At 34.6% G+C, this 144,179-nt stretch overlaps 2 protein-coding genes across 2 annotated transcripts; one reads left to right on the top strand and one right to left on the bottom strand.

The window, feature by feature from the left end:
- Positions 1–42,340: 42,340 nt before the first annotated feature.
- On the bottom strand, positions 42,341–46,699 carry LOC107849644 (probable mitochondrial adenine nucleotide transporter BTL3). The gene is made up of 3 exons (XM_047401812.1): positions 46,046–46,699; positions 43,894–44,156; positions 42,341–42,841 (listed from the first exon to the last, which is right to left on the bottom strand). The coding sequence occupies exons 1-2, from the start codon at positions 46,276–46,278 to the stop codon at positions 44,057–44,059; spliced, it is 333 nt and encodes a 110-aa protein (XP_047257768.1). The 5' UTR covers positions 46,279–46,699; the 3' UTR covers positions 42,341–42,841; positions 43,894–44,056.
- LOC124889623 (60S ribosomal protein L19-1-like) lies at positions 46,644–86,635 on the top strand. The gene is made up of 4 exons (XM_047401593.1): positions 46,644–46,684; positions 47,656–48,079; positions 86,173–86,239; positions 86,415–86,635. The coding sequence occupies exons 1-4, from the start codon at positions 46,644–46,646 to the stop codon at positions 86,633–86,635; spliced, it is 753 nt and encodes a 250-aa protein (XP_047257549.1).
- Positions 86,636–144,179: the final 57,544 nt, after the last annotated feature.

Below are 144,179 nucleotides of genomic sequence, written 5' to 3'. Positions count from 1 at the left end.
CCTAGCTGGGGTGACCCTTTTGAGCCAAGGGCTCAGGCCTAATGATTTTTGAAGAAAATATATGATTCCTCGAAGTCAATCCATTAACCTCCAACTTATATAGACACGAAAAGGGCATAAATGCTTACAAACGATAACAAAATAGGGATACAATCTTTAGGGAAAGGGAAATAACATGAAAGAAGACATGTTCCCAAACAGGGGATAGAAAATACTAATTCCCGAGTGCTTCTTCTATCAACCTTCGCCTTCTTAGCTTCATCCACTTCTTTTATTGGTGACATCCGTTGACATTCAAACTGTGCCTTAGATGCAACCTCCCAAATCGATCAATTTCTTGCTTATCTTGCTTCAATTCTTCTTACAAAAGTAAGCAAATCAAGTTTTTTCCCGACCCCCAAAGGATAACGGATTGAATTAGACAGGCATACATTTTCTTCAATACATAAATATGGTTCTTCTATAATTGACTCGGGGTCAATAGATGCAGGGCGCGTTTTCTAATGGGCCCAATACCCCGCTCAGGTATTGGGTCATCCTAGGCTCATGCCTAAATAGGGTTTTGGTTTCGTTCTATCCTCGGTGTCTAGAGTGGGTTCGAACAGTGGTTATCAAGCGGATAACTTGAGTTTGAAAATACAAACAGCCATCATACGACTCACGTGCTAATAAACTATTTGTATTTCCAACACATTTTTGGAATTAATCAATAGGGGCCGGGATACCCACGAAACCCCAAAACAGTTTAAATAATGTAGGAATATGCCATGAGATACGATAATTAAACTTTATAGAATCGAAACATATAAACACACAATTAATCAAAAGACAGAATCAAACATTCTGTTAGAACCTAGTTCAAAAATCCCCAACAGAGTCGCCATTTTTGTTTTGCGAAAATTTTTTGACTTTTGAAAGAGAGTTGCCACTTAATTTTGAAAAGGAATTAAGAAACCTTTATAAAATACTTCAAACGATTCAAAACATAAAAATCATTTAAGTTAAGAGATTTTGAGTAAGCGATTCCTATTAACATTTTAGGAAGGTGTTAGGCACCTAAAACGTCCGCTAACTTACGATTATCCGGACTGATTGAAAACGTCTTTTGACTAACTTCAGAAAAAGGTTAATTTGTCGGAAAGTGATTGATTTTTGAAAAGAAAGCGATTTTTGAAATATTTTGGTGTTTATGCATTTTAACTAGTTTTTTTGCGACTTAACTCAGGATTTAACTAGGTTCGCCAAACACATAAGGAAAAGAAGCGTAAAGAAAAATGGAAAGGGGAGAAAGTAAGGGATTTAGGCCACTAGGACCAAATCAATAAGACCTGTCCTAGTCTAATTGGGCTTTCAACCCATTTCACCTATCCTAGTCTAGTTTTCAAGCCTTTGTGGCTTAAATCTGCTCCACCTGTATTAAATACAACTTTGGCTTCGAGGCCGAGATGAATAAATAACAAACTAAATAAATAATACAACCACAGAATGAATAAATAAGCCAATGAGATGTTCAAATCTCTTAGACGCTTCGAGGGGAATTTAACCCACTCTTCTCCTTTCAACTCCTTATATCCGTACGCCATGCAATTCATTTAATAATTCTTTGGGGTTCGACTCAGAGGAGAGGCCTTCTTGTCCCGCTCAATGAAATGCAAAAGGAGAAAGAGTTCATTTAAACTCCCAGACTCCGGAGCGGGTGCATGCCAAGAAAAAAGAAAAAGAACAAGGAAAGAGGTAATAAGTGATCCGAATTATGGATAATCATGTTAATGAAATCAATGGCACAATAAAAATTCAAGCAATATGACAACCAGTGATATGTCTAATAATATTCAAGAAATATGACCACTAGTGATATGTCTAACAATACCATGAACAAGATACTCCAAATAACATACTAAAGACATAACCTTGTGAATTCAGATTAATCTTATAACATAAATCCGCTTCTTTAAGTACCCCCTAAATACCGAAGACTAAAAACAAAGAAACCATGGCACCCATTACTTTGTATTAGGTAGTGATTATAACCCCAAATGCATATCTCATCTGTCGCGGAAACATAATGAAAACAACAGGCCAGAACTTTTACTAGTAGCCTAAAAATAAATATAGCATGCTCTCCTAGAAAAATATACCCAAGATATAGATTCAAATAATATTATTAAGAAGTAATTTATGAAGGTCATTTCCCTTGCGGAAGCATTAAAAAAAAATATTTGTGCCGATATATGTCACGACTTATTATTCAAAAATGAATAACATCACTTATATAATGACAGGCTGCACATTACAAACTTAGCAGGATACATATGTTATCTATTAGGTATCTTAAAAGAAATTGAGGAAAGATCCGTAAGAACTAGTCAGACAGGTGGATTTACTCACAATTCTAACCCCTTTAAATCTTTTTAAGACCGAAAAGGTAAATTGGTGAGAGCTTCCAAAAATTATAATACCGATATTTTAATTGACTCATTAAAGGATTCAAATCGTGCGAAGATGGACCAAAAAAAATGATTTTAATCTTGATTCTAATCCCCTTCGGGTCTCTTTCGAAGCCGAAAGGGTGAACCAGTGAAAACTTTCGGGAACAAGAGCATTAATATTTGAACCAATCAAAAGGAAAAAGGTTAAACCAAAAGATAAATCAAAAAATGATTTTTGGTCTTAACTCTAACCCCTTTCGAGTCTCGTTCGAAGACAAAAAAGGATGAACCAGTAAAAACTACTGCGAGTGATAATGACGCCACTTGGACCGTTTCATAAAGAGGAATAAAGATTCAAATCGACCATCCTCAGACAAAGATGGATCAAAACAAACAACATTTTTCGTACTGATAGAGAAAATTTTAAATACAACAACATCCTTACCTTTACATTCTTACAGAAATATGAAACCCTATCCTCAAATGAGTAAAAGGGTTCAAACAGCCAATAAACATTGGAGGTGAATAAAACCAAGCATATTTTCAGTATCCTTAATATTGACCAACAAATTCCTAATGTAATGACAAACATCTTGCCTTCATTGTTGCAGAATCGTAAAGCTAAACTCCATCAAACACGGAAAAAACATACAACAACACGACAATTTATTCTATCACGATTAGTCTTATGGCCTATAAGGCTACTACAGCAGACAACCCAAACTCATTCATCGACAAATAGATAACTATTACTACGAAGAAAGAGGGATAAATAAGAAATCGATAAGTTAAGAAAAGGTAAGAGTATGCTTAGCTCCCTCAGGGAAGCAAGACGGGACGCCGAGCTATCAGCAAACTTGTCGCTACTGGAATTTCGCAACGTCAACCACCAATAGAGCGTCCCTTTTGCTTTTTCCTCTTAGAGATTTTGGAATCCCCCAGATTTTCAACTAAGATTTTCAACCTAAATTTAGAAACTTCAAAAATTTTCCTTTCTCTGTTTCCTAATCAGAAACTCACTCAAAAGATTTCCCTCTTCAACCCTCGAATCTCTCCCTAGCAATTTGAAAACCTAAAATTTCTAAGAAACAAAATTCGAGTTCCCAAAGCTTTTTCTAAACACAATTTCTAAACCCTCAAATTTCTGACCCTTTTTCTTGATCCCCCATTTTTCTTTCTCTCCAAAGGGGTTCTTATAGAAGGGGATTGGGGGTTGAGTTTTTGAATCCCCCCAAAAGATCCTCTCTCTCACAAACCGTACCCTTAGTTGGATTTTTCTTCAACAAATTCGAATGGGTGGACCAATAACCCATCGGGAAAAACAAGACGTACCCCAAACCAATGTGAATCGACCAGATAGGTACAAATTTGTACCATGGTACCCGAGATTTGTGAAATCGATCCGTTGGAGGAGCCATCTCACCAATTTTTGAAAGCTTCCAGGCTTTCACGAACAGGTTTGCGCGAGATGCGTGGTGAAGTCTAAGGATGAGCAGGTCACGGGTCAGTTTGAGGCTAGTCGAGAAGGGTTTGTTGGTTTTGTCGCGATCTTGGGACCAACCCCTCTCAATCATTCAAGCAGCTATTTTTGATATGGAAGAGGAAAAGGGGAAAAGGGGCCGGATTAGGTATTTGGTTGGGCCAACTGAAAAGGAGTACTGGATTAGGGTGGTTTAGGTATTGGGATGAGGAATATTGATGGGAGATTTGGGCCGCTAGGGGATGTTTTAATTGGGTTAAATGGGATGAAGGGTTTTGAGAATTTAGGTTAGAATTTTGGGATTACAATTTAGGCAATTACTTTAAATTCTAGCCAATTTGAATATCAATTGATCAAATGCATTTACAATTAGGGCCAGTTTGATCTCAATTAGAGTCAAATTTAATAAATTGGCTAAATCAAATCAAAATTCGATACGAATTAACCCCTTGTTTAATCCCGAGCTTATTGATTAAATAAAACAAAAGACATATTTATCCAAATAAATCATTTGAAATCATTTTCAAGACGAACCTTGATTAAAATCCGATATTATGTAAAATAAATATTTAAGTAAAAACATTATATATCCTCGTATAATTGAACACAATAATATATAATCGCTACTTAAACTGACCAATTTACCCAAATAAATACTTTTGAGAATCCTTTATTCAGATAAAATAAATGTTGTAATTTAATTTGAAAATCTAAGAAACTCCGAACTAAACTTAGTTATGGAGGGAAAAAATTAGGTATCAACACTATATGTTATTGTATTTTTACTCCACTTTTATCTATTTTTACTCCTAAAAACCCTATCTGATTTTTCATAGTTTCGGCTTTCTTTTCACTTAAACTTATTCTTGAATTTTCTATTATACCTGCAAATTGTTCTAGTAATTTTAAATGTTCCTCTTTAGTTTTTGTATATAATAGTATATCATTTATGTATACTATACAATTAGGTAGTTGTTTAAAATAACTATCCATAAAGTGTTGATATCTACCTGGTGTATTTTTATATCCAAATGGTAACATATTCCATTCATAAAATTCTTGTGGTACTATAAATGCAGTTATTTTTTTAGATTCTTCTTCTAGCTTTGAATTGTAAAATCCTGATTTACAATCGAACTTACTAAAATAATTATATCCTTGTATCTATCTTATTTTTAATATCTTATTTGGTATTGGATAATTATATGTCATAGTTTTTGCATTTAGTTTTCTATAATCAATAACCATTCTACTTTTTCCTCTTTTTTGTTCACTATGTTTATTTACTATAAATGCTGGACTATTATGTTTGCTATTGCTTTTTTGTATGTATTGTTTTTCTAATAATTCATCTATATGCATTTTAAATTTTTTTAAATCATCAAAGTTATATGTTAATGATTTTTGGGTTATTATACTATTTTATCTATTAGCTCAATTTTTACAGTAGTTTTATGGTTTTTCCATCCTTTTAATGGATCTTCACTGTTTAGTTGTCTTAATTTTTTCTTTATCATTTCTATCTTATCTATTGAAAATATAGTTATTTCTTCTTTATTTATTGAAATATAACTAGTTCTATTGTGTCTTCAGTATTTTTTATATTTTCTAATTTTTGAGTAATTTTTTCACTTTCTTTTATCCAATCAGTTTTCTTTCTTATTTTATTAATAACTCTTTTTTCTCTTGTTTACATGGGGTTGTAAACCACCAGTGTATTCTAGTTATTATATATGGGTATAGTTTATCTAAAAATGGCATTCCTAAAAGCATATCTTTTGATATTAGTTCATAATTATAGATCTCTTCCATTGTTAATATCGTATCCCATACTTGTATTTTTACATTTCTAGCTTTATAGGTAATTAAGCTTCCTTCATTATTAAATTCTTTTAATACTATTGGTGTTTTTAGCTTATCCCATTTGTCTTCTGGTAAACAATTATATCTACATAAGTTGGCTTCTACTCCCGTATCTATCATAGGTGTATAATATCTATTATAATATCCTTCTACTATTATTTTCATAAGTACATATATTTTCATATCATGTCAAAGCTTTTTTTATCAATATTTTTTCTCTATTATAGGTTATGGTTATTTGTGTGTGTTTTATATTGTAGGGTTTTACTTGTTCTAATCATTTATTCCTAATATTGTGTCTGTTTTTTTGCATATCTTCCTTTATTTCAAATTCTATTTTTATTTTTCTAACTTCTATTATTATTTCCTTTTTCTGTTGTATCTTTAGTAGGTATTAAACTTCTTGGTAGATCTAGGCATATATTACTATTAGATTTTATTTCTTCGTTTTTCACTAAGTATTTTGCTATATGGTTTTCTTCTTGTCCTGTATTTAGAAGTATTAAATATTCTTTTTCATTTATTGTTTCTGTTATATAATATTGAGTTAAATTAATTGTTGAAGTTATTTTATGATTTGTTCTTTTCGATGATCCTGATGATTCTAATTTTTCGAAAGCTATTCTTTTTGCTGTACTTATTCTATCATTTATTATTTCTAAATCTTCTTCTATATCGATGTCTTTGTAACTATAATCATTGTTATCAATTATTTTTACAAATTTTTCAAAAGGACTTTCTATTTGTATTTTATTAATTTTATTTTTTTTCGTTATTTTATGTTTTGTTGTTAATACATATAGATTTTTACATCTTTCTGTAAATACTTTACTTCCTGGGGTTAGTTCTATTCCTGATATTTTCTAATATAATACTGATGATTTATCTATGTTTTTATCTAGTTATTGCCACTGAATAATTCGCACTTATTATGAATTTAAATTTTTGGTATATTAAACTTCCTCTTATGGCAGTTATTATACTTTTTTCTAGAGGTTTTGTAATTCTATCATCTGCTAAATATAATTCTATTGGTGTATCTATTCCTTCTTTAAAACATGCTTTTATTAATATCTCTGTTCCTCTAAGGTGTATATATTTGATTGGGTCTTTACTTTTTACATCGTTTATTTCTTTATTAATTATTCTTTTTGTTACTAGTTGTATACTAGCTCTATCTTTTGCATATCTACAGTCTATTACATATTCTTTTTGGCTTACTACGTAGTATTCTTCTTTTCGTCAACTAAATATGTTTTTTATTGTTGGTATTTTAAATATTTTTTCTACACTTAAATCTAATTCTTTTCCTTTTATCTCGTCAAATATATTATTATCAAATATTATTTTCTTATCTGTTCCTTCTTCATTTAAATATTCTTCCTTTGTTATTATTTTTATATCTTCTTCAGTCATTTGATTCATCTAATTCACTATCTATTTCATTATCTGTTTCATTTTCTGAAATTTCATATATACTATCTTCACTTTCTAATTCATAATCTATATAATCTATTTGCATATATTTTGCATTTTCTATCTTTATTTCTGATATTTGTTTCTTTTTGGGATCTTTAGGCATTTTACAATCTCTAGTTAAATATCTTAGTTTTCCACAATTATAACAAGTACATTCTTTTATAGATTTCTTTCTCCTATATGGTCTTTTATATTTATTATTTTTTACATGATATCTTATTCTTAGTTTCTTATACTTATATTTTGATTTTTTGAATTTCTTATATTTCTTATGTCTTTTTCTTTTCTTATAATAGCTTTCTTCACATCCAAATTGAGGTGTAATTTTATTTTTGCAATATGCTAAATTTTTTTTATTAATGTTTTTTCCATTTTCATTTCTTCTCTGTATTTTTCACATAAATTTCTATACTATTGTTGTAGAAATTTTATTCTTACTCCTAGAGTATCTACTATGTTTGCTTCATCCCAACTCTTTATTATTTTTAAACTAAATGGTTCAGGTAATTTACTAAAATATAATCTTCTAACTTCTTTACTTTCTTCTGTATTATATGCTCCCTTATAGTAGTATTTTTTAAATGCACACATATATTCATCTATATAGCACATATTACATATTGCTAGTTTTAACATTAAATTCCTATTTGTATCTTTTTCTTTGTGTTGTTCTGTTGTCATACTGCTAAATTCATCTCTTATAGCCATTTCATACTTTTTCAATATGTCTATAGGTGTTAGTTTAGTCCTTCTGTTTTTTTTTATCATTCCTTAATACCTTTTTACTATCTTCAGTTAAATTTAAAAACCATAATTTTGTTGTTCCTATTAGTGTTCTTTCTAAATATTCTGGTGTATTTATTACATTTATACCATTGTCTAATAATTATTTTGTTATACATCCTATCCATAATTGTATCGTTTTATCTACATCTATTACACGGTCTTAAGTCTAAGAAGTTATAATTTTTATTAATTATTTATTTTGGTGTCCATTTGTTATATTCATCTCTTAGGTTATATTTTTTAAACTTATTTTTATAGTAATATGTAGGTTTTCTTATTTCTGATGTACTAGGTATTATTTTTTTATCATCTTTTTTATCAAGAGTGTTTATTTTTGTGTTTGTATTTTCTAAGTTTTCTTTATTAATTACTTCTAGTTTTTCATTAATTTCTAATTTTTCTATATTTGCTAAGATTTTTGTATATGTTTCACTATCTTTCGAATCATAATTATTTGTTTCTTCAGCATCTATTGTATTTATTTCTATTTCATTATTTTCTAATTTTTCTTTAAATTGATTTATCTCAATTAATAATTTTTGTCCTTTATCCTTTTCTTCTTTTTCGTTCTGTCTTTTTCATACAACTCTTTGTGTATTTGTAGTTCTTTTTCTAATTCAGCAATCCTATTATTTTTAGTTTCTTCTATTTTTCGTATTTCTTCTCTAGTCTATTGTTTTATTTTATCGATTTCTTTTTTCCTATCTATTTCTTCATTTTCTCTTGCTATTCTTACCATAGTTGTTAATTTATCTTCTAATTTTAATTCTTCTTTCTCTAACATTAAATATAAATGTTCACCTATTTTCTTATATCTTCTTCCTAAATTAGAAAATACTATTCTTATTTTTAATCCTTCATGGTTTTCATATGTTTTTTCGTCTATTATAAATTCTTCTTTGTTCATTTTATCTACTTGATAGTGTATAGATCATGCTGATATATGTATTCTAGATTATCTATTTGTGATTCTAAATATGATATTTCTTCCTTTTGTGCTTTTATTGATTTTTGGTATACTCCAACAATCGTGTTATATTGTAGTCTTTCTTTTCTTATTTTTAATTCTTTTCATTTTTCAGATATTATTTGTTTTCGTTCTTTATATTTTTGGAATTTTGTTATGTTACTCATCTGTATAATATTTATAATATTTTGGTGGATACCGAAATCTGATTTTATCATAATTAGGTGGTAGGTATCTCATTCTTCTAGATTTCAAATGAATTATTAATTTTGCCTTATTGCTAGATATTAAGGTAATTAAGTAAGCTAATTTGTGGGGGTTTCTTTTGTTTTGTTTAACTTCTTATATTCTGGGTAGTAACTAGTTAAAAAAAAAAATTATTTTTCTAAATGCTTGTATATTTTTAAATGATCTTCTCATATTCTATAAATAAATAACAACAAGATAACGTAATTAATAATAGCTTATAATTAAATTAATATCTCTAACATTTCTCATAATTAAATCTTTGGAATTTTCTTTAAGTTTTATTCCCTCTTGAAATTTTTTTGAGAAAGTAAAGGCATGGTTGGGTTTAGTTTTTCTGTAAAGCATTGGCCTAAATTGGTAATCGACATCTTTTTCCTTTTCCCCAATTGCTTTCGTATTGGTTATAGGTGTACCAAGTAGATTTTGTTTTCTTAAATCTACCTTATCATTGGTATCGTTATTTGAAATTCAGCAATGTCTTTCTGAAGTTTGCATATGGAAGTTGCTTTTCGTGTATATTTTAGTTAAGCGTCTACCTTGAATAGTCTAGGCTGTTTTCTTCATTAATGTTTGAATATGTGGTTGGCCTTCCTGATTGCGATTTTAGTAGAATCATGTTATTTCTGTATGCTATGATTTAATTGTTATGTCATGAGCAATAATTTATTTGATTTTTGATATATTTGTACAAATTTTTACCACTGTGTGTTTGTATTTTTCAATGATCACCTAGTAATTAGTCAGTGATGTTGTTATGTGTAATCTGCTTAATGTGCTTCTTTACGATGATTGTTTTCTCTAAAGTCTTCCGTCAAGTAACATAATAATATTAATACTATGTCCTCCCATTCTTTCAACATAACATTAGCATGGCTAGTGATTACTGATCAATTCGTGTCCCTTCAAATCTTCTCATTTTTGTATATTATTTCCACGCGCGTGTTCTAAATCTATGTTGAAAGATTTAAGCTAGCAGGATGTATTGAACGACATTTTTATCTTATATTACTTTTCTTGTTTTAATATTTGCCAAATTATTCACTTTAGAATAGATACTTATTCTTATCTTCTTTTTGTGGCATGTGACATTGACCTGAGTCCATTCGACTCTATCTCTCCTTTGGATTTCTGTTGGGCCATCGAGCCCCAACATCACGAGTCCGAAATCCCATGCCAAAGCCCCAAAATGGGACTGATTTGCGTTTGTATACACTGAATATACAGCTTTATACCAGTGATAAATAGAGAAGGATGGGACAAGAAAGCAAGTATGCATATTTTGGAAGCTAATATACAGGTTTTATACGAAGTATTCACAAAAATGCAGAGATTAAGCTATTGATACACAGTTGGTATACAAAGAGGATTCAAAGTCCATTAAAATGGGCCTAAAGCTAAACAGAATTGAAAATGGGCTAAAAAGGAGCTCAAATCTTAACTTCTCTTCATTTATTTCCTTGTAATTGATACTTGTAGTTTAACTTAATCTAGATGAATCCTCGGGCAGCAAATTATATTGAAACTATTTGTTTATACTGGTTGTTTAATATTTTTAAGTTTTGATTCCTTTATTTTGGGCAAATTTAAGCTTGAAGAATAACTTGAGGATCTACTTGTATCATTTCATTGTTATCATCGACACTAATCCACGTTTAAGAAGTGGGGTTAATTCTTTAGCCTAAAGTCTTAATCCGGATAAAATTGTTAAAATTAAAATTATATTGGAACTTCGGCATTTAGTTTATTTCATTAATTTGATATAAAATGAATGGACAAGTTTTAATAAATTTTATTCATTTTTTAAATGAGATTTTTGAATAAATTCAAGACTTTATAAAATAATTTCAAGACTTTTACAACTTAAATTTTATCAAAATTAGCCAAATAAATTTCATCCATCGGGAATCACACTTTGTGAATTTTTGAAAGTGCCTAACACCTTCTTTCGAATTTACTTGAACCTTTACCTAGACTCTAGTTATTTTTAAAAAGGTTTTCTTTCAATAATCACCTTTTTTAAATGGTTTATTAATTTTTCTTAATTTAAGTGGAGACTTTAAGTTATTTTTTTAAAATAAAATCAAATAGACTTCTTTTGTTAATTTTCGCTACGAAGTTATGGAGTTTTTTTTATTTTTTAAAAATACGGATCATAACAGCAGGGACTAAGTGCATACTATAATTCAAAATACATGTAGTTGCATGATTACCGACAAACAAAGCAAATCATTATAAGGACACAATCTTAACATTTTAATCTCATAAGGTTTAAGAAGCATATTTATTTTTTGCAGTTTAGTTTCGCTACAATAATTCTCTATAATATTGTGAAACTGAACTTTTTATAAGTACAGTGGTTATATTAATAGTAAAACCTTCTTAATGTTCTCTCATATTTCTTATGAATTCAACCCCAACTTAATTGGGTTATTACATGTGATAGCATTACATTATCTGACATATATCTTGAGCGTATTAAAAATTAACGGTGCAACTGAGGAATACAATAAAAGATATTTTTTAGTATCAACGTGTACTATATTTAATCGTTATTTCAATCACTTGTTTATTTGTTTTTTTGGGTCTGGCCAAGTAATATGAATGAATCAGAGGAGCGATGATCAAAGAGGACAAGCCGCTTGCTATACAAACTACACCAGTAAATTTATGGGAAAAGGACACAAATGGTCACTCGGCCGAAATTAATTCCATGAAAATGGCCATGAAATTTAAATTTTATTTTCTAGCCATTTTAATTTTTTGGCTTGTTCTATACAGTTTCGATACATATTCTATATAGTTTTTATACGTATCTTATACATATAAATATATTATACAAAAAATATATAGTTTCGATACACAATTTATACAATAATTGTATAGTTTTTTTTTTTCACATTTTATACAATAATTATATAATTTTATACACTTTCTATATATTTTTTATATATATTTTATACATATAAATAGTTGATAGAACTATACAATTTCTATATATATATATATATCTTATATAGATACATATTCTACATAATAATTATGTCATTTTTATACAATTATTATATTTTTAAACAACTAAAAAAAAATTTGTAGCAAAAAAAAACTGAAATATTTTAGAAAAGGGCCGAATGTCCCCAGTTAAAAAATGTATCAGTATTATATATGGACTATATCATTATAATATATAAAATGTATCTTACATTGGTCAAAATGACCCGAATTAAGAAATGGCTATAAAGTAGAAATAAAATAGCCAACTAGCTAATTTTTGACAAAATGTCAAAACTTAGGCTATTTATTTTTAAAATGATCATGTGGTGTTTTTTCCCCTAAATTTAACTGATAACATTCTATATGCTGATGCATTTGTGCAATCTAAACTGAAAAATGAAGGAATAAAATTCAATTATACAATCAATACAATACTCAAAGTGATGGAAACTTCTCAGGGTGTGTTCCGCAACTCGATCGATGATATTCCTCATCAGAACCTGTGAAAAATCTCGGGAATTGTACATTGCAAAATTCACGAGGTGTAGACATTGGAAAAATTAGACAAAACTGCTAAAAAGACTATAAAGCTTTGTATTTTCAAATATTCTTGTATATAAGGCTAGAGCATGGTACCATATGCTGCCACCAAACTCTATCCACGCGTGGAATAAGCTCGCGAACACCATTTTGCATAAAGAGTTTCCTTTGAGCAAGAAAGAAAAAATAAGGGACAACATATTCCACTTCCAGCAAATTCCAAGAGAACAACTAGTAGGAGCTTGGGAAAGATTTAAACAATTGCTACTCAAATCAGTTGATGAATTTTCTGGTGAAATATTGCTTGAGAAGTTATACTTAGGTTAGATCCAATAAACTAATCAGAAGCAAACAATGTGGCTAAAGAGATTTTTATGGACAAAACACTTACTCAAGCCACTGACATGTTAGATAAAAGTCACGAACCCCAGCCTAGCATGACATTCAGGAAATAAAAGTATAACTTTTTTGACATATCTCTTTCACTAACAAATTTATGGCAGAATATAAAAGCGGCACCCTAAACTTATTCATTTTTTTCATGTTGGCACCTTACTTAGACTATATTCCTGTTGAGCCCTTGAACCTCTCAAAAAGGGTGTCTATTAAGCACACTCATTTGATCTGGCACATATTGCGTTCTCACATTTCTTAAGCACATGAAAACATACAAAAATCACTGATATTGAATGTCACAACTCGATTTCTCGGGTCATAATGACACCTACTATAACCCACTAGTAGGTAAGTCAACCCGTAGTCCGAAACTGCTAGTAATGGTCTACCTCGATAAATGCATGAAGATAGTAGAATAATTATGATAAAAGATTAATATATACAAGACAGTCTCAAAACCTGCTGGAATCGTGCAAGAGCTTCTAATAAAATAAGAATACAAAGTGAAATATTAAATGAATATATAGGTACAACCTATCTCTGAGTACAATATAGAGATTAGTCTAATCCATAAGAGGGAGAATAGTAATACTCTGAATGCCAGGAGCTCACCCTAAATCTTTGATCCATAGCTGCTCCATATGATGCACACAACAACGGTGAGAACCTATACTATGATTTGCTGGTTGCAGAAGTATAGTATGAGTACCAAACACGTGGTACTCAGTAGGCAAATGTCGACTGACATCCAAGGATAACGTAAATATAAACAATATGAAAGCAGGAATATAAACTAAAACCATATATCCAAAAAACTAACATAATAAAACTAGGGAGGCAATAAGGATGAACTATCCTATTCTAGTTCTACTCAGGCACTAAAGCACTATATCGCATTTCACTAACCAATATACTAGTAAAGGGTAGCAGAATGATGTATAGTAGTATACAATGCTAAAGAATGGATATAAAATATAAATAAATAAAGGAAAAGTGGGATATACGATACTACTATAGCTAGATACATAAATGTATATACAGGTATACAAGACTAACTCAATAGTAATAACCTAAGATAGCCAACCTATCCCCTCAAGGAATCTAAATCAAGTAGGAACACTAATACTAGCATGATTTGGGCCTATAGTCATAGTGTCTACCTATGAGATAATTATCCACAACATAATAACCATAAAAGAAAGAAATCAGAATCATACCTCAAGTCTTAGTACCAGTCCAACAATCAACCTGTCATGAACTAACAATAATACAGTAACCAGCTAGTCCGAACAAACAATACTTAAATCAGACCATATAACCCAAAAGGCTCAATAAACACACAACAAGTAACACTCATAACCTATACCTATGTAACCCTCCCCCCATAAGGTTGATAGATATATGAACATAACAACATATTAGTGATAGGCAATGCACATGAATGAATGAATGCAATTAAATCCATAATACAATAACCAATTCAAGTGTCATAACATAACAAGTGTATACACCTCCTCCAGCTCGACGGATCGCAAGGTAGGACCTATGATTACCTCTCTTCTCTGGTACGACGGCTCATAGATAAAGGGATACCTAGGGGGCTCAGGAGTACCCATATACACCGACCTAGCTCCAATTTAGGATTTTAAATCTTCATCATCATCATTATCATCAATCACTCTGTCTAGTACCAGAGATATATATATAATAAATAAAAAAAATCAAATCATGGCTAAAAGAGTGTAAGTCCATAAATCTGTTGCCCAATTTACTATTGCCCAGGGTAAACTCCAGGAAAATCATCATAAAAGTGTAGAAACGGTTAGATATCTCTCGATTAATGTAAATAGTAGTGGTAAAACCATGGATCAAGTCAAATCTCTAAAGCATCATTTTTCGTTTCAAAAGATCATAAATCATCCATTAAAGTGGTACGGTTCCCATTATGAAGAATCTATTTAAAAGTAAAAAGTGAGAATAAATTTATTTTTAGGAAAACAGTAGTAAAATCATGTTTTTAGTTGGAATCGTACCATTAAGTGAGCATGAATGTATTAAATATATGCATGTCATCACCAGTATCAAACAATAAAATCATAAGCATCTACACGTACATAAACAACATCTATATCCTTTTCAAAGATAAAACACAATCTAAGAGTTTAACTGATATCATAATCATAGCCTTGAACCCAATAATATATATATATATATCTAGCATAAACATAATTCAAAAACCTATGATAATCCACCTAGTCAAGTAGTAGACCTTATAGTAAAGGAGCCTTGGCCTCAACTATTTCTAACATGCTCATAACCTAGGGTAGTAGAATCCTATAGGCATAACAATTATTTCATCTTAATGGTCAATTTACCCATCTATCCCCCAAACTCATAATTTAGGATAATTTATGGTGTTCTAAACAAAATCACATCCTAATATTCTTACCTAACACTCAATATATATAAAATGCTATCACGAGAAGATGAGTAGAAAGAAGCCTACCTTGATGCCGAACTGTAAGTCTTTGAATCACCCACAACTCATTTGTCTTTGCTCCATAATCTCAAAAGTCTGCCACCACTATAAAAATAGCAATATATATGTCATAAGGAATAAAACAAAACTCATATTGCTATATAAAGGTTCGAGTCAAAATTTTGGTAAAAAACGAGCCCGCAGAGCCCACCCAATGGAATTTAAAATTGAATCCATCATGAGGTCCCCCAAAGGATAAGGAATTTGTGCTCAAAAGTTGAGAACAAATGGTTCATGAATCGGGGTCCAGATCATCCCCTAAGGTTTAAGGATTAAAGACTTCATTTCTAAGAATTTACCATAGAATAGGATGGAAATTGATGAGAAATTAATGGGAAATGACCGAGGAGTGTTAGGCTAACTTAACTTAGCTTCAACGTATGATTTCCCCCTTTTTCCTCTCTTAAAGCTCCCAAAATAGTGTAAAATGGTGAAGAAAATAATGGAAAATCAGGTGAAGAAGAAGGATTTAACACCCTCAAGTGTCGTTAAAGCAGCTATTTATCCACCTAAGCGACTACCGCTTATATGGTACAAGTCTTCTATAATGACCCTTCAAGTTATTTTCCATATTTTCACTTATTTTAACCGTTAGAGCTTTCCCATAACTATCCAAATTCATTTATGACTTGCTGAAATAAACAAATCATTTACCAGGCAGATCATTTGGTTTATAGAGCCAATTTCCTATTTTGAAGTCTTTCCTGATTCAAATTGGCTACTGTGCAAAAACTTTAGTGAAATGAACTCTTATGACAATTCTAACTGTTCAAACAGCTCTGAAATATTGATTTTAGGTCCAAAGGACTCTTGATTTGGGTCCCAAGGTACTCAAGCTCATTTTGACCTATTGGTCGAATGTTAAGAAAATAATAAGTTGGGTGTGGGACCCACTTTATTTTAAATGACCTTGGATGGAAATTTCAAATGCACCACTGAGTCTGGAATATTGAATTTGATAGGTTAGAATAGCCTATTTGAGTATACAAGATTCTGAATAAATTTCGAGGGGTTGCTGGAGACTTGGGTGAATTCAAAGTATCAATTGTGTTGGTGCACTTGCTAATAGAGACCCATGGGTCACGATCACGATATCCATGGTAGGGCACATAATTTGTGATTGTAGTGCGACATATCGCGATATCAAATCCCATGGAAGCCACCTGATGTTGCGATCGTGAGGGTCGGTCTAACACCCCAATTTGCTGAACCGGAATGGTACATGGTGCTCATGACCCCGAGGGACCACAAGCTAACCCATGACTGATATTTGTACCTGTATACTGTAAATCATGATATAATAATACAGAATACATAGAACTGTAAGGCCATAAGGTTCAACTGAATACAATCATATAGGTGAAATACCCAAAACAACTCAATCTGAACATAAATCTGAACATAAATCTGAAAGCCTCTAACTATCTGAATAAGGAGTTGAAGGAACATGTCTCCAACTAACTCCATAAAACTGAACTGAAGAAATAAATAAATGAGTCAAATCATACTGTCCTCGAATCAATGAGGACTTATTGTGTCTCTGCGATTGGAATGCTACCGCTACTGCTGGGCTGGAGCTCATTTCTTGGAACCTATGGTGTAACATGAAAAAAAAGCACCATAGCGCAAATGCGTCAGTATAACTGGAGTACTGAGTATACGAGGAAGGTAGGCTGAACATAAAGGGTTTCATGCATGAACAACACTGACTGACTACTATGAACGTGGGAGTGAAAAAACACATATATAGAAACTGGGACCATGAATACGTAATAGCATGACCTGCAAGCTAATACATGGTTTGCTGATAACTGTCATGACTGATACTGAAACTGATAACATGGATGACTGTATCTGACAGTCCTATATATACTAAAATCTGAAGAACACACTGAGTTCTTTTATTGAGACTGATATTGAAACTGTGGGAAGTAGTGTTTAACCGATATACCCCATGTATGCCGTTATGGCTAAGATGGGGTCCAATCTCTGCCTCGAATGGATGGGTGTCAATATTGTTCCACGGGTAAGGACAGCCTGTGAGTGATCCTTACCTGGCGGTTACTTAATGAGAATGGTGGGAACCCTAAACTGATGGGTTAATCCACCTCATCAATCCTAATTTGACGGGTTAAGATGTCTCAACCTACGCTGGCTACGTAGTTCTGGAACACAAGGATGACTACTAAGAATCACACCCTGAACTGGCGGGTGAGTTCCCATCCTTGGGTTCACTCGGTGCTAACCTCTACTCCCATCTGGAGGGACTGGACATGAATAACTGAATGTACATAACTTAATCTTACTGAATTCCATTGACTGGCAGAATGTTAGTGATATCTGACAACTGACTAAGATCATGAGGTTTTCCTGAGTCACATGACGGACTGAAGTCTATGGAATCATAGCTTGAGTTTGGATATCATGAAACATGACATGGCTCTAGGCACATAACTATAGTTTGCTGGTACAAGTTCCCCCAGGACTCGATGGAAGGAAACTAACACACATGACTGACTTGATCATAAGAGTAGAGTCCATAATTTATAATATCATAAGTAGGGATCTCATACTAAGCATGGTTATCAATAATGTATTACATGGAAATGATTTCATATCACATGGAAGTACTTGCACAATCTTAATATCATGTTCATTGCATAAGCAACACATACCAATCGCATGGAAGTTCATGTGGATTGCATGGTTATCATACATCTTGTTCATAAGTAGGATTTGTAAGTAAACATAGCATAATCTCATAAGAATAGTTCATGAGTATTCCAACAATATTTATAAGGCACATTATCCACATAGAAGTCATTCGAACGTAAGGGCATATCATGAATCCTTCACTTAGTCACAATTTAGCTATATTGCATGATTTCTAGTTTCTTAGGCATTTTATCAAACACCTTACATGCATATCTTAAGCATAGGTGAAATCATCAAATTATACATCATGAACAACCAAATTTACATGTTTCCAACTCATATGATATTATGAAATTCAAAAAAAAACATATAAAGATTCCATCTTGGGAATCACCCAATATCAACAATATGATCATCAACACCCAACAATATATAAATCATACTTTATAATGAAAAATAGGGCTTTTGAGCTTTATGGATGAAAGGTATCTATAAATCAACTCACACATACCTTAGAAGAAAGATTCTTGATGACTGACGGAGGAATTTCCTTGAAATTGGATCTTCAACCTTAGTTACACAACCCTAGTTGTTTTTCTCTTTTAGTGCTCTTGGATGATGAGGTCTGAGATGATAATAGGGTTGTAATATATTTAGAAGCTATATATTTCATAGGGTTAAGTTTAAGGACGTGTAAGGAGTGTTAAAAGACTTAAATACCCTTAAAATAACTCAAAACGGAGTGTTTTTGGCACCTGGATCTGACTTAGGCGGAGCCTAAGTGATTGCCTAAGCTAGGTTGGGCGGCACCTAACCAATCGCCTATGCTAGGGTTGGGCGGCGCCTAACCAATCGCCTATCCTTACTGTCTCTCACGAAAATGGGCATAAGTTTTCGTTCGGGTATTGGATTAAGGCAAAATTGGTATCGTTGGAAATCTAATTCGATTATCTACAATTTGGTGGGTCTAAATCAGCCAAAATACCACATTAACATTGAGTTATACTCGTTCAAAGATGACCCTTGCAAAATCAAACATTAAAACTTGATGGATTCAAAAACTCTTAGCTTGTATTACCTTAAGTGACTTATATGAACATGCTTAATGCATCATAAGCCATCTTATCACTAGGATATTCATTTTAAGTCATGTACTAAAGTATGAATCACAGGATAGGAGATTTTATACGTAGGAATACTTATTTACTTCCTAGCTTAGAAACATGCGGGGTATTACAATATCTCCCCCTTGGGAACATTCATCCTCGAATGAGAATTTACTGAGAAGGGATACAAGACAATAGAACCTGAACTAAACATGAAAAATTGAAACTTGATATCATGACTGACATGCTAAACATACTGAACTCGTGCATATCTGATGCACGGACAACTGATACATGAATGCATGACTGAGTATGAAATGGTTAATAGGTACCAATTTTATACTGGAAATATGAACGTGAAACTAAATAAGATTAAGGAGAACTATTACCTTAAGCTTGATCTGAATTGGCGGGGAAGAGATGAGGATACTTGGTACACATATCTGCTTCTGCTTCCCAATAGCTCCCTCATGAGACTGATTTCTCCAAAGAACCTTGACTAGAGGGACTTCTTTGTTCCTCAATCTACAAGTCTGATAATCTAAGATTTCAATTGGAATATCTTCATAAGAGAGGTTGTTCTGAATGTCGATGCTCTGAATAGGAACAACAACTGCTGGGTCACCTATGCACTTCTTTAGCAAAGATACATGGAAGACTGGATGAACTAAGGCTAGATCTGAAGGCAACTCAAGCTCATAAGCTACCTTGCCGAAGTGACAAAGAATTCTGAAGGGACCGACATACCGGGGACTGAGTTTCCCTTTCTTGCCAAACCTCTTCACTCCCTTCATGGGAGAGATCTTAAGATAGACATAGTCATTGACCTCGAACTCAAGATCCTTTCTACGAATATCTGCATAGGACTTCTGTCAGCTCTGAGCAGCCCGGAGTCTCTCTCTAATCAACTGAACTTTCTTTAAGGCGTCGAATACTAATTCAGGACCTATGATTGAGGCATCACTATCTTTGAACCAACCAATCGAAGATCTACATCTCCTACCATAGAAAGCTTTGAATGGAACCACCTGAATACTAGAATGATAGCTATTGTTGTATGTAAACTCAATCAAAGGCAAGTCAATTACACACGCCCTTATCATATCTTCAAGAGTCTAAATGGTCCTCTCTACTTGACCATCTGTCTGAGGATGAAATGCTGTGCTGAGATAGACTTGGATACTGAGACCTCTTTGGAACGCTTTCCAAAAGTGAGAAGTGAACTGGGTACCTCTATCTGAGATGATAGGTAGTGGAACACCGTGTAACTTGACTAACTCCCTGATATAGAGTTTGGCATAATCCTCGGCGGAATAAGAAGTACGAACAGGAAGGAAATGAGCTGACTTGGTCATTTTATCTATAATGACCCAGACTGAATCATGCTGATGACGAGTTCTAGGCAAAACCTTCATGAAGTCTATGTTAACTTCTTCCCACTTCCAAGTAGGAATGGTGAACTCTTGCATGGAACCACTAGGTTTCTGATGCTCTATCTTAACCTGCTGACATGTAGAGCTCTTAGCCACAAAATCTGCAATATCTCTTTTCATCCCACTCCACCAATAGATCTCTTACATGTCGCGGTACATCTTAGTGGCCCCTGGATAAATAGAGTATCTTGCACCATGCGCTTCTGCAAGTATTCGCTGCCTCAATTCATCTACACCTGGAACACATAGACGACCCTGAAAACGAAGAACACCATCTCCCCCTTGGGAGAAAACCTTGACTTTCTGATTCTGAGCTGACTCTTTGAACTTGACAAGGATAGGATCCCTATCTTGTTTCTCTTTCACCTCAGAAACTAGAGATAACTCTGAACTACTATGAACACATACACCACCCTCTGAAGAATCGACTAAGAGAACGCCTAGTCGGCAAGCTGATGGATCTCCTGAGCTATTTTTTTCTTACTATCCTCAACATGAGAAATACTACCCATGGAGAGTCGACTGAGAGCGTCGGCCACAATATTGGCCTTGCCCGGATGATAAAGAACACTCTGTCATAATCATTCAAGAGCTCTAACCACCTTCTCTGGTGAAGATTGAGATCTTTCTGGGAAAATACAAACTGGAGGCTTTTATGGTCTATGAAGACATCTACATGAACTCCATAGAGATAATGCCTCCAAATCTTCAAGGAAAAAACTACCACTGCTAACTCAAGATCATGAGTAGGATAATTCTTCTCATGTGGCTTTAACTATATGGAGGTGTAGGCTATGACCTTACCATGCTGCATGAGGACACAACCTAAACCCACTCTGGATGCATCACAATAGACTACAAAATCGTCTAAACCATCTGGAATAGCTAGAACTGGAGAGTAGGTGAGTCGAGTCTTCAACTCTTGAAAGCTCTTCTCGCATGAATTTGACCACTGAAACTTAATCTTCTTCTGAGTCAATCTGGACATGGGAGATGCAATAGAATAAAATCCCTCAACAAACCGTCTGTAATAGCCAGCCAAACCCAAGAAACTCCTAATATCTGATGGAGATACGGGTCTGGGCCAGTTTTTTACTACCTCAGTTTTCTAAGGATCTACTCTAATGCCATCATCGGAAATAATATGGACAAGGAATGCTACTGATCTTAGCCAAAATTCACACTTGCTGAAATTAGAGAATAACTAGTGATCCCTGAGAGTCTGAAGAACAATCCTAAAATGGTCTGCATGATCATGCTCTGTGCGAGAATAGACCAGAATATCATCTATGAAGACTATGACAAACATGTTCAAGTACTGCTTGAACACACGGTTCATCAAATCCATAAAAGCTGCAGGGGTATTGGTAAGACCAAATGACATGACTAAAAATTCGAAGTGACCATACCGAGTATGGAAAGCTGTCTTTGAAATGTCACATTCTCTAACTCTGAGCTGATGATAGCCTGATCTGAGGTGTATCTTGGAGAAGTAACTGGCACCGTAAAGTTGGTCAAATAGATCATCAATCCTAGAAAGAGAATATCTATTCTTGACTGTGACCTTGTTGAGTTGATGGTAATCAATACATATCCTGAGAGAATCGTCTTTTTTGTGCATGAATAAAACTGGCGCACCCCATGGGGAAACGCTGGGTCTGATGAATCCCTTATCTAAGAGATCCTTTAACTGATCTTTTAGTTCCTTGAGTTCTGATGGTGTCATTTTGTATGATGGAATAGAAATAGGTTAAGTATCCGAAAGAAGGTCTATACCGAAGTCTATTTCCCTTTCAGGAGGAATGCCTGGAAGATCTTCGGGAAAGACATCTGAGTATTTATTAACAATAGGGACTGTTTCGAGGCTAGGATATTCAGAACTGGAATCTTTAACATGCACGAGATGATACACACACCCCTTAAAAATTATTTTCCTTGCCCGAAGGTAGGAAATAAGTTGACCCCTGAACGCTGAAATGCTACCCTTCCACTTTAGGATGGGCTTATTTGGGAACTGAAACTGAACTATCCTGTTTCTACAGTCGATTGTGGCATAGCAGGAATGAAGCCAATCCATGCCGACAATGACATCAAAATCAGTCATCTCTAACTCTACTAAATCTAATGATGTGGATTTCTGAGATATCATAATCGGGCAGTTCCTATATACCCGTCGGGCTATGATGGTTTTACCCACTGAGGTAGAGACTGAGAAGGGCTCTGCTAGGACTTCAGGACTGATTCCAAAATTGCCTGCTATGTATGGAGTAACAAAAGACAAAGATGCACCTGGGTCTAGAAAAGCATAGACATGAACATGGAAAATTTGTAACGTAGCAGTAACGACATCAGGAGAATTTTCCTGATCCTACCAGGACTGAAGAGCATTGAGTTTGTTTAGGTGTTGCCCACTGGTAGTACTGGAAATTGTATTTGGCTGGTTTGGGCGACTGGACTAAGCTGTAGAATAATTTTGCTGACCCTGAATACTTGATTGCAGACACTCCCTAATCCTGTGGCCTGGCTTGCCAAAACTAAAATAGACATCACTACCGGCTCTTTAAATGCCCTTGTGGTTCTTACCATAAGTTTGACAAAGGGGATTCATTTGGGCACTGCTAACACTGCCCTGAGATTTAGAGCCTGGTGCTTTGTCTCTATTGCCGTCTCTAAACTTCGGCACTGAAGCACTGGAAGAGGAAGGAGCTGGAATGGTTAACTTAGAGCAAAACTGTGAACGGTTTCCTCCATCTGACTTGGGGTGAGCAAAGTTGAAATTAACTGACCTTGCTCTCTTGTTCTGCCTCTCCATAGTCTTAAACTTATGCTCTTTTACTTTGGGTCATGAGTTTGGCTAAGTTCATATCACCGATCAGCATCGCAGACCTACACTCATTTACCATGCTATCGTTGACCCCTGACATGAACTTTCTTATCTTAGCTCTATTTTCTGCAACCACATGAGGAGCATACCTGGCTAGCTGAGTGAATCTGAGAGAATACTCCCTAACCGTCATGTTCCCCTGCCTGAGGTTGATGAACTCAAGAACTTTGGCTTCCCTCATCTCTTGGGGAAAGAATCTATCTAAGAAGGCCGTGACAAATTCCTTCCACTCGATAGGGCCTGTATCATCTAACCTCTCTGACTTCCACTGTTTGTACCAATCATGAGAAATATCCTATAACTGGTAGACGGCTAACTCAGCACTCTCAATAGAAGTAACACCCATGATGTCAATGACCTTCTGGACTTGGTCAATGAAATCCTGAGGGTCTTCATCAGACTTAGACCCATGGAAAGATAGAGGGTTCATCCGAGTGAAGTCCCGAACCCTAGCTTCTTTGGGATTGGCCAATGGATTGGCCGAAATAACTGGTGGCCTTTCAGTATGTGCAGCCATGGACTGAGCAAGTGTGGTAAATATGACTCTAAACTCCGCATGGGAAACATTTTTGCCCAAAGGATCTTCGGGCTGAGGAGCTGGCTGGTTCCTTCTCTTTGGGGCTATGGTCTGGAATAAGAAAAGAATGGATTAGACTGAGATTATAACTTGTGATTATTCTCACTAGCATGACATGAATAATGAAGAAAGGGGACTGCTCCTAAAACATCTTATAGCCTCCCGCACATAAATGTGGCGTGCAACACACCCATGTACAAGACTCTACTAGATGAGGCTTTCAGACTTCCTAGGACTCTATTCAACCTTCGGCTTTGATACCAAGTTTTTAACACCCCAATTCGCTGAACCGGAATGCTACACGGTGCTTATGACCCCAGGGACCACAAGCTAACCCATGACTGATATCTGTACCTGTATACTACAAATCATGATATAATAATGCAGAATACATAGAACTGTAAGGCCATAAGGTTCAACTGAATACAATTATGTGGGTGAAAATACCCAAAACAACTCAATCTGAACATAAATCTGAACGTAAATCTGAAAGCCTCTAACTATCTGAATAAGGAGTTGAAAAAACATGTCTCCCACTAACTCCGTAAAACTGAACTGAATAAATAAATAAATAAGTCAAATCATATTGTCCTCGAATCAATGAGGACTCACCATGTCTCTGCGACTAAAATGCTACCGCTACTGCTGGGCTGGAGCTCATTCCTCGGAACCTATGGTGTAACATGAAAAGAAAGCACCATAGCACAAATGCGTCAGTATAATTGGAGTACTGAGTATACAGGGAAGGTAGGTTGAACATAAAGGGTTTCATGCATGAACAACACTGACTGACTAATATGAACGTGGGAGTGCAAACACACATATATAGAAACTGGGACCATGAATACGTGATAGCATGACCTGTAAGCTAATACATGGTTTGCTGATAACTGTCATGACTGATACTGAAACTGATAACATAGACGACTATATCTGACAGTCTTATATATATTGAAATCTGAAGAACGCCCTGAGTTTTTTTACTGAGACTGATATTGAAACTGTGGGAAGTAGTGTTTAACCGACATGCCTCATGTATGCTGTTATGGCTAAGATGGGGTCCAATCTCTGCCCCGACTGGATGGGTGTCAATACCATGCCATGGGTAAGGACAGCCTGTGAGTGACCCTTATTTGGCGGGTACTTAATGAGAATGGTGGGAACCCTAAACTGATGGGTTAATCCACCTCATCAACCCTAATTTGACGGGTTAAGATATCTCAACCTATGCTGGCTACGTAGTTCTAGAACAAAAGGATGACTACTAAGAATCACACCCTGAACTAGCGGGTGAGTTTCCATCTTTGGGTTCACTCGGTGCTAACCTCTACTCCCATTTGGAGGGACTGGACATGAATAACTGACTGTATATGACTTAAATCTTACTGAATTCCATTGACTGGCAGAATGTTACTGATATCTGACAACTGACTAAGATCATGAGGTTTTCTTGAGTCACATGACGGACTGAAGTCTATGGAATCATATCTTGAGTTTGGATATCGTGAAACATGACATGGCTCTAGGCACACAGCTATAGTTTTTGGGTACAAGTATCCCCAGGACTCAATGGAAGAAAACTGACACACATGACTGACTTAATCATAAGAGTAGAGTCCATAATTTATAATATCATAAGTAGGGATCTCATACTAAGCATGGTTATCAACAATGTATTGTATGGAAATGATTTCATATCACATGAAAGTACTTGCACAATCTTAATATCATGTTCATTGCATAAGCAACACATACCAATAGCATGGAAGTTCATGTGGATTGCATGGTTATCATACATCTTGTTCATAAGTTGGATTTGCAAGTAAACATAGCATAATCTTATAAGAATAGTTCATGCGTATTCCAACAACATTTATAAGGCACATTATCAACATAGAAGTCATTGGAACGTAAGGGCATATCATGAATCCTTCACTTAGTCACAATTTAGCTATATTGCATGATTTCTAGTTTCTTAGGCATTTTATCAAACACCTTACATGCATATCTTAAGCATAGGTGAAATCATCAAATTATACATCATGAACAACCAAATTTACATGTTATCAACTCATATGATATCATGAAATTCAAAAAAACATATAAAGATTCCATCTTGGGAATCACCCAATATCAACAACATGATCATCAACACCCAACAATATAAAAATCATACTTTATAATGAAAAAGAGGGTTTTTGAGCTTTATGGATGAAAAGGATCCATAAATCAACTCACGCATACCTTTGAAGGAAGATTCTTGATGATTGATAGAGGAATTTCCTTGAAATCGGATCTTTAAGCTTAGTTACGCAACCCTAGTTGTTTTTATTTTTTAGTGCTCTTGGATGATGATCTTTGAGATGATAACAGGGTTTTAATATGTTTAGAATTTCATAGGGTTAAGTTTAGGGACGTGTAAGGAGTGTTAAAAGACTTAATTACCCTTAAAATAACTCAAAACAGAGTGTTTTGGCACCTGGATCTGACTTAGGCGGTGCCCAAGTGATTTCCTAAGCTAGGTTGGGCGGCACCTAACCAATCGCCTATGTTTGGGTTAGGCGGCGCCTAACCAATCGCCTATCCTTACTGTCTCTCACAAAAATGGGCATAACTTTTCGCTCGGGTATTAGATTAAGGCGAAATTGGTATCGTTAGAAAGCTAATTTAATTATATTCATTTTGGTGGGTCTAAATCATCCAAAATACCACATTAACATCTAGTTATACTCATTCAAATATGACCCTTGCAAAATCAAACATTAAAACTTGATGGATTCAAAAACTCTTAGCTTGTATTACCTTAAGTGACTCATATGAACATGCTTAATGCATCATAAGCTATCCTATCACTAGGATATTCATTGTAAGTCATGTACTTAAGTATGAATCACAGGATAGGAGATTTCATACGTAGGAATACTTATTCACTTCCTAGCTTAGAAACATGCAGGGTATTACAGCCAGGTCGTGATAACGACTTTCGAACATCTGGGAAGGGTATAAATACCCCATTTTCAGATCGTTTTTATCCATTCTTCATCCATTATCATGAGACTAAAACCCTAAAGAGTGTATTATCTTGGAAATAACTATTATGGGTGATTTGGGAGCTTGGTTAATGATTATTACGTGATTTTCCTTTAAATTTGAGGTAAGATTCCTCCATTTCCATGATTGATTTCTCCTTTTCTGTTCTAAAATTCCTAAAACTTGGTAGTTTAATTTTATCACCAATATACCTCAAAATTCACCCATTTTTTTAGGGTAATTACTCCTTGGTCATATGGGGACGTTAGGTTGGTTTCAAAAATGTGATTTCCTTAAACAAGACCCACATGTGATTTTGAGTAATTTTGGACCCAAAGCACAATAGTAAAATATGGATATCATTGTTCTCGTCTTGATGAATAGATTGTAATTTTAATAGCTTGGCACCTTGTGAAAGCTTTTTAAAAAGGAAAATCAGTGATTTAGCAAAATTTTCAAGCTTTCTTCAGCATCCAGGTAGTCTAGGTTTTACTTCCTTCATAGATTGAACTAATTCATAGTATGTTTATGATATTTTGTTAGATTTGGGATGTATTTTAGGTATTGGTGTGATGAATTGCAATACTTGGGTTACTTGGACCGTTTAAGCTTTTTAGAAACCTTAACTTAGGCATAATTGATCTAGTTGCTCATGTTTTAGGTAAATTCCCATGTTAGGGTTAGTCGTGACTTGGTTGTCATCAAAAAGTGAATTTATATACCTTAGTCTAGTCCGAGGTAGAATTTTCCTTGTAATGGACTTTTGGGAATTTAGGAGTGAGCCCTTCAACCCACCTTAAGCCAGGATTTGTATAACCATTGAAAACCATATGTATGCTTGTTGTACGCCTTGAAAATGCTTATTGAGGTAATATTTAGAACTTGGGAATTTGATGATTATGATTGGTTGGCATTGGGAGTTCATGCTTACTGATTGTGCTAATGGTTAAGCTATTAATTATGCTAGCAATTACGCTATTGTTTATGATAGTGATTATGTTATTTACTATGATGTGATGATATATGATTACCGGTTTGAGACTGAATATTGATGATGGCATTGATGATATGATTACCGATATGAGTCCAGCTATTGAATATATAATTATCGATTCGAGTTTGGATATTGATGATGTTATTGGTGACATATATACCCAATTTGAGTCCAAAGGATGATTATGTTATAGATTACTTACTTATCGGCTCGAGATCGGGAAATTTACTATGATATTGATCATGATGTTGATGAAATGACATTGAGGACTTTGGGGTGTAATATTGAGAATAGGGATACTAGCTAAGTCTAAAAGCAAGAAAAAAGTTATAATAAGGCATGGTCTGGATAAGATTCTAGTTATGCTTTGAGTGTTGGTAAATAGTGGTAGTTCTAGTTATACTATCTTTGAGTGTACCCTCCAGATTTTTAGAACTTGCGTTGGGTTATTTACTTTTCTGCACTTATTGAATTATGGAGCTAATTTTGTAGTTATAGTTACACGTGTGTCATGTTATCATTCCAATTTATTTAATTATTTATGTATAGCGATGTTGGAGTTATTTCAAGTTTGTTTCCTTACCTTGACTTAGTTATGCTATCATACTTTTAATATGATTTAGCTCAATCGTCCAATGATGCCTACTGAGTACCCATGGTTTTGGTGCTCATACTATACTTTTTTACCTTTTTGGTGTAGATCCGAGTACTAGTTGTCGCCGCTGATTTGAAGATTATACTGTGGTTGATTTCAGAAGTAGGGTGAGCTCTCGAAGTCAGAGTTGCCCCATTTCCATCTATCTATCTATGTCTAGTCTTGAGTTTTGATATAGGATTATATTGACTATTTTAGAACTTGGATTATATTTATAGTAACTCTTGTACTGACTCTACCAGGTCATGGAATGGTTATCTATGTTATGGATACCTTTAGACTATTTTGTTTGCCTTGCTTATTTATTTCATTGTAACGCCTATTTCTCTCTTTTGGGGGTATTTTTCAATAAGTTAGCCAATTGAAAAAATCTATGGGCTAGAGTTCGACTTACCTACTAGTGGGATTTGGTAGGTGTCATCATGACTCATAAATTAAGTTATGACAAATTAGTATCAGAGCCTAGGTTTCACCGGTATTGTCGGTGCAAGAGAAAATGTTTAGTAGAGTCATGTGGATCAGAATAATAACGTTAGCTTCTTAACTTTGAAAGGATATATAACATTCTTTAAAGTTCTTCACTTCTTTTAATCATTTCTTGCTAAGTGTCTGAGTTTGTTCCTAAAGCATTCCTTTGGTTTCAATCTTTCGCAGATGGCTAGGATGTGTGCTACCCCTACACGATATGAGGGTACCGAGACTGAGACTAGGGATATTTTTTATGGTGGTAGATGACCCAGAGGTCGTGGATAGCCTTGAGATATGTCCCCAGCCAGGGTTCAAAATAGGGGACCTCCTTCAACCCTATTTCTGGTCTTAATCCAGAGATTCTTCTGCCCCAGCCAACAGTGGGCTAGTGACCAACCCAAGATTTACCAAGGTTTATTTATTATTTAGTGCTCAATTATTCTTTGGTTTAGCTCTTGGGGTTGGTTATTGGTGCACTATCTGATGGTACACAGTCTACATATCAGAATGGTACTGAGGCAGGGTTGTAGCCTATGTCCGTGGCTTCTAGAGTTGAGGCCTCTTCTATATCGGTAGTTACTCAGTAGGTAGTTTCTCAACTAATGGTTGCCCAGCCTGCTATGCCTATCGAATAGCAAAAGATATTGGGTAGATTCTTTGGATTGGATCCGCCTAGGTTTTCTAATGCACCAGGCGAGGATACATATTAGTTTTTGATTACTTGTAAGGATAGGCTCTATAATTTAGGCCTAGTTGAAACTCGTGGGGTAGATTACACTACCTTTCAGTTAGACTTGGCAGCTCGACGTTGATGGAGAGGTCATTTTGATTCTAGGCCAATTAGATTTTCTCCTTTAACATGGGCTTAGTATTCTGAGACCTTCTTGGAGAAGTACATGTCTCACAGCCTTGATCATTTAAGGGAACAGTTCTCAAGATTAGAGCAGGGCTCTATGACTATTGTGCAGTATGAGGCCCATTTTCATGAGTTGGCTAGGTATGCTACTTTTATTCTGACTACTAAGTATAAGAGAATTTATTGCTTTATTCAAGGATTGAGGCTTTCTCTTCGCATGTATACTCAGAGTTTGGTTATTGCGGGTAGATCTTTTCCTGAGATTTTTTATCACGCTTAAGTAATAGAGGAGATGCTCTATGATGACCAAGAAGCAGTGATAAGAGACCTTAGTATCAGGGTAGTTTCAGTGGGAGTCGTAGTAGCTCTCAATTCAGAAGCAGTGGTTCTCAAGGTAGGTACCCTCTGCGTCAGGCGTATCAGCCTTAGATTCAGCTTAGTAGACCCATTTAGGCAACTCTCTAGATAATTAATGGAGGCCATTCTAGTGTTAGTGACCTCCCTGATCAGGGTAGTGGTTAGTCTTTGAGAGGTTCATTTTTCGGTTATTCTAGTAGTGGTGGTTACTCCAGGTTAGCTGGATCTTCTGGTTCTAGTTCAGCTTATGCGACATGTTATAGTAGTGGGGGTCATGGTTATTATTCGCAAGAATTCCCTAGTCGTAGGGCAATTTTTACTTTATCTTAGAGTGTTCCCTTTATTAGAGCAGTCCATCCCTCAACTAGAGATGGTTCACATGGTCGTAGGGGTGGTCCCTAGGGTATTTGTAGAGGTTCATAGGTAGGTAAGACAGGCGATCGGTCAGGATCCCAGTCAGGTGGTGTGTGTGGTTAGTTGTGTGAAGTACCTGCTAGACCCAAGACTGAGTCTTCGAATATTATTATTATAGGTACAATTTGGGTATGTCGTCAGTCGACCCTTGACCTATTTAATCTGAGATCCACTTATTCTTATGTGTATGATTATTATGCTCCATGGTTTGAGTTATCTTAGGTTTTATTATCTGTGCCATTACATGATCTACTCCCGTGGGTAATTCTTTAATAGTGGATCTAGTTTTTGAATCATGCATTATGACTATTAGAGATATTGATACTCATGTTGATCTTATTATTTTAGATATGTTAGGTTTCAATGTGATTCTAGGCATGGATTGGTTATCCCACTATAATGAGGTCATAGATTATTTTGCCAAGATTGTTACCTTAGTTAAGCCCGGTATACCCCCAATCATGTGGCAGGGAGTGATTAGTTGTGAGCCGATAGGGATTATTTCTTATGTTTGTGTTAGGAGGCTTATCTTGAGGGGCTATGAGTTTTATCTCGCTTATATTTGTGATGTTAGTATAGAGAGTCCACCGCTTGACTCTGTTCTTGTAGTTCGTGAGTTTTCTTATGTTTTCCCTATCAATATACCCGGTATACCTCCTTCCCATAAAATTAAGTTTGTTATTGATCTTGAGCCTGACACCCGACCAAATTTTATGGCACTTTACTGCATGGCTCCTGCCGAGCTTAAAGATCTAAATTCTCAGCTTTAGGATCTTCTTGGTAAGGGTTTCATTAGACCAAGTATGTCTTCTTGGGGAGCTCCTATGTTATTTGTAAAGAAGAAAATGGCTCCATACGTATGTGTATTGAATATAGGCAGCTTAATAAGGTGATGGTGAAGAACCATTATCCTATGCCTCCTATTAATGATTTTTTTGACTAGCTTCAAGGTAAAGTGGTGTTTTCTAAGATTAATTTGAGGTCTGGTTACCATTAACTGAGGATTAGGATCAAGGATATCTCGAAGAAAACTTGTAGAACCCGTTATGATCATTATGAGTTTTTGGTGATACCCTTTGGATTGATGAATGCCCCAGTCGTGTTTATGGATTTGATGAACCGAGTGTTCAGTCCTTATTTGGACTCCTTCATGACTTTGTTCATCGATGACATCCTTGTGTATTTGAGGAGTAGAGAGGAGCACGTGTAGCATTTGAAAATTGTGCTCTAGACTTTGTGAGATTATGTGCTTTTTGCCAAGTTCTCTAAGTGTGAGTTTTGGCTTAAGTCGGTGATATTCCTTGGGCATATGGTGTATTTGGATGGGATTATGGTAGACCGGGCAAAGATTAAAACTATTCGTGATTGGGCCAGGCTCATATCTTCGATTGAGATCGTAACTTTATTTGCTTAGTTGGTTATTATAGGTGATTCGTTGAGGGTTTTCCTACTATTTCAGTGCTATGACTAGATTGACTTAAAAGGAGGTTCCTTTCCGATGGTCCGAGGAGTGTGAGTCGAGCTTTAAAAAGCTTAAGGAGATTCTTATTTCAACTCCTATTTTATCTTGTCCTGTTGAAGGTGAGGGATTCACCATGTATTTTGATACTTCTAGTGTTGGTTTGGTTGTGTTGTTATGTAACAGGGTTGTGTTATCGCTTATGCTTCGAGGCAGCTTAAGGTACACGAGCGCAACTATCCCACTCATGATTTGGAGTTGGCGGTGGTAGTTTTCATGCTTAATATTTGGAGGCATTATCTTTATGGTGTTCATTGTGAGATTTTCACCGATCATTGTAGTCTTTAGCATCATATGACCCGAACAGAGCTAAATGCTAGGCAGCATAGATTGATAGAGTTGCTTAAGGACTATGCCATCTTTATTTTGTATCATCAGACCAAGGTGAATATGGTAGAAGATTCCTTGAGTCAGAAAACAGTGAGTATGTGTAGCATGGCTTGTATTTTAATTTCTCAGAGACTATTGGCATGGGACATTCAGTCCTTAGCCAACCTGATAGTGCGACTTGATATTTCAGACCCTGGGAGCATTCTTGTCAGTGTTGACGCAAGGTCTTCGCTATTTGAACAAATTTAGGATCGTCAATTTAAGGATAATAGACTCTGCATTCTCTATGATCAGGTGTTAAGTGGTGAAAGGTTAGTCCAAGAGGGATACCATAGATTCTGAGGGTATTTTGAGATTTAATAGCCACATCTATGTTTCGAGGATTGGTGCCTTGATTCAGTTGATCTTGCACGAGGCCCATAGATCTAGAGATTTTATTCATCAAGGTACTGCCAAGATGTATAGAGATTTGAGATAACATTATTAATGGAGTGTCATTAAGAGAGATATGGTAGAATTTGTAGCTTATTGCCTATGTTGTCAGCAGGTGAAAGGAGAGCATCAATGATCGGGTGGATTAATCAGAGGTTGTCTATTCTTGAGTGGAAATAAGAGCGGATCACCATGGACTTTGTAAGCGGTTTGCCTCGCATTTCCCATGGTTTCGATGGTATTTGGGTCATTGTGGACCAATTGACTAAGTCGGCATATTTCATTCCTATTCAAATGTAATCTAATATCGAGAGGTTACCCCTCATTTATGTGCGTGAGATATTTTATTTGAATGGTGTGCCCAGTGGCGGAGTCAACATCTTAACCAAGGAGGTTCAAAATCGACAAATGTGAACAAAAAAACTAGTCGAAAGGGGTTCAACGTCTGCTATATAGACAAAAAAAATAATTTAAGCTTATATAAATAATATAATTTTTCGTCGAAGGGGTTTGGGATGAACCCTCTCACTATTAGCTAGCTTCGCCACTAGGTGTACCTATATCCACCATTTAGATCGGGGTTTCATGTTCACTTCCATATTTTGGAGATATTTCTAGGAAGAGTTGGGTACTCAGCTAGATCTTAGTATATCATCCTATATGTATACAGGTGGCCAGTCGAAAAAGACTATTCAGGTGCTTGAGGATATGCTCTAAGCCTGTGTTATGGATTTTGGATGTCAGTGGGAGAATCACTAAGCCTTAGTAGAGTTTGCATATAATAATAGCTATCATTCGAGTATTAAGATAGTGCAAGGTTTTGTATGGTAGGAGATATTATTCCATGATTAGTAATTTGAGACTTCTGAGATTAGACCCCATGGTACTGACTTGCTTCAGGAGGTGTTGGATAGAGTTAGGGTGATTCAGGGTAGGTTGAGAGCAACCTAGTGTAGGCAAAAGGCCTATGCAGACCATAGGTTTCGTGCCTTAAAATTTGGAGTTGGTGATCGAGTATTTCTCTATTTGTTACCCATGAAGGGCATGGTGAGGTTTAGGAGGATGGGCAAACTCAGCACCAGATATATTGGACCCTTTGAGATTCTTCACACAGTTGGTGAGGTGGCTTATGAGTTAGCCTTACCTCCAGATTTTTCATCTTTTCATCTGGTTTTCCATTTTTACATATTCCATCAATACATTCCTGATCTATTCTATGTGCTTAGATGGGACTCAGTCCAGTTGGATGAGCGATTGACTTTCGTAGAGGAGTCTATGCTCATTTTGGCTAGTAATGCCAGACGGTTGCACACTAGGGAAATTCCTATAGTTAAGGTTCAGTAGAGGATACATAGGAGATCGAGAGCGAGATGCAGACCCAGTATCCTCACCTGTTTGAGACTTCAGATACATCCTAATCCTTGACTTTTGCGGACGAAAGTCCTTTTAGTAGTGGTTATTAAATAACTCTTTAGATTATTTTTCATATTTTCATTTATTTTTGTTGTTAGAGCTTTCCTATAGCTGCCCCCAATTCAATTATGACTTACTGGAACTGACAGTTTTGTTATCGGACAATTCGTTTGGTTTTTAGAGCCAATTCCCTATTTTAAAGTTTTCGTTGTTTCAAATTGGCTACCATGCAAAAACTCCAGTTAAATGACCTTTTTTGCCAATTATGACTATTCCAACTGCTTTGAAATATTGATTTTGGGTTAGGAGGACTCTTGGTTCAGGTCCCGAGGCACCTGAGCTCATTTTGACCTATTGGTCAGAAGTTAAGAAATTGATAAGTTAGGTTTGGGACCCACTTTTGATCAAAACAAACTCAGATGGAAATTTTAACAGTGTCATTGAGTCTGAAACATCGATTTTGATAGGGTAGCATAGTCCGTTTGTGTATACGAGATTCTGGATAAATCCCGAGGGATTAGCGGAGATTTAGACTATAGCGAACCAGGGTCGCGATCGCAATACCTAGGGAAGGGCACAAATGTCATGATTGATGTTTGACATACTGTAATAGAAACTCTCATGGAAGCCATCAGATGCCGCATTCGCGAGGGACGGGTCGCGATCGCGACTCCTGAGCACCTGGAAAGGGTATAAATACCCCCATTTTCAGCTCATTTTTGTCTATTCTTCATCCATTCTCATGAGACTAAAACCCTAAAGAGTGGATTATCTTGGTAATAGCTCTCATGGATGATTTGGGAGCTTGATTAACAATTATTACGCGATTTTCCTTCGAATTTGAGGTAAGATTCCTCCATTTCCATGATTGATTTCTCCTTTTCTTTTCTAAAATTCCTAAAACTCAATAGCTTGATTTTAGCACCAATATAGATCGAAATTTACCCATTTTTAGGATAATTACTCCTTGAGCATATAAAAATGATGGGTTGGTTTCGAAAATGTAATTTTCGTAAATAAGACCCATATAGAATTTTGAGTAATTTTGGATCCAAAGCAAAATAGTGCAATATGGGTATCATTGTTCTCGTTTTGACGAATAGATTCTGATTTTGATAACGTGACACCTTGTGAAAGCTTTTCGAAAAGAAAAATCAGTGACTTTTGCAAACTTTTCGAGCTTTCTTCGGTGTTCAGGTAGGTTACGTTTTATTCTCTTCATAGATTGAACTAATTCATAGTATATTTATGATATTGTGTTAGATTTGGGATGGATTTTAGGTGTTTTTGTGAAGAATTGCAATACTTAGATTAGTTGGACCATAATTGATCTAGTTGCTCACGTTTTAGGTAAATTCCCATCTTAGGATTAATTGTGACTTGGTTGACATCTAAAAGTGGATTTAGATACCTTAGTCTAGTCGGAAATAGAATTTGTCTTGTAATGAACTTTCAAGAATTTAGGAGTGCGCCTTTCGACCCACCTTAGGGAAAGATTTGTGTAGCCATTGAAAATATTGTGTAGGCTTGTCGTACGCCTTGAAAATTATTATTAAGGTAATATTGACAATGTGGGCATTTGATGGTTATGATGGATTGGCATTAAGAGTTCATGCTTAGTAATTATACTAGTGGTTATGTTATTAATTATGCTAGTGATTTCACTATTGATTATGCTAGTGATTATGCTATTTGCTGTGATATGATGATATATGATGACTATTCAAGTATGGATATTGATGATGGCATTGATGATATGATTACTGGTTCGAGTCCGGCTATTGATTATATAATTATCGATTCGAGTACAGATATTGATGATGTTATTAATAATGTATATATCGGTTTGAGTTCAGAGGATATTTATGTTATGGATTACTTACTTACTAGTTTGAGTCTGAAAAATATACTATTATATTGACCATGATGTTGATGATATGGCATTAAGGACTTTCGGTGTAATATTGAGAATACAGATACTAGCTAAGTCTAAAAGCGAGAAAATGGTTATAATAAGGCATGATCTGGATAAGATTCTAGTTGTACTATGAGAGTTGGTAAATGATGGTGGTTCTGGTTATACTAGCTTTGAGTATACCCTCAAGGCTTATGGGGTCATGCATTGGGTTATTTACTTTTTTGCACTTATTGACTTATAGGGGCCAACTTTGAAGTTACAATTGCACGTGTGTCATTTTATCATTTCAATTTATTTAATTATTTATGTACAGCGATATTGGAGTTATTTCAGGTTTGTTTCCTTACCTTGACTTAGCTATGCTATCTTGCATGTTATCATACTTATATCATGATTTAGCTCAGTCGGACGATGATCCCTGCTGAGTACCAATGATTTTAGTACTCATACTACACTTTTGTACATTTTTTGTGTAGATTCGAGTACTAGTTGTTGCCGCTGATTCAATGTTGTGGTTGATTTCGGAGATAGGGTGAGCTCTAAAAGTCAGAGTTGCCCTATTTCCTTCTATCTATCAATGTCTAGTTTTTAGTTTTGAGATAGGATTGTATTGATTATTTTAAAACTTGGATTGTATTTATAATAGCTCTTGTACTGATTCTACTAGGTCGTGGGATGGTTTTCTATATTATGGCTACCTTTAGACTATTTTGTTTGCCTTGCTTATTTATTTCATTGTAATGTCTATTTCGTATTTTCTGGGCATTTCCACCAAGTTAACCCATTATGAACCACTTTGGGCTAGGGTTCGGCTTACCTACTGGCGGGATTTGGTAGGTGTCATCATGACTAGTAAATTGGATTGTGACATCCACTAAAGAGGTCCTGCATAGGATCGCAGATATCGCTAAAGCGGTCGCCTGATCGCTAAAGCAATGCCTGTTTAAGCGTCCCCTTACCGCTAAAGCAGTCCTTAGCCAAATGGCTAAGGCCACTAAAGTGGATTATGGGCGCTAAATCGCTTGCCACTGAAGCGGCTCCATGACCGCTAAAATGATCATACTATATATCAGGCACCAAATTTTGCTAAGTCCAAATATGGACTTCGACCGATGCTCGAATTCATTCAGAACCCCATGCGCGCAAGCGAAGTATGCTACCATACTAAATTCAGCATTCTGAACTCAACCAAAACCATTAAAACTTTAATCCAAAATCATTTTGACTAAATATGGGCCTCACAGCTATAGTTTCATTTTTCATATAATCCACTCAATAACCCAAAATGAGTCTGAATGCCTCGGGACTTGAACCAATGATCTCCCTAGCTTAAAATCAACATTTCGGAGCTAATGGCAGTGTTGGAATTCTCATCCGAGATCATCTAATAGGAGGTTTAGTTCGAGACCAATTCCTTAACAATGAAAGCTCCAAAACAGAAAAATGAGCCTAAAATCCAAATGAACTATCTGATAACTTAACCGACAGTTTCAGTAAGTTATAAATGACATGTATGCATTGTGGGGAGATCAAAACACCAGAAATATGTGTAAATAAAGAAAACAACCCAGAGGATATTACATGGAATTTACATATTATTAATCCATTTTAACTTTAGCCGTAATTTCTATCACTTTTGTCTTATTTCTTATCTATCTTTCTCTCTCTTCTTCCTATCTATTATTGTTAATATATCCAGCTCAATAATTTTCCTCTTTTTGTTTGAAGGTATCTATCATCGAATAGCAATGGAGAATTTATCCTCCTTGTCGATTTCATCTTCTTCAACTACAACAGTGAACTGTGGGTGATGTAGAATTTGCAATGGCATTATTTCCCCCTTTTTAACCTGTGCCCTAGTTTCTTTCATTTTTCTCTTATTTCTTATATCTTTTTCTCTCTTCTTATTATATGTTAGTGTTGACATACCAAGCTCAATAATTTCTAACTTTTGTTTTGAAGGTCTTTCTCATTGAATAACAACCTCGAAATTATCTTCCTCATCAATTCGATCTCCTTTAACTACAAGGATGAACTATGGGTGAAACTAAGAAACTGGAATTCAAATTAAAATTGATTTTATATTTTTTTATTTTACATATCCTCCGATTATTGTGAGATAAACTAATGAAATTGAATGATTTTTTCTTGGATTTTCTTTGACAACGATGAATTGTGGTGGGGATTATGAGTTTTGGTGCAAAATGAACTGTCATAACTATCTATTTAGGTTTATTTTTATCCAGATGAAGTATAAAATAAAATGAGGTGTTTGGATGAAGTACAAAATAAAAATGGAGTGTTGTTTTTTTATTGGTTACAATTTCATGTAGGCGGCGTTTGATTTCACGCATAAGGCTCTGAACAAATGCATGCCAAATTTGTTTGAAGAAAATCATCACAACAACGGGCTGATTTCCATGATGGCAGCAGATATTTATACTATCACTAAAAGATCATTGAAAGCAGTCTACAAAGATAAAGAATGCGCAGAATGGGCAACACAGATGTTATCCATGCTAAGAAGTTAAGGGTCAGGAATTTTATAGGTAAAGTGTCGGATTAAAAACAACATCACTATTATCATGGTAATCCGCAACATACCACATTGGCAAGCCAAGGTAGTTACGATCAGAATTGAGCATTCACGCAGTCCCACTATAAGTCAAGTGTCTAGTGTAACAAGCTGGAGCAACCATAGTACCCATGACCATGGAAATCTCTGCTTAGAAAACACGCTGGAAAAAGTTTTTTGTTGAATTTTTGTGGATCGAAAGGACGTGTAAGAGAAACGGATCTAGTATGTTATAAAATTCTCCTGTTCTTTCTGAAGGCTCAGAAACACATGAGAAGAATCATAACCACTAAATATATAGGTAATAGATGCTCACAAATGATTAATATCAATTTTAAGGATAAAAAATTAATATTTTGAAGATGACAGATCTAGATTCAAGAAAAATAGACGGAGAAGATGGAGGAGAGAAGGAAGGAAGAGAAACGGCAGATGGGGGTAAAAAGTGATGCTTGGTTTAATTTTGTGAATAAACCAAATAGCTTCCCCTACAAATAATTTGCAAAAAATCTACTTGGTTTCTATTTGCAAACTGAGAGGATGCTAACCTGGGCAAATTAATTAAGGGTGACAAAAAAGTTTCAAAACTAAAAAAGAGTGACACAAGTCTTAAATATTGAGTGGAGGTAACAATTTTAAGATTAATATTAATGACACTAATTTTAAAACCCTTAAGTTTTTTTATTTACACAAATATCCCTCTACCATATTTACATAAAGATTCCTACACCATCACCACCATTCCTCCTCCACACCCTTTTTGCTGCTACCGTCGCTGCCACCTCCTCTTCCTCCACTATCACTATCATTACCATTGTCACCTCTTCCAGATTCACCATTATTTCCTCCCTCTACATAACTATTGCTTATTTTTCTTCTTTCTCCTTCACCACCGTCACTATCAACACCACAACAAATGTCATCTTCTCATTCGACGTCACCACCAGCACCACCACCTCCCTTAAATATCACTTTTTCGTGGACTTCTCCTCCAACCACATCTTTTTCTAGAAAATAAGTAATTATCAAAGTTGTTGCAGCAACAGTCGAAGTTGATGCAGCAACTTCGATAATTGTTGTAACAACTTCGACAGTTGCTGCAACAACTTCTATAATTGTTGTAATACAATGACTAATAGTAGTTGTTGCAACAATTACCATAACTGTTGTAGCAACTATGGTAGTTGTTGAAGCAACTCTTGTAGTTGCTAAATTATTTCTTCGTTCATTTTTAAAAGTAATCAAAAAATTTCTTTTCACACTTCTCAATTTTTTTTTAAAAAAATAGTCCATAAAAAATAAAAAATGAAGAAGAACGAAATGAAATGAAAAGAAAAAAAAGAGAAGATGGAAGAAGAGGAAAATCTAGAGAGAGAGAAAATAAGGAGAAGACGATGGGGAAAAAGAAATTTGGAGAGAGAAAGAAAAAAAAAGATTGAAAGATAAGAAAAAGGGGAAAAACTTTAAACTTTGAAATTTGGATCACTTTTGAAAAGTTTAAAGAGTTCTAAAAATTACATTTTACACCCGAATTTACTCTAATTACTAATTAAAAAGAATTTGACTTGAGTTGGTCAAAGTTGTCATCAATTTTAATTTTAAAACTTATTTGTTCCCCCCACACTTAATTTTCTCTGCTAACCTACTAGTACATTAGCAAAATCTATACAAAACACATTTTGCAATGACCAAACCCATCGATAGCCCCTCAAACTTGTCCCGAAAATTCACTTGAACCCCTAAACTAAGACTTGTACCTATCAGGCACCTCAACTGCTTAAATTGATACCTATCAGGCACAAAATGCTGACTTGGCAAGGAAAGTGTGTTACACTCTCCTTGGGAGCGTGAGTTGAACAAAAAATAATATTTTACTTTTTTTATTATTAAAAAACCTATACTTTAATTATTTTATTAACAAAATTTTTAATTATTATAATTTTTTTAATTTTAAAATTAAAAAAAAAAAAAAAAAAAAAAAACCCCCCTCCCCCTCCATTCATCATCTTCACAGCCCCCCCCCCCCGTGTCATCATCTTCCCCACGCCCCCCCCTCCAGCCCCCCCTCTCCCCCCCCCCCCCCCAGCCCATAGCCATCTTCTTCATCTCTATTTTTTTTTAATTCTTAACAATTTGTTAATACAAGTAACAATTTTTAATTAATTAACGAATAGAAAAATAATGAAAGACATGAACTTTAGCAGTGAAAAATTTTCCAAATTGTTAATACATGAACTTTCCGGTGAAAGTTCTAGCTATGATGGAAAACAATCTTGTTAACATAGAAGAGTGGCTGGCGAGGTTAGCATTAACAATGTATCAACACTTTGATTTAGGTGAAAAAATTTAGCAGTAGAAACAATTTTTTTTTAGAAATCAAATTTTGGTCGCCATTGATTTCGTCTTCAATGACGATTTACGTTGACGAAGGGAAGTTGATAGAGGAAAGAGGGGCGGGGTAGGGGTGGAGATGGGGTAGGGTATATCAATTGTCATTTGTGGGTGGGTGGGTGATGATATAGGGGTTATGGTGAAGAAGACGACTACGGGGGGTGGGGTTTTTTTTTCTTTTATTTTTTTTAATTAAGAAATTATTATTAAATAGATAATTAAATAGAAAAATAGGAAAACCAGAAATTCCACTTATAATTTTTTTTGCCACGTTCTTTTTTTTAATTGGTTAATTTTTACCACGTCAGTATGTGTGTGCAACACACACTTTAGCTTTTAGCTGATTGGGTAAAAAAAGCCCAATTGAAACCAAATTGGGGGACTTAAGAGTTTGATAGATACAGATTTTAGTTTAGGGATCTAAGTGAATTTTAGAAACAAATTTAAGGAGTTATCGATGGATTTAACCTTTTGCAATCTATTACTACTTCTTAAGGCTGGCCAAAAAGATAATTATCATTTTCCAAGGAGTCAAAGGTACAACCATTAGTACTGTTCTTCTGTAAACTATAAATTGCCAGCTGGAAAAGATCGATTTAGGCCGTGCACTTGAATGGTGAAAAGTGGTACTATTTGCAACAAAAATAAAGCTAGCAAATAATTAAAAGAAGAAAAGGAAAAGAAGACGACCTCCATAACATGTACACACTACATACTGGCAAATTGAAGACGACAAATTTTCATCTTGTATCATCTTTTGCTTTGATGGGGATGCAAAGGAAGAAAGGTAAAAGCTCTGCACTAATTCCCTATAAAAAGCTGAAAGGGAAATCTCAAGAGCTGAGAAATGTTCTCTTCAACTCTTCCTATATAAGACGTATTATTACCTACCCTTGTTCCGGCAACGTAAATGAGGACCAGAAATTCGCCTTATGGTTAAATTGAAAACCAGTTGTCAGCACCGACTTATAGAAGTTCTCACCAGGAGGAACCCCAATCTCATAGTTATTCCACTTTCAAAACTGTGAGGAACCCCAATCTCTTAGTTATTCCACTTTCAAAACTATCTTCATAAATTCGTACACGAAATAGCTTATTGCAGCTGATGGTAAAACCTGAAGGATACAAATTTAAAGACATGTCAATATGGTGTTCCATATCTTACTAGTGAGTAAAATAAACAGCACAAACAGACTTATGCAATAAAAACGGTAAAGAAGCCAGACAGCACAGTTGTATGCACAATGTTAGCAGATACAAAGAATCAAACAGATAGTAGGCACACTAATACTCTATGTTTCTCGGACTCTTCAAAAATACCGCTGGATGTGTGTTGGATCCTCCAAATTAGTGAATTTTTGGAGGATTTGACACGGGTTCGGACGCATTTTTGGAGTCTCAGCAAAATAGCTAGTATTTGATACAAAAGACAATAGAGAATGAACATTAAAATCTAAAGGCAAATTTATAATAGCTCATTGATAATCAAGAAATCCTCATGAACCAACAGAACATGGTTTGAAACTCTGGATAACAGAAACGCTCCCCCCCCCCCCCCCCCCCCCCCCCCCCCTCCCCCCCCCCCCCACCCCCACCCCCCAACCACCCCCCCCCCCCCCCCCCCCCCCCTCTTTTCCACCATTCCCCACTAAAATACTAGAGTTTCGGTCTGTGGTAAGGTTTGAATTTGTGACGTGGCCCAACTCACACATTGTGCTCTTACCACTAAAATGAAGCCCCGGGGCATAAAAATTAAACATCTAAAATGATACAAGTTCCAATTTCCAATTCATTTATATCCAACTTCCCTCCTGTAAGAGAACCCTATTAGCCTGATAGCCTGAACAACTGGAATTATCAGGCACTCATGCGATTAGACCTTGAGGCATTGCAAGCAGACTTAGTTGTTGAAATCTCAATGAAGTGAATGTACATTAACATGATAGTCGCTTGACCAACTTACATAACTTTTAAAAAATTTACCTAGCCAGTAACGGTACAATGAATTTGGATACACCATATCACAAGATGTGTGTGTGCTCACTTTCCACGAGAAAATTGGGGGTATTTCATTAACTAATCTTCACGGGCTATTATAGAGAGACAGTTCTAAGTACCTTTCCTGTATGATGGAAACTACAGTTAAGAAAATGATTCGTTAACCTACCTGTAATAAGCTGGGAGTCAGTCCAGCATAGAGCGCAGGGACACCACCTTGCTCAACGATCTTTAGGCTAGTCGCCAATGTACTCATCTTAGTGGCCCGGACCTGCAACTGAAGCTGTTCGTAGAATATTCACAAAATTCCCCTTCCAAAATGCCTTGATCCCTTAAGTTACTGCAATTGTCTTGATGAGCTCAAGAAGATTCTTCTGTTCACCACGAACTATATATTCCAGCTTTAGTCTCTCCAGTGGGGCAACAAAAGTTCTGAAACAATAGCAGTTCAGATATTAATACATAGACAACGCTCATAAAATAAACGAAGGACATACAAATTGCAGACCACATATATGGTTCCATTTCAATGCTACAAGAGAACATAGCTCCAACATGAGTAATATGAGGGTTTTTATGTTGTATTAGTCAGTGGAACAACCCAGAACTCACAAGCAGCATTTAATATGTAAAAGCTATTCTCACCCCAAATTACATAAATCTGTCTGGATCATGAAAAATCCATTTTCAACAATGGGGCAGAACAACCACGCTATTTAGAATCGGAAGATGCAGACCTCGGTTTCATCTTATGGGGTTAAATTCTACTTAGAAATGGATGATAATCTTATTCTCTTTAATAGGCTAATAATAGATGATACTTTAAATTAAACCTCCTTAATCTAGGGCACTTAGTGCTTTTAGTAGGTTAGATTTCTTCCTTTCAGTATGAACCCCTGACACACACAAAATGATTTCCTCACAGGAAAAGAAAAAGAGACAAAAAAGGAAGAGTCAAACCATAAGAGAGACCTAAGTATCCTTTTCTTGATGCAAGATAATCAAGGCACTGGAGAAGCCGCCAGTATTAACCATTGAAAAGGTACGACATATTCATGTATAGCGAAGGGCTTTCCCATCTTCAAAATCAATTTTTGTTTGCCACTACTCGCACTTCAATTGTTTACTACTAGTTAATGCTCCTACACCAAATGTATTACCCAACAAAGAAGATTAACTAGTATTTTCATACCTATGCATTTAAACATTCCTCAACCATGTCGAACAACTTCAAAATTTAGAATCTAACATCTATACGTTTTCATCTTAAATCAAATGCCTTGATATCCCAATAATACTGAAAAGATGGAGCAAATTACTGAGTGTGTATCTCACGGTATAAATATTACTCCCTCCATTTCAATTTGTTTGTTTTAGTTTGACTTGGAAAAGAGTTTAAGAAAGAAAAAAAGACTTTTGAATCTTGTGGTCTCATACATATGTATAATGTACCAAAATGTCTTTAATACTGTAGCCTTAAACATGACCTGTGGGATGCTGAAATTAAAGACTTTCCGAATTACGAAGGAGAGATCCTTTTAAGACAAACTAAACAGGGAAGTAAAACAAACAAGGAAGTAACTTTCCGTCACCGACTCAAATGACATAAAATCGCCATCAAGCCAAAGCAAGTCGAAAGCACTGGTACAAACTCCTATGAAACGTGAATATTTGAAAATACATTTCCTCTATATAGAGGAGAATGGATGTAGAGGATGCAAAAAACTGATCATCAACGCATTTAGGATTGAGGTCGGTTGATTAGTTGATACCAACTCTTTTTGTGCCTTGAAACCGAACCTTACCACAAAATAGACATTTAAAATTGTTCCATTGACAAACAAAAGTAACAGTTTTTGGAAAATTCACTGTTGGCAGTTTTGAAATTCAATTGATAAAGAGCAAGCACTACACGCACCTCTGCCTTGTGCAATAAAATACTGGACTTGGTTCACCAGCCAGGATTCTAACCCCGTAAATGTGGTTATACCGCACATCCCACAATGTACTACCTCTTCCATAACTTTAAGGGCAACAACAATTTGTTTGCAATTTGTTAGACTGATTTCCTTTTTAATCTGTTTAAAAAGAATATCACTTTCTACATTTAATAACTCTTTACGCCCAACATCCTAGTTACCATATCTAAGAGCAGAAGATTGAAAGGACATTTTGGTATATTACATGCATCATCAGTTTAAGAGCACGAGCTTTACTTAAACACTGTGCCGAATCAAACTAATATACTCTGTAATACAAATTAGTACAGGAGGAATAAGATTTATGGAATGCATAAGAATGAAAAGGGCATTCCTGTTTACCTGGACACCATGGCAGCTGCAGCTCCAGCCCAAAGGTGCTTAGTAGTATTCAATGCACCATCTCCACCATGCAACTTCGGCTTCTCTGCCTTTTCAACTTCCTGACAAACTCTACCACCACTCTCCACCACAGCAGCTTCCCCATTCTGCCCCAAAATCTCATTAGAATCTGAAAGTGTCACCGACAAGAACCGCCCTCCTCCTCTCCGGCGACTCCTTCGTGCACGTAACATACATTCTGAAGGAGAACAATTTTCAATAGAAATCGGTGAAACAAATCATGTTGTGGCCGAATCCTGGAGGAGTATTCCGCTATTGTTACCGTCGAAACCAATGGAATTCAAACACAACTCACTACTGCTCAAACTCAAACACCGAACCCCGTTTAATTTTGACTCCGATTGAATCAAACCCTTCAACCGAATCTCCGAATTACCCATTTTTTTAAAAAGTTAGGGATTAATGTTTCATTTTTGGTAGGTTCTATGGAGAAAACTGCAATTTACAACTGAACAAACTTTATGTTATGGAGAACAAAACGGGATTTGAAAGAGGAGAGAAAATGGAATAAATATATAGAATGATGATGTAGATGCTTATGCCGCTGCATCGCATTTTTCTTCGCTCTCTTCCTATGCGGTGCGGCACTCGTTCTTTTTTAAAAAAAAAAAAAAATTTCCTTGTAATCTCTCTCTATATACTATACATAATAAGTGACAATAAGCAGGCACATCTTCAACGTCTTTACTTCAGCTGTTTCAATTATAATTTTATTAAATTACCCATAATTTCATAATTTTATTATATTATCTCTAATTAATTACTATAAGTATTAAAAAAATTATAATATTAAATAAAAATATAAAATAATTGACATTTTTACTTGTGTTGTCTGCTTTAACTGTTTCAATCATAATTTTACTATATTACCCCAAATTAATTACTATAAGTTATTTAAGTATTAAATAAATTATAAATATTTAATAAAAAATATAAAATTGACAAAAAAATAATAAATTAGCTTTTGATTTTTTAAATTAACTTGATGCTTATATGATACCTATTTATACTTTTTTCACAAGTATTTTTTATAGTAATTTTATTATATCACTTCTAATTAGTTATTATATGTCATTTAAGACATGGGTTCTTCGCTGCTTCAATTATTTTATATTTTTATTTACTATTACAATTTGTTTGATACTTAAATAACTTATAGTAATTAATTAGGGGTAATATCATCCCTAGTTAATCATTATGATCGCATTAGAAAATTAATAATATTTCATAAAATAGACACAAAACAATATGTCAACATAAAACATTTGATTGACTATCGAAGTTATATTATTGCCATATAAGTTAACTTTTGAAATTATATCAGTATCATTTAAATTGACATAGAAGAAATAGTATAAATCACATATTAAAAATTAAAATTATTTTACTAATTAATTATCTAAATTGTATTTGTGTCACATAAATTAAGATTAAAAAAATAACATCACGGGCCCTTCAATGTCTAGTATATATATAAAAGTAAAACTAAAATAAGACAAGAAGCCACGTAACAAGGTATTAAAAAGTTACATCTACTACTACTACCACAGAGGATATGGTAAACGTAAGGGTACTACAGAGGATAGGTTGCCCACAAAGGTGCTATGGATGAGGAGGATGAGAGTCCTTAGACGGTTGCTTCGCAAGTACATGGAGTCTAAGAAGATTGACAAACACATGTACCATGACATGTACATGAAGCTGAAGGGTAATGTCTTCAAGAACAAGTGTGTGTTAATGGAGAACATTCACAAAACAAAGGCTGCAAAGACTAGGGAGAAGACTTTCTTAAATCAATTTGAGGCCAGGAGGGCAAAGAACAAAGCATGCACGAAAAAAAAATTTGCAAAGAGGGAGGAACGTTTGGCTCAGGGACTAGGGGAGAGGCCAGTACAACCTGCAGCAGCGGCTGCAGCCACCATCCAAGCCCAGCCAACCCAGGATCTAAGAAAAAAAAGAAGTGAGGATGATATGGTAAAGAGGCTTTTAAAGAAAAAAAGGCTTGATTCTATTTTTATTTTTCGTTCTTATAGCATGAGAGTTTGAGTTGCCCTTCTTCATTTTATTTCTAGAGAACATTACATGAGTTTGAGAGCAACTTTAAAGTTTTGATACATTATTTTTGTTGTATCTGAATTACTTCTTTTCATCATTAACTTTGATTATTGTTCTGTCAAAAAAAAATATATATTAGCTAAGCATGAATAAGAGGAACATGTTATGATTTATTTTATCTGAATTACTCCTTTTCATCAATATATTAGAAGAAATATACATATTATGATTTAAATAATAAAGAGGAACATTGTATTTGTACACATAAAAAATAATAAAAAATTCACGTTTTAAATTTACGCATGCATCTATATTTATATATATTATAAAGCAGAGGACTAAGCAGAGGAAGAAGCCAAGTGGCAAGCTGCTATGAAGCCACGTGTCAGTTTTTAGGACAAGTTTAATAGTATTGTAATAAGATTCTTATAATTATTTGAATTTAAAAATACATTATCCTTTAAAAAGATATTATTAATTAGATTTAAAATAGAAACCCACAATGAAAGAGTTCGAAATAAACTCTTATATTTCATAAACTTATCTATATCAAATATAATGATAAATATATTATTATTATTATTATTATTATTGATAAATATAAATAATATATATTTGTGGTGTTTATCTAAAGCTTATCATTATTTGCGATTATTTTAAAATTTAATAATTAAATTCAACGTATATATCTACTTGAAATACATTTATATATCTAAATTGTCAAATTAATTTATAAAAAAATTAACAATCAAACAAACGAAAAAAAGAAAGGAAATAAAAGAAAAGAAAATTATAAAAAACGTGCAAAAAAAAAAGTAGTAGTATCAACTAGAGAATGAGTCAAATGAAAGAAGAGAAGATAATTAAGAAAAAAAGAAAAAATAAAATAGTAAGGATAAGGATGAGTAACAAACTAATCATTTTTTATTTATTATTGATAACTATACAAAATATTTGGATAAATCTTATTGATTTCAAATATTTCTTTCAATTTAAATACATAGATTATTAAAACAATATATGTATATTGTATTTTAAAAATCAAGGATAAGGAAGAGTAAAAAAAGTTCTTTTTTTTGAAGAAAAAAAAGATCTGATATTTGAATTTGAATTTAAATAAAATTTGAATTGAAATGAAATTCTAACTTCTTAACCTCTTTTATATATAGTTGAGAAAATGGTCTATTACCCCCCAGCCTTTAGTCGAAATCTCAATTACACACTTAACCTTTAAAGGAGACATATTATCCCCCTAAACTTTTTTTTACCGAATTTATTACCCCCCTCCCTCAATTGCTGACCTGTCAACATAAACCAATTAATAAGGCATCCGTGCATTTCATGCGCCTGGGCTCACGCCAATATTCTCATTTTTCTTTACAAAAATTATCTCATCTTCATTCTCTTTCAACCTTTTATTTTCAAGAAAATTTTTTCATCTTCCTTTCTCCTCTCTCTTAACACCACGATTTGATCTTCTCCTTTTTTTTTTTTGGAGATTGGTGTTGTAATTTAACTTTTGGTTATGGATTTGCAAACTTTTGGAGCTCCATCGAGGAGAAAACAGTAGGAAACAGATTCATTTTTGTCGGGATAACTCCGAATTTTCTCGAGTTATTCTTGAGTTACTTTCTTTGCTACTTTTACTGAAACTAACAACTGATCCTTGAGCTCTGTTACTTAGATCCTACGAAAAAAACATAAGTGAAGAAGACGACGACTACTGCAAAGTTTAGATCTTTTGGTTAATTTTCATTTGTTGAAAGTTGAAAAACGAAATTTTTTGGGTGTCTTGTATTGATTCACATTCATGAAATTGAAACAATGATAGAAATTTTAGGAAAGTCAAAAAGTCGAGGTGATAAATAATCGAAATAATTTCTCGTCATTATCGACGGTGAAGGCAATAATTTTGAAGAACTCGTAGCGGAAATTTTGAAAAGAGGCAAAAAAAGATAATGGACGAACGATGCTATTGAAAATTCACAAAGAAAATTTGAGAAGATGATGGTGAAGATTCGATTATTGAAGGAAAATGGCAACAAAGAAGATGAAGAAAAGGATGCCATTGATGAATTTATTTTTGGAGCTTTTTGAGAACAATGAAAGGAGAAAATATTTTATTTGTTAATGATAAAAGGAAGAGTTCTCTGCTAAAAGAAGACACATAGATAATCCATAGATTAAAATGCTTGTTTATGTGCTTGGTACTTGGAGAGTTCAATTCTTGCTTCTTCTAATTTTTCTTTTCTGGACTATGTTGCGTCTTGTATAATTTGGAGTAATGAATCATGTATAATTTGCTCCATTTTACTTCATTGATGGCTTTAGCCTTACGTTTTGAGCCCATTGTCAAGTTCTTGGATGAGAAAGATAAGGAAATTTGAGCTAAGGAGGATGAAGAATCAACATTAATGAATTCAAAAAAGATGAGAAAGATAATGAAATTAGAGATGAGGAAAATGAGAAATACGATTAATGAGTTCTTGGATTTTTCTGTTTTGAGAAAGAGAAGAAGACAAAATAAAAAGGTATTTTATTAGTTGGAGAAGAAAATATTATTTAATAATTAAAAATAATAAAATGTATTATACATGTGACATTTAAAAATACTGATTTTGAATGATTGAAGCCTCAGTTGACGCGCTAATTGGGGGTGTTCTCACCTCCCATGAAAGCTCAGCAATTGGAGGAGTACTAAATACAGTAAAAAAAAAAATTTATAGAGGTAATGGGACTTTTGTACAGATTGAGTGTGTAGTTGAGATTTCGACTAAAGGTTGGGGGGTAATAGACCATTTTCTGTATATAATTCTACAATGATATACAATGTTAAGGTAGTTTCTCTATTTTTTTCTTTGTTATTAAACATTTTTACTGCTTTCTTTGGATTAAAGATTATGTGATAATAAGTATTTCTCAATATTTAATTAGGAATTTTCTATTCCTAATCAACTTATACAATATCTTCTCAAAGATAAACTTATATTTAAAAAAAAAAATTAGATGTGTTTATTTTGTAGTCATGCAACACAATTTGCTGTCACAAAATGTGGATAATCATTACTATCAAAATGTATTATAACTGTAAGATAAACATTAGAAATTTGAATTTAAAATAGAAGTAGTAGCAATTAAGGTATGAATTGGATAATAAGTATTTGAATTTTAAGTACATTATCCTTTAAAAAAAATTATTATCTTAAAAATAGAAACCAATAATTAAGAGTTCTAATAGACATTTATTATTTCAAACTTATCTCTTTTAAAATTTAAATACTATAAAATATATTTGTAATAATAATTAGTAGTAATGGTAGATATTAGTACATTTTATAGATTTAATAATATGAATTAGTAGTAGTGGTAGATATTAGTACGTATGTAGTATGTAGAAGTAGGATAATAATTAATAATAATATTAATTATGTACGTATGTACTAATACATTTAATAGTAGTAGTAGTATATTATATTTGAATATATTTGATTAAATATTAAATGAAAAAAATATAATAATAATAATAATAATAATAATAATAATAATAATAATAATAATAATCTCATTGCTTTTAAATTATCATCTCAATTCAAATATATAAATTATTAGGTAAATATACTTACATTTGAAAAAGAGTAAGGATAAGAAACAATAACAAACTAAGGATAAGAAGAACAATAAAATATTTTTTTAGCAAATTAATATGATATTTGAAATTTGAATTTGAATTAAAATAGGGCTCTAGCTTCTTAGCCTCTCTTATATATACCCCTATATCATAAGTTTTATTGGTTACGTAAATAAAAAGGTTTTGATAAGTAAGAGATTCATAGGTGAATCAATTTCAAATTAATACCATTTTTATTGTTTAATTTGTGAAGAAGTATTCTTAAGAGTTTATTGTAATTTTTAGTAATAATTTTATTGCTATTGTCGACTTATAGAAGAGATAAAGAAGAGTGAAGAAACAATAATAATAAATAACTATGAAAGTAGAAATTTTGTTAGTATAGTTGGCAAAGCTTAAGTTTTTCAATTATGTGTTTGATATCTTTGTTCTTTATTTTAATATTGTTTTATTTCATAGTTGTTAAATATTTAATTCAATTGTATGCAATTTATGATTGTTCGATTTCTGTATTTAATAAGTACCACATTCACATATTTACTTTATTAAGAGGATTACAAAACAGGTTTATATACATTGAGATATTTTAATTTATTTATCCTCTTTTAATTTTACTTGCAAATTTACATTTTTTTTTAGTGATTTTGAGTGTCATTTAGTTTCATAATATAGAGGAAGGAAGTAAAAAAGCACAAAAATAAATCATAGCCTAAGATTTTTTTTTAATATAATATCTTAAAGTATAATTAAACATGATGTACGCAGATTACATAGTTATATTTTTTTATATATATAAATAAATTTATTAATTTACAATTGTCCTTTAAATTTACATTCAAGAAATTTTATTACCTTATTGGATTTCTTATAACTCTTGGAATAAAGTCAATAAATTTTTTGAAATTGAATAAAAGAATTAAAATTTAAAATCTGAGATAAAATTATATCTGATAGAAGTGAAAGTATTATACTTGAATTTCAAATCATAATCATTTATAACAGATTGGATTATATTAGAGTCTTCTTCTAATCTATAATTCATTTATCATTCTATGTATGAAAAATTATTAATTTTAATTTCGTGTTGCACAAAAATTATTAATTCTAAAAATGTAAGTTAATAAATGCGTAACCAATATTTTTATTTATCTTTTTCAGTAATATAAAATCACAATTTAAATGAATCGCACTATCTCTATTTATATTTTATATTGATATTAAACTATAATTTAAAGTAAAAATATAATAGATAAATCTACACAATGAAAAAATCACGGGCGATGAAAAGTTAAGATATAAATTAATTTTTTAAAAGAATTTTCTTAGCTATGATGAGTAAATACTTATGTTTTCATGAATTTATGATTCTACTTTTTTCTTTAACATTAATATTCAAGAAATGTTACATACAATACGAAATTCCTTTTAATTCTTAGAAAAAGTTAATAATCTTTTCTAAATTTAAATTAAAAAATAAATTAAAATTAAATATGAGATAAAACTTATATTTCGATAGATGTGAAAGCGTAACTAAATTTTAAATAAATATGAGATAAAACTTATATTTCGATAGATGTGAAAACGTAACTAAATTTTAAATAAAGACAAATTCTTAGAAAAATAGATTATTTTGGAGTCTTCTTCTAATTTTTATTTATTTATTTTACTATGCATAACAAAATTTATCTATTTCACTTTTTATATTTTGAGATAAAAGATAAGAAAACTCATCTTCTTATGTGTGTAATACAAAAAAATAATTTAAATTATAAATAATGTAATAAAAAATATAAAATATAAATTTTTTACGATTAATGATTTTTTTTTTGTGTAGATTTGGTTAGAGGTAGGGGATTGGATGGGGGGGGGGGGGGGGGGGTATAATTTTTTATTTTTTGAAAAAATTGAGGTTGGGCTGGGGTGTGTGGGATGGATATGGACGTGGAGGTTACGATATGAGTGGGGGTGTAGTTTGCCCTCTCCTTTTATTTGAGAAATAATATGATAGTTGAATTTTTTTAAATAGGTAATGTGATTAACATATTTGAACAAGCCATTTCAATATGAAATGATTAAAAATAATATTTTAATATTATCCGCGCATCGCACGGGTACATATACTAGTTGGTTTAACACAAAGGCAAAAATTGCAGATGGCAGAAGTTATTTGATTTTTTTTTAAAAAAAATCTATGAATTGAACGATTAAAAGAAAGCAACTGCCAAACTCTCTCTCCTTACAATTTGTTTGGATGGTCGTTTTTCATAATTTCCTAATATATCTTATTTTATAGTATGGTATTATAATGTATAATATAGTATTATTTAATATTTGGATGGACTATATTATTTGTTGTTGTTTTATAATGATTTTATTATTTAGTTTGATGGTATGATACTGTATCGTAATTGGTAGAGTTATTAAAATATCTTTAATTATTATAAATGTTGGTATTTAGCCATAATGGTTAGTAAAATAATTTATAATAATTTTCTTTTTGTTATAAACTAATAAAGTAAGACCAAGAAGAGATGAGATGTCTTATTTGATTTGAGGGATTTACAATGAAGAGAACCTGTCTATTTATAGGTGAAAATTCTTTCTTTACAAAAGATAACATTTCATATCTTGATAGATACTCACTATAATTAAATAAATATTTTTTATATTTTGAAAGACATTCACTATAAATTAAATACATTTATAACACTCTCTCTTAAATGTTTAGTTAAAAGACAATGTTTCTTGTTATAACTCTACTAAAAGAACCATTGGAAAAAAATCTAGTGAATAAAAAAAAGAGTACACATCTCTAATAATACGCATTTCAAATGTCTCATTAAAAACCTTACAAGAAAAATTCTGTAGGACAAAACCTTAAAAGGAAAAAAGAGTATAAGAAAATCAATTCAAAATCTAGAATCTTCGCATTGCAATCTTATGCATTATCTTCTTGAAGTTGTAGCTGGCAGATACTTGATGAATAATCATTCATATTATCACTCGAAAGAATTTGTTACACATTGATATCATCTTTCTTTTGGAGCCCATGTATGCATATAGCTTTGAGGAAATGTGCTTCATTCTTTCTCATTTTATGAATCCTTTTATTAGTTGTGCTAGGCATGAAACATCTTTATATAAATGGGTATTTCAAATCACATTTTTCTCAAATGAGATGTATTATTGATTTTAGTCGCATTCATTCTCGGCTTGCTTTATGAGTAATTATTTCTCAGCCGATTTGATTGTTATATCAATAACATGATATAAAAGTAACCCTCCATGAAAATAATATGTCTATATTGAACCCTCATGTCGATCATATGAATATCCTGTATATCTAAAAACTTGACAATGTTCATTAGCATGAACGCATTCATATGAGGTTTATCATTTATCATAAGCAAGTGATCTTATTTCAATATCTTCATATAGGAGTAAAATTATATCATGCTTATGATTATAGGAATATGTATAAATGTATCAATTGCTCAAGATATGATGTGTCATGATCAATCTAATTTTGCATGTTTCTCATTTCAACTTCTTTCAGTAAATCTATCGCTTTTGAAAACTCTCGTAGAATTTCAATGGTATTCAAGTTATCAATTTATGCAATATAAGGAGTATAATTAAGTTTCCAAGAAACGTTAATATGCTTCTGGCATTTTGAAACATTTAGAATTTTTTATATAGATTTTATCAAGTACAATATTCAGCATTTCATGTATGACATCTAACGTCTATACTGCAAATCAAATACGCTTACCGAGATGCATCCTTTCATGTCACTTGATAAATATTTCTACGTTAATATGCTTAATAGACATAGAATTCAGATCGTCATAATATTTTAGAATATTGCGTCATATTTTATCAAAGACATCATTAACGAAATATCATTTATATTGGTTCGCAATAGGACATAACTTATTGAGATCTCATCACTTTTTATTATTTTTCTTAGGTACCTAAATTTCTCATGAGGTTTCATAAAGCGTTAAGTTGTGAGCTCTTCAAGAGCACATTACTTACTTATTATGATCATTTGCTATTTTTCCTTTTTCAAAAGTTATTGCATCTAACATCGATTGATCCAACATGCGTCATGCATGTCGTAGAATTTTTCCTTCATATACATCCAATTGAGCATTTATAGCTAAATATGAGATCAATTTTGAACCGACACATGCTCATAGCATTGACTTGAATTATCTTTTGATTGAGGATCACATTGATGATAATTCACAACATATTTTTTGATTGCTTATTATCTCCCCCTATATGTTAGAAAAACTAACATACATCCATATACTTTGAAGAATTCATCTTTGTGCATCATGGTATACCCATACACAACACATCAAATGTTATTAGATGAAAAAGATTTGATTCCTAACCTTGAATCAATTGAGAGGGAGAAATTAATCATAATTTATTGATTCAATGCATATAAGTGCTATTGTATGAAATTTATCATATTTAAGACCAACACACATGAAGCTTTATTCTCATAAGAAATGGTTCAACTATTTATTAGTGACATTCAATGCCAAACCCTCATTATCAAGATAAATTATCTTGATTACTCAATCTAGAAATTATTCTCTTAATTCATATTAAGCAAACAACTTTGTAAACGCCAAACTGCAGGTTAACAATAAATGTACATGTGATCATTTTATTGATGTATCTATTCAATATATCATATGAAAAGTGAACATGCTTATATTTTCCTTTTACACTTTTCAAAATTTAAGAGATCCAATCCCAACATTATCATGAGAACAAACAACAAATAGAATTCTTGAAGAATCTTATATATCTTCTGTAAATGTCTAATACTCAATATGCACATTTTTGGGATGTCACAATCATTCATGTCAACTTATGGGTTTTTATAGTAGTAAACTTTAAGTTTACCATAACATATGCCTTTTGCTTTAGTAACCTTTTGGTTTACTATGACATAAATTTGATATCAATAAAATTCTAGTTTATATGACATGTGATCTCATTATGCTCGGATAACTTTTCACATTCGTGTTTCTTATCATAGTAACTTGGACTAGATATTTAATCTTTCTATTATTATACCTCTTCTATAGGTGAATTGTGATATCTTTACAATCATAATACATTCAAATTTATTAGCTTTACTAAATACAGTCACGTTCATCCTCATGGTATAGATCTGTAATTTTAACAAAAGAAATTCTCATTCCCCATGAACGAAATATAATCGTGCCTTAAGAATATCAAATTATGATAGCTTAGAACCTCTTTAAAGCTAAGGCTTCTTCAGAAACAAATCGAGGCATACATATAATATAGAGAAATTTTCTCTAACATATATTTGTAGTCATAATAATTATTTTATGATCTTTGAAACTTATCACGTACTGCTACCACATTCACTTAAGAATGAAGCAAATTGTTATCTTCAGACTTATCATATATTTCTATTACATTCACTACAAGGAATGGAGCATATTCAATAGGATATGTTTCATGACTTTTCACCAAAAACTCATTATTTTGCCTTAGTCATCATAATATCATTAATATGATGCATTGAGATTCAAACTCATCGTCTTATCCATATAAATACGTCTTAGATCATAAATTGATGGGACTTTAACCCAATATATTTTCATCATGATGCACCAGAACTCTAATTTGATGCCTTACTCTTTTAGTGCGATGAGTTTTGTAATACCCCAAAAAATCCAAACCAATATTAGAGCCATGTACCAAGATCATGCATAGTACATCATGGTTCTTTTATAGTTTTATGAGTAGGTTATATGTATATTAAGGCTTTAAATAACTCCCAGCTATCAGACGAATGAAAACATTCCTTACCGATTGAATTCTTGAGAAGAATATTGGTATAGTCAACTTCAAAAGAGCATATCTCTCATTATACTTGGAATTTTTGAGCTCATGACCTATTAATAGATAGATAATTGAATTATATTTCCAACGATACTAATTTTGCCTAAATCTGATATCGTAATAAAGAGTTATTCCTATTTTACTCCAGCATGTCAGGATGGAAACAGTGTGACGACATTCGTGGTAGCTTACCACATTTGTGAAACCCTATCACGAAGGTCGTCAGCCTTAGGTAGAAACCAGCTCCTAAGTGATGATAGTCGTGGTAGCTTACCACATTTATGACTCCCTATCACGAAGGTCGTCAGCCTTAGGCAGAAACCAGCTCCTAAGTGATGACATTCGTGGTAGCTTACCACATTTGTGATGCCCTACCACGAACGTCGTCAGCCTTAGGCAGAAACCAGCTCCTAGGTAATGACATTCGTGGAAGATTACCATATTTGTGACACCCTATCACAAAGGTCGTCAGCCTTAGGTAGAATCTAGCTTCTGTGTGACGACATTTTTGACAGCCTGTCACATTTTTTTGACGCCTTGTCACAAATGTCGTCAGCTATAATTTTCAGCAACTGGAAATTTATTTCATAAGGATATTTTGGTCATTTTCTTCACCTTCCATGACTTATAACTCTAAAGAGGCGTAATTTTTCCCAATTTTCTTCAGTTAAGTATCTTAAAAACCCTCTCTTACACTCTCAACCACAAGATTAGGGTTTTTTCTCAAGATCATCTCCTCAAGAGAAAGCCTAAGGAATTCTTCAATAACTGTCAGAAACATTAGATATCTTTCAAGATTCAATCACGAAGGTATGCGTAGTGTTCATCTATGGATCCAATCCATTCATAGAGCTCAAGAACCATGTTTTAAATACTATTTTGTGAACTTTTTATGGTGATATGAGCATGTACATATTGATGATTGTTGTTTAAGTTTCAAGATGATATCTAGAGGTGTTTTCATGGAATATATATGCTTGTTAGTTGAAAACTATGAACCTTAGATGGTGTAAAATGGTACAAGTTATGAAACATACCTATGCCTTAATTAATGTATGCAAGGTGTTCGATAAAATGCTTAGAATGCTAGAAATTCATGTTTATATAGTTCCATTATGTATAAATGACAAGTCCATGTTAGATATATACTTTAATAGGAATTCTATGCTTTTCATGTATTGCTATTATTGTGGTATGAAACATGTATGATAATGGAGATATACAATATGCACATGAAATATAGCTATGCGCTCCCCACCATGCTTAATATGTTGAGGAACTACATGATATATAATATCCTTTATTTATGATAATGTGAATTGTGGACTCCAATCTTATGATCAAGTCTGTCACGTTGTGTCAGTTTCCTTCCATCGAGTCCTAGGGGTATTCATACCCAAAAAATATAGCTGTATACCTAGAGCCATGTCATATTTCATGATATACAAAATCAAGCCATGACTCAGTAGAATTCAGTCAGTTATGTGACTCAGGAAACCTCATGGTCTCAGTCAGTTATCAGATATCAGTAGTATTCCATCAGTCAATGAAATTCAGTAAGTTCTACTTACGTACAGTCAGATAAATCATGTTCAGTCTCTTTAGATGAGAGTAGAAGTTAGCACCGAGTGAAACCAAGGTGGGAACTCACTTGTATATGAGGGTGTGATTCTTAGCAGTCATCTTTGCATTCCAGAACTATGTAGCCAGCATAGGTCGACACTTCATAGTCTATTATATGAGGGTAGATGAGGTGGCTTAACCTATTATATGAGGGTTCCCACCGTTCTCACTAGAGTTATCTATTATATGAGGGTTGCTCTCATGTTGTCCTTACCAGTGGCGCGGTATTGACACCCTTCCAGTCAGGGCAGAGATTAGACCCCATCTTAGCCATAATGGCACATATGGGGCATGTCGGTTAAACAACTACCTCCCACAATTTTAGTATCAGTCTCAGTAAAAGAACTCGGATAGTTCTTCAGATATCAGTATACCAGGACTGTTAGATACAGTCAAATTTAGTTATAGCATGGGACTCAGGGAGTTCTACCAGATTCAGGACTATTAGACACAGTCACTCATATTATCAGAATTATAGTTCAAGTCATGTATTAGCATACAGATTTAGCTACCATGTACTCATGATTTCAGTTACTATGTATGCATGTTTGTACTTTTACGTTCATATCAGTCAGATAGTTAGCATTGTTCATGCATGTAAACTCTGTTTATATTTAGCCTACCTCACTCGTATACTTAGTACATTCCCTCGTACTAACGTATTTGTGCTATGCTGCTTTTTTTTCATGGTACACCATAGGTTCAGAGACACGAGCTCCAGATCAGCAGTAGCAGTAGTATTTCCAGTCACAGAGATTTAGTGAGTCCTCTTCATTCAAGGACAATATGATTTGATTTATTCATTATTATTTTAGTCTGTTATCAATTTACGGAGTTAGTTGGAGACATGTTCCTTCAACTCCTTATTCAGACAGTACTTAGAGGCTTTCAGATTCAGTATTCAAACTTATGTTCAGATTTGATTCAGTTTTCAGCTATTTTAGGTATCTTTCACCCATATGGATATTATGTTTTGACAGATTCTTTATTCAGTTGAACCTTATTTACTACATGTTTATGTTTACCGCATTATTATGTTATATATGCAGTGTACAGGTACAGATATCAATCATGGGTTAGCTTGTGGTCCCTCGGGGTCATGAGCACCGTGTAGCATTCTGATTCAGAAAATTGGGGCGTTACAAACTTGGTATCAGAGCCTAAGGTTCAATAGAGTCCTAGGAAGTCTGAAAGATGCGTCTAGTAGAGTCTTGTACATGGGTATGTTATGCGCCACATTTATGTACAGGAGGCTATGAGATGTTTTAGGAATAGTTCCCTTTCTTCATATTCATGTCGTGCTAGTAAGCATAATTTCAAGTCAGTGTCTCAGTCTAATCCACGTAAGCAGATTTAGTCGAGTTAAGGATGACTGATTTTGATGTCATTCTCAGCATGGATTGGCTTTATTTCTGCTATGCCATAGTTGACTGTAGAAATAGGATAGTTCAGTTTCAGTTCTCGAATGAGCCCATCCTAGAGTGAAAGGGTAGCACTTCGTCATTCAGGGGTCATCTTGTTTCCTACCTTCGGGTAAGGAAAATAAATTCTAAGTGGTGTGTGTATCATCTCGTGCATGTTAAGGATTCCAGTTCCGAATCTCCCAGTCTCAAATCAGTCCCATTGGTTAATGAATATTTAGATGTCTTTCTCGAAGATCTTCCAGGCATTTCTCCCGAAAGAGAAATAGACTTCGACATAGACCTTTTCCCAGATACTCAACTTATTTCTATTCCGCCATTCAGAATGGCACCAGCAGAACTCAAGGAACTGAAAGATCAATTGAAGGATCTCTTAGATAAGGGATTCATCAGGCTCAGTGTATCCTCATGGGTTATGCTAGTCTTATTCGTGCGCAAGAAAGACAGTTATCTCAGAATGTGTATTGATTACCGTCATCTTAACAAAGTCATGGTCAAGAATAGGTATCCTCTGCCTAGGATAGATGACTTGTTTTACCAACTTCAGGGTACCAGTTATTTCTCCAAATAGACCTCAGATCAGCCTATCGTCAGCTCAGAGTTAGAGAATGTGACATTCTGAAGACAGATTTTCATACTCGATATGGTCACTTTGAATTTCTAGTCATGTCCTTTGGTCTTACCAATGCCCCTGCAGCTTTCAGGTTATCACCAGTTGTTCGTTAAGTTCAGTAAGTGCAAATTTTGGCTAAGATCAGTAACATTCCTTGGCCACATTATTTCTGGTGATGGCATTAGAGTGGATCCTCAGAAAACCAAAGCGGTAAGAAATTGGCCTTGCCCTGTCTCTCCATCAGATATCAGGAGTTTCTTAGGTTTGGCTGGCTATTACCGATGGTTTGTCAAGGTATTTTATTCTATTGCATCTCCTATATCTAGATTGACTCAGAATAAGGTCAAGTTTTAGTGGTCAGAACCTTGCGAGAAGAGTTTTCAGGAGTTGAAGACTCGACTCACGTCAGCTCCAATTTTAGCACTTCCTGACGGTTCCAATGGATTTATAGTATATTGTGATGCATCCAGATTAGGTTTAGGTTGTGTCCTCATATAGAATGGTAGAGTCATAGCCTATGCCTCTAGACAGTTAAAGCCCCATGAGAAGAATTATCCTACTCATGACCTTGAGTTAGTAGCAGTTGTCTTTGCCTTACAGATTTGGAGGCATTATCTATACGATGTTCATGTAGACGTCTTCATAGATCATAAGATCCTTTAGTATGTTTTTTCCCAAAAAGATCTTAATCTTCATCAGAGAAGGTGGTTAGAGCTCTTAAAGGATTATGACATGAGTGTTGTTTATCATCCTAGCAAGGCCAATGTAGTGGACGACGCACTCAGTAGACTGTCCATGGGTAGTGTTTTCCATGTTGAGGATAGTAAGAAGAAATTAGCTCAGGAGATTTATCAGCTTGCCAGACTAGGCGTTTGATTAGTCTACTCTTCAGAGGGTGGTGTATGTGTTCAGAGTAGTTCAGAGTCATCTCTAGTTTCTGAGTTGAAAGAGAAGCAAGACAGGGATCCTAGACTTGTCAAGCTAAAAGAGTCAGTTCAGAGTCAGAAAGTAGAGGTTTTATCCCAAGGGGGAGATGATGTTCTTCGTTGTCAGGGTCGTCTGTGTATTCCCGGTGTAGATGACTTGAGGCAGCGAATTCTTGCAGAAGTGCATGGTGCGCGATACTTTATTCACCCAGGGGACACTAAGATGTACCATGACTTGTGAGAGATCTATTGGTGGAGTGGGATGAAGAGGGGCGTTGTAAAGTTTGTGGCTAAGTGCTTTACATGTCAGCAGGTTAAGATAGAGCATCAGAAACCTAGTGGTTCCATACAGGAGTTCACTATTCCTACTTGGAAGTGGGAAGAAGTGAACATGGACTTCGTGAAGGGTTTGTCTAGAACACATCATCAGCATGATTCAGTTTGGGTCATTGTAGATAGAATGACCAAGTCAGCTCATTTTCTTCCAGTTCGTACCTCTTACTCAGCTGAGGATTATGCCAAACTCTATATCAGGGAGTTGGTCAGATTACACGGTGTTCCACTATCTATTATCTCAGACAGAGGTACCCAGTTCACCTCTCACTTCCGGAAAGGGTTCCAAAAGGGTCTTAGTACCTAAGTTCATCTCAGTACAACATTTCATCCTCAGACAGATGGTCAAGAAGAAAGGACCATTCAGACTATAGAAGATATGCTAAGGGTGTGTGCAATTGATTTCAAAGGAAGATGGGATGACCACTTTCCTTTGATTGAGTTTGCATACAACAATAGCTATCACTCTAGTATTTAGTTGGCTTTATTCAAAACTCTCTATGGTAGGAAATGTAGGTCTTCAATCGGTTGGTTCGAAGTTAGTGAGACTGCAGTCATAGGGCCTGACTTAGTATTCGATACCTTAGAGAAAGTTCAGTTGATTAGAGAAACACTCTGGGCTGCTCAGAGCCGACAAAAGTCTTATGCGGATGTTCGTAGAAAGGATCTCAAATTTGAGGTCGATGACTATGTCTATCTCAAGATATCTCCTATGAAGGGAGTGAAGAGATTCAGCAAGAAGGGAAAGCTCAGTCCCCGATATGTCAGTTCCTTTAAGATTCTTAATTACTTTGGTAATGTAGCTTATAAGCTCGAATTTACTTCAGATCTAGCTTCAGTTTATCCAGTCTTCTATATCTCTTTGCTCAAGAAGTGCATAGGTGATCCAGCAGTTGTAGTACCTATTCAGAGCGTTGACATTCAGAATAGCCTCTTTTATGCAGAGATTCCAGTCAAAATCCTTGACTATCAGACTCATAGGCTGAGGAACAAATAAGTCCCTCTAGTCAAGGTTCTTTGGCGGAATCAGTCCATGGAGGGAGCTACTTAGAAATCAAAATCAGACATGCGAACCAAGTACCCTTATCTTTTCTCCACTAATTTAGAATTAGCTCGAGGTAACCATTTTCCTTAATCTTATTCAGTTATATGTTCAAAATTCCGGTATAAAATTGGTATCCAGTATCAGTGCATAGCTTATCATGCATTCATGAGTTCAGCTTATTAGTCATGCATCAGATATAAATGTTCAGTTAGGATATATTTAGTTTAGAATTCAATTCAGTCCTAAAATCATGTGCCAATTGAGCATAATCAGTGTATGCGTCGTTTTATCTTTTCTCCCCTCTCAAGCAGTCATCATTCGAGGATGAATGTTTCCAAGGGGAAGATATTGTAATACTCCAAAAAAATCCAAAAAAATATTAGAGCCATGTACCAAGATCATGCATAGTACATCATGGTTCTTTTATAGTTTTATGAGTAGGTTAGATATATATTAAGGCTTAAAATAACTCCCAGCTATCAGAAGAATCAAAACATTCCTTACCGATTGAATTCTTGAGAAGGATATTGGTATAGTCAACTTCAAACGAGCATATCTCTCATTATACTTGGAATTTTTGATCTCATGACCTATCAACAGATAGATAATTGAATTAGATTTTCAAATATACCAATTTCGTCTAAATCCAGTATCAGAGAAAAGTGTTATTCCTATTTTACTTCAGCATGTCAGGATGGAAATAGTATGACGACATTCGTGGTAGCTTACTATATTTGTGACGCCCTATCACGAAGGTCGTCAGCCTTAGGTAGAAACCAGCTCCTAAGTGACGACATTCATGGTAGATTACCATATTTGTGACACCCTATCACGAAGGTCATCAGCCTTAGGCAGAAACTAGCTCCTAAGTGACGACATTCATGGTAGCTTACCCTATTTGTGATGCCCTATCACGAAGGTCGTCAGCCTTAGGTAGAAACCAACTCCTAAGTGATGACATTCGTGGTAGCTTACCCATTTGTGATGCCCTATCACAAAGGTTGTCAGCCTTAGGCAGAATCCAACTTCTGTGTGATGGCATTTTTGACGGCCTGCCATATTTTTTTGACGCCTTGTCACAAATATCGTCATCTATGATTTTCAGCAACTGGGAATTTATTTCATAAGGGTATTTTGATCATTTTATTCACCTTCCATGACTTATAACTCTAAATAGGCATAATTTTTCCCATTTTTCTTCAGTTAAGCATCTTAAAAACCCTCTCTTACACTCTCAACCTCAAGATTAGGGTTTTCTCTCAAGATCATCTCCTCAAGAGCAAGCCTAAGGAATTGTTCAATAGCCTTCAGAAATATTAGATCTCTTTCAAGATTCAATCACTAAGATGGATCCAATCCGTTCATAGAGCTCAAGAACTATGTTTTAAATACTATTTTGTGTACTTTTTTTGGTGATATGAGCATGTACATGTTGATGATTATTGTTTAAGTTTCAAGATGATATCTAGAGGTGTTTTCATGGAATATATATGCTTGTTATTGAAAACTATGAACCTTAGATGGTGTAAAATATTACAAGTTATGAAACCCACCTATGCCTTAAAGAATGCATGCAAGGTGTTCGATAAAACGCTTAGGATGCTAGAAATTCATGTTTATATGGTTCCATGATGTCTAAATGACAAGTCCATGTTAGATATATACTTTAATATGAATTCCATGCTTTTCATGTGTTGCTATTATTGTGGTATGGAGCATGTATGATAATGGAGATATACAGTATGCACATGAAATATAGCTATGCGCTCCCTACCATGCTTAATATGTTGAGGAACTATATGATGTATAATATCCTCTATTTATGATAATGTGAATTGTGGACTCCAATCTTATGATAAAGTCAGTCATGTTGTGTCAATTTCCTTCCGTCGAGTTCTGGGGGTATTCTTACCTGAAAACTATAGCTGTGTGCCTAGATCCATGTCATGTTTTATGATACACAAAATCAAGCCATGATTCAGTAGAATTTAGTTAGTCATGTGACTAAGGAAACCTCATGGTCTCAGTCAGTTATCAGATATCAGTAGTATTTCGTCAGTCAATAGAATTTAGTAAGTTCCACTTACGTACAGTCAGTTAAATCATGTTCAGTTTCTCCAGGTGGGAGTAGGAGTTAGCACCGAGTGAACCCAAGGATGGGAACTCACTTGTATATGAGGATGTGATTCTTAGCAGTCATTCTTGCATTCCATAACTATATAGCCAGCATAGGTCGATACATCGCAGCTTGTTGTTTGAGGGTAGATGAGGTGGCTTAACCCGTTATATAAGGGTTCCCACCGTTCTCACTAGAGTTACCTGTTATATGAGGGTTTCTCACATGTTGTCCTTACCAGTGGCGTAGTATTGACACCTTTCCAGTCAGGGAAGAGATTGGACCCCATCTTAGCCATAATGGCACATATAGGGCAAGTCGATTAAACAACTACCTCCCACAGTTTCAGTATCAGTCTCAGTAAAAGAACTCAGATAGTTCTTTAGATATCAGTATACCAGGACTGTTAGATACAGTCAAATTTAGTTATAGCACGGGACTCAGGGAGTTCTACCAGATTCAGGACTATCAGACACAGTCACTCATGTTATTAGAACTACAGTTCTAGTCATATATTAGCATACAGATTTAGCTACCATGTACTCATGATTTCAGTTACTATGTATGCATGGTTTTACTCTTACGTTCATATCAGTCAAACAGTTAGCATTATTCATGCATGTAAACCCTGTTTTTATTTATCCTACCTCACTCGTATAATCAGTACATTCTCTCGTACTGACGTATTTGTGCTATGGTGTTTTCTTTTTATGTTACACCATAGGTTCAGAGACATGAGCTCTAGATCAGCAGTAGCAGTAACATTTCCAGTCGCAGAGATTTAGTGAGTCTTCTTCATTTAAGGACAATATGATTTGATTTATTCATTATTATTTTAGTCCGTTATCAGTTTACGGAGTTAGTTGGAGATATGTTCCTTCAGCTCCTTATTCAGACAGTACTTAGAGGCTTTCAAATTCAATATTCAGACTTATGTTCAGATTTGATTTAGTTTTCAGCTATTTTGGGTATCTTTCACCCATATGGATATTATGTTTTGACATATTCTTTATTCAGTTGAACCTTATGGCCTACATGTTCATTTTTTCCTCATTATTATGTTATATATGGAGTGTACAGGTACAGATATCAGTCATGGGTTAACTTGTGGTCCCTCAGGGTCATGAGCACCGTGTAGCATTCCGATTCAAAAAATTAGGGCGTTACAGATTTGAATCAACCGTCTTAACCTTGATTAATAATATAATGGAAAAAATATAATAAAAATCACCTTTAAATATTTAAAAATAATAGCACTTTAATTTGCTGAATATTTTATAAACTATGTAGCCACTGATCTACCCTTCGCACCATATAATTTTAAACCAAATAGAACTCTCAAGACCATATTAGAAGCAACACATTTGTAAGCCATAGGTGCTCCAATACTAACATTGCAATGGCCTAATCTGTTGTTAATAGTTTATGCTTTGACATTAGTATATGGTATAGAAATTATCGAAATTACATTCGTAAACTTGCATGGGGAAACCTAAGTCAATTTTTGGAAATTAGACATATTATAGTTGGGCTGATGACATTCCACTATAGCAGCATTGCTATAACGATATGACATGACCAGAATCCTTTAAAACCAGTTTCTTTTATTTCTTTTCCTCTTTTTAGTGGAAGAAAGATATAAAGAGGCTCCAAACCCTTAGGGTTGCCTTTCATATCTGGGAGATATGATGAATAATAAAATGAGTGTGAATGGGTGCAAACCTATGAATTTTTGGGGAATAACATATTTTTTTTATCTTAGCAAGGTTGGAATTCATGCTTGTTCGTCTTTTCTACAACTGATTGGCATATAGGTAAGCTAAAGTTAATTGATTAGTATAGACCCATAGTATAAAGCATGAATGTAAGGTAGATGGATGGGAGATTTCATGATTAGTCCTTTGGACATAGTGTTTGGATGACTAGAATTTGTAAGCCTGGGTTAAGGTGGGAAAAGGTGATTGTATTACAATTATTTTATGTTTATATTGAGTGGTTTTCTTATAAATTGGGTGGTATGCCATGTTAGACTCTTATTTATGTAGTTAAAAATATGAATCACCAATCATTATTCCAAATCCTTAATGAATGCAATGTTAGTGTGTTAGTGTTAGTGAATTTTAAAGAATCTAGGGTTTAGAAATGAGGTGAGTATCATTATTTTAGTAAAGAATGTGGCTCAGGCGACATGGATAGGGCTCAAGATGGTAGTGTCGATGAAGTTACATAGTTAATCCCATTGTGTTATATGCGCATGTTAATTATTTTTTAGAATTATTTATTAATGCATGCTATAAGTGGGGTCACATTTCACTGAATTTTTATGTAATCCTGTGAATGTTACAAGTATTTTTTTTTATCTTCATGTAATATGATTTTTTTATATTTCATTGTTGATTGTGAAGAGTTTTTGTAGTTGGGCATTCTCACAGGATATTAGTAGAATAAGGACGACAGATACTTGTATCTAGAATTTAGTACATAGATTAAAATGTCCTTCCGAACATGATAAGTGGGTGGCCATAAAACCCTTAGTGTATGAGTTTGACGATTCTATGAGTGGACCAGATATTTTATTTATTGTCATATTTTTGTAGTTGACTTGATTTGACTTGACTGATAATTCTTGTTTACTCCTTTTGGCTGTTGCTAAGCTCCTATGTGTCATTTGAGTATCACTTATTGTACTAAGGTGGTGTCAGTTATCAGTTAAAGTCTAGGTTAATAACTAGAGGTATTGTTGTTGGGCTTAACATGACTGGATGGGTTATCTTTAGAGGTTTTTGGGTCTGGTCTTATTTGATTCTTATTGGGAGTTCATGATCACACCCAGAGTATGGTTATGTTTTTACGATTCCAGATGAGTAAAGTCATAAGGGATATTACAAGTCTAAAGGAGTGAAGTCGTAAGGGTAAGAGTGGTACCTTTGGGTTCATAACTAAAATGCTTAGCAGGGAGTAACGGATTTATTCTTGAAGTGGGAAAGGTAAGGTTAGGTGATTGTCAAATGCTGAATAAGGGAAGCAGATGAGTTAGGGTCCCAAATAGTTATAGTAGTTTAATAGTGAATAATACCGCGAATGGGAAATAGGGTGATGATGGATTGAGTGATATGAAAGTTAAGATGCATGCTTTCTTTGAATATTTATGGTATTCTTGTGTAATCTAATTTGGGTCGACAGATGAGGATTATCAGTACATGTGGTTTGTTTTTATACTACTCTTGCTATACCTTTTTTGGGGTATAGTCTTTTATAGGGATCAATGTTAGTTTTATGATCGTATCAGAGAGTGATCTTCAACAAATTCTATTCTTCTTATTCATAGTGGAAGTGGTGTTTGATTTACTTTTCACTTAGAAGCTTATGCACATGTTTAGACTAGGTTCTTAGTAGTTTGTATTTTTTTGCACTTATGTATATTTGTAAAATCTGATGTAATAATAAATTGGTATTTTTTAACTTATTTTCGACTTTCACATATTATGTTGAAGGGGTGGTATGGCATTCTCCTATCTAGGTGGATTCGAGTAGGTGCACAATCTAGTAGTTTGGGTCATGACAAATATAACTTATGCTAATGTAAGCTACAAAATTGAAAATTAATTTCAAAACATGCTATAGTGGTTGTACATATACAAGGGCTACCTTTTTTTTATAAGGTCATCATAAGTATCATTAGCCATCTGTATTGCTTTTTATTTCCAAATGAAGTTCTTATTTTATATTAGTGTGTCTTCCCGGTATAAGAACGAACTCAAATTCTTAATACAACATACTGTATCTTGAGACGAAGAATATTATCTTAACTTGCGAAATAATATTTTGATATGGTAGAGTTTCGTGCTGGTAATATATTATAAATTAATATAAAATAAATAAGAATAATAAGGGAGAGAAGAGATGGTACTTCCTTATTTCTCTTGAGTAATGAGGGAACATTTTTCAAACCTATCATGTACTACTACCATATTCACTTCTAGAATGGAGTAAATTGTCATCTTCAGACTTATCATATATTGCTATCACATTCACTTTAGTGAATAAAACACGTTTAATGGGACATGTCTTGTGACTTTTCACCAAAAAATTATTATTTTGCCTTTGTCATCATAATATCATCCATATGGTGCATTAAGATTCAAACTCAATGTCTTATCCATATAAATAAGTCTCAGGTCATAAATCAGTGGGACTTGAACCCAATATTATCATCATGGTGCACCGGAACTCTAACTCGATGTCTTGCTCTTTTACTGCGATGAGATTTGAATTCACCATCTTACCCTTAACCAATGACATCACGAGTAAAAATATGTAACTCACCTGTGAGGCTTTGGTGGATAAATCCAATTCATTCTTTATCAATCACTGCCTCACTAAACCTGGTAGGTTAATAAACTGTTAACTTGATTCAATATCATCAAGTAAGCTTGTTTACACACTTAGATAAAGCATGATTACAAGTGAGTAAAATCAAAAGAAATAGATATTCAATCTACAAAATACATGCAATAGTTCGTAGTAACGTACTTAATTTTTTGTTACTTATATATGTTTCAAGTTGCATTCTACCCAATTCTCAAGATTAACTACACGGGTTCGCATAGTGCAACTCAACATTAAATTTAGATACTTCGTACTGATAACTGGTTATAAACTAATAAAGTAAGAACAAGAAAAATGGAGAGAAGAGAGAAGATATCTTATTTTAGTTGAATGATGATTTAAGATGAAGAGAACTCCTCTATTTATCGGGGAAAATACTTTAATTTCTCTCCAAAAAGGTAGACATTTCATAACTTGATAGATACTAATCTTGATAGATCTTGATAGAGACTCTATATCTTGATAGACATTCTCTATAAATTAAATACATTTATAAAATTTTTTGCTAATTTGTGACAAATTATGCCTTGTAAATATATGAAGTTGTTATGCTCATGTAAATTCTAACAAAATGAATAAAAGAGAGAGTAAACATAGAAGAAAAAACTTAAGGCAGAAAAACAAAGAAGAAAATTGATTCAGAGGAGAACGACGAAAAACAAAAGAAAAGTCAAAATAGAAGATGTATTAGGTTAGAAAATAATACAGAGTAAAGGATAAAATAGGATTATGTAACATTAATTAAGGACATAATTGAAAAAAGAATTAAGAAAACCATGGGATACCACTAAATTGATAGTTTCATAAAACGAGAGTTTTCATGGTTATCAAATCATGAAATCAAATCACACCATACCATACATATAAGAAACAAACAAAATAAACATGATCTTCTTAGTAACCATATAATACTATACCATGGGAAATCACCAACCAAATAAAGTGTTGTGTACTTATGGGTCGTTTGATAGCTGGTTATAGTTATGTCGATATTAGTAATATAAAATTAGTTATGAGAGGTTTAGTCATGAATATTTTAGTTATTTATATATAACTTATTCCACCTTCTATATCACATAAAATAATACATAAATTCACTCATAACTTACACATGCATTGGTTATGCAGATTTTTAAAATATAAACCAAACATTATATTAATTTTATGCATGAAGAACTTGTTTTCTATTGTATTAATTTTATGTATGAAGAACTTGTTTTCTATCTGCCTACCAAATATTTTATAAGTTACACATAATTTAATACATGAATAACTCTTCTCTTATATATCCAGTAACCAGATGGCCCCTTACTGCATAACTTTGTGATTTCTGGAACTAAGATATGAATTTTATACAAAATAAAACATAATTATGGGTTATGAACCTTTTAAGATATCACGTTCGAAAAATAAATTTATGGCTCTCTTTGCATAAGTTATGTAATGCATAACTTATGAATTGTGAACTGAATTTATTATGCTTTGCAAGGCATAACTTGTTTTATATTGTGATATAAGAATATAAACTTTTGCCTTACTACTTTGTTTTGGTCGATGTCAGAGGTACTTTCTATCTCTTTTTTTTTTTACTTTAAGTGATGAAGGGGTAAAAATTAAAGACCACTGATTTAAGTGACGAAAAGTAAAAATCATCTCAAAATAGGATATTGATGCAAAATGATCATTTTAAAAGTACACAAATATCTACTCGATTTAGCAATATTCTACTTGATTTAGCAGTAAAAACTATTTTTAAAAAATATCAAGAGTGTTTTTACAAAATATATAGATTAGAGTTGCTAGGTGTAAATATTTACAATACATTCACTATCTTCTCTCTTAAGATAACCTAGCCTCCTTTTCTAGATATCGTTTATGGCGACTCTAACTAATGGTCATCCATTGTGGATGGTTGACCATACCCTTGAATTGCTATAACACAAGCCTAAATCCCATATTTTCTACCATGGGTAATGGTATCGCAACCATTACTTCACCAAATCATACTCCCTTTAGATCGAATACCATTACTACATTGAAAATCCTCCCACCCCTTAAACAAATTCCCAATTGCCAAGCTCTAATGACTACAGTATCAAAAGGCCAAATAATGTTACACTTACAGTAGTGATCTATCATAATCAATAAGAGGATATTCAACCTATCTCTATCAATGAAGTCACATTAATGACCCTATATTTTGCACATTCCCACAAAGTGGGGTTTAAGAAGGATAAATATACACAGATCTTGCCTCCACCTTAGAGATAGAAAGGCTATTTTTGATAGACCTTCGACTCATGACAGAAATAGTCTAGAAAAAGTAGTAATCGGACTACAAGAAACAACATATAGTTATAAAAATAATAGATAGTAGAAAGACAGTACTACAAAAGGGTAGTCCAATGTACTAAGGCTCCCGCTATACGTGAGGTCTAGGGAAGGGCACAATCATAAAAGTTTATTTATGTGCAACCTTATCTTGCACTTTTATAAGAGGAAGTTTCTACTAGAACAGTACTATGAAAAATAATATTATAATCCAAGTACACAAAATAATAGATAGTAACCCAAATTAGAGGACAAAAAACTACATGAGTAATACTCTAACTACTAGTATAGCGAGTAAGGAAACACACTCCTACCTACTAGTATAAATGAGTTGCAATGTAAATAGGGTAAATGTAGGTGACGATAGAGAAATTGTGTATTCATGTAATCTATAAACCCTATTTTTAATAACTTAAAGGGGGTGAATCAATGTTGTGCATTTCTTGATTGTGGCAATTCCCTACTATAGTATTGTTCAGTGAATTAATCATGAAGGGGAAAGCGATGTCATAATATAAGGGTTCTAAAGGAAAGCTTAACTAAGTTCTGGGATTGAATCAGTGTAAAAATATATAACTAAGTTAAGAATCATAAATTGACTGTGGTTGGATCATCAAATGAATGGCTAATAAAGTGGTGTCTACAATTTTATTTACAAATTTAATATGAGGGCTATCATATTAGTAACTGAATCACCGATCCTTGATGTAAATAACAATGGTTGAGTAAGTTAATGAATTATGTGAATTTGATTGGAGTTATACTTAATCTAGCCTTTTATATGTTTCTAATGTGAATGGTATGTTTATTGATCATTAGACAAACTTGTGTTCAATTGATTATTGTTTTATTAATGCTTGAATGAATAAGTTATTGATTGTTGAACTGTTGGACTGATATGACTGTGGTGTATACTAATAAATTGGAAACAATATGAAATTATCCTAAGAGATAGCAAAGTGTGGATCATATCATGATATGTCGAGAAAGGTAAGAATATGGATATGAACTTTTTGGTTGATGAGTGGATGATTTTTGATGTAAGCTTAAGGACAAGTAATATTATAAAATATTTGGTACCACATCGGTACAATATACTATTATTACTATAGAGAAGGTGCCACGCTAGCATTATATATACATATATTTATTATAGATTGAGTTCCACCCAGGTATGTACATAGATTCTGATGCATCCCTTATAGGTCATAACTATTGGACAAAAATAAGTCTCCTTAATGTGTATGTCCAGATGAGAGTGTATATAAGATGATAAAGTGTTTATAAGATGAGAAAGTATTATGAGTTGATGAGATACACATATTACAAAGTTCTTGAGATCGATATGAACATAGTTCTATGTAGTCAGGAGACTACTAGAATTGTAGAGTTTGGTATGACTGATATGTTCAATTTATGAGTTATATTTCCTTATGTTGGTAGTATTATTATGATTTTGGAGATTTTTGAGATTGTAATTTTCATGATACTCATTGTGACTTATATGTCCTTGTTGTTTACATTATGTAACAAATTTGGACTGATAGGTAGGTTGAGGGAAACTACTTGTCTGTTAAGATGCCTGTCTAGTGGCCTTGTCTGATTCAAGGTACATTATTGTTGTTGTGGACTATTATGTTCTTTTTTATCACAGTTTAACCGGTCATGATTAGAACCCACCTTAACTCTATAGTGGGAGAACCATCTAATTCAAGCCTTACCCAAACTATCTCGGATCTTTACAAGTCATCTTTCTTCATTAACTACTATTTAACTTATTTAACATAATATTTATCAAAACCAAAATCATTACTGACCTATTTAATAATGAAAAAACATGTAGTATAGAAGCATCTCTAATTATTTCTACCTCTGGAACTCAAAAATCACCATACAAGAACATCTAATAGTATCCAAAATCAAGTCTAAAATATTATTCAAAAGACTAAATAATCTTAGTCCTAAAACAAAGGAAATAAATAAAGTAGAGATGATCTAATGATTACACAAGCATGATGCTCATCCTTAAATCGATGGTGCAGTCATGAATTAGAGTTGACGTCTTATCTTAAATATTGAAATATGCTCTGTACTCTACAAAAAAGAGTATATGTAGTATAAGTACAACAACTAAGTACTGGTTGGTAACATCAATCGACTCAACTCAACACCATACAATATATAAGTAAAAGGAAAGTAACATAGATAAAAATACAACACACAATTATTTGGAAAGTAGGTATAGTTATAACACTTCATCTCAACAAGATACATGTATATAAGTAATCAATTACACTTGGGCAGATTTCATTCAATGATAACCATCACAAATATAAGTACAAATGAAACGATGATTTAATGCATGAGACTCTCCACTATGACTTGAACAGGATGATCTTAGTTCATATACCAGTGTCAGTATGACACCCTTTCTAATAATTGTGTCAGCGTGAGACATGATCCATATAATATGTCCATATCATCTCAGAATCTAATGTTCAATGCATGATATTATCAATAATCACAAGTAATGCCCGAAAGATAATCACAAACACCCAACTCACATATAAGTATAAAGTTAAGCAAGTTTTTACTACTATTAAACCATAGCCTACCTCAATTCATTCTGCAAAAATAATATATAGCAACAGACCTGCCCTTTCTTTCAATAGTTTCCCTTTCTTGATCTATAAACAACAATTATAGACTTTAACACAACAATTCACCCTTACCAAATACTAGGAACTCACATTTATCAAATTAACTCATGAACTTGATCTAATTCATCAACTTAAGATTTTCTACCCTTTAACTTTTTGAGTTTTTCATAATGTAACTTACAATCAAGAATTCTACCATAAGGAAGTGTTTCTAAAACCTTAGAATCAATAATAACAGATAATAGCATTATTCTCCACCTATTTCTACTAGTTCATAAACTTAGGGATAAATCCCAAATTCTACCATGGTTATGATTCTTACAATTATACGAATCTAGAGGAGTAATTTAGGTTTAAAGTATAAAGGAACCTTAAAGATCAAAAATCCAAAAGTCTATTTAACCCTTGAACATTTTTTTAGAAAAGTAGGAATAAAATGCAAGTTTTACTTATTTTAAAAGCTAGGATTCAGTATTTTTGCTGCTACAGTGCCACTTTTGTCACTGCAGCCGCACTACTATAGTAGAGTATTTATTGCTATTGCGACACCTAGGCTAAAAAGAGTTATCTATATGGCAATATTTCTACTTTATGGTGATATTTCTATGTTGTAGTGATGCTAATGCAGTTTTACTTTCATCACTGCAACAACTTCAAATCAATAGCTTGAGACACAGTCCCAGCTATAGTCATTTCATAACACAATTGTTAAAATTCAATATTATAAGCTGACCCTTATGGTAATCTCTATAATCGTAGTTGTACTAACCCGTTGTGCACATTAGAATTTTATATGACTTCCTAAAATTATCTTCTAAAAAAAATATTATCCATAACATAACACAACACTATAATATTTCCATATTTCCTCAGACTACCACACATTCAAATTATGCCTAAATCTAGGTCGGCCCTAAATTCAAATTTTGGTCTAAGGTGAAACTAGGCAGAGGTTTTACCATCTATTTTAGTTTAACTATGTTTGGTTCATTTCATTATAAACAAATATACCCCTTATTTATATTTGAATGAAAACTAACTCGATGATGCTATAATGAGTAGAAGAATTACCTAAATTTATAAATAAGTGTGGATAGCGCTTGTGCATATTTGCCCCTGTCTCCACGTAGCTTCTTCAACCAAATAGTTTCTCAACTAAACCTTTATAGATGAAATGAATTTATTGCTTATCATTCTCACATCTCTATCCATGATAACAATTGCCTCCTTTTCATAAGAGAGATCCTTCTCAAATAATTCTGAATCCTAATAAATTATGTAGTCTTTATCTTTGTGGTACTTCTTGGGCATTCATCCATGAAGCAAAAGATGAAAATCAGGAGGTAGAGATAATATATAAGCTAATAAACCTACTTTATTTGAAAAATCAAAGGGTTCGATGTACCTTAGACTTAACTTTCATTTCTTTTTGAACCGCATTTCAACCTTTATAGTTGACACTTTTAATAAAACTTTTCACCTATGTCAAACTGCACATCCCTTACCTTCAGGTTTTTGATGCTCATACTTAACCTACTGGCAGTTTTGACACTTGGTCACAAAATCTCTAATGTCTCACTTTGTTTTATGCCATTAATAGTGTTGTCTTAAGTCTCTATACATTATGGTTGTACCTGGGTGTATAAAGTACTTAGTATTGTGAGCCTCAGCAAGGATAGTGGTAATCAAGTTTCCCACACGAGGCATACAAATGCGGTGTCAAATCCTCAACACCTCCTCTTTATCAAGAGTGAACTCCTTGGCTCAACCTAGTAACAATTCCTTTCTAAGGTTGTTCAACTTCTTATCTTTAAGTTGCCTATGTTTAATCTTCTTAAATAAAGTAGACTTAACCTCCACACAGGCTAACGCTCTTTTGTTTTTAGTCACCTATAAGCTTATATAACCATTAATCAAAGTTTATACCTCCTTAGCCAATGGGCGTCTTGACACCTTCAACCATTCAAAACTTCCATGATTTCTTACTTCCAACTCAATGTGCCTACCACCAAATTGGCCTTGCCAGACTATACAGAATTGAGATGTCATAATCTATGATCAAATCCATCCACCTTCTTTGCCTTAAATTCATATATGCTAAGTAAACATATAATACAGACTATGGTGGTCACCTCACACTTCACCCAATAGAGGTAATGTCTCTAAATCTTCAAAGAAAAAACCTTAACTACTAATTCCAAATCTTGGATGGGATAATTCTTCTCATATAGAATCATCTGCCTTGAACTATATGCAATTAAGAATAACATGATAAGGAGACAACTAACTCATCCTTAAAATGTTATCAAACTCCTCTATATCTAAGATCACTAAGTTTGTCAAAGTTCTAAACCCCATAAACATCATAGGACATGCCCGATAAACCTAATCAACACAAACATAAACCCCATTAAATATATAAACATATGTGGGTGCATCAAAGAATTCATATTTTAAGTTCCAAACTAACACAAATTTCACACGCACACAAGAAAAATTAGATCCAGGATCAAATAACACACAATCAATACAATCACAAACAAGAATATTACTAGTCATCATAACATCTGAAGCTTCATCTTTAGCATTAGCCATGATAGAATAAAGATTAGCCATATCACCACCTCTACCACCTGATGAGGGGTGAATTTACCACTCATTTGCACTAAATATTCGTGCATACGACTATGAATTAAATGTATTAGTGAGATATATTTGGGGTTAAATTTATTAATTCTTATATTTTGTAGGTGTACAAGTGCTGAGAAGAAAAGAAGCAAACTTGAGCTGAAAAAGATCAAAAAGGGAATTGAAGTGCAAGAACTAGACTAGCTGAAGTAGGACGCCCGTAATCGCGCCGAGTAAAGCTAGTCAACCAACTGTGATCACAATAGACTAACTGCGGTCACAGTGAGTGCAATCGCGATCAATCTTCTGCGATCGCGTAAGGGTGGAAAATGGCCCAAGGGTAGAACCGTTATTTTGACCAGCTGACCCCAAATCCAATTTAAGGCTCAAAACCCCTTCATTATATATCATCTTTTTATCTATCATTCTATAACCTACCCCCATACTTAGTTTAGAGTTTTTTAATTTCTTGGAGTTTAGAGCTTACTAATTTAAGGCAAGAAGTGATTAAAGGAACTCTGAAGTGTAGATTTAGCTTTTTCTATCGAAGATTTATTTGAATCTAAAGTGTGGGTTGTACTCTCTTTATTTTTCTTATGCATAACTTTGATATACATCTTGGTATATTTGATTTCTTTATCCTTATGATGTGCTAGATCTACCTCTTAGGATTATGCTAGAATAGGGTGCAATTGCATGTGGGTTGTGATGTATTTGTGTAGATTATAGTTTGTTGATGATCGGTTCTACTATTGTTTGGGTTGACTAATTGACATTTGTGGGTAAAAGCCCCAAATACCCAAATGGGTTTGATGGATGAAAATCTCAAACTCTTGGAAGCTCAAACCATCCTTGAAAGAGGGGTTTGGGTGAACTTTTGGAACCCATATCATCCTTGAAAGAGGGATATAGGAACCAAGGCAATAACAAATAATTATGGGCATACTTTTCTAATTTTCACTATCTTAGACATAATGGTGATTATGAGGTTGACTATACCATGGGTATCATCCTAGAAATAGGGATACCCAATTGAGGTATTGGGTGGCTTTAATTGACACACTCGTTAGGTACTAAAAAAAGTCAATGAGTGATATCTTTGAGGTTTTGTTGAAAAACTAATCTTAAGGACTTTCAACCTAGCTTACCACAACATCAACAATTGAAATTTGCACTGAATCTTCACAAATCCATGTGTAACTTTCCCCTAGGAAAGCATAACACCAAGATCCATTCCTAATTGATTACCCTCTAATTGATTTTAGCCTTAAATTAGTCCCTTAGAAGCCCAAGAATTGCTTTCACACTCGATAAGATTGAAAATCCCCAAACTATATTGTACCATAGGTTTGAACATAGCAAGTAACTTTTATTTCGAACCTACTCAATTTTCACTCACATGTTCCTTATGAATTCGACCTCGATCTTGGTGGGTAATTATATTGACAACAACTGCCTTGCACTTAAATTGACATGTAAGTTAAGCGTTATGACCAGCATGTTTTCCTCCTTGACCAACCTGTCCTTCACTATGGTTGGCTTAGCAACTATCCCTTTCTACAACATGACCTCCATGCCCACTATATCAATGACCCCTATCTATTTTTCACCACCACAACCTGCTGGAACTAAGGCACTAAAAGCTGGCTGCTGAGTCAAATATTTTTCAGATAAGTAGTTAGGGTAAAACCGCTAAATATGACCCAATCTTCCACTCTCACGAAATCTAATATCTAAGGCAGGCAACTAAACTGAAGATGTTGAAGGTGTATAACTATCTATCCAAGAAGTCTAATAACAAACCCCTGAAGGGCACCTCACAGACATATGCATAGCTAAATAGAATGAACAAGAAGAGTAGCCTAGTGAATCATGAACCCTCGAATAAGTACCACTAAAATGACAAAAATTTTGGGCCTTATTTTTCTCTGTATTCACTTCTCCTTGCTTCTTAATCCCTTCCACCTTCTTCATAAACTCAACCACTTTCTAAAATTTCATTTGGGTCGTGGCCACTCATATTGCAACCCCTTAAATTATCAATCTAGTTAGATTAGCCCATTTATTTGCTTGGACTAATACATCCAGACTTTCATTTAGTCCAAATTATTTTATAATTTTAAATCCAATGAAAATTAAATGATTACATTATTACTTCAAAACTAAAAAAAATTCAGATTTGTTACAAACTCAAACTACTATCCAATTTTAAATTGACACAACTAGAACCAGGGCCTAGTTGTGTTGGGTGCCTCAAGTCCAACCGGGATTGGAGACAACCCCCAATACCCAACCATAACTGCCCTGTACCCTATGTCGGATGAATTTCAAACATATGAGAAGATAAAGTAATTTATTCTCAATACAATAATAGAATCCATTACCTTAAAAAACTAGTAGGACAATCAAATATCCAACTGGTGTAAGCCCTAATACAAATACCAATGCCAAAGATGACACCAATACCGATACTACCTATGCCCTTAGTAGTCACACAAAGTCTCTAACCAAAAACAAAAAACATTCAGTTGGGACATGCCCCCAACCATAGCCAAAACCAAAGTCCAAGAAATAAGTCAAAACATTAAAAGATATCCATAACATGAAATGGAGTATTTTGGAGTATGAAAGCTCACCCTTTCAGTATGACTCTAAATTATTCCTAAATCTAAGTCACTGAGTAGGAGTAGTAGTATGGTTGGTTCCTGCATCGTGTAGGGATACAATGCCCGAATATGGGTTAGGGGGTAAATGCTAGTATGCACTCAGGAATAAGGAGAAAGTAATGTCATTATTCAAAAACAAAGTAAATAACCATATACAGTCACATACATACATATATATACCATGCCCGAAAGGGAACCAAGTTTAGTATGCATTTAAATCCTTAACCTGGGTTGTGTAGCTTAATCGTCCTAGAATATAGATCCGGTATTACCCTCTAAACGGGCCCCAGTACATGTAGCTACACAGATCAAAGATATCATAGGGTCCGGGGATTCCGATGTACCCTTTGAACTTCATGATACATATATACAAGTTAAATTAGGGGATTCTTATATACCCCACAAGTATATGGTCACTATGACCAACCATCATATCGGCAAATATGAGTTTGTAGTGTTCATCCATTAGACTCATACCTTTATGGTTAGCTATTACAACCTGCCATTATTAACCAATTAAAACCTTTAGCACATAACTAAACCACCAATTCTAGAGTTAATTATCAAGGCATTATGAAGTGGTATCGTCATACCGACTATAGCTCACAAACAATGTCATTAGCATAGTGTTAGGGAATTCCTATGTACCCTATAGGATATTAGATCAATCAAACCATGGCCTCCAAGGCCTTTCCAAATTTTTTAATTAAATAAAACCATTTAGGGTTCAATTACCATATTATGAAATGCAAGGTTTTCAATAAAAGTCAAACTATGTGACAAAACCCTTCTCATTGGCATTTTAACTAATATGTTGAGGGCATATAGCTTCAAAAACAAAAACCATGAACCAATTAACCATTCTCATGCAACCATATATTCAAACCAATATTACAACATGAAAAACCATAAATATAATTTGGGAAAACATCATCCAACCATTAGTAACCAAAACTCCCAACATATATTTCAAAACCAACACAAACCCACAATAATGCCATGAAAACCATTAAGTAAAATGTGCTTTTAGTTTGAACTAACAATGAGGGAGGAGTAACATGCCTTCGATACCAAAAAAGATGGAGAGAAACCACTCTTGAGAGCCTTAATTGACCACCTTGAAGAATTCTTAGCCTTTTCTTAAACTCATAGCTTTGGAAGAGATTTTAGAGTGATTTGAGAGTATTTTGATCTTCTAAAGTGAGTAATGAGAAACCAATTAATGTTATAGGACATGGGGTCTTAATGGTTTAGGGTGGGAAATTATAATATCCCATAATATTCTAAGCTCAGTGTAGTTGTAGTTGCAAGTTTAAAGGGTCCATGGCTTAAAAATTTCACTAAGTGTTGAGGACTTAGTCATTTCAAGACCCCAAGACTTTATGAATTTTATTTTTAGCCTTCCCAACCATGGGACATTGCTTTTTGAGTTATTCATGTTTAGGGAGGTTAAAGTCATATCTCAAGAATGTTTTGGGATTTTTGTATGGGGTGCAGGATATGTTTGGATAGTGGAGATAGCGGGGCCCTACAATAGGCCCACGATATATTGGTCTCACCCATTGTGATGGGGTCTACGGCACATTGGTCTCTCACTCAGAGAAAGGGACGTGGAACATAGGTTACTACCCCAAAGTAATTGACATGACGTGTTGGTGTCATATGTACAGCTTCTTAATTAAAGACATCAGTAGGCAATTGAGTCTTTTTCCCTCAACCCAAGTCGTTCATAACACGTTGGGTACATACATAGGGGAATTATTTGACCCTTTAGCTTAAAATTACTCATTCGAAACCCTCCTCCTTTCCAAGAACAAAATCTGAGCTCCCTTTCCTAAGAATCCACGAGTTCAAGCTTCCAAGTTCAAGCAATCTTCAAGAATCTAGCTATTGAGGTATGTGGAGTTCTAAACAAGGTTAAAATTTTAACCTTGTGCCCAAATGTATGATATTCAAGTTAAATTTACATGTTTTAAGTTAGGGTTCATTCCTAAATCCTCATGTGTTAATAACATAGCTTTATCATGTGATTTAAGGGACTAAAGAGCATAAGAGTTGTACTTATTTATGTTTTCAACTACAAGTTTGATATTCTATCTTGAATTTAATTATTTTGATGAGAAATTCCTATTCTCCTAAGTTTAATATGTTCCTATGCTTAAAATCATGCATTATACTCATGATTTGAACTATCTAATGTTTTGGGTCTCTAAACCATGACTTCATATTACTGCTATAAGAGTTGTTATCATATTTTTGAAAATATTCAGTGCTGGCAGGTTATGAAAAATTGATACCTATGTTTACTTGTTATTTTAGACCTTTCAAATACTAGCTAGTCAGACCAAGATTTTATTAGAATGTTCAAGTTAAACTTGATCCTTGTCAGGATAGTACCATGTTATGTTAAACCATGAATAACACAGTGTCATTAGTTAGGAGTAGCATTTAACACCAAAAGATAAGTATTGGTTCAGTGCATCCAACTTTTAGTAATTTATGTGCCCCCGTAAGATTTAAAGACTCGCCAAAGAGCGTTTTCCCTTTTTCCTTAAATTGGGCTCAGTATAGTGATCACTCTAGTTCGCGTTTCACTCCAATGGAAAGAATGGAATAGCCCTCCTCTAATGTTGGAATCTATGGTAACATCCATGGTTTATATTGGTTACATAATAGCTTTCACAGTTTTAGTCAGTATTGACAGCCTATGTAACACCCTATATTTTGCGTGTACTAGTTCTAATCATGTGGCACTAGATATAGACTTATGAGATAGGTAATGGGCTCAGGTATCGTATGTGATTAGTAATGGTAAGATAGGTTTTAAAGAATTCCCACATATATTGAAACGTGGTACGATTAAGTTACCATCGACGAGAGTATCTAAACTTAGGCTCTTAAGTAGGTATTTGAATCTAAAGGATGAAATGACCGAGTGTACATAAGTTTTAAGTTTAACTATAAGTATTTTGATCTTAAAATGGAATAAAATATTAAGTTTTTTGCTTGACTTATTTCAGCTAGTAGGTGAGTCACCTACTTTGACCTTTTAACCAACCTAAGAACAAACTAGGTGCATCACCTATTAAAGTTCCCTTGACCAGTTTATTGGGCCAAGTACACTACCACCTATTTTATTTTATTTTGGCCCAATTTTAAGGAGAGAAAGAGAGGAGAATGGGAAGCTAAGGTCCAATAGTTTTTGATCCACAAAGGCCCAATATAATGGGCAAGTAGGTGAATCACCTACTTGAAAAGTTATGGACCAAAAATAGCCAAGAAAGTCTACCAAAAGAAGATCCTTTTAAAGGGATTGAAACCAACTCTTTTAGCTCATTTTAACTATCCAAAAACCAGGTTTCAAGATTTTCTCTCTCTTTTTCTATTAGCTATGCAGCAGTCCTATAATTCCACTAAGGTTATTGGGATTTACCTTCCTTCTAAGTTTAAGGTAAGTGAATAAATCACGAGCACATCTTAAGAATACTATGAGAATTATGTTCTCCATGATTAAACTATAAGACATCTCTTTTTAAGTTTGACAGTCTCTTTATTCTTGATTATTAAGAGATTTTTCTTTTCACTTTTGGTTTGTCAGTAAAGAAATCAAGCAATTGAAGAGATACACATCAAGGGAATAAATTACCACCGAAATTAAGGTATGAATACTGTCCATTTTACCCTTTGTCGATACATGTGTTGGTAGAGATTGTATATATGTTGTTGCTAAGAACTCAAGGGATGGTGAGTTTAATATTTGGTTGGTATTAATATTTTGGGATGTTTTGGAATGGTTTTATGCATATATGTTGGGGGATGCTTGGTTGATGTTGGGGAAAGATGTGAATGGTTTCTAATGAAAGGTAGAAGAAGGGTATAGTGGTACACTACCAAATTGAACATCGTATATGCTTACTACCCACACCACTTGGTAGACCATTTTGAGAGTACAATAAAGACAAAACTGTTAAGGGGGATCTTATAAGAAGTTACAATTTATGTGAATGTAATTGGGCAAGAATGAGGTTTAAAGAACACCTTGGATTAGTTAATTGTGTGTTACTACCCGCTTACTATTTTGGTAAGTTTAAATGGTGTGAATGTGTTAATTAGTGACTAATCCTAGTTTTATGCTATTATATTTAATAATCTAAAAGAAAGGGAATTAAGTAAGAGTTTGATCAGTTGTACAACATGGTATGTATGGTTTATCGATCCTATACTCTTTGGCATAAATCTAACTCATTTGTTACAAAGTTAACTTCCTATGTATTCTTCCTTTCAAATTATACATAAATGCAGCGTACAATCTCCAAGGTGGATAACAACCTTATTCTAAATTGTTAGGTTGTTAAAGTATCTGAAGATGTGTTTATTACTAGATCTGTCTCTTTTTCCTTCTAAATACTAGTATGATATTGCTATTTTCAGCAATAAGCTTTATGAGTTATTCTTTTAGTCAACATGACCTATGGTGTTAGTTAAGCTCCTATGTGTTATATTCCTATTGTTATTGTATCCTACCTCATTGCTACTGTATTTAGTGCGTATTTGTATACCTTGTGCTACTGGTCAAAGTTCCAAATCTAATACATGACCACCAAAACAACAACTTTAAAGATAAAAAGAATGATCTGAAGTGATTCTATATATTCTTGGGTGGTATCCCAGGGGTGGAAGAAACTCCTACAATGGGTCAATCCCAACATTATGGGTGGTATCCCAGGGGTAAAAGGAAATCCTAGCATGGGTTGATCCTTAATTGTGTACTTACGAGGACCGTGTCCCAGGGGTTAAAATGCCTAGCATGGATTATTATCTTTCACCACTGATCAGCTGGTCATTTTTATCACGCCTTATAATTTTATAAAGTAAAGAAGAATAAAACAAAGAAAAGGATGTAATGTACATTATCCCATATGTACAAGCAAAGTTGGTATTCTACCCTTATCTTTATAGTTATATATTAATAACTGATTTTGTTGAGCTCTTGTCTTATTTATAGTCACTTTATGTCGTACATACTCAGTACACTCTTTGTATTGACATCCTTCATAGGGGGAAACTATGTTTTATGCCGCAGGCACAGGTACTCAAGCTAGTAGACCACCCAGTAGGAGCACAAGACATCCAACGGCTATTGGTGAGCTCAAAGTTGATTCAGAGCTTTTTGAGTTTGTTATATGTATATTGGTATTGTATAGTAATTATGAGCAAGGAAGGGGTTTTTCCCGACCTTAACTAAGTCCATGTGTCTTTTAGAGGCTTTGCAGACTAATGTAAAGTTAAGTGTGGTAGCATTGTGTTTTTTTAATGTTGTGGCCCTAATGGACAAGGATTGTATATGTTGGTTTGGACTTACTTACGTGGTTTGGTTTTATCAATGCGTCGTATCCATACTAGTAGGACCTTTCAATGTCATAGTTATATGCATGAGAAGTACATGGTTATGAGTTGGTTCTCCCAGCCCGTTACGGCTACGGGTGCCTGTCTGTCCCAATGGGATTTAGGGTGTGAAAAAGTGGTATTAGAGCCGGTCATCCTAGGGAGTCATTTGCAAAGCCGTTTATGTGTAAAGTCTTACTTATGGGTGTGTTGTGCACCACATCTCTAAGTAGGAGGCTATGAGGCATTTAAGAGTTGTTTTTTTATTCCGTAGATCATGCGTTAGAGCCAATAATGTAGGTTGATTTATATTTAACCTTGAATATTTTTTTCTTAATATTGTAAAGATACTAATTACAAGAAAGAGTGAGGGTAAGAATAAGAAAGTAGATGCAGCTGCCAGAGAAGGGACAAGTAAATCATCACCTAGACATACTGATCAAAGTGAGGCTCAAGATGAGTTTGTATCACAGACTTCTTTTACCCCTCCATCTTCAAAGGAGCCAAGGAGGAGAAGAGTACCCCCAGTCACCTATTAATGCTATTGAACAATATTTGATGAATGTGGTGTAATTATTAACGCGTATAGTTGCTGGACAAGGTCAAGGACAAGCTGGTCTAACTATGGGTTCTAGTGGTGTGGATAGGGCAGCTAGTCTACAGACACATGATTTCCTTATATTAGACCCTCCTCAGTTCACTGGGTCAGACCCTAATGAAGATCCACAAGACTTTATTGATAAAATTCAAAGGGATTTGGATGTTATGCATGTATCTGGTAAAGAGATAGTTGAGTTAACAACATATTGATTAAATGGGGTAGCTATATTGTGGTATAAAGCTTGGAAAAAATCAAGGGGTATAGGTGCACCTTCAGCTAGTTGGGAGAAGTTCAAAACAACATTTATTGATCATTATCTTCCATTCGAGATTTGGGAGAGTCGTGCAGATCATTTCTTAAATATTCACCAAGGGAACATGAGCATGAGGGAGTACAATCTTCCATTTAATTCTTTGGCCAGGTATGCTCCTAATGTAGTGGCTACTATGGAGGATAGAGTTCATTGATATGTGGATAGAATGGACTCATATTTGGTTAGAGATTGTACTATTTCTCCCTTGAATAAAGAAATGGATATAGCAAGAATATAATCTTTTGCATACAAAATGGAGGATCAAAGGCAAAGAAGGACACGAGAGCTGGAAAGAGAGCACTCCAAGAGGGATAGATCTATGGGAAAATTTTCTCCATCTCAAAGTGAATTCATGCCTTGGCTTTTCAATAGTCCCCTTAGACCATCAACTTCCTACTCCACATCAGGTGCTTCTCCTTGTTTTTAGGGGTTTAAGGGAAATAAATTCGGGCAAAGAAGTGAGAGTTAAGGTTCACAAGTAAGGGGGTATCAAGAGTAAGGAGGTGCAAGACAATCAAGACATCCTAGACAACTTTGTAAGCATTATGGAAGAAATCATTTAGGTACATATTAGTTTGGGACAAATTCTTATTATTGGTGTGGCACACTGGGACACATAATGAGAGATTGCCCCAAAAGGGGAACGAATGATATGGTACAACCTACTGGATCTACTGTGGCATCATCATCCTTGGTTTCTTATTTTGGTAGGGGTCAGCAGATGCCTACTGGTCGTGGTAGGTGTGTTAAGGGAGCTGGTTCTAGTGGTGTTCAAAATCGTACATATGCTCTAGCGGGTCGACAAAATTTAGAGGCTTCTCCTGACGTGTTTACAGGAACATTGTTCATTTTTTCACATAAGGTATATGCCTTAATTGATCCAGGATCTAAATTATCATATATCACTCCATTAATTGCTGGAAAGTTCAAAACAACACTAGAATTGCTAACAAAGCCTTTTGAAATGTCTACACCAATTGGAAAATCTATTATAGCTAGAAGAGTTTATCATAATTGTATAGTAACTGTTTGTAATCGTGATACATTGGTTGACCTTCTGGAGCTTTAAATGGTAGATTTTGATGTTATAATAGGTATGTATTGGTTGTATTCTTGTTATGCCACAGTGGATTGCCAAGCCAAGATGGTGCATTTATATTTTCAAAAGGAAACTATCCTTGAGTGGAGGGGTAATATTGGGGGTACCAAGGGGTAATTTTATTTCTTATATTAAGGAAAAGAAGATGATGTCCAAAGGATACATATGTCATCTAGTAAGGGTGAAAGATATAGAGGTAGAGTAACTGATTTTCAATCCATCTCAGTGGTAAATGAATTTCTTGATGTATTTCCTGAAGAGCTTCTGGGTTTACCTCCAGAAAGAGAAGTAGAGTTTAGTAGTGATGTGATCCCAGGTACTCAACTAATTTCTTTTCCCCTGTATATAATGGCCATCGAGAATTACGTGAATTGAAGGAAAAATTAAAAGATTTATTGGAAAAGGGTTTCATAAGGCCTCGTATATCTCCTTGGGACACATCCGTGTTATTTGTACATAAGAAAGATGGCACGTTGAGAATGTGTATTGATTACCGACAAATAAGATGATAATTAAGAACAAATATCCCCTTCCTAGAATAGTTGATTTAACTGATTAGTTACAAGGTGCTAAGTGTCTCTTAAAGATCAACTTGAGGTTAGGTTATCACCAACTGAGAGTGAAGGAGAAAGATATACCTAAAATGGTTTTTCAAACGCGATATGGTCATTTTGAGTTTTTAGTTATGTCATTTGGGCTAACTAAAGCTCCATCAGCTTTCATGGATTTGATGAATAAAGTATTTAAGCCATTCTTGAATGTATTTTTATCATATTTATAGATGATATTTTGGTGTATTCAAGATCAGAAGAAGACTAAGGTAATCATTTGCGATAGGTGTTTCAAATCCTTCGCGATCTTAAGTTGTATGCGAAGTTCTCCAAATATGAGTTTTGGTTAAAATTGGTAGCATTCTTGGGTCATATTGTATCTGATGAAGGAATAAGAGTTGATTCTCAGAAGATAGAGGCAGTGAAGAACTGGCCAAGACGCACAACGCCTATGGAGGTTTGTAGTTTACTAGGCTTGGCAGGTTATTATAGAAGGTTCGGTGAGGGGTTTTCTTATATTTCTGCTCCTTTAACAAAGCTAACACACAAAGAAGCTAACTTTCAATAGAATGAAACTTATGAAAGAAGTTTTCAAGAGTGGAAGAATAAGTTGACTTCTATACCCATATTATACTTCTAGAAGGCACGAAAGATTATGCGGTATATTATGACGCTTTAGGAGTTGGCTTAGGAATTTTTTTTGATGCAACATGGTAAAGTAATAGCTTACGCCTCAAGACAGTTATGGTCACATGAGAAGAATTATCCAACACATGATCTTGAGCTAGCAGCAGTTATATTTGCTTTAAAAATATGGTGCCACTACTTGTATGGGGTTCATGTTGATATATATGCCGACCACAAGAGTTTACAGTACCTCTTTAACCAGAGGGACCTAAATTTGAAGCAGCAAAGTATAACACCCTAGATTCTGAAACCCTGATGCTACACGGTGCTCATAATCCCAAAGAACCACAAGCTAACCCATGACAGCTACTTGCTGTAATATCTGTATATTAACACTATAATCATATGCAAAATGATAGGCTGAACTGCCATAAGGTTCAAATACCTAAAATAATATTAAAGTATGTGGTATAAAAATACTAAAATAAACTTAAATATAAATCCTAAACTTACTGAAGTCTGAATATCTAGTCTGAAAGCCTCTAAACTATTTGAATAAGGAGTTGATGGGACATGTCCCCAACTAACTCCAACTGCTGAAATAAACTAAGTACTAAAATACTGAAATGATAAAGTATCCTCGCTTGATGAGGACTCACTACTAGTCTACTGATGCTGACTAAAACCTGAAGCTGCCTATGCACGATCGAGAACCTGAGCATCCAAACCTATGGTATAAAACACTATAGCACAAAAGAAAAGTCTGCATCAGTACGTGTGAATGTACTGGTATACAAAGTGAGGTAAGGATGAATGCACGGGGTTCATATGCATGAACTATAACTATCTAATAACATGAATATGACTGCATAAGAATACATGCATGAATACATAATTGTAACTGAGAATGTGAGGATTATGACTACTGAATATTCTGATAATGTGCATACTAATAACTAATATGCTATTTACTAAGTGGCTGTATCTGGCAGTCTTGATTCTGATGGAACTAGCTAAGTTCCGTACTGAGTTGAGTGATTGTATCTGAGAGTCCTGAAATCTGTAGAACTATCTAAGTTATATTTAAAAGAATGAGACTGAGACTGTGGGAGGTAGTTATCTAATAGACATGCCCCGAATAAAGCAATATAGCTGAGTTGGGGTCCAATCTGTAACCCCGATTAGAAGGGTGTCAATACCGCGCCACTGGTAAAGACAAACTATGAGTGACCCTCATTTGGTAGGTACTCTAAGGAGAACGGTGGGACCATCATCTGACAGGTTAAGTTAGCTCATCAACCATCACCTGATAGGTTTTTAATGTCTCAACCTACACTGGCTACGTAGTTATAGAATGTAAGGACTGCTTCTAAGACTCACACTCTCTGCTGGCAGGTGAGTTTCCATCCTTGGGTTCACTCAGTGATGAATCCTACTACCAACTGAATGGACACTGAACTAATTATACTGAGATGAACTAGACTGAGTTCATTGAATTCCTTGACTGAAGGAATATTATTGAGTTCTGTTAACTAACTGAGTTTACTGAGATTACTAAGTAGGACTGGACTGGTACTGAATTTACTGAGTTTTTCTAAGTCTAGTGACTAACTAAATTCTACTGATTATGGCTTGACTGAGAGCATCTTGAAAACTGACATTGGCTCTAGGTATACAGCTAAATTATCTGGTACAAGTATCCCCAGGACTCGATAGCATGAAACTGACAAGACATGACACTTCTTGAACACGTGACCATAGTCAACAATTCATAGTACAACTGTTGGGAATTTTCATAAAGTATTTACATATCATAAGCTTACACATGAATAGGAATGCATATAAACATGTCATAATTTTGTAAGTCTAATCTCATGAGTATTCCACCAAACCATTACAATGTATAACAATAACATGGAGGTAATTGTGAACATAAGTGTAAAGCATGGATATATCAAATTAGTCACAATTGAGTCATAAAGAATTATTCTTACACCTTGCATGCATAACTTGAGGCTTAGGCATGAATATTAAAATAATACATCATGGAAACATTTTCACTTCAAATACAAGAATTCCAACCACATGCTAACATAATTTCATTATATGTATTAAAGATTTCAGCTTGGTAATCATACAACAACATAAACATAGATATGATTCAATTCATAACTTAGAATTCAAAATTTATATATTTGAAAGGGTTTCTTGAGCTTCATGGGTGAAAGGAACCCATGAATCAACACTTTATATACCTTAGAACGTAAATCCTTAAGGGTTCTTGAAGAATTCTTGAGCCTTGTTCTAAAATTTTAAAAGTAGGGTTTCATGCTTTTGAGAGAGAATGATGAACTTTGGGGAAACTTGAGTGAATAAACAAATATTTAGGTTATTTAGGGATTAATTTTGTGTTTTAGGGCTGAATAGGGTGGGAGAAATGACCCCTTTACTCCCAAAACTCATAATAAAATTTATGCAAAACGGGATTGGCCTCGCGATGCGACCCACAGAAACGTGAACTAGCCCTTGTGTTGCGACATCTGAAAATGAGACTGGACCTCGCAATGCGGGGCTATCGCGAGGCTTCACTATTTTGGGCAACCAAACTTACCCTTACGCTATCCAAAAAATCCTAAAACTCACCCGAGATATACTATTGACTTGCCCCATCATGAATCAACTCAAAAATCAATAAAGAAAGGTTGGGAAGGTCATGAAATAAATCCTCAGAGCTCGAAGGATTAAAATGAGACTAAGTTCTTAACACTTGGCCAAAATTTTCTAAGTGTTGGATATTTTATAGAGCTTTGAGGAGCTTAATTTGACTTAGGATTTTATGGGGTATTACAATATCTCCCCCTTAGGAACATTCGTCCTCGAATGATACTGGCCGAGAGGGGAGAATGATAATTTAAGTACCCACTGAACATGAACAACTGAAACATGATTACATGAATGACATGACAGATTTACTGGATCTCATATAGAACATGCATATCTGATGCATGATTTCATGGGTAAATTGATTCATGAATGCATGATTGGTATTTTTGATAAACTAAGTTTCTCACAAGGAGAATGCATATCTAATGCATGAATACATGACTGATCTGATGCATGAATATATGACTGAATATGCAATGGTATTTGATACCAAGTTTATGATTGGAATCTGAGCATGAAACTGGCTTGTAACTTAAATCTGAACATGAAACCAAATAAGCTTCAATAAAGCAATTACCTTGGGCTGAGTCTGAGTTTGTGGAAAAGAGGTGAGGATACTTGTTCCGCATATCTGCTTCTGCTTCCTAAGTATCTCCCTCAATGGACTGGTTCTTCCAAAGAACTTTGACAAGAGGGACTTCTTTGTTTCTCAGTCTACGAGTCTGATAGTCAAGAATTTCGACAGGAATCTCTTCAAAAGAGGGGCTGTTCTGAATGTCTATTCCCTCTATAGGGACTACAACTGCTGGGTCCCCTATACACTTCTTAAGTAAGGATACATGAAAGAAAGGATGCACTAAAGCTAGATCTGAATGCAACTCGAGCTTATAGGCTACTTTGTCGAAGCGACTAAGAATTTTGAAGGGACCGACATATCGGGGATTGAGCTTTCCCTTCTTGCCGAATCTCTTAAATCCCTTCATAGGAGAGATTTTTTAAGTACACATAATCACCAATCTCTAACTTGAGATCCTTTCTGCGTATATCTACGTATGATTTTTGTCAAGTTTGAGCTGTCTTGAGCCGTTCTCTGATCAACTAAACTTTATCTAAAGTGTCGAATACCATGTTAGGCCCTATCACAGTGGCCTTACCAATTTTGAACTAACCTATTGGAGATCTGCATCTCCTACCATAGAGATCTTCAAATGGAGCTATCTGAATACTAGAATAATAGCTGTTATTGTATACAAACTCAATCAAAGGCAAGTGCTCATCCTAACTACCTTTGAAATCAATCACACAAGCCCTTAGCATATCTTCCAAGGTCTGAATGGTCCTTTCTGCTTGACCATCTGTTTGAGGATAAAAGGCTATACTGAGATAAACTCGGGTACCAAGAACCTTTTGGAATTCTTTCCAGAAGTAAGAGGTGAATTGGGTACCTCTATCTGAGATAATGGATATTGGAACACCATGCAATCTGACCAACTCTCTGATATAGAGTTTGTCATATTACTCGACTGAATAAGATGTATGGACTGGAAGAAAATGAGCTGATTTGGTCATCCTTTCTACAATGACCTAAACTGAATTATGCTGATGACGAGTACAAGGCAAACCCATCATAAAGTCCATGTTCACATCTTTCCACTTCCAAGTAGGAATATTTAACTCCTGCATGGACCCACTAGGCTTCTGATACTCAACCTTAATCTATTGACATGTAGAGAACTTAGACACAAACTCTACAATATCTCTTTTCATCCCACTCCACCAATAGATCTCTCGCAAATCGCAGTACATCTTAGTGGCCCCTAGAATCGAGTAATGTGCACCATACGCTTTTACAAGAATTTGCCGCCTTAGTTAATCAACACCTGGCACACACAGACAACCCTGACAATGCAATACACCATCTCCCCCTTGGGATAAAACCTCAATCTTATGAACCTTGACTGATCTTTCAAACTGACTAGACTGGGATCTCTATCTTGCTTTTCTTTAACTTCAGAAACTAGAGATGATTCTGAACTATTCTGAACCCATATACTACCTTTTGATGAATCAACTAAGAGGACACCTAATAAAGAAAGCTGATGGACTTCTTGAGCTAATTTCTTCTTACTGTCCTCAACATGAGCAACACTACCTATAGATAATCTACTGAGAGTGTTGACCACTACATTGCCCTTGGTCGGATGGTAAAGGACACTCATGTTGTAGTCTTTCAAAATCTCTAACTACCTTCTTTGATGGAGGTTAAGATCTTTTTGAGAGAATATGTACTAAAGGCTTTTGTGATATGTGAACACATCTACATGCACCTCATACAAGTAATGCATCCAAATCTGTAAGGCAAAAACTATGACTGCTAACTTAAGATCATGGATAATTCTTCTCATGGAGTTTAAGCTGTCTGGAGGCGTAGGCTATGACATTACCATGCTGCATGAGGACATAATCCAAACCTACTTTGAACACATCACAGTACACTATGAACCCATCTGAACCATCTGCAAGAGCCAAAACTGGAGCTGAGGTGAGTCAAGTCTTTAAATCCTAAAAAATCTTCTCGCAAGGATCTGGCCACTAAAACTTGACTTTCTTCTAAGTTAGTCTTGACATAGGGGATGCAATAGATGAAAATACCTCAACAAATAGTGTATCATAGCTAGCTATACCTAAGAAAATCTAGATATCTGATGGAGAGACAAGGCAAGGATAGTTTCTTACTGCTTTCGTATTTTGAGAATCAACCCTAATACCATCATCGGAAATGATATGACCAAGGAATGCTACTAAACTTAGCCAAATTTTGCACTTACTAAATTTGGTAACCAACTAATGATTTCTGAGAGTCTGCAATATAATTTATGAGATGGTCTGCATGATCACGCTCATTACGGTAATAGCCAAGAATGTCATCTATGAAAACTATGACAAACATGTCTAAGTACTGCTTGAACCCACGGTTCATCAAATCCATAAAAGAGAATGGGGAATTTGAAAGAACAAAGGACATAACTATGAATCTGAAGTGGCCATACCGAGTTTGAAAAGCTATTTTTGGAATGTTACAATATCTGACTCTGAGCTGGTGATATCCTAATCTAAGGTCTATCTTAGAGAAGTAACTGGTACCCTGAAGTTGGTCAAAAAGTCATTGATTCTGGGAAGTGGATACTGGTTCTTCACCATAACTTCATTAAGCTGACGGTAATCTATACACATTCTGTGAGAATCATCTTTCTTACGCACGAATAGGACTGGTGCACCCCACGGGGACACACTAGGTCTAAATAATCCCTTGTCTAGGAGATCCTTTAACTGTTTTTTCAATTCTTTGAGTTCTGCTGGTGCCATTCTGTATGGTGAAATAGATATAGGCTGAGAATCTAGATGAAGGTCAATGCCAAAGTCTATTTCTCTTTCGGGAGGAATTCCTGGAAGATCTTTGGGAAAGACATCTGAATATTCGCTCACTACTAGGACTGATTTAAGACTGGGAGTTTTGGAACTAGTATCCTTAACTCGAACAAGATGATATACACATCCCTTAGATATTATTTTTCTAACCCGTAGGTAAGAAATAAGCTGACCCCTAAATGCTGAAAAACTACCCTTCAACTCTAGGATGGGTTCATTCGGAAACTAAAATTGGACCACTCTATTTCTGCTGTTGACTGTGGCATAGCAGAAATGAAGCCAATCTATGCCGAGAATAACATCAAAATTAGTATCTCTAATTCAACTAAGTCTGCTGAAGTGGCTTTCTGAGATATCATAATCGGACAGTTCCTGTATACTCATTGGGCTATGATGGTTTTACCCACTAGGGTAGATACTAAGAAAAACTCTGTTATAATTTCGAGACTGACTCCAAAATCCACTACTATAGAAGGAGTAACAAAAGACAAAGAATCTCCTGGATCTAGAAAATCATAAACATGTACATGAAAGATCTGTAATGTACCAGTGACCACATCAGGAGAATTTTCCTGATCCTATTAAGACTGAAGATCGTAGAGTCTATTTGGACACTGCCTACTAGTTGCACTAGAAGTGGCACCCTGCTAATTCGAGTGACTGGACTAAGTTGAGAAATGGTTCTACTAACCCTAAATACCTAACTGAGGATAATTTTTGACTCTGTGGATTGGCTTACCATATTCGAAATACGCATCACTGCTATCTCTGCAAATACCCTTATGGTTCTTACCACAAGTATGACAAAGAGGATTGGTTCGGGCACTACTAATATTGCACTAAGATTTAGAGCCTGGCGCCCTATCTTGGTAACCATTCCTAAACTTAGAAACTGGAGCACTAGCTAAAGAAGGAGATAGAACAGATGACTTTGGGCGGATCTGATAACGGTTGCCACCCTCTGACTTAGGCTGAATAAAACCTATTCTAGCTCTCTTATTCTGCTTTTCCCTCTTCTAAATCTTTTGCTCCTCTATCTATTGAGCATGGATCATAAGTCTGGATATGTCCATCTCACTAATCAACATGGCGGTCCTGCACTCCTTGACTACACTATCATTCACCTCAAAAACAAACTTACTTATTTTAGCCCTGTTATCTGCCACCACATGAGAAGCATATCTAGCTAATTGAGTGAACTTAAGAGAATACTGTTTCACTATCATGTTTCCCTGCTTGAGGTTAGTAAACTATAACACCTTATCTTCTTTCAATTCTAGGGGAAAGAATCTTTCTAAAAAGGCAGTGACCAACTCCCCCCACTTAATTGGCCCTACATCTATAGCCCTCTCTACTTTTCACTACTTGAACCATGTGTGAGCCACATCCTACAACTGATATGCAGCTAGCTCACACTCTCACTAGTGGTAACCCCTATGATATCTGTAACCTTCTGGAATTGATCAAGGAATTCTTGAGGGTCCTCATCTGACTGAGACCTAAAAAAGGATGAAGGATTCATCTGGGTGAAGTCCCGAATCCTAGCTGTAGCAGTGTTCGCCACTGGGTTGGCTGGAACAGTAGCTGGCCATTCATTTTGAGCAAAAACTAAATTAGCTAGAGTGGTGAATGCAACTCTAAACTTTGCATGAGAAATATGTTCATCCAGGGGATCTTCTTGGATGGGCTGAGGGGTTGAGGGGCTGATTAATTTCTATTTCCTCTTTTGGGAGGCATGTTCTGTAAATGAAAAGGGAGAAACAAATTAGATTGAGAGAAGTTTGAGCTCATGCTAACTGGCATGACATGAATACTAAAAGAAGGAAAACTGTTCCTAAGACATCTTATAGCCTCCTGTACATCAATGTGACACATAATACACCATGCATATGACTCTACTAGATGCAGCTTTCAGACTTCCTAGGACTCTATTGAACTTTAGGCTCTGATATCAAGTTTTTAACGCCCCAGATTCTAAATCTCAGATGCTACACGATGCTCATAATCTCGAAGGACCACAAGCTAACCCATGACTGGTACCTGCTAGATTATCTGTACATTAACATTATAATCATATGCGGAATAATGGGCTGAACTACCATAAGGTTCAAATACATGAAATAATACTAAAGTATGTGGTATAACAATACCAAAACAAAATGAAATATAAATACTGAACATACTGAATTCTGAATATCTAGTCTAAAAGCCTCTAAATTATCTGAATAAAAAGTTGATGGGATATGTCCCCAACTAACCCCAATTGTTGAAATAAACTAAGTACTTAAATACTAAAATGATAAAATATCCTTGCATGATGAGGACTCTCTGCTAGTCTACTACTGCGGACTAAAACCTGATGCTGCCTATGTACAGTTGGGAACTTAAGCATTCGAACCTATGGTATAAAACACCATAGCACAAAAGAAAAGTATGCGTCAGTATGTGTGAATGTACTGGTACGCAAAGTGAGGTAAGGCTGAATGTATAGGGTTCATATGCATGAACTATAACTATCTAATAACATGAATATGACTGCTTGAGAATACATGCATGAATACATAACTGTAACTGAGAACGTAAGGATTCTGAATACTGAATATACTAATAACGTGCATACTAATAACTAATATGCTATTTACTGAGTGGATATATCTGACAGTCTTGATTTTGATGGAACTAGCTGAGTTCCATACTGAGCCGAGTGATTGTATCTGATAGTCCTAAAATCTATATAAATATTTGAGTTCTATTCTAAAGACTGAGACTGAGACTGTAGGAAGTAGTCATCTAACCGACATGCCCCAAATAAAACAATATAGCCGAGTTGGGGTCCAATTTATTACCCCGATTAGAAGGATGTCAATACCGTGCCACTGGTAAGGACAAACTATGAGTAACCCTTATTTGGTAGGTACTCTAAGGAGAATGGTGGGACCCTCATCTAACAGGTTAAGCCACCTCATCAACCCTCACCTGATTGGTTTTTGATGTCTCAACCTACGCTGGCTATGTAGTTCTAGAGTGCAAGGGCTGCTTCTAAGACTAACACCCTTTGCTGGCAGGTGAGTTCCCATCCTTGGGTTCTCTCGGTGCTGAATCCTACTCCAAACTGAATAGACACTGAACTAATTATACTGAGCTAAACTAGACTGAGTTCACTGAATTCTATTGACTGATGGAATACTACTGAGTTCTATTAACTAACTGAGTTTACCGAGATTACTGAGTAGGACTGGTACTGAATTTTCTAAGTTTTCCTTAGTCATGTGACTCACTAAATTCTACTAATAATGGCTTGACTGAGAGCACCTTGAAAATTGACACTGTCTCTAGGCATATAGCTAAATTGTTGGGTACAAGTACCCCCAGGACTCGATAGCATGAAACTGATAAGACATGACACTTATTGAACACATGACCATAGTCAACAATTCATAGTACAACCGTTGGGGATTTTCATGAAGTATTTGCATGTCATAAGCTTATATATGAATAGGAATACATATAAACATGGCATAATTTCGTAAGTATAATCTCATGAGTATTCCACCAAACTATTACAATACATAACAATAACATAGAGGTCAGTGTGAAGATAAGGGTAAAGGATGAATTCATCAATTTGATCATAATTGAGCCCTAAAGCATAATTCTTATTCTTTTAGGTATTTTAGCAAGCACCTTGCATGCATAACTTGAGGCTTAGGCATGACTATTAAAATAATACATCATGACAATATTTTTACTTTAAATACAAGAACTCCAACCACATGCTAACATAATTTCATTATATGTATTAAAGATTTCAATTTGGTAATCATACAACAACATAAACAAGGATATGATTTAACTCATAACATGAAATTCAAAATTTATATTTTTAAAAGGGTTTCTTGAGCTTCATGGGTGAAAGAAACCCATGAATCAACACTTAACATACCTTAGAACGTAATCCTTAAGGGTTCTTGAAGGAATCCTTGAGCTTTGTTCTAAAATATTGAAACTAGGGTTTCTTGCTTTTGAGAGAGAATGATGAACTTTGGGGAAACTTGAGTGAATAAAGAAGTATTTAGGTTATTTAGGGATTAATTTTGTGTTTTAGGGTTGAATAGGGTGTTAGAAATGACCCCTTTAACCCCAAAACCCATAATAAAATTTCTGCAAAATGGGATTAGCCTCGCGATGCAACCCATAGAAATGTGAATTGGCCCTCGCGACACGACATTTAGAAATGGGACTGGACCTTGCAACGCGGGGCTATCGTGAGACTTCACTATTTTGGGAAACCAAACTTGCCCTTACGCTATCCAAAATATCCTGAAACTCACCCGGGATGTACTATTGGCTTGCCCCATCATGAATCAACTCAAAAATTGACAAACGGAGGTTGGGAATGTCATAAAATAAATCCTCGGCATTTGAAGGCTTAAAATAAGACTAAGTCATTAACACTTGGCCAAAATTTTCTAAGTGTTGGATCATTTACAGAGCTTTAAGGAGATTAATCTGAGTTAGACTTTTATGGGGTCTTACAAAAAGGTAGCTTGAGCTGTTAAAAGACTATGATATCTTATATTATCCCGGGAAAGCAAATATGGTTGCCAATGCTCTAAGTCGTAAGGCAATGGCAAGTAATTATAAGTAGCCCACGAAAAGTCAAGGGATAACTAAGATCTATATTAATTAGATAGCTTGGGGGTTCACCTTTTTGAATCTTCAGAAAAAAGCGTTATTGTGCAAAATGCAGCAGAATACTCATTAGTAGCCAAAGTTAAAGAGAACCAATAAATAGATCCTATTCTTTTACAGATTAAGGAGAATGTACAATAAGGTATTACAAAGGCATTTGAGCTTACATAAGAGGAAATACTTCGATGCCAAAATAGATTATGTGTACCTAACGTAGATGGGCTACAAAAGAGGATTATGATGGAGGTACATCATTCAAGATAGTCTATCCATCTTGGTTCAGCAAAAATGTATCATGACTTGAAAGAGGTGTATTGGTGGGGCAACATGAAGAAGAATATTGTAAAATTTATAGCTGAATTTCCAAACTATCAATAAGTTAAAGTGGAGCACCAAAAGTTAGGAGGTTATATACAGCTTATAGAGATCCCAACTTGGAAGTGGGATATGATCAACATGGATTTCATTATTGGTTTACCACGCTCATGTCAAAATTTTGATTCTATATGGGTAATAGTTGATAGACTCACCAAATTAGCACACTTCCTACCCATTAAGGCCACTTACACGACTGAAGAGTATGCAAAATTATATATTTAAGAGATAGTTCAGCTACATGGAGTCCCAATCTCTATTATATCTGATAGGGGAAATCAATTTACCGTATATTTTTGAAGGTTATTCCAGAAAAGTTTAGGAATACAAGTAAGTTTAAGAACAACTTTTCACCCTCAAACAGAAGGCCAGGTGGAACGTACAATCCAAACACTAGAGGATATGTTGTATTCTTGTGTATTGGACTTCAAAAGTAGTTAGGATGATCATTTGCCACTAATTGAGTTTGCATACAATAATAGTTATCACTCAAGTATTAGAATGGTGCCTTACGAAGCTTTATATGGCAGAAAGTATATATCACCAATTGGGTGGTTTGAAGTGGGTAAAACTACCTTATTTAGGCCATATCTTGTTCATCAAGCTATAGAAAAATTTTAGGTGTTAAAACAACGGTTATAAACAACTCAAAACCGACATAAATCATATGCAAATACTAGAAGAAGAGGGTTGCTATAGGAGATTGGGTGTTCTTAAGGTGTCTATAATAAAAGGGGTAATGAGTTTTGGTAAAAAGGGAAAACTAAGTCACCGCTATATAAGGCCACATAAAATTATTCAAAGATTGGGCCAAGTGGCATACGAGCTAGACCTACCCCAAGAGCTTTTAATAGTGCATCTGGTGTTTCATATCTCAATGCTCCACAAGTGCATAGGAGATCTATCTCATATTACTCCTACTAAAGATGTCTAGGTTATGGAAGAACTCACCTATCAAGAAGTGCCTATTGCTATATTCGATCGACAAGTTAAGAAGTTAAGAAAGTAGCTTCAATAAAAGTGCTTTGGAGGAGCCTGCAAGTAGAAGAAATCACATGGGAAGTCAAAGAAGAAATAAAGTCAAAGTACCCTCGTTTATTCAAATCCAATGAGAAAGTCCAAGAATGCTAATTATGGGCATAAATAAGTAAGTCTAAATATCCAATTGTTATGTGGATAACAACGAGTTTAAACTTAGTCTTATAGTCATTTAGGCTAGCTAGTTATGCTAATATTTGAGGACGAATGTTTCTAAGGAGGGAGGGGAGGATGTAACACCCTATATTTTGTGTGTACTAGTTCTACTCATGTGGCACTTGATATAGACTTATAGGATAGGTAATGGGCTTGGGTATCCTATGTGAATAGTGATGGTAAGATAGGTTTGAAGGAATTCCCATATATATTGAAACATGGTACGATTAAGTTACCATAGATGAGAGTATCTAAACTTGGGCCCTTAAGTAGGCATTTGAATCTAAAGGATAAAGTGACCAAGTGTACATAAGTTTTAAGTTTAAATATAAGTATTTTGATCTTAAAATGAAATAAAATATTAAGGTACTTGCTCGACTTATTTAAGCTAGTAGGTGAGTCACCTACTTTGACAATTTGACCAACCTAAGAACTAAGTAGGTGCATCACCTATTAAGGCTCCCTTGACCAGTTTATTGGGCCAAGTAAACTACCACCTACTTGATTTTATTTTGGCCTAATTTGAAGAAGAAGAGAGAGAGGAGAATGGGAAGCCAAGGCTTAATGGTTTTAGATCCACAAAGGCCCAATATAATGGGCAAGTAGGTGCATCACCTACTTGACAAATTATGGCACAAAAATAGCCAAGAAGGTCGGCCAAAAGCAGATCCTTTTAAAGGGGTTGAAACCAGCTCTTTTAGCTCATTTTAACTAGCCAAAAAACAACTTTCAAGATTTTCTCTCTTATTCTCTCTTAGCTATGCAGCAACCTTATAATTTCACTATGGTTCTTGGGATTTACCTTCCTTCCAAGTTAAAGATAAGTGAATAAATCATGAGCACATCTTAAGAATACTATGAGAATTATGTTCTCCATGATTAAACTATAAGATATCTCTTTTTAAGTTTGGCAGTCCCTTTATTCTTGATTATTAAGAAATTTTTCTCTTTACTTTTGGTTTGTGAGTAAAAGAATCAAGATATTGAAGAGATGCACATTAAGGGAATAAACTACCACCGAAATTAAGGTATGACTACTGTCCACTTTACTTTTTTTTGGTACATATGTTGGTAGAGATCATATATATGTTATTGCTAAGAACTCAAGGGATGATGAGTTCGATATTTGGTTGCTATATTGATATTTGGGGCTGTTTTGGAATGGTTTTATGTATATATATTGGGGGATGCTTGGTTGATATTGGGGGAAAAATGTGAATGGTTTCCAATAAAAGGTAAAAGGAGGGTATAGTGGTATACCACCAAATTAAACATCGCATATGCATACTGCCCACACTACTTGGTATACTATTTTGAGAGTACAATAAAGACAAAACTGTTAAGGGGGATATTATAAGAAGTTACATTGCATGTGAATGTAATTGAAGAAGAACGAGGTTAAAAGAACACCCTTCGATTAGTTAATTGTGGGTTACTACCCGCCTACTATATTAGTAAGTTTAAATGGCGTGAATGTGTTAATTAGCGTCTAATACCAGTTTTATGCTATTGTAGTTTAATAATCTAAAAGAAAGAACATTAAGTAAGAGTGTGATTAGTTGTGTAACAAGGTATGTATGGTTCATCGATCCTATACTCTTTGGCATGAATCTAACTCCTTTGTTACAAAGTAAGCTTCCTAAGTATTCTTCCTTTCAAATTATACATAAATGCAACCTATAACCTCCAACGTGGCTAACAAACTTATTCTAAGTTGTTAGCTTGTTAAAGCACCTGAAGATGTGTTTTTTACTAGATCTGTCCCTTTTCCATTCTAAATACTAGTATGATATAGGTGTTTTCAGCAATAAGCTTTATGAGTTGTTCTCTTAGTCAACATGACCTATGATGTTAGTTAAGCTCGTCTGTGTATTCCTATTATTGTTGTATCCTACCTCATTGCTACTACATCTAGAGCGTATTTGTATACCTTTTGCTACTGGTCCAAAGTTCCAAATCTAATACATAACCACCAAAACAACAACTTTAAAGATGAAAAAAATGATCTGAAGTGATCTATATATTCTTGGGTGGTATCCCAAGGGTGGAAGAAGCACCTAGCATGGGTTAATGCCAAATTATGTACTTATAAAGATCGTATCCCAGGGGTTAAAATGCATATCATGGGTCATCCTCTTTCACCACTGATCAGCTGGTCATTTGTATCATTCCTTATAATTTTATAAAATAAAGAAGAATAAAACAAAGTAAAGGATATAATGTACATGATCCCATAAGTACTAGAAAAGTTAGTATTCTATCCTTATCTTTATAGTTATATATTGATAATTGATTAGTTGAGCTCTTGTCTTATTTATAGTCACTTCATACCGTACATGCTCAGTACACTCTTTATATTGACATCCCTTGTGGGAGGACACTATGTTTCATGCTGCAGGTATAGGTACTCCAGCGAGTAGACCACCCCAGTAGGAGCACAGGACATCCAATGACTGTTGGTGAGCTTCAAGTTAATTTGAAGCTTTCCGAGTCTATTATATGTATTTTGGTATGGTATATTAGTTATGAGAAAGGTGGGGGTTTTTCCCGACCTTGTCTAAGTCCATGTGTTTTTTAGAGGCTTTGCAGACTAATGTAAAGTTAAGTGTGGTAGCATTGTGTTCTTTTAACATTGTGGCCCCATTGGCCAAGTCTTGTATATGTAGGTTTGAACTTACTTACATGGTTTGTTTTTATCAGTGAGTCGTATCCATACTAGCAGGACCTTTGAATATCATAGTTACATGCATAAAAAGTATAGGGTTATGAGTTGGTTCTCCCTGGACGTTATGGCTATGTGTGCTTGTCCATCCCAATGGGATTTAGGGCGTGACAGTCTATTTCAATTCATTTTTACTAGACCAAATAGTCAATTTTCATCATTTATTCAGTCAGTCATATAAACTATACCAATTATTCAGATAATGTCAATGTATTAAAATACTTAGTCTTATATATTCTGTCTTACATGTTCATGTAAGTCCATTTAGTTTTTGCTTGTATTTTTGGTAGTTCTTACCTTACGTACCAGTGCATTTAAAGAACTATCGCATACCTTTCTCTTGCACTATGTTGTCTTATAACATAGGTTTGGATATATAGCTTCCCAACCATCCTTAGATAGCTCAACAGTTCTCCACAGCAGTAGTGAGGAGTCCTTATCCATCAAGGATATGATATGTTATTTTATTCATTTCAGCATTTCACTATGATTCAGTTAGTTGGAGTTAGTTGGGTGTTTATCCCATCAACTCCTTATAATTCTTAGTGGCTTTCAGAGAGTTAGATGGTCATTCAGTTTTTTAGTTATTATCAGGTGTTTTAAACAGGCATTTTAGTTTTTAGTGTTTATCAGATAATTTGTGGAATTGACTTTTTTCTAGATTATTCCATCTACTTTACATGTACCTTGTATTTCTTGTTGTTGCTTTGTTACCTTTGTTGTTTTTTTCTTTCATTGTTTTTTTTCTTAGAGTAGTGGCTGTAGGCGTTGATAGTAGGATAGGGTCATGTCTGAGGGTGTTGGGGAAAGAGGTTAATTTAGGGGTGGAGGAGAAGGAAAGGGCTAGTAGAGGCAAGGTCTGGCATTAGGGGCAGTAGAGGAAGATATGTTGCTAGAGTTGATAGGCTGAGGGTTGGGTCTTGGAATATAGGGACTCTCTAGGGTAAGTCCATAGAGCTTGTAAAGATTCTTAGAAAGAGAAGGATTAATATTGCGTGTGTCCAGGAGACTAAGTGGGTAGGGTCTAAGGCTAGGAATGTGGATGGTTATAAGCTTTGGTATTCTGGAAGCGATAGCCATAGGAATGAAGTTTGTGTCTTAGCCGATGAAGAGCTTAGAGGGTAGGTAGTAGAGGTTAAGAGGATCAACAATAGGTTGATGACTATTAAATTAGTCATTGGGAGGTGTACCGTAAACATGTTTAGTGTTTATGCTCTATAGGTGGGCTTGGATGGGGAAGAGAAGATCCAGTTTTGGGAGGTAAGAGGCGTGCCTAGCTCAGAGAAGATTGTGGTAGTAGGGGATTTCAATGGGCACATCGGGGCATTATCGGGAGGATTTGGCGATGTGCATGGTGGTTTTGGTTTTGGGGATAGAAATGAAGAGGGAGTCACTCTATTGGATTTTGTGAGGTCCTTTGGGATGGTGGTGGTGAATTCAAGCTTTTCAAAGAAGGACGATCACCTGATCACCTTCCAAAGTATGATAGCTAACACTCAAATTGACTTTTTGTTGCTTAGAAAAGGGGATAGGGTATTGTCTAAGGACAGTAAGGTCATTCCAAGTGAGAACCTTTCGACCTAGCATAGGCTCTTGGTGATGGACTTAGGTATGAAAAAGGATAAAAAAAAGAAGGGGTAAGGAGGGTCGACCTAGAATTAAGTGGGGCATCTTAACGCCGATGAATGCATAGGAGATAGGGAAGAAGGTAGCAAGTATGAGGGGTGGGAGTATAGGGGACGTGGATGGTATACGGGATAAGGTGGCTAGGTGCATCAAGGAGACTTCTAGAGAGGTTTTGGATGTTTCCAGGGATCGGGCCAGTCATCGTCGGGGTGATTGGTGGTAGAATAAATAAGTTAAGAAGAAAGTGGAGACTAAGAAGGAGGCGTATGCTAAGTTAGTTGAGAGTAAGGATGAAGAGGAAAAATAGGTTAATAGGTAGGAGTACAAGTTAGCTAGGAAGTAGGCTTAGTTAGCTGTTATAGCTGCTAAGACAACTGTGTTTGAGAGATCGTATGCGGGGTTAGAGGAGAAAGAAGGAGAAAAGAGGTTGTTTAGGCTTGCTAAGGATAGGGATAGAAAGGGTCATGACTTTAACCAGGTAAAATACATTAAGGAAGAGGATGGTAGGGTGTTGGTGGAGGATGGTCACATTAAGAAAAGATGGCAGTCGTATTTTAATAGGCTCTTGAACGATGAAGGGGATATAGTTATTGAGTTAGTAGAGCTGGAGCACTCAGAGGAGTGCTGTGATTTTAGTTATTATAGATGTTTTAAGGTGGAGGAGTTCAGAGAGGCTGTTTACAGGATGCGAAGGGGTAGGGCGACGGGGCCTGATGAGATTCCTATGGATTTTGGAAGCTTTCTGGCGAGGCTGGTCTAAGGTGGTTGACTAAATTGTTTAACGACATTTCAAGGTAGTGAAAATGCCCGAGGCTTGGAGATGGAGTACTATGATCCCTGTTTATAAGAACAAGGGTGACATTCAGAGTTGCAACAACTATAGGGGTATTAAGTTATTGAGTCACACTATAAAGAATTGGGAGAGAGTGGTTAAGGTTGAGGAGGATAGTGTCTCTTTTAGAAAAACAGTTTGGATATATGCCTGGGTGCTCGGCGACAGAGGCTATTCACCTAGTACGGAGACTGGCGGAACAGTATAGGTAAAGAACAAAAGATTTGCACATGGTGTTTATTGACTTAGAAAAGGCATATGACAAAGTCCCTAGGGAGGTTCTTTAGAGATGATTGGAGGTGAGTAGGGTCCCGATGGCATATACCAGAACAATCAAGGACATGTATGATGGATATAAGACCCAGGTGAGGACGGTGGAAGGAGATTTAGAGCATTTCCCTATCTTGACAGGGTTGCATCAGGGATCTACTCTTAGTCTATTTTTGTTTGTTGTGGTGATGGATGTGTTGACGCGGCGTATTCAAGGAGAGGTGCTTTGGTGTATACTTTTCACAGATGAAGTAGTTTTAGTTGATGAGACATGAGGGCGTATGAATGAAAAATTAGAGGTGTGGAGACAGACCCTTGAGTCTAAAGAGTTCAGGTTGAGTAGGAGTAAGACAAAATATTTAGAGTTCAAGTTTAATGATTCTACCCAGGGGAACGAGGTGGTAGTAAGAGGGATAGTTTCAAGTATCTCGGGTCCATGATTCAGGGGAATGGTGAGATTGATGAGGATGTCTCGCACCGTATTGTGGCGGGATGGATGAAGTGAAAGCTCGCCTCGGGGGTGTTGTGTGATAAGAAGGTGCTGCTTAAACTTAAAGGAAAATTCTACGGATGGGAGTCCATTTGGCCATGTTGTATGGAGTAGAGTGTTGGCCAGTCAAGGACACCCACGTTCAAAAATTAAAGGTGGTGGAAATTTGGATGTTGCGTTAGATGTGTGGGCTTACTAGGAGAGATAAATTTCAGAATGAGTTTATTCCAGAGAAGGTTGGAGTGGCTTCGGTGGAGGACAAGATGTGGGAAGTCCAACTGAGATGGTTCGGACACGTGATGACGAGGGGCATGGATGCCTCGGTTCGTAAGCTTGAAAGGTTAGCTTTGGATGGTTTTAGGTAGGGTAGGGGTAGGCTAAAGAAATATTGGAGAGAGGTGATTAGGCGGGATATAATGTAGTTACTGCTTACGGAGGACATGACCCTAGATAGAAAGATCTGGAAGACGCGAATTAGGATAGAAGGCTAGTGCTAGTTTGGGTCGTCAGGGTAGGGTATTACTTGATAGGTGTACTTTTCTTATTATGCTACCTTGCTTCATGCTTTATTATGAACTTGTTTATAAGTCTTTGTGTACTATTCCTTGTGGATGTCATATTTATTTTATGTCAGCCTACTCTATGCTTTACTATGGATCTAATTATTATTCCTTGTCTTGAGCCGGGGGTCTATCGGAAACAACCTTTCTACTTCTCTGGAGGTATTGGTATGGAATGTATACATCTTACCTTCCTCAGACCCTACTATGTGGGAATGCTCTGGGTTTTTTGTTGTTTTTGTTGTTTTACTTTCATTTTATTCAGTGCTCTTAGGGTCACTTGTGGCCTTAAGCACCATGTTGTGACTAGGGGATAGCCTCAGGTTGTGACAAAACTTGGTATCAGAGACTAAGGTATTAAAGTGTCCTAAGTTGTCTGAAAGCTACATTGAGTAGAGTCTCGTGCATGGGTTTGAAGCGCGCCACACTTATGGATAAGAGGCTACGAGATATTTTAGGAAAGTTTCCCTTCTTTCAGTGTTCATGTCATGCAAAAGAGCATGAGCTCTTAAATTCCTTCTCTAAGTCATCCTTCATTCTATTTACAGAAAATGCCTCCCAGGAGAAACAACAGAAGAAGGAATGGGGATTAACCCACACCACTACCTGTTCGGGAAGATCCTCTAAATGACCATGTTTCTCATGCTGGGTTTAGGGTTACTTTCATAGACTTAGCCCATTCTGTAGCTGCTCAGAACAACTAGCAGGCTATTTCCCCAGCCAACCAAGTGTCAAATACAGATGTCGTTAGGATTTAGGATTTCACTCGTATGAATCCCCCTTTGTTTTCTTGATCCAAGTCTAAGGAAGATCCGCAGGAGTTTCTTGATATAGTATAGAAGGTAATGGGCATAAAGGGTTTCACTTCGAATAAGTGTGTAGATTTGGCTGCATATCAGTTACAAGGAGAAGCTCACACTAAGTTTAAGTAGTGGAAGCAGTGCCAACAGGGTGGGAGAAGTTTTCCACGACTTTCCTAGACAGGTTCTTCCCATTTGAATTAAGGAAAGCTAAGGTTCAGGATTTCATAAATTTGAAGCAGGGTAGAATGAGTATGAAGGAGTACTCGCTCAAGTTGACTCAGTTGGCAAGGTATGATCCTATTATGGTGGATGACAATAGGTCAAGAATGAGTAAGTTCATATCTGGTGTATTTGATAGTATGGTTAAGGAGTGTATGACTGCAATGTTGATAAAGAAGATGGAATTATCTCTACTTATAGTTCATGCTCAGCAGTTTGAGGAGGAGAAACTTAAGGAGAAAGAGATAGAGAATAAAAGGACCAGAATAGGTAGTTTCAACTTGTCTCAGCCAACGTTAGAAGGCGGTAACCGTTTCCAGTTTTGCCATAAATTTTCATCCCCAGCTTCATCTTCAGCTAGTGCGCTAGTGCCGAAGTTCAGGCATGACAGTTGAGGTAGAGTACCCTGCTTTAAGACCCAGAGTAGTGTAAATAGTTATCGTACCAACCTGCTTTGTAGGAAGCATGGTAGGAACCATCAAGGTTAATACCAGGCAGGCAGTAATGTATGATTTGGGTATGGCAAGATAGGCCACAAGATTAAGGAGTTTCATGAGGTAGCCACGAAGGGAGGTGATTCGCGCTAACACGACCAGTCTCGTTCTTCATCAGCACTAACAGGTCGCCCAACTCAATAGGGTACCACATCCAGTTCCACCAGTGGGCAGCGCCAGAATATATTATAGGCCCTCCAAACTTACCAGGATTAGGAAAGTTCTCCTGATGTGGTAATGAGTACGTTACAAGTATTTCATCTTTATGTTTATGCACTATTAGATCCCGGAGCTTCACTTTTCTTTGTGACCTCTTACATAGATGTATACTTCAGTGTTATCCAGAGATGTTAGTAGAGCCTTTCTTATTGTCTAACCCATTGGGTAAGTCTATTATAGCCAGATGGTTATATAGATTTTGCCCGGTCATAGTGTCTTAGAAAGTTACTTCAGGTGATCTTGTGGAGTTAGAGATGACTGATTTTGATGTCATTCTCGGCATGGATTGGCTCCACTTATATTATGCTTCAGTTGATTGCAGAAATAGAAATATCTAGTTCTAATTTTCTAATAAGCTAGTTATCGAATGGAGCGGTAGTACTCTAGTCTTAAGGGTCAGATTGTTTCATATCTTAAGGCAAAAAATATGATATCTAAGGGTTGCATTTACCATATTGTTCGAGTCAAGGACTCAAATTTTGAGACTCTGAGTCTTGAGTCAGTTTAAGTGGTAAGGGAATTTCTAGATGTATTTCCTTAAGATCTTCTCGGAATTCCTCCCAAAAGGGAAATTGACTTTGGAATAGATCTCCTTCTAGATACCCATCCTATCTCTATTCCACTGTACAAAATGGCTCCAGCTGAGCTTAAGAAATTGAAGGAACATTTTAAGGATCTCTTAATTAAGGGTTTCATCAGGCCTAGTGTTTCCCCATGGGGTGCTCCAGTTCTATTTGCACGCAGAAAGACCTAAATCTTCACCAGAGAAGATGGCTTAAGTTGTTTAAAGATTATGATATAAGTGGGTTGTATTATCCAGAAAAGGAAAGTATGGTGGCAGATGGCCTTAGTAGATTATCTATGGGTAGTGTTGCGCATGTCGAGGGTGATATAAAAGAGTTAGTCCATAAGGTTCATCAGGTTGCTAGATTAGGAGTTCGATTGGTTGTTTAGCCAAAGGTAGTATATGGGTTCAGAATAGAGTTGAATCTTCTTTGATTTCCAAATTAAAGAAAAGAAAGATCGGGATCCTAGTTTGGTTAGGTTAAAAGAGGCGGTTAGATATCAGATGTTGGAGGTTTTCTCCCAAGCGGGAGATACTGCGGTTTGTTGTTTTGGAAGGTTATGTATTTCATATGGTTATGATTTGAGATGAAGAATAGTAACAGAAGATCATGGTGCGCGATATTCTATTCACCCTAGAGCCACTATGATGTACCGTGACTAGCGGGAAATCTTTTGGTGGAGTGGTATGAAGAAAGATATTGTAGAGTTTATGGCTAAGTATTCGAACTGTTAGTAGGTTAAGGTTGAGCACAAAAGTCCTAGTGGTACACTTCAGGAGTTCATCATCCCTACTTAGAAGTAAGAGGTGGTGAATATGGATTTTGTGACAGGATTGGCTTAAATGCATTGTCAACATGATTCGATTTAGGCCATTATAGATAGAATGATCAAGTCAACCCATTTCTTGCCAGTTCATACTACATATTCAGCTGAGGATTATGCTAGACTCTATCTTAGGAAGTTGGTAAAGTTTCATGGGGTTCCATTAGCTATCATTTCAAATAGAGGTACTAAGTTTACCTCTCATTTTTGGAAAGCTTTTCAGAAGGGTCTTTATACTTAAGTTCACCTCAGTATAACTTTTCATCCTCAGATAGATGATTAGGCAGAGAGGACCATTTAGACTTTAGAGAACATTTTGAGAGCATGTGTTATTGAATTTAAAGGTAGTTGGGATGAGCACTTACCTTTGATTGAGTTTGCCTACAATAATAGTTATCACTCCAATATTTAGATGGCTCCATTTGAGGCTCTCTATGGAAGGAGATATTGATCTCCTATTGGTTGGTTTAAAGCAGGTGAGAATGCTTTAATCGAACCAGATTTAATGTTTAAGGTGATGGAGAAATTTCAATTAATTTGAGAGAGGTTGAAGACAACCAAAGCTGTTAGAAATCTTATGAAGATGTGAGGAGAAGGGATATTGAGTTTGATATTGGTGACTTAGTTTATTTGAAAATTTTGCTTATGAAGGAAATGTTTAGATTTGGCAAGAAAGGGAAGCTCATTCCCCGCTATGTTGGCCCATATAGAATCTTGAACCATTTTGAGAAGGTAGCTTATGAGCTTTAGTTGCTTGCAGATTTGGCATAAGTGCATCCAATGTTCTATGTTTTTTGGTTAAGGAAATGCATTGGTGATTCAACTTTTGTTGTTCCTTTAGAAAGTGTAAATGTTAAGGATAGCCTTTCCTATGAAGAAGTCCCAGTTGAGATCCTTGATCGTCATATTCGTAGGCTAAGGAATAAGAAGTTTATTTGGTTAAGGTTCTATGGAGGAATCATTTTGTAGAGGGAGCTACTTGGGAAGCAGATGCAGATATGCGAGCTCGATATTCTCATCTTTTCTACACGAATTAAGACTTAGCCTGAGGTAACAGTTTTTGTTAGATTTACTCTTTTTTGCTCGTTATACATATATTGGATAGTGATATGCGATATAAAGTAAGGTTCCCGCACATGTATAGAAATGGGTAATTCATCCTTAATGCCTCCTTAGCCTTATTATGTTAGTTTCTTGAATACGAATAGGTTAGTTTATCCTTATTATTTCATTAGCCTTATTATGTAGTTTTCTGGATATTTGGGTGTAGTTTATTATCCTGCTTGCATGATATTTTTATTTGCATTATCTTTGGAGTTCAGTCCTATTGAGTACCATATGTTGGTACTTATACTACACTCTGCTGCCTGCTGATTATAGTACGGGTTATCGCAGTTGTTGTGCGTCATGCGGAGCAACTATGCTTTTGAAATATAGGGTGAGCTTCTGGCATACGGAGTACTACTCTCCTCTTTCTTATGTACTAGACTAATCTCTACGTTGTATCCAAATATGGTTGAATCTATATATTCATTTAGTGATTCATTTTGTATCCTTGTTAATAGTATAAGCTCTTGTATTGATTCCACTAGGTTTTGGGACTATATTATGTATTCTAGTCTTTTATTTCATTTATTCTACATTCTTTCCTTTATTTCTCTCTGTAGCCTGTTACTAGTAGTTTCGGACTACGGGTTAGCTTTCCTACTGGTGAATTATAGTAGGCACCATCATGACGTGAGAAATTGGGTCTTGACATATGACATGACTCAATCTAAAGGATCACATATAAACTAGGATGACCACCCTGGACCGTAGAACTAAGGCAAGAACCTCTACCTATATGACTTGATGTTTGGATATAGGAAGCCACAGAACCAAAAGGCCTACTACCTGATCCTTACAATGTGGCTTGAACTGGCCCACCATGATAAATATGGGAACCTCTACTCCAGAAATCTCTACCTCGGGAGGCAGGTCAAGAGTTAGCCTCCAAAGTCTATGTTTTAATAATGACAAACTAACAAGTGGATCTTTGCAGGACATTGAAGACTATTATTAATAAAGGAAGCCGGCTCCATGTATGGAAGGACATCAACTTATAATTCATGGCATCAAGGAAAAGAAATCAGAATGAGGATAAACAAAAGGAGAATCTCAGTCCCATAGTCTCGACAAATCAAAACAATCACGGAGAATTTTTGTCCCAAAAGTCTCGATAAATTAGATCAATAACGACTAAGAAAAAGAACGAGAAGATCACAAGCATATTTGGAGAAGTATCAATCTATACAAAACCAAAAGGGAAAATAAATAATAGACATATCTGATATGAAAGTGATCCAAAGTCGTATATGGACATATCAAACGGCTCTATTGCTTAATCAAGGAATCAATTTAAATCCTTGATTGAGAAGAAATATGTTGGGTTTCCTTATGAAGAGTAGCAGCCAAAGAATATAAATGATGAAGACTGAAGACAGACATGGGTTATGCAACTTCAAGGAGAAAAATCAAAGTGTCTCAATCTTAGTCTCACAAGGTTTTGTAATGTTTAGTTTAAAATTGTTATATAAAGAGTAAGATCGAGTCAACTTTGTAACATCAACTGAAGCTATATCACAAGATCTGAAGAGCAAAATAAGTCTTTAGAACTTGTTTTCTATCATTGTACTCAAGCCCGACATTGAATAATCAAAGGAAACTTTAAATCCAAGGGGACTGGAAGTAGGAACCACGTTGGTGTTCCAAACTAGGATAAATCTCTATGTTATTACTTTACATTCTATTATTTATTTTCTCAATTATTTTTAAATCTAATCTATTTTACAAAGTGCACTGATCTGCAGGCTAGTCGACTGTGAGGAGTCAGTAGTTGACTCATAGTAAAATTTCAATTCATCCTCTATAGAATTTCAATTGGTATCAAAGAAGGTATCACCAATATTATTGTTTAACCGCAAGTGAGCAAAGATCAATGGCAAGTTATCAAATCCCCGATGCTCTTGTTCAGGATGGCCACTTCTCCACAAGACCACCATACTTTAATGGACAACATTACTCTTGTTGGAAAAATAGGTTCAGAATATTTGTCCAATCAAATGACTTCCAAGCATGGGTTGTTATCAAGAAGAGTCCAGAGCCGATTCCAGTACTTAACAAGAAGTCAACGGACAAAGACAAAGAATCTAGTAGTTCCGACATAGAATATCTTGAAATCTTCGAGGTCACCAAACAAAAATAAGAGGTAATTCAAACTAATGCAAGTGCTATAAGTTTGCTTGTTTGTGCAGGTAGTGGAGAAGAATATGACAAGATATCAGCCTGCGAGACTGAAAAAGAAATGGTGGACAAATTAGTGGGAACCTATGAAGGAACCACCAAAGTCAAGAAGTCAAAAATTACTGCCCTGGTCAATGAATATAAGTTGTTCAAAATGGAAGAAATGAGCATATTGAAACAATGTTTTCCAGATTTGGTAAGCTCGTATACAAACTGAAATCATTGGGGATGATCTATCCACACATCCTGTAAGTCCAGAAGCTAGTCCGAAGTCTTCCAAAGATTTGAGAAACCAAAGCTTCTATTTTGGAAGACAAAGATCTTCACACTATGACATATGATGAACTATGAGGTAACCTTATTGTATATGAAAAGAATTATATTAATAGGTACCACAAGGAAGAAAAGAAGAAACTGGTAGCCTTCAATGCCGCTCCAACCGAAGAAGTGGATATTTTTGAAGATGCTAATATCAAAGGAATGGAATTCATTAACTGTGGAGTAAGGAAGATCATGTGACAGAGACAACAAATATTTCAAGAAGCCAAAAATAATGACTCCATTAGAAATGATGATCACTGCTATCACTGTGGAAGACCTGGCCACTTCAAATAAAATTATCCAGAATTAAGAAGAAAAACATCCAGGAAGAATCAAAATTTTAGATCCTAGTATGATGAGGATGAAACAAAATAAGATATACAAGCCACCAATATATGCTTTATGGCAATAGGTGAATCTTGCGAGGTAAGACAACACGACTATCATAACTGTAATATTCTTGAATCCAACTTGGACATGATAACTGATGAGCTTTAAAAAGTCATAGATGAATATAATAAACTAGCTCAAGATAAGAAAAGTTATGAAGCATGATTTAAAAGAGAACTTGAAGAGGAACAACAAAACTAACAAATAGAAATTGAAGCATGTCAAATTGAAATTGACCTACTTCATGAAGAGCTTGATGATGCAAAAATAAAACAAAACAAATTTAAGACATCCCCAAGCCACAGTTCCTTAAAAATTACTCTAGTTCATCATCAGGGTCATTTAAATTAGCTAAGACCTCTTTCTCCTCTTGAGGACCCATCTATTTTATCTGTGGATAGAGAGGGAACAAATCCTATAGTTGCAGGCATAAACCTAAAAGTGCGTGGATTTGGGATCCTAAAGGAAGCACATCTAACCCGCAAGGAACCAAGACCTCTTGTGTACCTAAGAAGAATTAATCTTTTTATTTTGCAAGAGCATATCCACAAAAATAAAAAAAAGAAAATATGTGCTCCTAATGACGGATGTTCCAAATACATGACCGAAAAAAAAGTATCCTCTACTTTGAAGAATTGTAATACCTTGAACTTTTTCTAGCTAATTTCATCTAAAAAATGTCTAGTATTAGGTTATAAATTGAATGATAGTTATTCCATGAGGAATTTTCAATATTTTCACTTTTTGTCATGTGGGAAATTCAATTAGCTTTCCATCTTTATAAGATTCGTCCAAATCCGATAACCGGGTTAGAAGTTACGACTATTTCAAGTTCCCATCGTAAAACAACACCATATTAGTCAGTGGCGCGCCGCGCCACAAGAGGAAATTGCATTTGGAAAATTTTAGTAGGGGTCCACGATTATGGCGCGTCGCGCTAGGGCCCAAATTCAGAATTGTCCTTTTCTAATAGTTTAGCGTGATTTCCTTCGCGTGACGCTAATGTTTCAGGTTGCAAAAGAAGGGCAACGTGATGGCTCTGTGCCGCACCATCCTTCAGTTTTCCAATTGTCAAATTCCAATGACACGCGTGATAACGCCGTGTCACACTAGGGGTTTAGTTCAGGAAAATTTTATTGAAATTAAATGACGCGTCCAGGTTTAAAAGGGTCAACTTCCCACCCTAATTTAAGCCCTTTAACATGTGATTCAGCTATTTATCACCAAAATTATACTAGTTTCTCTCAAGATTAAGCTAGGGTTTTCATAGAAGATCCAATGTCAAGAAAGTTTCACCGTCAATCTTCACGAAATCACGAACTAAGGTATGCATAGTATTCATTCATGGACTCCTTTCGTCCATGAAGTCCAAGAATCCCTTTTCCAACTGCAAGTTATGGATTTTATTTATGATTTCATGATTGGGCTGTTCTTGTTCATATTGATAAATGAGAGATTAAATTCTACTCTATGTTGGGTGATAAATTCTATGTGGGTTAAATTATTATAGCTATAGATTCATGAAAACCTATGACTAAACCATTGAATGATGAAATTAGAATTAAAACATTCTGTTTAATTATTGTACAATGATGTTTACATGTACCATGCCTACAATATGTTTGATTAAATGCGTAGATGAAGAAAAAGTTCCTAACTAGCGTGATACCATGAAATCTCCATGTATGTACAAGTTATGCCTATCACATGTTTTGATGAAATGCTTCTATAAATGTATTATGGATTATGATGTTAGTGATATGTTCAAGTAAGTTATACTTGGTCAGTTTCCTTCCATCGAATCCTAGGGGTATTCGTACCCAAAACATTAGCTGTGTGCCTAGAGCCATGCTATGTTTTCATGAAACTCTCAGTCAAGCTATGATTCTTAGACTTCAGACAGTCTTATGACTCAAGAAATCTCCATGATCTCATGAACTCACTCAATTGTCAGATATCAGTAGTATTCCATCAGTTAACCGAATTCAGTAACTCAGCCTATGTTCAGTTCAGTAAATTATGTTCAGAGTTTATTCAGATGGGAGAAGGAATTAGCACCGAGTGAACCCAAGGATAGGAACACACACTATCAGATAAGGGTGTGATTCTTAGAAGTCATCCTTGCATTACAGAACTATGTAGCCAAGATAGGTGGAGACATGAACACTGTCCGATGAGGGTTGATGAGGTGGATAAGCAGTGTCAGATAAGGGCCCCACCGTTCTTGTATTGGGGAAACTATCAGATGGGGGTCGCCCATAGCTTGTCCTTATCGGTGGCGTAGTATTGAAACCCTTACAATTGGGGTTACAGATTGGACCCCAACTCAGCCATAATGTCATATTAGGGGTGTGTCAGTTAGATAACTACTTCCCATAGTTTCATGTTACAAAATCAGGACTATCAGATACAGTCAATCAGTCTCAGTGATAGAACTCAGATAGTTCTTCAGATTTCAGAACTGTCAGATACAATCAACTCAAATACAGTAAGGAGCTCAGGTAGTTCCATCAGATCCAGGACTGTCAGATACAGTCACTCATGTTATCAGTTATATTCAGATTCAGTAATCATGTTATCACAGTATTAGTGTCAGTTGTTATGTCTCATGTATGTATTTTCACGCTTTTGATAGTTAGTCAGTTATTATTATTGTTCATGCATATGAACCCCATGCATTCATCCTACCTCATATGCATACTAGTATATTCAAAGTACTAACACATTTGTGCTATGGTGTCTTATACCATAGGTTTAGAGACATGAGCTCCTGAGCAACAATACATTCCAAATTTTCACAGACAGAGTTAGAAGTAAGTCCTCATCTTTCAAGGACATGATTATTTCCCTATAAACTCATTAATCAGTTTATTAGTAGGAGTTGATGGGGACATGTCCCATCAACACCTTACTTAGATAGTTTAGTTAGTTAGAGGCTTTCTAGACTATCATGTTTCAGACTTCAGTATGTTCAATTTTATTTTTGGTGTTCTATTACCCCACACAGATATTATATTACTCAGATCATGTTCAGTATTTAACCTTATGGCATTTCAATGTATGTTTCCACATTATTATGTCATATTATGTAGCGTACAAGTACAGATATCAGTCATAGGTTAGCTTGTAGTCCTTCGGGGTCATGAGCACCATGTAGCATTCCGCGTACCAGATTCGGGGCATTACAAGAATACAAGTGAAGGATCAATCAAATTCAGTGACAACTCTAGAGACAGTGTCACCAGAGTCGACTCACGATATGGCGATTGTTTTAGAATCTCCCTCAAATAAAAAATGGTTCACTAAACATAACAATATTGGTTTCTATCTCTTTGGTGAATACCAAAAATAGGAAAAAGAACGTACAACATGTCATATCATCAACAGATATTTCACGCATAACAATGTAGTGATGAATAATAGGTGAGTGATTTACAATCCTGAGATGATGCTCGCACAATCTCTGAGCCTTCACAAGATGAGTCGACTATACCCTCTACAGAATTGACTTCTGTATATGAAATGACGAGACTAAAATGAAGACAGATATATATCTCAAGGCTATTCCCTCCAAGAAGGTACCAACTTCAATAAAATCCTTGTCCCTATGACAAGGTCAGAATCAATACGAATTATCATTATCATTTGACGCCCTTAAATGTTTTTAAAACTGCTAAAGCACTCTACAGTCTCAAGCGAGCTTGAAAGGCTTGGCATGAGAAATTGATCACTTCCCTAATTTTTTTTAAAAAATAGGTAATTTTAATACAATTCTAAGTCCTTAAAAATAAAAAAAATTAGATTTCTTACTGTACATGTTTTACTATATTCCTGATAATTCTAACATCTTCGTGTCAGAATTTTGCTATTCTTATGAAATTTTTTGTCACATGAGTGATGCCCCAAGTTCATAACTTAGAAAGGAGCAAACTTTTAGTTGTCTCGCAAACAACTAAAGTAGTATACACATCCTTTGGGAGTTGTTGTACTTAAGTTCTATGTATCATGCATCAACTACTTGATTTTATTTTTTATTTTGAGTCTATTCCCAGAATGTGTGACAATACGGGTGTTGTTAGTGTATCTAAATATTCTATGCATCTGGGGAAAAATATTTCAAATTAAAGCATTATTTTATTCGTAATCTTGGAGGAAGTGGGGATTTTTTTTTGACTCCGAAAATCTACTGATTTTTTTTTAAAAAACCATTGCTAAAAGAAAGATCTTATTTTCCCAGAAAAAGATTTGGTGTTAATGATTTTTGAGTCATATTTTTGGACACAAATCTTTTTACTTAATCCAATTTTATTTTTATTATTGCTAGAAGAAAGATCTTATTTTCTCAAACAAAGATTTGGCATTAATGATTTATGAGTCATAGATTTGGACACAAATCTTTTTACTTAGTCTAATTTTACCTATTTCACCAAAATGGAGTCTTTTAAAAAAGGAAGTCATTATTAAGTTCACAATTTCCCACGCCTCCTCTGCCGTCCTTTTCTCTTCCCCATGCATTGTCACCTCCATCAGTCTCTTTTCACTTCATTCCCCTTCACCTTCCTCTTCTATATCCCTTCTAAACATTTGCCTCACTCTTTTGCTTATTAGTTCTCTTAACTAGCTTTTCTCCTCCATCTCTCATCCTTTAAATCTCATCTCCTCTCTCTCCTATGACAAAGACTAGCTCCATGGACAACTTATCTAAAATCTCTTCCGATGATCCCATTCTTCTCACTGAGTAATTTGGCAAATCCTCTTCTCGATCCACTCTCCTCAAGAGACAATGACCCCTTTCCAACCTTATCTCATCAATTAAAAAACCTTGTCTAAATCCTTCTAATTTTCTTCCTCCAGAAGAGATGCACCAATTCTGGAAAAATTCTCACAAAGAAAAATTCCACATCTTTAAAAATCACTCCATCTTACCTGGTCGCATCGTCAGTCTTAGTCTATTAAAAGATGCCTCTTGCAATGTTAGTCATTTTTTTTAATTTCAAGATCTGTCACCTCTAAGGACTACTAGTTTATAAATACCCTATATACATGTTTTATTCTAATCCACGTCTTTCCCTAGACAGTGGTGAATTTGAGACTCTTGTGCTAGGCACAAGAATTGTCTTAAATAACTTACTGTTTGAAAATGTTTTTGATACTAAGTTTTTAGGTTTGGTCCCTCTTATGAATAATAACTGGACCAAGGACTTTCAAGTAGGTTTTGAGGAAGCTAAGAAACTTTTGTTTGACCATGACTCCATATCAACCAACTTTGGTCCCTTGTCTTTTTGTTTCAAATTTTGTATAATGGCCCATATTATTGCTACTACTCTAATTTCGTAAAAAGGATCCCTCGAAAACATCACTTGTCGTGATGTCTTTGTGCTGTACTGTCTCGTAAAAAAGATCAAAATCAATTGGGAAACCTAGATACGATAGTACTTGAGAGTGCAAGGGAAGTCCATGCCTCTGCCAGTTTTCCATATGGGCTGCTCATTATCCAGATCCTTCTGTTCTACTCCATCAATCTCTCTGCTTATCCTTCTATAGAAGTTGATGCAACTTATGATTCAAGCAACTTTAGCAGCATGGAATATGTCCTGGTGAAAGATGAATAGTGAAATAAAGAGTGTGGCCGTGCTAAGGTTGAGCTTTCTAAAGTAAGTAAATTTGCTTCTAACCCCTCTACCTCTTTGTTGAAAGAACTCGAAGAACTCAAGGTATGGTTTAAAGCCATTGAGAAAGGTGTCATGCAACTCCAGGAGTTGACTACTAAAATCGTGGAACTTAGAAAAAGTACAAGATCTAACATAAGTGTGGTCCGACTAGCACTCGATGGGCTCAAATTAGAAGAAGTCAAGCTATTATCTCGAGTGCTCAATCACATGAACTCTTTTAAAGCCCACGTATCTTCCTCGAATGATGATCTAACTGTCTCTGTTCAAACCTAATAACCCCCTTTTGTAAAAAATGTTGAAAAATCCTATGATAAGATCTATCATACTATGCATAATACCCTAACATACTTCTTGGAGAAATGATGAATTATGAACTTTTATTCAAAAGGGGGTTCCTTTCCCTTATGTTGATGGGTTGTAAGATAATCTTTATCACACTATCTAACATATTTGCTCTTCCTAGTTAATAGATTATGACTGTCCATGATAGTCTATTATATTTTGTATGCTGTTCTATCAATGTGTTTTTTTAATTGCTATTCTTTTTTACTATGCCAAAAGGGGGAGAAAGACATGAACATCAAGAAATCAGGAATCACCCATTATTCAGGAGGAATAAGAACAAGTTGACAATCGACTTTCAACACACAAAGGTCTACTGATGACCAAGAAACTTGGGACAGCAGAGATGCTCACAAGTCAGGGGGAGCAAGTCGACTTTTGGTACATAAAGGTCGTCTGATACCCAAGAAACCTGGGAAAAAAAAGATGCCTAAAAGTCAGGGGAGCAAGCTAACAAACAGGTAAGTCAACTGATGTTTACTCTTGTTTGTCATTATCAAAAGGGGGAGGTTTTTAGCCTTTGAAGTCTATGTTTTAATAATGACAAACTAACAAGTGGATATTTGCAAGACATTGAAAACTACTGATAAAGAAAGCCGGCTCCAGAAATAGAAGGATATCAACTTACAATTCATCGCATAAAGGAAAATAAATCAGAATGAGGACAAACAAAAGGAGAATCTCAATCCTATAAGTCTCGACAAATCAAAAAAATCATAGAGAATTTCTAGCCCAAAAGTCTCAATGAATCAGATCAATAACGACTAAAGAAAAGAAAGGAAAGATCTTAAGTACGTTTCAAAAAAACATCACTGTATACGAGACCAAAAGGAAAAATAAATCATGGACATATCTGATATGGACGTGATCCAAAGTCGTATATGGGTATATCTGGTATGGACATATCAAAGGGCTACATTCCTCAATCAAGGAATCAATTTAAATCCTTGATTGAGAAAAATCTCTTTGGTTTTATTATGAAGAGTAGCAGCCAAAGACTATAAAAGATGAAGATTGAAGACAAACACGGGTTACGCAAATTCAAGGAGAAATATCAATGTGTCTCAATATTAGTCTCATAAGGCTTTGTAACTTTTAGTTCAAAATTGTTATAGAAAGAGTAGGATCGAGTCAGCTTTATAATATCAAATGAAGCTCAATCACAAGATTTGAAAAGAAAAATAAGTCATTAGAACTTGTTTCCTATCATTGTATATGAGCCCGACATTGAACGATCTAAGGAAACTTTGAAACCCAAGGGGACTGGAAATAGGCACCACATTGTTGTTCCAAACTAGGATAAATCTCTGTGTTATTACTTTACATTCTGTTATTTATTTGATTAGTTATTTTTAAATCTAATCGGTTTTGGGAAGTGCACTGATCTGCAGGCTAGTCGACTGTGAGGAGTCAGTAGTCGACTAAAAGAAAATTTTGAATTAACCCCCTCTTGAATTTCATCAACTACACTCTCCTTAACAACATACTTTCTTGGTGGCTCCCTAAATAGCCTAGGTAATATACTCGGTCAACTTGGCATGATCATTAATACTCTTAAAAGAAGCCCCTGAAAACTATCTAGGTAGTAATCAACTAATAAGGATCATCTAACCCCTTCATAAACTTCTAAATCCTCTATTACTTGATGGAGATGTTGGCAGCCAAATATCTAGATAGAGTATGGAAATATGCCTCATACTCCATAATAGTTATAGAGTCCTTCTCCAAGTGATAAAACTCATCCCACATCTGCTCTCTCAAGTTGTACGGCACAAACCTCTCCAAGAAGGCCTTAGAAAACTAAGCCTAAGTTATAGAAGGTAAATCCAATGGATTACAACTAGAAAGAGATCTCCACCAATCTCTGGACACATTCATCAACTAATAGGTAGTATAAGCAACTCTATGAGACTCAAAGGGATCAAAGATTATGTAACTTCTCCTAAAGTCAATCAAAAACTCATACTCATCCTTACCCATCGTTCCATTAAAGTTGGGAGGAGCCAAATGAATAACTTTTCAAACATCTTTTTATTATTAAAAGACATTACTGTACCTGAAGTGACTGGAGAAACAATAATTTTGATGATTAATTAATCCACACATATGGGTACCATCGATGATGCCTATACCACTAAAGTAGGATACCATAAGAAGATGTCGGTACAGATAGAGGAAAAACACTCAAAGTATGAGGAATATTAGGTATTCTCAAGGGAATACTCTCCAAGAAACTCAAAAGGTGAATAAACAAATCCTAAAGCAATGAGGTGTCGACTAAACTCTATGGAACCTGAGTTGGCCCCACACCCTTTATATGATAGTCATGTCTAGCATATTCAAATTTGGGCTGGAGAAAGGCCTTCCTTGAATGTCCTTTGGATGTGGCATCTCCTCGTGCCTTCCCTCTACCTCTGGGTTGATCGTGAACCTTGCCTCATTTTAAGACTAGGGCTTCCATATCAAGGGTTGACTTAGCTTCTCTTGCATCTGTGGACCTAGTTCTCACATCTGTACAGAAAATAAAGGAATATAAATTTAGAATATTGGGTATGAACAACCCATATGACAAGGAGTCAAATCGAAGAATTTTTCCTAAAGACATTTTATAGCCTCACAAAGATAGATAAGGACGTCTATATACTAATTTATAAGACTCTACTAGACATCTTGCTCTTATACTTATGAGAACGATGAACCTAGATCTGATACCAATTTGTTACAACTCAAAACTTAAAGTCATGATGAAAACTATCGAGACCTAGCCTTAGTAGGTAAGCAAAATAGCCAAAAAAAGAAGAAGGTGAAATCGTGGATAAAGTAAATAAACAAGACTTCAAAAAGTGAATTCAGGTCAATCACAATACAAAATAAGTAGAAGACTGAAGTAATGTCATAAAACATCCCAAAACCTTATGTAATAAGTATAAGGGCATATAAAACATAACTGAATTCGAAAATACATAGTCTGTCTCTGAATATGAAATAAAAACATGAAGAGCATACAAGGGGTTTGAAAATGATATCTGAACTCTAGAGTGTGACAGTACCTCGAATTAGCCACCAAAAAGCACGATTAGCTATCGTGTCTCATACTCGTACCAGGATCTGCACTGAAGGGTATAGTAGGAGTTGGTACTATTTGTTTGTACTCAGTAGGTATCATAAATTGACTGAACAAAGTAAACGATAATAAAAGTAAAGAAATACTATGAACACACCACCTACAAATAAAAAAGTTGCCAAATGAAGCTCACACTCTCCACTAACAATTTTAATATATGAATGAAATCAAATAGAAATAGACATTCATGAAGGTATATAAAAACTGTTATACATCAAGTAACATATAAAAAAACACATAAAATGCATATGCAAATGCAGTAAAATGAATGATGAAGTGAATATTTTAGAAGTCAACATGACGTTTTGTTTACACCTATTGAGCCACAATGCTCCCAAAATAGCACCCATGGAGGGTTCAAAACCTGCATACTATCTCAATATCTCAATCCACCTCTATAGCTTATGTTTATGGATCAAGGTCATTTTTAAAATATCTTACTTTCTTTCATAATTATGTTTTTCTATGAAATTGATATCTCATGAATGTATATATATGAATGAGGATATAATACTCATAGTCAAATTGGTTTGAAGATAACAAATTCATTCAATACATGTATAAGTGAGCCCAGAAATTAACTCAATATATCAATATTTCATTACATCAGTTCTAGTTTTGCACATTAGAATAAATATGCATGTAAGACATCATTAATATCATATCAACCCATAACTCGAGCATTTTTATCATGTTAGGAAAATAATGCTAAATAAAGCCTATAATATCTATTCAAGCCTCTGCACCGGCATTACATTAAGAATAAAGGCATTTAAATGCACAAATAAGATCAATGATGTCAAAAAAGGCCCCACACGAGCAACCCACAATATATAATATCACAAGTCAGCAACACCATGAATATAACTCTCCACATAGGCACAGAACAATAATAATAATCTCAAAATATAATTTTCATAGTTATTTTTCCCAACCCATATCATGTTTTACTTATTTATTAACTATGCACCCCAGTCTGAAGAAAGTTAAGCTATAACCTACCTCAAAGTCTCAAAATTCCTACCTTAAGTCATTTACAGCCTTCCCTCTTTAAACAGTCTCAAAATTAACTAAAATATACAAATATAAAATTTACGTGTTAAAAGAAAGCCATTGATACCCCATATTGATCATATTTAAATCGGGTCCAAACCAAATTTTAAAAATGAGTTAAAAAATAAAAGAGGTAAAACCAAAATTTTATTTTAGAAACATATTCCCCAAAGTTATAGGAGTCTATAGTTGAAAATCCTTTCAAAAATAAGTTAAAAATGAAATTCAAATTGAAGAAAAATTGTTTTTAATTTTTAACAATAAAAACCCAAAAAAATATTTTAAAATTAAGGTTAAAAGGTATTTTTGAAGACATAATTAATAAGAAATAATGGAAAGATGAGTTTAGAGGTCACCCACACATAAAATGATGAAGAAACCCTAAAAATCTTCTTTCCCGGAGCTTGGAGGTTCAAAAATGGAGTAAAATCACAAAATTAAGGTATTTATAAATGTCTCATGATCATTAAATCCTACAGTGTGATCGCAAGGATCAACATTTACTGGAAATTAAGCTAGTCATCACGGTTGCATAGCTGGGCCCGACGAACGTGATGAGTCAACTCGATTCAGTTCACCAATTAACCCATCACGATTGTGGTAGAACCACTATGCGATCGTAATGAATTTTGTCATCAAGGCTTACAACAGCGACACGTGGCCACAAAATTGCAATGAAGGGTTCGATGCACCAAAAAACGTACCAATAGATTTTTCCAGGTGAAGAAATATCTCCAAGCGAACCCTTGGGATTCATTCGTGACCTCTTTGGAATAAATCATAAATGCTATTAGGCTATTTTTGATGCTCCGAATTTAATGAAAATTTTAGATTTTCAAAAAAGTTTTGCTTTCAAAAAATTAGCCCTCGGGTACGCTTCAAGACAATTTTAACTAGTTTGCAAACGGAGGGTCAAAATGCAAACTAAATATTCTGAATTTGCCACTAACCCAAATTTGACATTTTGGATATAGTGAAACTGTCTAAAGTAAATTATAAGACTTTCAAAGCCTCTAAAAAACTTCAGACTCTCCCAAATTCCACCGAAAAGCATTGAAAAATATGTCTATTATCTCCATACCCTAAAGTCAACATATATCAACTACAGGAAATGATAAAATGGTCAAATTACATAAAAAATAAAATTTCACAAATCAGGTCATTATACATTTATTTTTTATTTACCTGATCTGTCTACTTCACCAAGACACTAACACCGGATCACCGACAAACTGAACAAGATTTTTAATAGTATAGTTGTAAGCATTATGAAAGTAATAATAATCATTGTATATTAAATAAATGATAAAAAAACAACGAGTGTCATTAGCTATTAATTTTGAAATGGCATCTGACTTGATTTGAACACTTGCATCTTTTGAACTTGCTATAATCCAATAGATTGGGCTTGTTCTTCTGCTAATTTGCACCAAACTCAACATTATCAACTCTTGTAATAACATGATTTTTATGTTCTTCAACCTGGGAAAAGATGTGAATGCTAGACATACTTTAAATTTTGAAAAATTTATATTAACATGTTAAACTAATTATATGAATGCTCTGTAATACCTTCTTGGTTATCAGTTATACCATAATACATATCTTCAACTTTGTTTTTACAGTCGTATCATTATTAACATCACTATCATATCAATTCCCAGTTGATGATTTCAATAGGTACATGAACACTTACTAAATTTAAGTGTGATTATCCACATCAAACAATCTTTCATGTCCACTAAAAATTTAATATATGTGAGATAAATTTTTTTATACCTACAAATTCTCCTTCAACTATTTCTCCAGTGATTCATGATTTCTGTTAGCCTACAAAAATATCATCCAATTTATGTAAAAACATCATTATTCATTAAGTAACTGAGAGGTATATTTCAATCTTTACATTAGTTGTAGAGATTGAATTAATTGTAGCAATGCTTGTAAATTGCAACAGATAAAAAACAATGTTGATAAAACTAAATTGAATTTGAATGCACACTGTATGTAAGTTAAAATTATGTATGAAATATATACAAAATTTGTATATAATTGAATACTAATATCTATTAGAGAAAAGACATAAAGTCATCCTCAACTTGTCCGAATTTTTCAAAAAGAAACCTAAACTATACGGGCGACGTATTACCCCATGAAAATTACATATATCGTTGTAAATAGACCATTTTGATAAAAATATTGCCTATGCATCTAGACACACATAGGACGGGCGTGAATTCATAAAATTCGACTGAAATAACCTATTATAAGATGCCACATGTAATTTATTTTTTAATTATTTTAAAAATCCATAAAAAATTCTATCATCTCCAATTTCCTCCATTAAAATAGCCATGGAGCTTTAAAAAAAAGCTGCTCTTCTCAATAAAATTGACTTCATAATGCTTTTCAATCAAAATGTGAAGAATTACATTTACAAATCAGTACAAATGTATTTTTCTCCAAAATTCACAAATGCAGGAACAAAAAATACATGATTTAAGAAAGAAAGGAAATACAGAGTATTTATTTAATGGGTAGGTCGGATTAGAGATGGACATCAAATTTAGCAGATTCTCTAAATGTTTGTTGCAACTACAACCTTTCAATATAAATCTGAAACTAAAATTAGATGAATAATCCTATTTGAACCCGAAATCTTAGCCTGAAGTCTTAAAATTGAACAACGGTTGACGACCTTAATTAAACTCCAAAATTCAAATCTCAACCTATATCACTTGGTCGATTGAAATAATTATTCTCGAAGTTGCTTTTGTTGGGTGTTGTCATTGGGGAATTGAGGTAGTTATTGAATTGGGGTCTGTTTATTGGTGGAAATTTACGGCGAGACAGAAATGGAGGGAGTTGGAGATGGTGCGGTGATCGGAGTTTAGGTGTTGGGGGTTGATGATTGTTATTTTGGGTGTTAACGGTAGTGCATGGTGTTAATGGCCTTGGAGGTTAGAGGGGAAAAATGGAAGAGAAGTTAATTAGATTAAATTGATCAATTTTTGTTGAAAAAGTGACCTACACACGCATAAAATTGGACCAGAATTGAAGATAAAATTGGTCAAAATAGTGTATTTATAATGACCTGCATTAGTTTTGTGGGGTAATAGGTCGCTTGCAAAGTTTAGGTGTCTTTTTGAAAATGTCAAATTAGTTGACGGGTGACTTTATGTCTTTTCTCTATTTGTTATAGCTCATTTTTGAACTCGATTAAAAATACATACCAATAGCTTGATTTTTGAAAATTACAAAGTTACCACCTAATTTTATTTTGGGAATTAGTAGACCATTTAAATATATATATATATATATATATATATATATATATATATATAACCTTAAAAATATTTAAACATCAAAAGAAGGATAAGGATTTAAGTGATTTTTTGAGAAAGATGTTATGCATTTCGAAGAATCCACAAATACTATTACTGATGGAGTTAAAATGTTCAAGGCTAATGAGTATATTTTATTTGAAAAGCAAGATTTGAAGTGATTTTGTACAAATCGTATTTTAGCACAAAATTATAACTCCATTAAGCATATCATATGTACATGTCTAGAGGTTATTAAATTCCTAACCGGAAAAAAATTGTATGATGTGATCAACGCAAATATAATAGGTGTTATTTTATGTTCGTACATGTAATTGTTGTATTTATTCATATGTGTGAAATTAATAAATATTAAAAAGCATTTTTTCCATAATGCTTTATAGGTAAATAGCATGCTTAAGATGCAGGCGACCAGGTGCATATAAGTGGAAATGTAGACAAGAAAGGTAATGGAAGAAATTTTTACATATATATATATATATATATATATATATATAATTTTGTTATAAATATATTACCATATATAGTGAATGCCTATTTATAGAGAAGTTAGAAACCCCAAGGTTAGTTTTCCTCTATAAATAAAGGAGGTTTTCTTCATTGTAATTCAACTCATCAAGAATCTCTCACGAGAAATAAGAATTACTCTCTTTTCTCTCTCTATTTTTCATGTATTTACTTTATATTTCATAACACGTTATCAGAATGAGACTCTGCCAAATAAGGTGAGATTATAATTCTAAAGGTAATTTCAAGGTTAGTGATTCCTTATGTTATTTGTCTCTTGCTACTAATGATACAATAATAATTATTGTTGGATTTAAGAAAAAATAATTGGTTTGGAACCACTTATGCTTTCAATTTGTTCATGAAGAACAACATTGTTAAAAGATATGATGATGGATTTAAGTCTCATCTTATTAAGAGGGTAAGATATTGGGTTAAAAGTTCTAATGCACTATGATGATAAAATATTGGGTTCAATTCCCACCGAGTTATGTCTAAGATGCCTTTATATGAATAAGACATTAAGTTTGAATCTCGATGCACCATATTAATGATATTATGATGGATAAGACAAAACTAATATGTATTTGACAAAAAGTCATGAAACTTGTCCATTGAATATGCTCCATTTCATGACGTGAATGTGATAGCAATATACGATAAGTTTGAAAGATGACAATTTGCTCCATTCTTGAAGTGAATGTGGTAGCAATATATGATACACTTTGAAAGATATATATGCCTCAATATGCTCCTGATGTAGCAATATCATGAAATAGATTATAAGCTATCAGAATTTGATAGGCTTAAGGCGCTATTATATTTCATTCTTGGGGAATGAGAAGTTTATTAATGCAAACGTGCACTTGATTATGATGGTATCACAACTTACCTCCGAAAGAGGTTGAATAATTGAGAAGAGTTATTTTAAAACCTACTTCCAAAGCACCAAATCTGAAATTTATTCATGTAATAGTAAATCTAAAATTTACTAAAGTAAAAGGTTTATGCCATGGTAAACTTTGAGTTTGCTAGAATAAAAGTTCATCAAATTGACATGAATGATTGCGACATCTCAAAGATGTGCATATTGAGTATTTAACATATATTGAAGAATTAGAAAATTATTCATTACTTTTAATGTTGCTTGTTCTCATGAAAAGTTGGTTGGACCAACTAATTTTGATTAGATTGCTTAAAATTAGAAAATTATAAAAGGTGAATATGGGGGGCCCGTTCACCTATCATGTGATATGTTAGAAAGATGCATCAATAAGATGATTACTTCCCTCTCAATTGGCTCAAGGTCAGGAACCAATTATTTCATCTAGTAGTTTTGATGTGTGGTATTTTTAAAATGAATATACCATAGTTCATACAGATGGATTCGTCAAACAAGATGAAGGATGTATGTTAGTTTTCCTAAAATAAGGGAGAGATTATAAGAAGCTATGAAATATGTTAGAAATTATCATCAGATCTTCATTCAAATGATAATTCAAGTCAAATGTCGAAAGCATCTATATTAAGCTGCAAGTGCTCCTATTTTGTGTCCCTAGAGGAGAAAGTCTATGCATGCATGAAGCATGGTAGACCAATCAATTTCAAATGAAATAATCCTTGAAGAGGATAAGGATCTAACAATTATAATAAGAAGGCAATATGTTCTTGAAGAGCTTGCAACATAACACTTCATGAAATCTATAAGAGGGTCAGGTACCTGAAAATAATGAAGTGATGAGATATCAAAATGTTATATCACATTGTGAACCGTACAAAATGATATATCATTGATAATTTCTTTAATATAATTTTGACGCAATATTGTAAAAGATTACGAGGATCTAAATTCTATATTTATTTAAGCATGCTGACATAGAAATATTTATCAAGTGACATGAAATGATGCATTTTGGTAAGCATAACACTTATTTGATTTGCAGTCCAAATACTTGAAGATTTCACTTATGAAATATTGAATATTGTCACTTGCCAAAATTTATATAAAACTTTTTTAAGGATTCAAAATGTTTGAAGAAGATAAAAGTTTCTGGGAAACTTATTTATAATCCTTATATTGTATAAGCTTATAACTTTAAAACTATTGAAACTCTTGGAGAGTTTTCAAAAGTAATAGATTATTTGCTGGAATTAGAAATATACCAAATTGAATTGGTTATTAAGTACCATATCTTAGTGCAATTAGTGCACTCATGTATTTTGTAAAATACTACAAGACCCAATATAACCTTTCGTTCAATTTGTTAGCAAGGTATTGTTCTACTCCTACTAGGAGACATCGAAATGAGATCAAACATATGAGCTCATTTATTCTAGTTCCGATATTGTTGGTTATGCTGATGCTGGGTACTAATCTGACCTATATAAAGCTCGATCTCAAATAAGCTATATGTTCACATATAGGGATACTACCATATCTTGGAGATACAAAGCAGTCTATCTAGCCACTTTATCGAACCATGCTGAGATAATAGCTATTCATGAAGCAAGCCGAGAATGAGTATGGTTGAGATCCATGATACATCTCATTCGAGAAAAATATGGTGTGAAATATGACAATGTACCCATAATTTTATATGGAGATAATGCAACATGCGTAGCACAACTTAAGAGAGGATTCATAAAAGGAGATAGAGCGAAAAACATTTCGCCAAAGCTTTTCTATACACACGAGCTACAAAAAAATGGTGATACTAACGTGCAACAGATTTGTTCAAGTAACAATGTAGCCGATTTAATCACCAAGTCTCCTCCAATTTTAACTTTCAAGAAGATGGTGCACAAGATCGGGATGCAAATATTCAAAGATGTTCTCATTAGGGGGAGTTAATACGCGCTGTACTCTTTTTTTCTTATGAGGTTTTGTCCCACTGGATTTTTCTTGTAAGGTTTTTAATGAGATAGCCTATATGCGTATTATTAGAGATGTGTACTCTTTTTTCTTCAATAGATTTATTTTCCACCGGATTTTTTCTAGTAAGATTTTAATGAGGTACATTATATATCAATTAAACATTCAAGGGAGAGTGTTATAAATATATTACCATATATAGTGAATGTATACTTTACCATATATAGTGAATGTCTATTTATGGAAAAGTCAGAAACCCAAAGATTAGTTTTCCCCTATAAATAAAGGAGATTCCCTTCATTGTAATTCAAGTCATCAAGAATCCCACAAGAAAAATAAGAATTACTCTCTTTTCTCTCTCAATTCTTCTTGTATTTACTTTATATTTCATAACAAATTTTAATTTATCCATATATAGTACAGTTATCATGTTTCAGTATGTAATATATATTAGCTCAGTTTGTTAGTAACAATGAGGAATCTGGATCAAGCTTAATCATTTAGTATACACGCTCTCAAAAGATATACTTGTGCGAAATCAACTTTCTTGTTGTATGATTTGAAATATGTATTTGTTGTTTTATTTTTATATAATTTATCATGTTATGTATTAGGGGTTGTTTGATTTGAGGTATAAAAAATCCAAGGGATAAGTTATCTCGGAATAAAATAAAAGATCACTTAATCCCTTGTTTGGTTGGAGGGATTAATTCAACTCGGGATAACTTATTCCACCATTTTTCCCTTAGTGATGGGATAACTTATCCCATATACATAGTGGGATAAGTTATTCTGGATAATCCCAAGATAAATAATCCCGATATTAATTATCTTGGGATAATAATTTCCCAACCAAACGACCCCTATATTATAAGGAAACTAGAATCCTTATATATAGAAAATCAGTGGATATGATATATAGAGAGGTATACGTGTAATTATATTGTAGGGTTTTAAAGTGGTGTTTATGAGAAATGAATAGACACCAAAATAAAAGTTTCATGCTAAATGATACCTTTCCACTTTGAATGGTTGTTATCTTTTCAATGGATTGTGACTCTTCCGATAGATTGTCACTTTTTCGATATGTGATGACTTTTATAATAAGTTGATTTTTTCAAGCACCTCTTCACTGACTATAAATTGAGAGGACTAGCCTCAATTTTTGATTAATCAAAAATTTCTGAATGTTATGTACATATTTTCTTACAAACAATTATTGAGTCTTTATGTGATTAGTTGCTGACTTCGAGTTAGATGAAGTTATTGGCATTTGAGATACTGCTACACCAATAATAGGTCTATCCATTTTATCCTAAGAGGACGTAACTCATAACTTTAGATGTAGTGAGGGGATTAAATTCCATAAGGACACACAAGAAAATTATGGATTCAAATATTTTAAATGAGTTCATTAATTTTATGTCTTTTAATTTTACCTTTTTCGATTTACTATTAAGTTTTGAAAATAGAATAACAACAATCTTAAGGAATTTAAATATTTCTTTTCTATGTTCATCTGTCCAATTAATAAAATGGTAAGATAATGATTGGTGAAAGTTTGATGCTAAGAAAAGAAAAGAATGACAAGGTATGATTAGGATATTTGTATTTGTCGTTTGTTTGGATATGAGAATTCTTTTCATTTAAATATTTATTGCTCTAAAATATATAAGGAATGATACAAATTAATTCTGCACTTATATTCTCTGTATGCAAGAGAGCTAACTATAGTCACAACAGAAAGAAAAGAGAAAAAAGAAACACGTGATAGCCTTTGGCAACATCTTCATTCATATTGCATTTTCTTTTTTAGTTTCCCATTTGATTTTCGGTATCCATATTGGAGCCTGACTAATTAGGATTCGCACTGGGTAGGGTCCCATTCGAGGGGTAGCACTCTCGACAAAGTTTTCTCCATGCCCAAGATCGAACCCTCGACCTCTAGTTAAGGGTGGAGCAACCCCATCCGCTGCACCATAATCCATGTAGGTATTAATATTCCATTTTAATTACAAACAAATGGATGTGTTTGGTAAAGTCAAGTGATGACCGTCATTGGCAGCGTAGTGGGTCTGTCTTTAATGATACATTACACATTAATTATGATTTCATCAATTGCAAGTTGCAGAATGAATATTTTTAAAAAGTGGGGTTTTTGATGGAGTACGATGATTCTGTTATATAAAAATAAGGGTGACATTCAGAGTTGCAATAACTATAGGGGTATTAAGCTATTGAGTCATACTATAAAGATTTGGGAGAGAGTGGTTGAGCGGAGATTGAGGAGGGTCATGTCCATTTTGGAGAATCAGTTTGGATTTATGCCTGGTTGCTCGATAACAGAGGCAATCCACCAAGTAAGGAGATTGGTGGAGCAGTATAGAGAAAGAAAAAAAGGATTTACACATGGTCTTCATCGACCTAGAAAAGGTCTATGACAAAGTCCTGAGGGAGGTCCTCTGAATATTGTTGGAGGTGAGAGGGGTTTCGGTGGCACACATTAGAGCTATTAAGGGGAAGACCCGAGTGAGGATAGCGGGTGGTGACTCAGAGCATTTTTCGATTGATATAGGGTTGCATCAGGGATCGAATCTAAGTTCATTTCTTTTTGCATTGGTGATGGACGTGTTGATGCGGAGTATTTAAGGCGAGGTGCCTTGGTGTATGTTATTTGCGGATGATGTAGTGCTGATTGATGAGACTCGGGTGTGTGTGAATGACAAATTAGAGGTTTGGAGTCAAACCTTTGAGTCTAAGGAGTTTAGGTTGAGTAGATCCAAGACAGAGTATTTGGAATGTAAGTTTAGTGACTCGAGATAGGAGGACGAAATGGTGGTAAGGTTGGAATCCCAGGATATTTATAAGAGGGATGGTTTTAAGTATCTTGGGTCAATGATTCAGGGAATGGTGAGATTAATGAGGATGTTTCTAAATATATTGGAGCAGGTTGGACGAAGTGGAGGCTCGCTTCGGGAGTGTTGTGAGACAAGAAAGTACACCTTTAATCTTAAAGGCAAATTCTATAGAGTGGTAGTTCGTCCGGCCATATTGTATGGAGTGGAGTGTTGTCCAGTTAAGCACATTCACAGACAAAAATTTAAGGTGGCAGAAATACAAATATTGCATTGGATGTGTGGGTTTACTAGAGGGGACAGAGCTAGGAATGAGATTATCCGGGAGAAGGTGGGAGTGGCTTTGGTGGATGAAAAGATGCGGGAAGAAAGACTGAGATAGTTTGAGCATGTGATGAGGAGGGGCACGGATGCCCCAGTTCGTAGGTGTGAGAGGCTAGCATTGGATGGCTTTAGGAGGAGTAGAGGTAGGCCAAAGAAATACTGGAGGGAGGTGATTAGACATAACATGGAGTAGCTTTAGCTTACTGAGGACATGACCCTAGATAGGAAGGTGTGGAGGTCAAGGATAAGGGTAGAAGGCTAGTGTTAGTGTGTGGGTTATAGCAAGCCGTCAGGAGAGTTCTTGTATAGCCGGGTTAGTAATCATAGGACATTGTACATAGATGTCTTTGGTATGCGAGTGTATGTTACTACTAGGTGGGTGTCCTATTTCTTATTTGTTAGTTTCTAATTTTCTTATTTCGTGTTGCTCTTATTTCCCGTATTTCATATTTCTCTGATTTTTATTTTATTATTTCTTATTCTTTATTTTGATTATGTCATCCATCACCTTGTTTACTATCCTTTATCTTGAGCCGGGGGTCTATTGGAAACAACCTCTCTACTTCTTCGGAGGTAGCAGTATGGACTGCGTACATCTTATCCTCCCCAGACCCCACGCTGTGAAAATACACTAGGTTTGTTGTTTTTGTTGTTCTTGACTTATGATAAGGTTAAAATATACATGTTATATTTGTATTGTGTCTAATTTTTAGAGGATAAAATCTTTTGATTTTCTATTCCATCAGTTAAAAGAATATAAAAACATCACTGATAAATCAGATTGGGAATTCGGTTTGAAGAATATTTAAACTTCACCGATTAATTGAAATTTTTGTACTAGTTTCTGGTTTTTTCTTAAAAACCGTGAGTTTCTAATCTCTTTGAATTTGATTATGATTTGAAGAACATAAAAACTTTTTCAGATTTCAAAGTTCTTTTGGTTGATGAGTTGAAAACATAAAAACTTCAATAATGACTAGAAACAAATTATTTAAAAATTAAGTCTTTATTGTTAGTATTCTAAGAAACTAAATTGATTGTTAAACCTTGACAGGAAAATGACGAATGAAATTGAGCAACAAATTGATTTAGCTGTGAATGGTGTTATTCTAACACCAACTAATATTGTATCATCAAGCCATTCAGATGTTGCTCCAACAATGGCATTGACAAAAAGCTAGATAAATTATGTTCTTTTAGTTGACCACAATTGACATGAAAAAGTTCTCAAATGGAGACCTCATGTTCTTGAAGAAGGAATATCGAAAAAACAATTTTCTAGTTTGAAAGATCTCGAGATTCATCTTGATAGAAGAGGAAAATAAGTTGCATGAGAAATTAGCAATAACGGATGTAAATCTTGTTAAAGCTGATGCTACACATAATAAGAAGAGAAAGAAGTCTTCTAGACAAGTAAACGAGTAGAACAAGAAAAGGTTCAAAGGCAAGTGCTCTAATTGTGGTAAAGTTAGCCACAAAGATCCAAATTGTCAAGTTCTAAAGAAGAACCAGAAAAATAAGATAAACAATCTAGAAAAAACTGACAGGATTAGCTTGAAGATGACTTCGAGCAAGATGACAACCCTAAATAATGTCCTTCATATTCCTTAAATGAGAAAGAATTTGATCTCGACATTATTTTTAGTCAGGAACGGTAGTGTGTGATTGTATCTTATTAAGTTGTAATAAATTTGAATGAAATGTATATAAAAAATGTTATCTCACTAAGGGCCTCTTAAAGCTAAACGCAATTTCAGTTGATATGAATAAAATTTCTGCTTCTTCTTTTTTGCTTGAGTTAAATCATTTATGACATGCATATTTAGGACATGTAAATTATTAAATCATATAGAAAATAATTAACTTGAAAACATTACCAAAGTTTGAAAGTAATAGTTTGGAATGTCATATATGTGTGGAATCTAAGTATGCAAGGCATCCTTATATGTTGATTGAAGAGAATTCAGATTCCTTAGACTTAATCCATACAAATATTTGTGACATGAAGCCAATACCATCTCATGGTAGAAAAAATTACATCAAAACTTTAAGTGATGATAACACTCGATATTGCTATGTTTATCTGCTTAATAGCAAAATCGAGGTAATTGACGCATTCAAGTACAATAATGACATTGAAATAGAACTTGATAAGAAAATCAAAATAATTATAAGTGATAGAGATGGTGAATATGAATCTCCTTTTGAATAAACAAGTTTGTAATATGATATTATTCATCAAACAACTGCCCCATATCACCCCAAAATCCAATGAAATTGAGAAAAGAAAGAATAGAACATTAAAAGAGATGATGAATGCTATGTTGGTAAGTTATTCTTATGAAAAATAAAATACTTAATAGAGTTCCCCATAGAAAAATTATCACGAACCGAACTAAGGCCTAATCATGATGGGTATCCCAAGCCCACCATGTATTGGAGACACCTCCATCTCCTAAGTTCATGAGCATAAAATAACAAGACTAACAATGCAGAAGCCAACTCAAGATGGAAATAAAAAGATGAATAGATAACTCATTGAACAAAGAGTCAAAGCAGTAACCAACCAACCCACATCTATCCACAATGGCCTCTAAAACCAGAATACGAAATAGGTCGATACATGTCCCCAACCATAGCCAAAATAATCCAAAGTATTGAGTCAAAATAAAAGAATATGAAAATGGTAAGGCCTTCTGAATGATAAAGGCTCACTACACAGCTACTTGATAAAGGTGCTAATCCACCTAATATTGTGCAGGAGTAAAAGAAGTGTCTTCAGACCCTACATTATGAAATAGTGTACCATCCTAGGAAGGTCAGTGGGATAAGAAGTGGTATTAGGGAAAGCAATAAATAAATTCCATATCCAAAATCAGTCAAAACCACCTGCATACATTTATATATATAAGATGTTGGGATAGGGAAAAAGGTTTAAGAATGAGATTTAAAATAATCATCATGGATTGTGTAGCTCTATCCATCCTAAGGGCACCCACGGGCTATATGAGTTTAGCTCCTCGTACTGAAAGGGCTCAGTGCATGCTGGCCGCACGAACTAGAGAAATCTGAGGAAGAGCCAAAGCCACTGAGCCTCCAACCATTCTAAGAATATATATAATGTGTGAACTATGCACACTGTTATAAAGACGCCCACACCGAAAAATATGACTTCTTGTATCAGTCCTTCCAGGAGATCAACCTAACACGACAAGCTACATAACTCTCCTTAAGCCCAAATTAAAACCATTAAGTACAAAATTCCAAACATTAACATGGGAGTCATTCATTAAGACATTTATCACTTTGTATCATCATGCCAACATGCTTGCAAGATAAATTAAACATGCCAAACCAAATCATAAAACTACATTAGACTCCCAAGTTCCATTAAATTCCAAACCATAGTCACCAAGACTATCCAAATCCATTTAAATAACCATTAATTCATAAATCCAATGTAGTGAGTTCAAAATCAAGTTAACCATGCAATTTTTTATAATTAAGATCAATTTGACAAAGTGGGTTGAGGTTCATGCAACACCAAGCCAACATTCATCCAATTTGGGGAAACCCATATTCCCCATCCAAACCATTTATTTAAAGTACCAATTCAGTCCTAAAAATATCAATTTAAAGCATGAATAATCAATTCAAATTATGAGACAAGTAATTCAATCAAAAGCAACCAAACTCCTTAACCAAATTTCAAAATCCATAATTTAAATCACATGAAAATCCATCAAATCAATGCCAAAATGTGAAATTAAAGTTTGGGGAAGAGATACATGCCTTACAAATATAAGAACTTGAAAATAATTTGAAGTTTGGAGCCCGGATAATGAATGCACAATGCAACCCTTAAATATTCTTGAGTTTTATGTTTGAGAGTGAGATAGAGGAATTTGATCTTTGAAAACTAATGGGAATGAGACTATTTTATGTTTAAAAGTCGTGAAAAAGGTAAGAAGACCAAAATCCTCTCACAACAAGTACATAAAAATAAAATTGCATGAAATTTTCAGTTTGGCATGGAATACCAATATCGCGGAGACAATTCTCCGTGCCATGCCAATATCGTGGAGGGTAGCCTCTGTGACACAATAATATCATAGACCCTCACTGCCTTGGGTCCTAAAATAATCCCAAAGATCTTTCCAAAACTTTCCCCAGATACCTTTTTAACATGCCTAACACAATCCAAATTTAAAACCAATATTACAAACACAAGAGGGTCAAAAATAACATCATCAAAATTTTAAGGGTCTTACATTATCCCCCCTTAGGACCATTCATCCCTGAGTAACGAGTTAGGACATTTTTAGAATGAGAATGGCAAGATACACCGGAATCACATGATAAACTCAAATCATAACAAGAGGAAAAAACTCATACCTTACGTACTTTCACCTAACACGGGGAACAAGAATGGATAATTGGCCTTCATATCTTCCTTAGCTTCCCAAGTAGCCTCTTTTACCTTTTGGTTCCTCCAAAGAACCTTCACTGAAGCTACGTACTTTATTCTCAATCTACAAACTTGCGTATACAATATCTCAATCGTGACTTCATCATAAGATAACAAATTCATAACACCAATATCCTCAATAGGCACTATCAAGAATGGATCACCCACACATTTTTTCAGCATAAACACATGAAACACGGGATGAACAAATAAAAACTCAAAGGTAAATCAATCTCATACACTACATTACTAATCCTCTTTAAAATCTGATACAGACTAATATAACGGCGATTGAGATTTCACTTCTTCCCAAACCTCATGAATCCTTTCATAGGAGACACCTTTAAGAATACCCAATCACTTACTTCAACTTCCAATTCTCTTCGCCTCATATCCGTATAAAACTTTTGGATACTTTGAGCAGTCTTAATCCTTGTCTAATCACCTTCACATTCTCCATGGATTGGTGAACCAATTTAGGATGAAACAACCTAGTCTCACCAACCTCAAACTACCATAAAGGAGATCTATACCTCATACCATAAAGAGCCTAAAAAGAGCCATCTGAATGTAAGAATGATAACTATTATTATATACAAACTCAATAAGAAGTAACTGGTTAACCCAACTACCTTTAAAATCAATCACATAGGACCTTACAATATTCTCAAAAATCTAAATAGTATGCTTTGCTTTTCTATTCATTTAATGGTGGAAAACAGTACTAAGGTTCATATGTGTACCCAAACCTTTCTGAAATAAATGCTAGAGAAAAAAATTGCATACCTTGATATAAAATAATGGGCACCGGAACACCATGTAAATTTATAATCTGCTGAATGAATAGATTAGCATAATCCTCTCCTGAATAGTTAGTCGTTAAAGGAATGAAGTGAGTAGACTTTGTCATCTTATACATAATGGCCCAAATTGAATCATACTGATTATGGAACCAAGAAAGATCCGTAATAAAATCTATATTAATTATATCCCACTTCCATATGGGCAACTCTATCTCTTGAGATATACCACCAAGACTTAAGTGTTTAACCTTGACTTACTGACAAACCATACTGCTATATAGGACTATCATTGTCTTGCGCAGTTTTGTTTGTTAGTGTAATAAACTGTGCAGGTGAGCTATATACCATTCGGGACACCTGACCCAATCAAAATTCTACCTTAATTATTATCCAGCTATAAATAAAAAAAAATGCTCCTCAATTCCATAGTTTTTGCAATTTGGCTATTCAAAGAGAAAATCTACGAAAACTCAAATATTGCTCATGTTTTTAGATTTTGTATGCTGAGAGAGTATTTGTTCTTGAGTCAAGTTTTGGTCTGTAACTGAATTACTCGTCTTATAAGAACAATGTTTTTTTTTGTGTTTTTAGAGTGCTTAGATTGAGTTACCTGAGTTGATATTGGTTAGAGTTAATCAATATTGAGGTAAGATTTTGACAAAGTTGTCAAGGAGAGTTTGTAATAGAGTTGTTCCAAACTGGTGGAGCTTAGAGTTAAGTTCTAATGGATTCTATAGTCATGAGTTTGATTATAGTAGATTGTTGAGTGCTTGTGAGGGTAAGTCGTGGTTTTTCTTCCCTTGATCAAGAAGGTTTCCACGTTAAATCTTTATGTTATTTAATTTCCAGCAAATTTTTTATTTCCTACTACTTTACTATTTTATCGCCCATGTCTGAATCGAAGGGCCCTGGTCCCCCAAAGTGTGGTGCAACCCCCCATGTTTCAATAATTTGTATCAAAGCAAGGTCACTCTAAAAGGTTCATACCTAGAGTGATTTATTGATCAAGGATACTCCACCTAATTTGGAAGAAGGAAAATCTTTCACTAGACCACCGTACTTTAATAGGCAGTACAATGGGTGGTGGAAAACCAGGATGTATGAATTCATTATAGTTGAGAAAAGTGAGCTGATAGATATAATAATTGATGGTCCTCATGTGCCTATTAGAGAGGTCAAAGAAGTAAACATAAGAAGAATGGTTGTCAAAACCAGGAGAGAGTTTGATGATAAAGATCGAAAGAAAGTTGAGAAGAATTACAAGTCAATGAAACTGCTTCTCTATGGTATAAGACCTGATGAATACAACATGATTTATGCTTGTGAAAATGCTAAGGAAATGTAGGATTACTTTTGGACCAATCATGAAGAAACCACCGATGTGAAGGTTTCAAATGTTGATATTCTTACTACTGAGTATGAAACCTTCACCATGAAAGAAGAAAAAACTATCCAAGAGATGCATACTAGATTCACTTCAATCACCAATGAGTTTCACTACTTAGGGGAAGTTATTTATTTGTATAATAAGTGAGAAGGATTCTAGGTATTCTTCCTAAATCCTGGGAAAGCAAAGTGGATTCTATCATTGAGGCAAGAAACTTGAAAACTCTCATAATTGATGAACTTATTGGTCATCTGAAGACTCATGAACTCAATAAGCATCAAGGTTAAGAGAAGAAGGAAGAAAAAATAGAAAAAGATCTGGCATTGAAGGCTTTAAAATCTGATTCAAGTGACTAAGACACTGATGCTGTCTATCTGGCAAAAAAGATTGTTAGAGCTATGAAGAAAAGTGGCCAGTTTCAAGAAAAGGAAGTAACACCAAAACGGGAGGCCCTATTGAAGTTTGTCATAAATGTGGAAGTCCTAAGCATTTCATTAAGGTCTATCTAATTCACAAAATAAATTATCAAGAATATCTCAAGACTGGAGGTGATAAAGGAAAGAAAAGAGACTAGGTCCCTGTAAAATAAAAAGAAAGGGTGCAGTTAATTATGCAATGAATCAGGCCCTACTAGGGATGGAAATGGTGCGGTGCGGGTGCAGTACAGGTTTTTTCTAAATCTGCAAGTTTTAAAACCACACCGCATCATCTTTAAACCCGCATAAACCCACCCCACATTCATACCCGCGCATAACCGTACCGCACCGCCTCATGTTTTAATTTATTCCTTTTTTTTGAAAAAATGTAAATCCATTGAAAATCATAATATTTTTAAATCTACAACTAGAAAATATTAACTAATTTCTATTGTATCACTTTTCACTAAAAGTTGTCAAAAAGTATAACATGCACAAGTAATGATCAAATAACATATTTTTATTAAATGAATAGAGATGTTAAAAAAGCTACTATAAAATTATTTATTTGTAGTATTATACATGTCATTTTATGTATCATCAATTTTTAAGTAAAGAATACATATAATTTTAGGTATATTCACGGGAAAAATACTAATTTTTAGCTTTTTTTAATTTAAACCAGCATATACCTGTAACCCTCACCGCACCACACCATTTAAAAAAAACTTACTTTAACCTGCCCCGCACCTGCACCGCACTGCATAACTTAAAACCCGCACCGCCTCATATAGCTTAAAACCTACACCGCACCGCACCCGCATCGCCCCACATAGCTTAAAACCCATATTGTACCACACCCGCACCGCCCCATTGCCATCTCTAGGCCCTACAGTCTGAAGTGATTCCTCCAGTAAATCTGATGAAGCTGAGAAATCTGAAGATATGTCTATGCCAGATATGGAAGATAGTGAAGTTATCTATTCTTTCTTATTTGTTCTTATGGAAAACACTGAATATAAAGAAGAAAATAAGTTAACTCTCTTTGATATCAAAAAAAGTTAGATAACTACTCCGCTAGAAAGATAAAGAAACTTGCAAATATACTGATTGATTTTGTTTGTGAACTGACTGTTGCAAAAAATATGTTAAAAGAGAAAGTAGAAAATAAAGATCTTAAGTTAATTGCTTTTACTCTCTAGATATCTAAAATAGAGGAACGATTTACTAAGTTGAAAATCTAAAAGCTATGTTTAATGAATCAACTGAAGAAAGTAGATGATTCTGATGGTAAAAGGAAGAAAGAAGCCCCAAGGCTTCAAGTTAAGCTTGACAAAAAGTTGTAGGATTCTCAAAAGCATATTATGACTACACTCCGTAAGAATGAAGAATTAGAAAGGGACCTGGTCCGTATAAGGGAAGAACTTAACAAATCACTAAAATGGAGCAAATCCTCTAAAATAATTTCTACTTTAACTGGTCAAGGTGTAAATAATGGTAAATGCCTTGGATCGATATAAAATCCAATCACCTGGGTGTTAAGGGAAGTTGTTCATGGTATTAGAAATAGGGTCCACAAATCTCTATGTACTCATTATGGAAAATATGAACACTTGAAGGATAAATTTTAGTATTATCTTAGAGCTAGAATGAGTAGTACTAAATACATCTTTTAGGAGAATTATTATTCTAAGGGATCTATGTCCTTTAAGAATATGAAGAAGAACTCTCTACCTAGATGGGCAAAGAAAGATTTGATCACACCTTTGTCTTTCTATTGGAAACTCAAACTTAAGTGGGTTACTAAATCTAACAAATGACTATGTGTGAAGGTAGGAGAAAGGAAATATAGTTAGAACTGGTTCATGGATAGTGGATGTTCAAAGCATATGATCGGGAGGACTGATTACTTTCTTTCTCTCAAGACACTTCAAGGTGGAGGTGTCTCTTTTGGAAATAGTAAAAAGGGATATATTCATGGAAGGGTAAATATTAGAAAATCACCTGATCAAGCAATAGAAGATG

This window comes from Capsicum annuum, chromosome 12 (genome assembly GCF_002878395.1).
Source record: "Capsicum annuum cultivar UCD-10X-F1 chromosome 12, UCD10Xv1.1, whole genome shotgun sequence".
Taxonomy (NCBI): Eukaryota; Viridiplantae; Streptophyta; class Magnoliopsida; order Solanales; family Solanaceae; genus Capsicum; species Capsicum annuum.
The sequence above is the reverse complement of the archived record's forward strand: the minus strand, read 5'-3'. Positions and strand labels throughout refer to the sequence as shown.

What these genes read in the sequence shown, in the direction of transcription:
- LOC107849644 (XM_047401812.1), bottom strand. Translation starts at nt 46,278, where the DNA reads ATGTTACGTGCACGAAGGAGTCGCCGGAGAGGAGGAGGGCGGTTCTTG. An exon ending in GCAGCTGCCATGGTGTCCAG is followed by an intron (nt 44,157 to 46,045) that starts GTAAACAGGAAT and finishes CTATTGTTTCAG; the next exon opens with AACTTTTGTTGCCCCACTGG.
- LOC124889623 (XM_047401593.1), top strand. Translation starts at nt 46,644, where the DNA reads ATGCCGCTGCATCGCATTTTTCTTCGCTCTCTTCCTATGCG. An exon ending in CTTCGCTCTCTTCCTATGCG is followed by an intron (nt 46,685 to 47,655) that starts GTGCGGCACTCG and finishes CTACTACCACAG; the next exon opens with AGGATATGGTAAACGTAAGG. An exon ending in AAAGAAGTGAGGATGATATG is followed by an intron (nt 48,080 to 86,172) that starts GTAAAGAGGCTT and finishes AATATTGTAAAG; the next exon opens with ATACTAATTACAAGAAAGAG.